We start from the raw sequence: 116,298 nt of genomic DNA, 5'->3' as shown, positions 1-116,298 counted from the left end.
TCATTTTTTCCCCTCCCAGCCCCAGTTCAAACCCTTTTTCACCACCACATTATGTTGAAGTTAAAACCATCTGGTGCTTTGTTTTGTTGCGAGCCCGCCTGAGCCCGGTGAGTGCCAGGACCTTTATTCCTCAACCCCTCCTCCTCCTCCTCCTCCTCCACCACCTCCTCCTCCTCCTCCTCCTTCTCCTCGCTAATCCAAGCGACAGCCCCGAAACATCTCCTCCAGTCACCCAACAAAGCAGCTCGGCACGTGTTTGGAGGCATGCATTCAGCTGGGTGATGGGGACATGCAGCACCCCCGGTGTCCCCATAGAATCAGAGAATTGTTTTGGTTGGAAGAGACCTTTAAGATAGTTGAATCCAACCTGCAACCTAAGACCACCACGGCTATCAAAACATGTCCCAGAGTGCCACGTCCACATGTTTCTTGAACACCTGCGTGCCCACAGGGATGTGCAGCCCCCCAGGCTTCTTGGTGCAGTGCAAATTCCTGACTCATTTTTAAGACCAGCTGTTAGCAGAGGCATCCTGATTTTATCTCCCCCCCCCCCCTCCCCCCCCTTCTCCCAGGAGGAAAGCATTTTTCAAGCATCCCTGGAGCCTCAACAGACACAGACCCCCACCAATCTATTTTTGGAGCCCCTTTCCAGCAAGCAGCTGCATTTGATGGTGGCATTTGCAGCCAGCCCTGGAGGAAGGAAACCTCCTGCTCGCCCACGCTGTCACGTGTGACACACCGCACACACAAAAAAAGCACATGTGGGAAAATCCAGGATTGCTGGACACAATCTGCCTCCAACGGCTGGGCTGGTCCCAGTGCTGTGAGCTCAAGGGTTGGCACAAAGCCACCCCAAAAAAATGGGGTCAGTGGCTGCGGGCGCCTGCGCAGCCAGTGGGTGACCCCTCTGCGAGGCCATGGGTGCTGAGTCCCTGTAGGAACACCCTCCCAGCATAGCTCTGGCTTGCCCCGTCATGCTTTCCTTCCCATTTCCCCAGTACAATGGGGTGCTTTGTTCTGCTGGGGAGAGGAGAAGTCCAGCCATGTCCCATGGGAGCTCTGGGAGAGCCAAAAGCTGCTCATGCCTTCTGAGGGTCTCCTCCCATTGTGCCATGTTGGGCAAGACACCCTTTGCCCTAGTCTCTTACTGGAAAAAATGGCCTGGAAATAGCAGGGCAATAAAATAAAGGCCCAAAAAGTAAGAGGAAAAACCAAAAAAAAAAAAAAAAAAAAGGGGGGGGGGGGAAGGAGGAAACCATCATCGAAAAGTAAACAAAGGGGGCATTTAGCAAAAGAGGCTGTAGGAAAATCCAGCTGGAAAGCTCTCCAGCCCCCAGCTGGTGAAGGGAGAAGTTTGGGATGAAATAAGTCCAAACTTGGCTATTTTTGTTTACCTGAAACAATGGCGAGCTGCAGCAGTTCCGCATCTCCTCGGCTGCAGCTCGTTGCTGCCATCGCACGTCCAGCCCCCGCTGCACAAGTCTCATTTCTGCCACCGGTGCTCGGGCCTCAACCTGCTCTTCCTTTCAGCTGCGGGATCTTGCCTCCAGCCAAGGAGATCCTCAAATTTGCAATGTTTGCTGTGCCAGAGCCTTACTGGAAGAAGTATTTGCAAGGATGCTCCATTGCAGTGTGTGTTGCCAAAGCTACTACAGAATTTCATGCTGACTTCCTTCAGCTCCCACCGCCAAATAAAGTCCTAGAGGGCAGCACTGGCTATACCCTTTCCATCCCTGTGGACCACAAAGAGAAGGTGCTGGGGATCACCTATCCCTTCCTCTTCATGATGATGTGCTGCTGTGTACCCCAGCTGCAGCCCCAGCACCTAGGTGGGAATGGGGTGAAATGGGGATGGAAGGAAAAAGCTCTTGGGTATGTAAAACCAGCTGGTTTTGCTGGTCGCTTCTACTATCTTCTTCTTTGCATGTAGCATGAGATAAGCAGCTTGCAGGTGGCATGTGCCACCTTATTGCAACACCTACTGACTGTGAATGCACAACCACCTGCCCACAACCCTGGTTTGACCAGACCAGTTTGTCTTTGGATTTGCAATCAGGATCAGCTCAGACTGTGGCCACATAAACCTCACTGATTCACACAGCTGCACATGAGCATCTCACCAAGCCCATAACCATGGGCACTGGAGTGCCACATGCCCAGCTCCTGCCTTGTGCCAGCAGTTTGTCCCACCATCATATAATGGTTTGGTTGGAAAGAATCTTAAAGATCATCAAGTTCCAAACCCCATGCCATGGGCACGGACACCTCCTCCTCGACCAGGGTGCTCAAGGTCCCATCCAACTTGGCTTTGAACACTTCCAGGCTTGGAGCCTCCCAAACTCCTCTGAGCAACTCGTTCCAGCGCCTCACCATCCTCATGGGAAAGAATTTCCTCCTAATGTCTAATCTAAATCAATTTTCTTCCAGTCTGAAGATCTTTTGGATATTTTGATAGAGAACCTTACAAAAATACACTGCTCAAAAATACAAGAATCAAAGGAACTGCTCCAAAATGCAAGAATCAAAGGAACAAGCATCTCCGGGGGACAAAGACAGAAGGAAAATGAGTTCGTTTCATGTCCCACCAATCACAGGAACTCAGGAAAAGCAGCACAGATTTTGCTTCGGAAGGTAGGTGGGACTAGAGCAGCTCAAAAGGCCAGCACAGGCTGGGTGCTCCTCTGCAAAAAGGCTTCTCTCCAAGCCTTCTCATGCTCCATTTAAGCAAGTCCTCCTGGTTGTGGACCCCACTGGCAAACAGGGCGATGCAGACCGTGTCCCAGCCGTGTGTGCATTCAGGCAGCACATCCTCCTGCACCTGGAAGATTTTTCAACTGGGAATAGTGGTGAAACTGGCTTAATTCTTTCCTGGTGGGAAGCTTCAGCCTATGAAGTTCTGTCTGACTCAGCCTGACAAAGCTGTGGGTGAGAGAGGACAACCAGCAGCAGGTTTGTCCCCTTCTAGCTGAAGCCAAGGGTCACCACGTTTGGGCTGAAAATGCTTTTTTCCTTTATTTTGGGTATTGTCTAGTAAGATGGACTCTCCTTGCTGTGGCGAGGTTGATTTTCCCAGTGTGTCCCCATGCTGTTGGCTCCCAGCTCCCCATATGGGATAGGGGGCTGCGGCCCCAGTAAGGTCCCCCCATTCCCTGGGGTGCCCCGGGGCTCCCCCCACGTCCCAGAGCCCAGGCAGGGCGCGGCCAACCAGCAGAGACAGCCCACGCCCCACCCGGGGGCTCTGGGGAGCGTGGCTTGGTCTGGAGGGCGAGGCAGGTGATTGGCTGAGAATGGAAGAGGTAGGCGGGAGCGGAGGGGGAGAGAGGAGAGGTAGGGAGTGAGGAGGGGCCTAGGCGCGTGAGGCGTGGCCTGGCTGCATGAGGTGACTGTGATTGGGTGAGAGGCGGGACCTGGCTGTGCGGGGTGCAGCTTTATTGGCCGTGGGGCGTGCCCCGGACTCGTGGGGCGTGCCCCGACTGCCTGCACCAGGATTTCATTGCTGGGGCGGGGGCTGTCTGCGCGGGTTCTTATTGGCTGTGGGGCGGGGCCTGTGTGCGTGGGGGTGGGAGGGGGGTTGACGTCGGGCGGAGCTTGGAGGCAGTGGCAGAATCAGGAGCGATGCGGCGACGAGGGGAGCGGGGCCTTGCCGACAGCGGGGACAGGGACGGCGACAACGGCCATGCAGAGGACAGGAACAACACGGCCCGGCGGCAGCGGTGAGGGCCCAACGCGGGGTGGGCAGCCCGGGCTGCTAGGCTGTTGTGGGGGGCTCTGCTGGGCGCTTGTGTCCCTGTCCCTGTGTGGCGTTTCTCTGACGGGTCCCCCTGTCTTTCGCCACCACGTGACTGTGTCCCCTGTCATTGTGTCGCATGTTCCGTAGGTCCGTCCCCGTGCCACAGCCGTGATCCCGCGTCGGGGCTGTCACCTCGTGCTGTGGCCGTGACCCCACGTGTCCCCCTCCAGCCGCGGCTGTGCCCAGCCTTGTACCACAGCCATGCCCCCATGTCATCCCGCCATGGCTGCGATCCCACATCATGGCCATGAACCCCACCCCCGATCATGATGGCACCTTGTGCCGGTGTCCCCATGTTACCTTGCTATCCCTATGAAGCCACGTGGTGGCTTGTTCCTGTGACAGTTGTCAGAAGTACCCCTTGGTGGACAGCTCTCCCTGGTCCCAGCTTGTGAGGTGTTGTGCCAGAGTGGGTGTGAGTTCTCAGTCCTGCACTTAAACGTGAGGTGTGGACCAGGAGTAGCACCCAGTAATTAACTAAAGCAGCCCTGAGGGCTTTGCAGGTCCGTTGCTGCTGGTGTACAGCGGGACAGCTCACACCACAGTCTGGGAGGGTGACTGGGTTTTGAGGAGCTCCCCATGGCTTGTGGCACCCTGCACCCTCTTGGCCTACCCAGAGGACCATGCCAACCTTCCCTGGCACCTGCTTTCTCAGCATCTTGTGGTACTTTGCAGGGCAGGCAACAGGCTAAATCTGTTTCAGCAGCAATGATGGTGACCTTAGGCACACACTGGCTTGGACACATAGCAGAAACCTCTGCTCTAAATTTCCTAGTGCTGGAATAGTTTGCCTGTCATCTGGCACCATCATCCCACGAGAGATACTGGTGCTGGGCAAGCTGCAGCTCTTAGCTTTCTCTTCTCTCTTGGAAACTGGGGCTGACTGGTGACTCACTGGGTGCATACCCCTGACCATTGAAGCAGGGAGCTGTTGGAGGTGGTTGCACTCCTCACCTGTGCTGGTGGCACTCAAGGAACATTGCTGTGGAAACTGGTTTCTCCCATTGTGCTGGGGGCTCCCCAGGCCCCTTTCCCAGCTTTGCTCCTTTTGCCTGGAGAATTGCAAGGGGACACAAAGAGCAGCTTCAGACCCTTGTGGAGCAAAATTCACTGCGACCAAACCATCACAACTAGGATTGGGAATGAGGACCCCACTCTGTGGTGTCCCAAAACCCTGGTGGTGGGAGGGGATGTGCTGATGGGTGTCTGCCTTTCAGGGGCCGCCTGGCCTGGTGCCCTAGCCTGCGCACACTCCTGCTGGACCTGCTCCTCATCTATATCTCCGTGCCCTTCCTCATCCGCCTCTTTCCCTACGTGCTCACCAAATTCGTCTTCCTGAACTTCCGTGAGTGCCTGGAGGCTGTCCCATCTGAGAGAGCCCCTCCCAGAGATTCGGCAAGCAGGGAGCTGGGGGTGGATGTCCCCAGAAGGTGGGTGGGGCTGCACCCAGCACTTGGGTGGCACCAGGACAGCACCGTGGGCTGGAAGAGGAGCCACAGAAGGAACTTTTCCGTTGGTGCCTCGCGTTTTGCAAGCTCCGATAATTCAGTGCTGCCAACCCTGTTTGCTGCCAGATGTTGCAACACATCTGGGCATGCAGGGTGTCAACAGGGCAAGGAAAGAAGGTGGGATGTGGTGGTAGAAGGCTGTGCTCACCTGCTCCCTCCCTGAGCTAGGTATAGCACAGCCTTTAACTTCTGAGCAAATTATGTAACAAAAAATAACATTGTTTTGGGAATAATGCTTAAAAGCAGCTGGGAATGAGGGTTCTTGGGTACTTCTGGGGGGTCTTCTCACTGTTGATGAATAGCTAAAGTGTAGAGGGCAAGAGGATGGGCCCAAACTCTTTGCAGCGGTGCCCAGTGACAGGACGAGGGGCAATAGGCACAAACTGGAACCCAGAGGATTCCACCTGAACAGGAAACTTCTTTGGTGTGAGGGTGCTGGAGCAGGCTGCCCAGGGAGGTTGTGGAATCTCCTCCTTTGGGAAGATTCCGAACCCACCTAGAGGTTGTGATGCTGGGCAAGCTGCTGTGGGTGCCCCTGCTTTAACAGGGGGGTTGGACTGGATGATCCAGAGGTCCTTTCCAACCCCCACCATGCTGGGATTCTGTGCTGCCCATGTGAAGGCTGTGATTTCTCCATCAGTGGCCTTCCCCTTCTTTGTGGACCTTCGTCGGCCAGAGCTGCTGCTGAACAACACCATCAGCCTGTACCTCACCACTGAGCCAGACATCACAGTTGGAATCTGGTGAGCAGGGCAGCCCTGGCATCTCTTGTGGGCACAGGTGGGACCTCTGGGGTAACGCTGTTCTGGTTCCTCCAGGCACACGGTGCCAGGCAGCAGAGCACCAGAGGCACAGGGCAAGGACCAGCACTGGTATGAGGAGGCACTTGCTGATGATCACCCTGTGATCATCTACCTGCATGGCAATGGGGGGACCAGGTGAGTACCCAAGAGCATGCTTGTACCTTTCCCAGGGGAAGACTTCTCCCAGGGGACCTCCAGCTGGAGGTGCTGTGGTGGTTTCTGACCTCATGAGTCAAGGGAGAAAAGTTAAAGGGAAACGTCAAAACCCACCCACCCCAGAGCATCCAGCTCCCTTCCCTGGGAAAAGGTCAATTTAGTCCCTTACCTGGACCAGTGCTGGCAGGGAGGGTGCTTTGAGGGTCCTTCCCCAAGATCTAACCTCCCTGTCTCCATCAGAGCTGCAAGCCACCGTGTCCAGTTCTTGAAGGTAAGTGGTCCCCTGTGTGGGGACCAGAACCTGCTTGGAGTAAGGCTCCTTATGCTGGCTCTGGGAACCCCAGAGGGACCCTGGGCAGAGTGAGCTCAGCCCCTCTGGGGGTGTGTTGGGCTGCATTCCCCTGCCCCCCAGGATGTAACACGATTCTGCTCCTCTGACAGATGATGGGGGCTGCTGGCTTCCACATCCTGGCTCTTGACTACAGAGGTAAAGTCACTTCCTGGCCCCTTGCTGAGTGACCTCCTTGGGGACAGTCCCTCGACCAGTGTCATGACACCGAACCTTGTGCCCCGCAGGCTATGGGGACTCCAGTGGGCACCCCACGGAGAGTGGCTTCACTACAGATGTTCTGGCACTCTATGACTGGGCCAAAGCACGGAGTGGGAACAGCAGCATCCTCTTTTGGGGACACTCCTTGGGGACAGGGTAGGTGTAGGGACAGATGAAGTGAGGACAGCCTGTGGGTGCTGGGGCCAGACCGGTGCCACCCAGAGATGGACCAAGGGGCTGGAGCAGTTCCTTGGTGGAGGCTCCTGCAAATAAAAGCCACCAGGGAATGGGGTGCCAAGGGCACCGTGCACCCCATCAGGGCTTTGTGGCTGCTCCCCTCACTGTCACCTCTCTTGTCACAGGATTGCCACAAACGTGGCAAGGAAGCTGCAGGAGGAACGAGGTAAGGGCCAGTGTGGCTGTGCCACTACAGATTTTTGGGGGCCACAGAAGGGCGGAGGAGCCCTGTCACTCTCTGCTCAAGCACCAGGCTTGGCCCCTGTGCTGGTGACAAGTGACTGTCCTTATTCTCCCTTGTGGGAGGGAGCTGTTTTGGCCTTCTAGCTGCTGCCTGGGATGGAAGCATGGCAGCAGCTCAGTGTGTGGATGGACCCTCCAGGCCATACCTGCTCTTGCCCTGTTTTACTCTCAGGGGTCCAGGTTGACGCTGTGGTCCTGGAGTCACCCTATACCAACATCCGTGATGCAGCTGCTCACATCCCCATCACCAAGGTGAGCCCCAGAACTCCGTCCATCAGGTCCACCAGCAGTGATGGGTGGGGAGCTCTGTCTATGGGGTCCCTCTGTGGTGATGGGTGGTGGGCTCTGCCTGTGGGGTCTCCCAGTGGTGGCATCCCCAGCCACACAGGCCTCACCCCAGCAGAGGAAGGGTACATCAAAGCCATGATTTAGCACCCCCCCCCCCCCACTCTCTCCCTGGCAGATCTACCGCCAGTTTCCAGGGTTTGGGTACCTCATCCTGGACTCTCTAGCCCTGGGCGACATGTTCTTCCGCAGCGATGAGAAGTGAGTTCCTGCAGGGATGTGGGGATGATGCGGGGACCACCTGGAAGAGGAGGGATAGCTGGGACAGGTCACACCCTATAGCTCCTCTTACTTGTGTTTGCCCAGCTTACTCGTGCTTTACAAGTGGCTTTTTATTTGCATAACTTCAGATATCAACTTTACTTTTGAGCAAAGTCCACAAACCAACATCGGGTTTTTCTGGAGCCCTGTGTACTCAAGTACACCCAGATTGCAGCACCCACACCCTGGGGTGGCAGGTCCCTCTTCCTGCCTATTTGTGGGTGTCTTTGCCAAAAGCCACCTGTTTGACAGGTGTTTTTCTTAATCCTGAGGAGCCCGTTGCAGGGCTTTAAAAGTTATTAGGATGCTGGGGTGCGCAGCATGGACGTAGCAGCATAGAGTCATTTGGGATGGAGACCTTTAAGATCACAAAGTCCAACCATTAACCCAACACTGCTGGGGTCACTGCTAAACCACATCTGTCAGCACCAGATCTAGATCTCTTTTCAGTCTTTCCAGGGATGAGGACTCCATCACTGCACTGGGCAGCCTGGCATCATCAAGTTGGGGAAGTTCTTCTGGGTGGGCGGGGATAGCTCTGTAAGGCAACATCAGGGAAAGGGAGTCAGGTTTGCCCATGGAGGCTTCCATGGGTCTGGCAGCTCCAGAGTGACTCCCCCTTGCTGTGCTTGCTGCCTGCAGTGTGAAGGTTCTGGCCTGCCCGCTCCTTATCCTGCATGCAGAAGATGATGATGTGGTGCCTCCACATCTGGGTCGCAAGGTGAGACCACCATCCTCTCCCTGTGGGAATTAACAGGGCTTGGGCACTAGTCTAGCCTGGTTTTGGGGCACTGAAGAAGAGGGAGAGGGGGTGGCCTTCCCCAGGGTGCCAGGAGGGGATTTGGGGACCGCTGTGCATGCTGCTAACTATGCTTCCATCCCCTGGCAGCTCTTTGAGACGGCACACAGTGCCTACAAGGACAAAACCAAAGTGAAGTTCATTACCTTTCCTGAAAAACTTGGCCTGGGCCATGACTATATCTCTTTCAATCCAGAGCTGCCCACCTTGGTGAAGTAAGTATTGCTCCAGAACTGGGGTGGGAGGCATAGAATGAGTTCTGGTCACTTCTTCCAAGGGTGCATCCTCCTTGGACACAACAACACAGGTGCCTTCACCTTGCTCCTTCCCCTCCATCTGGTGCTGGCATCAGTTTTTTTGAGGTTCATCCCCTAAGCTCATCCTCAGCAGCATGGGGAAGGGGTCCTGAGGGCAGCACTCAGCTTCTCTTCAACCTGGGTGCTTTTCTGTAAGCCCAGCTCAGACCCAGGGATCAGAAATGAAGCTCTTGAGCAGCACAGCATGGTCAGTGATATAGTGAAGGTTTATTTGGTCTTGTTGCAGAGACTTCTTGAAGATGAAGTGACACCAGCTGCCGTGTGCAGTGACCACAAGCACTCCCCCCAGTCCTCTCCAGGACCGCCCCTCCCTGCCAGCTGCACTGAACTTACTGCTCTATGTAATAAAGACTACTGAGAAGCGTCCTCCCTCACCCACTGCCTTGAGGGAGCTTCAGGTTGCTCAGCAGATGGAGACACCACTGTGACCTGGGTGCTGCTACTGGGTTAGGACCCCCCTGCAAGCGCTTTTGGGGAACACCACATGCAGCACTGGTGGGGATGTATGAACGTGACTCCAAACAAAACCCCTAGCAAGAGCAGAGCCAACAAGAGCTGCGCCCCAAATCCTGCTTCAGCAGCACCAGCGAGAGCTCAGCCAGCTGTGCCAGCCACCCTGTCCTGCACCAAGTCCTGGCAGCTCACCCACTTTCTCCCTTAGCATTGGTGCAAGCCCACATTTCAGGCTTCAGCCCCTTGGGCTCCAATGGCACTTTTATTAGCACCTAGGCAAGCAGCAGCAGGCCAAGGAGGGTTAGCTCCAGCTATACAATTCCCCCTCTTCCCCTTCCCTATCTGTAGGGAAACCAGCAGCAGCCAGCCAGAGAGCAGACAGCAGGCACTGTGTCACAGCACACATGCTGGTGTCCCACCCCCGGCAGCTCCGCGTCCCTACGCCGCTGTGCCATTGAGGGTCTTGTCCTCAGCTGAGTCCCGGGGCTCGTTGGGGGGTGGGATCTTCAGGTCAGAAGGTTCCACGTGCCAGATATCCCGGGCATACTCCTTGATGGTACGGTCACTGGAGAACTTGCCAGCTGCAGCAATGTTCCTGATGACCATCTTGGTCCACTCCTTGGAGTTCTGCAAGGAGAGCAGTGGGATGGTGAGGAGGGAGGCTTGTGCTCATGGGTGTCACACTGGCACAGTGAGTGGCTTTCAACCACAGTCAGGAACCACTGCAGTAGGAACCCAGCTGTGTGCACAGCCCCAGCAGCCCCCTTTCTCCAGAGCTATGTAATCATCACCACCAGCATCAGTATGTGGTTTAATAGCCATGGTGGTGTTAGGTTGATGGTTGGACTTGATGATTTTAGAGGCATTTTCCAAGCACTACCATTCTATCATTCTATCGCTACACCATCACAGCTCCCCTGCCTTGTCCCCAGGCTGGCACTCACCAGGTAGAGCTTGCTGACCTTCTCCTGACACTTGACGTAAGCCTCATAGTCTGCAAACACTTTAAACCTTTAGCAGCAAAGAAAAGAGGAATCAGGAACAGTAGAAAAGAGTAGGCAGAGGCCTCTCTACACAGGGTGGTGGGGTGGTTGCATAAGACAGGGTTACAGCTACCAGGTTTAGAGCTTCCTCCAACACGAATGCCTTGACAAACTCGTACTCCCCAGGCCCTGTTTACAGGGCCCTGTAAGCCTGTGGGTGCTGAAGCACAGGCTGGATGGGTACTCCAGGGGGAGATACCCTGTGTTAAGCTCACTGGAGACTCACCAGTGCAAACACCCACAGCTCTTGTCTGCTTAGTGCTCTAGCCACGAAAGCCCTTGAGATACCTAAAACTATCTGGTGAAGGTTACACACCTAAATATGTCTCGACCTTGATCTATCCCATGATTTAAATGGGGCCAGTGTGAGGTGTCCCCATGTGGTAGAGCCTTTTGTACCCATGAAGCATCATATACATAACATCAAGGCCGGAAGACGTAACCTTGAAGGCCAGAGGGCAGATAGTTGGTGCAAGGGTACCATGAGTTTGATAAAGAGACTCAGGTCAGGGGATGGATGGCATGCTGGGCCTCACCTGTCATGGTGGAAGAGCATGTTGACCACATCTTTGAAGAGATCAGGTTCCTCTGGGGAGAAGAAGCCACTTGCAATCTGGTCAACAGCCTGTTTCAGCTCAGGGAGCAGGTCATAGTACTCCTGGGCATTGTACCTGGCAAGGAAGGGTTGACATGAGATGGTGGAGCTCCACCTGAACACAGGGGCAGCCCCACAGCATCCCCATCCCTCACCCTTCCCTGTCCAGCTCTATGACATCCTCCACCCTCATGCCGAAGATGAACAGGTTTTCTTCTCCAGCCTCTTCGGCCATCTCCACGTTGGCTCCATCCATGGTGCCGATGGTCAGGGCCCCGTTCAGCATGAACTTCATGTTGCCTGTACCCGATGCCTCGGTGCCTGCGGTGGAGATCTGCTCCGACAGGTCAGTAGCAGGGATCACTGCCAACAAAACAGACACGAGGGCTTCACAGTAACCAGCCTTAGGTTTGTATCATGCCAAAGGATGTTAGATCTGCTCTCTGGCAATGATGGATTCATGGTGGATGCCTGTGGGGTACACATCCTCTCCCCACTGTGTTCCCCATGTGGGCTACCTTTCTCTGCCAGTGAGACCCTGTAGTTCTCCAAGAAGATGACCTTCAGCTTGCTCCCCACAGTAGGGTCATTGTTCACCACGTGAGCCACAGCATTAATGAGCTTGATGATCATTTTGGCCATGTGATAGCCCGGGGCAGCCTAGGAGAAAAGCCATGGGTGAGCCCTGGGGGTTGGTACCAGAAGCAGGTGAGGAATGCCCAGTTCCCAAGTGCCCAGGCAAGTACCCACTCATCTCCCATTACCACTCCATCCAACCTACCTGTTGTGCCACAAAGCTTTTTGGGGCTTCCATGATTACAGGCAGCATATGGCTGTGCAAGCCCCGCCAAGAGCTTGGTGCCTTGCTTGCCTTGAAGCTAGCAAATGCTACTCCAGCACTTCCTGGAGGGCTTCATGGACATCTGCACCTAAATCCCATGGGGCATTTTCAAAGATATCCTCCAAAATACTTTAAACTCCTGACCCAGTACCTGAAGGGGCCTATAAGCAAGCTGGGGAGGGACTTCTTATGAGGGATTGTAGTGATAGGACAAGGGGGAATGGCTTTGAACTGGAAGAGGAAAGATTTAGACTGGGTATTAGAAAGAAATTCTTTACAGTGAGGGTGGGGAGACACTGGAACAAGTTGTCAAGGGTGGGTGTAGATGCCTCCTGCCTGGAAGTGTTCAATGCCAACTTGGATGGGATCTTGAGCAACCTGGTCTAGTAGAAAATGTCCCTGCCCATGGCAGGTGGGTTGGGAGTAGATGATCCTCTAAGTCACTTCCAACCCAAACCATTCTATGACTCTATGACCAAACTTACCTTGCCTCCAATGATCACTGTCCTGGGCACAAACAGTTTTGCAGGATCCCTCCTGATGCCTGGAGAAGAGGGCAGTGTGGTGTCACCTGCTTTAGCTACAGCCCAGGGGGTGGAGATGCTGGTGCACCCCCAGGGCAGGCTGTCCCCTGGGGCTGTGTGGTGGCTTACGGTTGTACATGGTGATGATGTGCAGGCAGTTCATCAGCTGCCGCTTGTACTCGTGGATCCTCTTCACATGCACGTCAAACATGGAGGAAGGGTTGATCTTCACCTTGTACTCCTTCTCCAGGTACAGAGCAAACTTCACCTTGTTCTCCTGGGTTAGGGCATGGAGAATGTCAGCCCCCAGCCTGTGGTCCCCTTCCCTGTGCTTCCCATCCACACCTCACCTGCTTCACTTTGGCAACCTCTCGGATGAAGAGGTCATCGTCCACAAACTCATGCAGCTTTGTCAGCTGGCTCAGGTCCCGCACGTAGTCCTCCCCAATTTTCTGCAGGAGGAGCACAGGCACATGCTGACCTTGGGATGGGAAGGCAACCACCTTCACCAGGCAACGCTGCTCCCACCCAGCAGAGCCAGAGGTGCTTGGAAAGCAGAACAGAGCACTCACAGTATCATAGGAGCACAGACTGGTGGGGGCTGGAAGGACCGCTGGAGATCACCTACTTCAGCCTTTAGTGCTTCTCTGTAGCCTCCACTGGACTCTCTCCAGTAGTTCCCTGTCTCTCTGTAACTGGGGAACCCAGATCTGGGCATAGTACTCCCACTGTGGCCTCACTAGGGCAGAGTAGCAGGGGAAGAGAACCTCTTTTGACCTGCTAGCTACACTCTCCTTAATGCACTCCAGGAGACCTTTGGCCTTCTTGGCCACAAGAGCACATTGCTGGCTCATGGTGAACTTGTTGCCCAGCAGCACTCCCAAGTCCCTCTCTGCAGAGCTGTTTCCAGCAGCAGGCCAACCCCTCACCTGTACTGGGGCAAGGAGTTATTCTCACCCTCACTGAACTCAGGCCAGATGCAAACAATTTGCCCATGTGGAAGATGTAAATGGCAGAGGTTGGAGTGCTGTCCCTGGGGTGAGGGGCCAGCATGCTCCCCTTCCACCATTACCTCAGCGATGAGCTCCGCCAGCCCCGGGTTGCAGAGCAGGAGCCAGCGCCGGGGGGTGATGCCATTGGTCTTGTTCTGAAACTTCTCTGGCTCCAATGCCGCAAAGTCCTCAAAGCTGCGAGGGCGAGGAGGGGACAGCTCCAGGCTCACCCGCTTGGTACCACCACCCTTCCCCGAGACAAGAGCAATCCACCGCCACCACCCCCTGCCTCCCCTGGCTTACACTTGGGTCTTGACGATTTCGGAGTGGATCTTGGCGACGCCGTTGACGGCGTGGGAGCCGACGATGCAGAGGTGAGCCATGTTGATCCTCTTGGTGCTGCCCTCCTCGATCAGCGACATCCTCCGCAGCCGCTCCATGTCGTTAGGGAACAGAGAGGCGATGTGCTGCCCAGGGGGGATGGAGAGGTGCTGAGTGGTGCTGCTGCTGCTGTTTAGGGATGTCCCACCCCAAGGCTTCTGAGGAGGAGGCAATGTCCCCATTGCATCTGACACCAGCCTGAGTACTGGGTTTTGCTCCAGAGCCTCCTCTAAAGGAGGTCCCCTTAGCCAGCATGGATGTCTCTGGACAGGAGGACTCCCAGACACCCATAAAGAGAGGCTTGTGGGCACATGCCTGGCCAGTGATGCCCTTCCATCAAAAGCCTGGTGCTACCTGACCAAGAAGCCAAACTACCATCCTCTTTGTACCCTCAACCTCATCCTTCTCCAGTATGATTTTAGGTAGCAAAGAAATGCCACCAGGCAAGTCCCTAGAGAAATGGGCAAAGCCTTTAAAAGTAGCCACTAACTGTGGGATGGCAACAGACTGGTGGGAAGGGCTCTTCCACACACCAGCCTCCCAAAAGAGAAGCCAGAGCCACCCAACCATACACCCAATATCAGTTTGTGCATCCCCACACCACAATGTGCAGCATTCCCTTCCCTCTCTTCAGAGAGGGCTTCTGAGCACTTACATCCAGGTGTCTCTGGTTAATCTCATAGATGATCTGCAGGTGTCTGGGGAGCAGCTTCTCCACCAGGTCTACTGGCCACCGCTCCAGGGCTTCAGGGAGGACTGTGTGGTTGGTGTATGCAAAAGTCTGCTTGGTGATGTCCCAGGCCTGCCAGGACAAGAGCCAATGCTGAAAGTAGCCTGTGGTGGGTGCCATCACCTACATGTGGTCACTGTGGCCAGCAGTACAGCTGAGCCAGCTCCTCAATGTCCATGGTGGTTAAACCCAACCTGAGTGCTCCACATCACTCTGAGCTACCAGGAACCACAAAACTGGTTCCCCAGCTTCTCAGCCACAAGTAGGTGGGAGTGCAGGTGCAAGTGGGGAGGACCCAAGGGCTCTCCCTACCTTGTTCCATGGCAGCTTCTCAATATCCACAAAAATCCTCATCAGCTCAGGGATGGCCATGGCAGGGTGTGTGTCATTCAGCTGGATGGCAACCTGCAAAAAGAACGTGAGTGGCACTTGAGACACATGGAGGATGTGAGAGAATCCCACTGCCTAAGTCAGCTAGGCACAGGAGGGTCCACAAAACCACTCCAGCCTTGGGTATGAATCTGGGAGGCATTAAAATGAGCTCCAAGAACGTGCCAGAGAAACCCTGGCTCCTACCTGGTCTGGGAAGGAATCAAACACGGTTCGGACGCTGTCTGTGCTCCCAAATTTGGATGCTTTGAAGCGACGAATGATGTCCTGGAGGGTGGCAGCCACCACAAAGTACTCCTGCTTCAGCCGCAGCTCCTTCCCCTCAAAGAACTGTGAGCACAACAGCAACACACTTCAGGGCTGCACCACACTGCCCAGGCAGTTCCCTGCCATGTGGACACCCATATTGGCACACATCTGTGGCATGGCATGATGAGAGCCTCCAGTGCTTCCCCCAGAACCAGTTTAAGAAGCAGCTCAAACCCTGGTATCGCATCCATGTCTAGTTTCAGCACAGGGGTTTTGAGATACAGAACAGTGAGGGTGGTGAGACACTGGAACAGGTTGCCCAGGGAGGTTGTGGATGCCCCCTGCCTGGAGGTGTTCAAGGCCAGGTTGGATGAGGCCTTGAGCAACCTGGTCGAGCGGAAGGTGTCCCTGCCCATGGCAGGGGGGTTAGAACTAGATGATCTTGAAGGTCTCTTTTAACCCAAACCATTCTATGAATCTTTGAAGCTATGAGATGTGCTGGTAGAAACAGGTTTGAAGCCCTCCCCAGGCATGGTGGAAAGCTGGTGTCCCCAGTGCTCTGGACTGAAAATTTTGGTCACAAAAGGGGCTGTGTGAGCAAAAATTACATTCACTGTTCAAACAACACAAACCATCAACCCACCAGTCCGTCATAGAGGAGCTGGAGCTGTGGTGCCACCAGCTCTTCTCACCAGGGTGGAGGCAAGATTAAAGGGAGAGAAAAAACAAACCATCAGGGCCAGTCCAAAACAGGTTGCAGGCAAAGAAAGCTGCGCTCTGTCACCTTCTCCTGCTCCACAACTTTTTTGCACCCAGGGAAGGGCTGATACATCCCATCACACAGAAAGGAATCAGAGAATTGTTAAGGTTCAAAAAGACCTCCAAGATCATCAAGTCCAACCTTCTACCCAACACCTCCATGACTACTAGAACACCCTCAGCAAGAGGGTTGGGGTGCAAAGAGCAGTTTGAGGCCCAGTCTCTGGTTCTGGACTGCCAGTGATGGGCAGAGAAATGCCAGCAGTATCCAGCAGTTTGCCTTCAGGTTCTGTTTTGAGACTCGAGGGACACTTCTACAGGAGGACATGCTCATCCTCACTCCTTCCCCTTTACCTGGATTTCACAGAATCACAGGATGGTTTGGGCAAGAAGGGACCTTTCAAGGTCAGGAGGGACATTTGGAACTGGAGCAGGTTGCTCAGAGCCCCACATAACCTGACCCAGAATGGCTCCAGGGATGGAACACCTACCATAGCTCTGGGCAACCTGGGACACTGTTCACCACCCTCAGCATCAAGAGCATCTTGCTGCTCTCTAGTCTAAGTCTCCCTCTTTTAGTTTGACCAGGAACATCCTTATCTCTTCTGCAGCCCTGAGCAGCACTGATAAAGAGATACAAATCCCAGCCCAAGCACTAAAGGTGTCTTGAAACCCAACAAAACCATCTGTGCAATGTCCTGGTGTCCACAGTCTGTAACCATCCCCCAAAGAGAGCCATCCCTCCATCCCAACTTACATTGTCATTGGGGTAGAGGACACGGGAGATGTTCTCTGCCAGGTTCCTGTCCAGCACAGCCTGGATGTAGTCTCCAACATTGACTGGGGAAGAGCACAGGGATAAGGTGGGTGTGGGACCTTCTCTGCAACCCATCCCCCCCAGTACCCCACCAGTGGCCACTCACAGTCCCGCAGGTTGAAGTCGTTGGGTGCCCGAGCTGACCAGAGGCGCATGGTGTTGACAGTGTTGTTCATGTACCCGGGCACGGGGGTATCATAGGGCAGTGCCAGCACCACCTAGCACACAGGCAGGGCAGACACAGCTGGGCTGTGACCCCAGATGTGCCCCCCTGGCCATCCCACAGACCCTCCCACAGGAGCAAGCTCAGGGCTGTATCCAGCTTTGCATGTGTGGACATCCTCGGTACCTTCACCATACCCGGCCCAGGGACACCACAGGTCAGGTCCAGCACTAGGTGATGGGACACCAAGGGGAGTTCTCCAGCATGCTAGCCCTGGAATGTGCATACCTGGGTGTCAACCCACTTGGCACCAGCGGCAGTGTGCTCTACCCGGCCATAGAAGTGCACGGGCAGCATGTACTCGGGGCGGGCTTTCTCCCAAGGGTTGCCATGCCGCAGCCAGTCATCAGCTTCTTCAACCTGCCAGAGGAAGCAAGAGTGGTGATGGAGGCCATATGGAGGCTCCAGCTGCTTGTGACAAAAGGGCACGACCTGGCCATGGATTTCATAGAATCACAGAATGGTTTGGGTGGGAAGGGATTTTCAAAGGTCATCTAGTCCAACTCCCCTACAGTCAGCAGGGACATCTGCAACTACAGCAGGTTGCTCAAGAGCCCCAAACAACCAGGGATGGAGCATCTGCCCCATCCACTATTCTCTGGGAAACCTGGGACAGTGTCTCACTACTCTCAGCATGAAAAAAAAAAATCTCTTCCTTCTTTCTAGTCCAGATCTTCTCTCTTTTAATTTAACCTCATCACCCCTTGTCCTGTCACAACAGGCCCTGCTTGAAAATCCACAGCTTTCTTGTAGGGCCCTTTACGTTCTAACCTAAAGCCTCTTCCACCCTCTGATGGTTGAATCCAGGCATCAAGCAGCAGAGCCAAAATGGAGAGCTGGATCTGGCCTCTTCATACCTTCCCACATCATCCTTGTACCACCTCAGCCAAACCATCCCCATCCCATGAGAAGCAGAGACATGATTTCTCCTCCATCCTGACCACAGAGCAGCTTTCATTGTGGTGCTGGCCATGAGGTGGGGATGAGGGCAGCCAGAACACCCTCAGGGAGAGCAAACCACTAGCCCCTGTGAGATGCTGCTGGGAAGCACAGCACATAGGATAGATGCAGCTACCTGTGGGAACACTGGAGAGGTAGTAGCCTCAGAAAAGGGATATGGTGGGGATACAGTGAAGATCTGGTAGAGCTATGGCTGATGTCCCCACTATGCAGGCAGGCCCCTGCACAAACCCAGCTCTGGAAGAAAGGTCATCACACTGATGACTTGTGGCTTTTTTGCTAATTAACTGGGCCACTAGCTGGCCTGAATAGGAACTGTGACACTGACCTGATCTCCAGCCTTGCCCACTGGAGCCAGCTGGGAATGAAGGATGAGCTGCCCTGCTGCAGGAAGGGATGTTAAGTGCCACTACTGGTTGAAGAAGTTCAACTTGTTGGAGAAATCTGGCAAGTTCTAAACATCTCATCATCTCCAGCAGCCTCCAAGCTTAGGGCAAGTGTTGGTACACCCCGATCTTGGCCTGATCTACGGGACCTGGGGCTGTGCCCAGAGCAGATGAGGGCCACGTGCCTCTCTCCATACCTGCCATCCATCCCGGATCTTCTGGTTGAAGATGCCGTACTCATAGCGGATGCCGTAGCCATACGCAGCCAGCCCCAGCGTGGCCATCGAGTCAAGGAAGCAGGCTGCCAGGGAGAGGAGAAAGGGAGCTGTGCTTCCCCAGGGAGCCAGGAGATAGCAGGTCCTTCTCCACATGGAGAGATGACAGCAGCCACCACACAGGGACAAAAGCCAGGGCCACCATCTACCACCACCATCTTACCCAGCACCTCTTGCTCTATGCTGAAAAGGTGGAGCAAAAACACCCCCCTGGGTCTAGGTATCCTCCTCAGAGATACAAAGCCCTTGGGGCTGTGTTCCACCACCCAAATGGGACCATTTTGGGGGCTTACTCACCAGCCAGCCTTCCAAGGCCACCATTGCCAAGACCAGCATCCTCCTCGATCTCCTCCAGTTCTTCCATGTCCAGCCCAAGCTACAGATGAGAAGGTGCTGATGGGCTGGAGTCTCTCCAAGTGCCCAGCCCCATGGAGAGAAGGCACTGCTGACATGTACCCCTGTGTGCTGCCCTGTGCCCACCACTGCTGTCCCCTTTTGCAGGTGGGCTCCAGGAGGGGTGGAAAGGCACCAACCCTTCAAGACCCATTGCTGCAGCTGATTTCCAGAAGAGCTCCACTGTCCCTCAGTGGGGTGGCAGGGACCAGCTCTGGTGTTTAAAGTCTATCACCCTTTAGAAGGGACACAAATGTCCTTGACCATGCCATGGCAAAGCAACTTGGGATGGAGGGCATCCAGCCGCAATCAGGGTGCTGCTCTCCTGGTCCCACACATTTTGGGCTGGTCTCTCAGGGCTCTTTCTCCACAACCAACCCCACAGCTGCAGCCCTACAGGTAAAGGCACCATGCTCTTGCTGCACCAGCACTCTCATCAACCAGGTGCAGGCACCCAGGTGCCCATCACCCTGGCTCCAGGTATCATCCTGGAGATGTTGAGAAGCAACTTCACCACTTCTACAAGGAAATTCAGTTTCCAGCCCAGGATGCTGTGGGAGGAAGAGTTTTTGCCTATGCAAAGCTCCTTGAGCGGCTCAGCAGGAACTACAATGGTGACTTGCCAGGCCTGAGCCACCTTTTCCCGTGGTCTGAGGTCTCTTTGATGTCCCATGGTAGCAGTATGCAGGGACAACCCCAGGTCCATGGCTACCTGTGAAAGAGGCTGGACCTTGCACTGCTCATGCGTAAGTGGCAGCACCTCCTCCCTAATTGGTCAGTCACAGATACAGGAGCACCAGCACCACTTGCAGCTGTGCTGATGTTCATGGCACTGGTCCACACAGCTCTGAGCTTCAGCAGCACCCCTGAATGCCTACAAAAGTGATTTAGGTTGTACCAGACATTTTAGTTTAGAAATGTTTGGGATGTGTGTCCATGAGGAGCAGCATGCGCAGTGAGGAAGATGTCCCTCAGAGCCTCACCTGCCACCACTGCAAAGGGAATCACAGAACGGTTTGGGTGGAAAGGGATCTTTAAAGGTCATCTGGTCCAACCCCCTGCAATCAGCAGGGACATCTGCAACTAGAACACGTTGCTCAAGAGCCTCAAACAACCTGATCTGGAATGGTTCCAGGGATGGGACATCTACCACCTCTCTGGGAAACCTGAGCCAAGGTCTTGCCACCCTCAGTGTCAAAAATTTCTTTCTTCTCTCTAGTCTGAGTCTCTCTCTTCCAGTTTAACCCCATTACCCCTTCTCCTGTCACAGCAGACCCCGCTCAAAAGTCTGTCCCCAGCTTTCTGACCAGCCCCTTTCAATGCTTAAAGGCCACCAGAAGGTCTCCCTAAAGCCTTCTCTTCTCCAGGCTGAATAACCCAAACTCTCTCAGCCTGGCCTCACAGGAGAGGACTTCCAGCCCTTTCATCATTGTCGTGGCTTCCTCTGGCCCACTCCAACCACTCCCTCTCTCTCCTGAGCTGAGGACTCCAGACCTAGACCCAGCACTACAGGTGGGGTCTAGTTTCCAAATAACCTCGCACCTTCTGCTTCTTCAGGGTCCCACCACTCAGCATCCCAGGCTCTTCCCCTTCCACCCTCACCCTGAGCTGAGCTGTCATCCTTATTGCAAGGTCAACAGACAAAAAAGAACTTCCTCTTCTTTGAACTTGTTTGCCCATGAGCTGCTCCAGCTGTTGTGCAACCACCTATGATGGTACTGGTCATGAGGGGTGCAAACGAGCCACCTAAAAAACCTTCAACAAATAGAGTGCCACATGCTGCTGGAACTGAGTTAGGTCAAGGTTTTATTCCCCTCTGCCACTGATTAGGGTTATTAATGTCCTCATCTACCCAACAATGACCTTTCCTGCAGTTCATGGGCTTGACCCCATCATTCCACCAGTCCTCAGCATGAACCCATGAGGCTGGGCAGCCCCAGCCAGGCTGCGAAGACTGGCTGTGGCCCCAGGTTTTTAAGGAGGGCAGATTCTGGAGCACCATCCATCCACACCTGTAGCTCAAGCATCAGTTTGCAGCCAGGATGGTAAAACATGGACACCCCCAGGAGCTGGAGTGCATGGCACCCTCCCAGTCTGGGTTGTCAGCACCTCCCTGGGATGCTCACCTGGTAGATGGCTTCATCACAGGCATTCTGCAGCCCCAGGTTGATCATGGTGTTCTGAAGTGTCCTCCCCATGTAAAACTCCAGGGAAAGGTAGTAGATCCTCTGGAAGAGAAAACCATCCCCAGGTCACCTTCCCTGGAGCTGGAGGAGGCACCCCGGAGCCCAGAAGCTGCTGTCAGGTGTTATCTCAATGAAAGAGTGAAAAACCTTGGTGGTCAACAGAGGAGTGGTTTCCACTGGGAATGTGAAGGCTGGAACTCCTCAGGTTACCCAGAGGTGGCCATGCCCTGCAGCTCTAGCCCTGTTCTCCTGGTGCTGCTGTTTCCCAAGCTGGGAAGAGGGTAACACTGCAGCAGTTTTGTTTGAACAAGTCCCAAAAGCAGGGACAGCTCTTGCATGGTCACCATGAGCGCACTGGTGGTACAAAGTTCAACTTTAAAGAGGAGATGTTTTCTAACATCAATTCTGAGCTGCCAAGCCACCAGAGAAGCAAGTAAGACGCAGGGACATGGGTTTCCTTTTCCATCTCTGGGGTGGTTTGGTCTCTCAGGACCAAAGTGTTCTCACCTCCCTTCTTGGGGAGACAGTGGGTGGCCAGTAACATGGAGGGTTGTGTAAGCCACCTCCTGGTGTCAGCACCAGCAGGTTTTAAGGAAGGATTTAGGCTGGAGGGAGTTGCTGACTCCACAAGTTTCCCCAGGAGCTACATGGGGTCGGGCAGGGGACGTGCAGGCAGGATCAGTTGGGTTTACTGGTTTGGTTCCAGCAGATCTGGGTGGATGGTGCACAGCTCTGCTATATAGGAGGTACCCAGATTCAAGCCCTGGGTGAAGTGCATCATCCTTCTCACCCCTACACAACATGGAAGCAGGGTTGAGCTATTGGGGTTGGCATCATCCCAAAGTCTCTGGGAGGAAACTGGAGCGGACAGGGTTTGTCCAGGTGTCAGGAGGGGATTAATGCTTAATCCTCCAACACAGACCAGCAGCAACAGCAGCAGAGAAACTCCTGCACAAACCAGCTCCTCTACACTGGGTGCAGATTAGGCTTGAGCTTGTTTGAAACCAGAGCTGCTGGTGGCTCATTTTAAAGCCCTTTCAAATAATTCAGCCCTAGAAGGTTTGGCAGCTGCTTCGGGCAGGACCGCGCCCACACCAGCGCCGCGGGACAGCAAACGCTGTTCCCATGCCCCGCACCCTGCTGTTTGTTTTGGCAAAGCAAAGGACAGTGGCCTCTCTTGGTAAAGTCCACTCCAGACACTCAGCAAAGTTAGGGGGAACATCACTAAATCTGGGAAAAGACAACCCTGTTTTTCCCACAGGAGGAGGGTTTGCACCCAAACGGTTACAATGGCCAACTAAATTCCTCATCTCCAACCCCAGCCATAAGCCAGGACTCTAGAAAATCTTGGAGGGGTTCCCATCACCCTCCAACCCCAGTCAAAAGCCAGGGCACACCTTGAGAAAGTGCAGAGGGGTGTTGGAAAGCTTATGAAAGCTTTTGCAGGGGTTCCCACCACCTTCCGACCCCAGCCATAAGCCAGGACTCACCCTGGGAAAGCTTTGGAAATATTTTGGAGAGGTTCCTAAACCCCTCCAACCCCAGTCACAAACTAGGACCCACAATGAGAGAGCTTTGGAGGAGTTCCCGCCACCCTCCAACCCCCCAAACGGGGGGGACCCCCCAAGCATCACCTTGGGGTCCTTTTCGTAGTAGTACTGCTGGGTACGGATCCAACGCCCCACCAAGTGGTCCCTCACGGTGTGGGCCAAGGCGAAGTAGTAGTCCCGGGGGGTGGCCACGTTGCGGTCCTTGACCAGGGTGAAGTGGAGGTGCCGGTTGAAGCCCCGCTTCAGCTCGGCCACGCTCTCGGCCCCCACGATCCCACGGATGCTTATCTGCTTCCGCCGCTCCTGGTCCGACAGTGGCCGCGACATCGTGGAGGGGCTGTGGGGCACACAGGGTGGGAAACACACAGACGCGCACTTGGGACACACACATACGCAGGTGGAACAATCGGTGGACAATGATATTTGGTTCCGCCTCCGCTCCGGGTTGGCACCGCCCCGGGGCTGAGCTCGCAGGATGGGGACGGGACTGGGAGGGGACCAGGGAAGTGCCACTGCCACGGGCCGCCCACGAGTGGGGCGGGAACGGGGACCTGCCACGCCTGGGGTCCTCGGGGACTACCACCCTACTGGGTGCAAAAGGGGCTGCTCCCCTGGGAGCGTGCAAAAGGTGGTGTCTGTGTATCCCGGGGACCGGCAGCCTAGATATGTCCAAAAGGAAGCGACCCTGGGGACCATCACCCTGGGGACGTGTAAAAAGCAGAGGACCCTGGGGACCACCACCGTAGGGGTGCGGAAAGTGGGGCACCCCCGAGATGCGCAAAAGGACAGTAGCCTAGGGGCCATCCCCCGGGGGGGGAAGGGAGGGGAGGAGTGTGTGCGCAAAATGGGGCACCCTCGGGACCGCCCCTCCGGGGGTGTGCAAAGGGGGAGACCTCGGGGACCACCATCCTGGGGGTGTGCAAAAGGGGGATACCCCAAGAACGTGCCAAGAGAAGGAGAGCAACAGAGCCGGGTACTAGCACGCTGCGTTCCCCCCAGACCCACCTGCACCGGTCGGAGCGGAGCGGCACGGCCCGACAGCGGCTGGGCGCGCAGGAGCCACCCTACGCAGGGCTCCGCCCCGTGGGTGGGAGGAGGACCGGTGACCGCAGGGTGCCTATGAGGCTCTTCTGGTTGGGCCCGGAGGGAGACGCTGCACTTATGGCCGAGACGGGAAGTGTAACGGTCCCGTCACGGTCCCACCCCGTCTCACTGCACCGCCCCTTCCCCCACACCCTCCCTTATCTTGCACTCACTTTTGCACTTTTGACTTTGGACCGCTTCTCTTGCACCCTTTTGCACTTCCTCCTCCCCTTGTACCCTTTCCTTGTGCCCCTTTCCTGGCCGCCCGCCTTGCATCACATCTTCACCCCCTTCACTTGCACTCCCTCTCTTGTATTCCATCCCCTACACCCCCTCCCCTTCACCCTCTCCCTTGTACCCCTTCTGTGGCACCCCTTTCCATTGCACTCTTTCTCCTGTACCTCCTCACACTCCCTTCCCTGCACCTCCTTCCCTTGCAAACCCCTTCTGCATCTCTCTCCTTCTACCCCCTCCTTGTCATTCCCCTCCCTGCCCCCCCCAGCATCCTTGCACCTGTTCCAGATTCAGATTCACAGATTGCATTGGGTTGGGAGGGACCCTCAAAGGTCATCTTGTCAATGCCCCCACAGTGAGCAGGGACACAACTCGATCAGGCTGCCCAGGGCCACGTCAAGTCTGATCATGAATGTATCCAGGCACAGTGCGTCAACCACATCCCTGGGCAGCCTGTTCCAGTACTTTACCACTCTCATTGCAAAGAACTTCTTCCTTATGTCCAACCTGAAACTACCCTCCTCCAGTTTCAAACCATTGCCCCTCCTCCTAAAAGCCCTTCTAAACAATCCTTCCCCATCCTTACTGCAGGTCCCCTTCAGATGTTGAAATACAGCTATAAGGTCTCCCTGGAGCCTTCTCTTCTCCAGGCTGAATAGCCCCAATCTGACTTTAAGCAATTCCAGGGCTGGAGTCTCCACAGCATTTCTGGGCAACCTGTTCAGTGCCTCACTACCCTCATGGGGGAGAATTTATTCTAATCTATTTCCAGCTTCTTCCAATTTGAAGCCATTAACCTTCGTGCTGTCACTCCATGACTTTGTAAAAACTCCCTCTCCAGCTCTCCTGTAGCCCCCTTTAGGTACTGCAGGGCTGCTCTAAGGTCTCCCTAGAGGCACCTGAACATGGTTCTCTTGCCAGTAGATGCCAGACAGAGCAGGACTCTGTGCCTAGAGCAGGTGTTAAATGTCTAGAACCTGCTTTCCAACATAGTCACAAAAATGGTGCCATGCAAATGTGTTCCAAGAGCTGCCAAGCCTGGAATGGAGACCTGTGTGGGTTTGGGCATCCTGGAGAGACCTCTAGTGCTGCTCTCTTTGATGTCAGAGCTGGTGAGTAGCTCTACCCTTACCTTTGGGATCCATTCTTAGGCAGTGGATGTTCTCTGGCCCTGGGTGTCCTCTGTCCTTGGGCTGTTCCCTCCTCCCTGCTGTGTGCTGCAGGGACATTGCAGTTTCTTCTATCTCTGGTGTCCTGGGCAGGATGAGCATAGTTCCGGGCTAAAGGACCCTTAATGCAATGCATTAGTGGATTTTATCTTCAGCCCTGGACACGAGCCCATGATGAGCTCAGAGACCTCACACTGAAAACTTCTCTTGAAGCACTCTGGCATTAATATTCCAACAGTGAGCCCTCAGAATCACTCAGAGTGGAAAAGCCCTTTTAGATTGAGTGCTTCTCAGGTGCCCAGGAGAACTGTCCTTGTCCTTTTGGAAACAGCCCCAACCCCACTTATCCCTGAGCATTTGCCCCTGCTTCTGGAAGAACGGCTCCTTGGCACACCAGGACCCGGCTTCTGTCGGGATTAGTGTGTGGACAGCAGGACCAAGGCATGGATTGTTCCCCTGTACTAGGCACTAGTGAGGCTGCACCTCGAATACTGGGTTCACTTTTGGGCCCCTCACAACTAGGACATTTTGGTGCTGGAATGTATCCAGGCAAGGGCAACAAAGCTGGTGAAGGGTTTGGGGCACAAGTCTTGTGAGGAGTGGCTAAGGAAACTGGGGTTGTTCAGCCTGGAGAAAAAGAGGCTGAGGGGAGACCTTCTGGCTCTTTACGAGTCCCTGAGAGGACACTGGAGCAAAGTGGAGGTTGGTTTCTTCTCCCTAGTAACAGTGATAGGATGAGAGGAAACAGACTCAAGTTGTGGCAGGGGAGGTTTAGGTTGAACATGTGGATCAATTTCTTTAACTGAGAGTGGTCAGGCCTTGGAACAGGCTGCCCAGGGAGGTGGTGGAGTCACCATCCCTGGGGGTGATTACATGAGGAGCTTAGGGATGTGCTCTAACAGTTGTGTATGGGGAAATATTAGGTTATGGTTGGATTTAGTGATCTTAAAATCTTTTCCAACCTAGAATCTATGATTCCAGGATTTAGTGGTCATGGCAGTATTGGGTTGATGGTCAGGCTTGATGATCTTAGAGGTCTTTTCCAACCTTAATGATTCTGTGATTCTCTGCTGCTGTCTCCTGATGGAGACAGTGTGGTGTCATGCACTGGGGGGGTAGGGGGATGAAATGAGAAATGAAGGCGGGGACTGTGTTGGCACACAGGTACTTCAGGAAGCTCTGCTCTTCTCTCATAAAAGTCCTTTATTAGAACAGCAAACATGACATTTCTCTCAGTACAGCGGCTGTAGGCAGCTACCATCGCGGTACGGGCTGGGGGGACAACGTCTTACAATCACTGGGAGTCTAATAAGCACCATGAACATCCTAAATTTAGGTATGTGGGGGGGTGGGTAACAACTGAAAGAGGAGCCCCAGGTGGGCCAGCCACGGGGGCTCCTCCATGATTCACCAAGGAGCTGCTCAGCATTGTCCTGCAATGTGGCTCTCCTGCAGCTGGGAGAAAGTCCTTGGTGGAAGTCAACAAGATAGCACCCATCCAATAAATTAGGTAAACTTAATACTGAGAGCAAGAAGGGGACAAAGGGGACTGTCCTAGAGGAGGGCACGCTGGAAGGGAATGGTCTATGTACACTTGTCCTTCTGCTGGACCTGTAGGATCCCAGATGGATGAACTGTGGCTCTCTGGCCAAGCTGGGCACCTCTGGCACCCACCCAGCAGCGCTGCTGCCGCTGCCTACCCCCAGCCCTGCCAGCTGTGCCGGGGGAACGGCAAAGGACTGCAAAGTGAAGCGTGGGGACATGCGCATGCAGGCACCCCTGGGTGTGGGAACGGGGGCTGGCACCGGGCACAGTGCCACTACCTCCCACTCCTCTCCTCCTGCCTCTGGATTACTGGGAAGTTTGGGGTAGGGAGCGGAGGCTGAGGGGGAACTGCTGCCGGCAGCAGACAGGGCAGCGGGCACGGATTCCTGAGTGCATGGCAGGGCTGTGGCCAGCTCTTCTTCCTCCCCATCCCCATCCTCATCCCCATCCCCATCCCCATCCCCATTCTTATCCTCACCCTCATCTCCAAACCCATCCCCATCCTCATCCTGAGCATATGGCAGGGCTGCGGCCAGCCCTTCATCCTCCCCATCCCCATCCTCATCCTCACATCCATCCTCATCCTCATGCCAATCCCCATCCTTACCTCCATTCTCAACCCCAGCCCCAGCCCCCTTCTCATCCCGACTGCATGGCTGCGCTGTAGCCAGCTCTTCTTCCTCATCCTCATCCACACCATCCCCATCCCCATCATCTCCATTTCCACCCCCAACACCATCCCCGTCCCCATTCTCATTTCCATCCTCATCCTCACCTCCAACCCCATCCCCATCTTCATCCTGAGTGCATGGCAGGGTTGTGACCAGCTTTTCTTCCTCCCCATTCCTATCCTAATCTCCCATTCTCATCCTCATCCTGAGTGCATGGCAAGGCTGTGTCTACTTCTTTCTTCTCCTCATCCCCATTCCCATCCTCACTCTCTTCCCCATTCCCATCTCCATTCTCATCTTGAGTGTATGGCAAGGCTGTGACAATCTCTTCCTCCCCATCTCCATCTTATCCTTACTCTCATCCTCACCTCCATCCCCATCCTCATCTCCAACCCCAAGGCCAGCCCCATCCTCATCCCGAGTGTATGGCAGGGCTAGGACCAGCTCCTCTTCTTCCCCATCTCCATCCTCATCCTCACCTCCAAACCCATCCCCATCCTCGTCCTCACCTCTATCCCCATCCCCATCTTCATCCTCACCTCTAGCCCCATTCTATTCCCCATTCTCACCTCCATCCCCATTCCCATTCTCATCCTGAGTGCATGGCAGGGCTATGACCAGCTGTCCCTCCTCCCCATCCCCGTCCCCATACCCACCCCGTGTTCCCGCCAGCCCCTGGCTGCAGGCTGGCCTCTCAGGCAGTGGGGAGGCCACTGGCAGTGGTTAAGGCTTGGCTTTGTACGGCAACTCTACAAAAATAAAAGCTACTCTCCGAGGAGCCAGGCGAGGCTCTCCGGCCTATGGCTGTGGCATGCGTGCCGGCGCTGGACTGCGGCCAGACAGAGGAGGGCACCCTGGGGGTGCTCAGCACCGGATTGAGGGCTCACCAGCACCTGCAGCACCCAAAAGACAGGGTGGCCACCTCCAGACCCCACTGTTGTGCCCCATAGAAACACCTTGAGGGGGACAAGGGATGGAGTTGGGTGTTTTGGGAAAGATGTGGAAACTGAGTGGTAATCCAGGACCCACCTCTACACATTACCAAGGGTGCTCTGCCAGAAAGGCCATGGCAGGGAAAGAAAGATTCACAGAATGGTTTGGGTTGGAAGAGACCTTAAAGATCAACTAGTTCCAACCCCCTGCCATGGGCAGGGACACCTTCCACTAGACCAGGCTGCTCAAGGCCTCATCCAACCTGACCTTGAACACCTCTAGGGAGATCCTGCAAAGTAATGAGGCTGGGGCGGGTGAAAGCTTTCCCATGGTGGGGGTCCATCCATCCAGCCCCACCAAGACAAAATTTCCCCCCTCCCCCCCCCCCCATCAAAACCCCAACTGAAATCAATAAAACCAAACCTAAAAGCAGACACAGAGGAACATCTCAGGCTACCTAGGTACTTCATCAGCCAAAAAGAGCTACACAGCGAAGCGCACACACACAGGACAGCGCGGGAGGGTGGAGATAGATCAGGAGATGGCCAGAAGCCAGGTTCTTCCTCCCCACTTTGCCTCCCCATCTCTGGCTGGTGGCTGAGCAGGGACCCGGTGGCTCGGCAGCTGGTCCTGTCCCACGGGAGGGAACGGGCTGGCTCCTCTCACCCCGAGGAGAGGCAGCCGGCTCCGGGAGCAGCCTCACGGCATGGCCGAGCGTGAAGTGTAGAACTCGGGGACCGGCAGGCCGGTGTGCAGTGTCACCTGCAAGGAGACACACAGGGCTCAGCTGCATCCCTACACGTGGGGCAATCCACGGCATGGCAGCTGGCACATCATCGAATCCTAGAATGGTTTGGGTTGGAAGGGACCTTAATCTAGTTTCTAACCCCCTGCAATGGGCAGAGTCACCTTCACTGGACCACATTGCCTAAGGGCCTCATCCAACCTAGCTTTGAACAATTCCAAGGTAAGAGCCTCCACAACTCATCTAGGCAACCTGTTCCAGTGCTTCACCACCCCCATGGGGTAGAATTTCTTCCTCATGTCTCATCTAAATCAAGCTTCTCCCAGTTTGAAGCCATTAAGGCCTGTCCTGTCACTCCCTGCTTTTGTAAGAAGTCCTTCTCTAGCTCTTCTTCAAATACTGGGAGGCTGCTACAAGATCTCCATAGAGCCTTCTCTTCTCCAGGCTGAACAACCCCAACTCTCTCAGCATGGCCTCACAGCAGAGGACTTCCAGCCCTCCCATCATTGCTGTGGCCTCCTCTGACCCTGTTCTAACAGGTCCATGTCTCTCCTGTGCTGTGGACTCCAGAGCTGGCCCCAGCACTGCAGATGGGGTCTCAGCAGAGTGGAGCAGAGGGGCAGAATCCCCTCCCTCCACCTGCTGCCCATGCTGCTGGGGATCAGCCCAGGACATGGTGAGGCTCTCACGGGGTAGCATCATGAAATGGAGTTGTCAAACCCACCAAAAAGGGAGGGCTGGAGAACCTTGGTGCTTCATCAGCCCTGATGGAGAAACCTGGAGCAGGGAGGTGAGGGCAGCAGGAAGGCCTGTCCTGGTTTTAGAGACTCACAGGTGTGTTATGGTGTAGCTTAGCTCTTTCCAAACTGTCCCTGTTGCACAAGAGCCCTCTCTGCTCCACCAAGTCCCCATGCTGCTGAACATCAATGTACGTGGCAGTGCCAGCAGCACTGGAGGGAGTTTGCTGGCAAGCCAAGGGGACTGGTGCTGTGGTGCTCCAGAGAGTATGGTCAAAGCACATACCTGCACGTTCCTGTTGAGGCTGACTGCGGGGAAGAAGAGGCCCTCCAGGTTCTCAAAGGCAACAGGCCCCTGCTGGTCCTCATTGATGGAGAATGTCAAAGTCCTTCTGGTCAAGTCCAGCAGCACTCCCACGGTGGCACCTTTTGTTATCCCACCCTCAGTTCTGCAGGGGTGAGAAGATCAGAGATCTCTGTGACTTCATGTCCCTTGTCTTGGTAGCTCAGGGCTCACGCTATGGACCTCAAAGACTGATAGTGATGAATCTCCCAGCTCACCCAGGTGCTAGACCATGGTCTGCACCCTTCCTAGCCATGCTCACAAGTCTCTGTGCAACCTCTTTCTCAACAGTCTTGCAGAGGTACTCCCTGCTTGTCACAATGTCCCCAAGTGCAAAGCTACCACAGCAACATATGGGGAAGAGCAAGTGGGCCTGGGGGGCAAAGCTGCAGAGCTCACTTCAAAACCTGTTTGACCCATCAGGAAAGAACTCTTGACACTGCAGGAAGGTGACACCAGGTTCTCTTCAAGCTCCCACAAGCTTCAGCATTGAAAGAAGCACAGGCTGCAGGGAAAGAATCTTGGAGCAAGGTAGAACCAGGAAGGCAGGAACTGTCCTTCATGTGGGGCAAGGGTAGGAGAAGATTAGGAGGGAACACCCACAGGTGACTGCAGATGCCACTGGAAAAACCACAAGCTCTTCCTCTGGGAGGAAGGCTGCAGTAGTTTTAGGCTGTACCTTGAAAATTTTCCACAGATCTTGAACAGAAAGTCACAGAATGTAAATAAATCATCATTGGATGTTAAAAGGAAAACAATGATGTTTTAAATAATTGCACTGGACAGATATCTACCACAAAAGCTAGTTTATAAAGTAACTTTCTCTCTCTTTTTGCTTCTTCCACTCTAGCAGATACCAGCTTCTGGCTTCTGCTTGCTCTGCTGACCTTGGCTGTGTTCTTTGTTGTGGTTAAGTAACTAACAGCAGCTCTCTGCTCTTTCTCTTGTCCTATGTACAGGGGGCTAGGGAAGGGAGCAGGGAGGGGGAAGCTATTAGTATCCCTCTGGTTTCTCCAGTGGGGGTTCTTCTGTTGTTCATAAATTCTACATATATGTAAATATTGCATATTTTGTACATATTCATAGAATCAACCAGGTTGGAAAAGATCTCAGAGATCAAGTCCAACCTATCACCTAATACCTCATGACAACTAAACCATGGCTTCAAGTGCCACATCCAATCCTTTTTTGAATGCCTCCAGGGACGGTGACTCCACCACCTCCCTGGGCAGCACATTCCAATGGCCAATTACTCTTTCTGTGAAGAACTTTCTCCTCACCTTGAGCCTAAACCTCCCCTGGCACAGCTTGAGACTGTGTCCTCTTGTTCTGCCACTGGCTGCCTGGGAGAAGAGACCAACCCCCACCTGTCTACAACCTCCTTTCTGGTATTCATTGCATTCCATATTCTAGATTGTACGTTTGCTTGCAAATACAGCTTCATGTGCTTCCACTGAGCTAGTCTGGAGGGGGAAATTTCAGTGCAGCACAATGGCTCCAGTCCAGACCACGTACCTATTGGTGTGTGAGTTGTTGTGCATGAACCAGCTGCGGTTGTTGTCCACGTACATGGCCCAGGCTTTGTCGTCCTTGCCCAGCATGGCGTCCTTCAGGACATCGATGCGCGCCACGCCGAAGGCTGGGTCGGGGTGGTTATCGTAGCGGTCGATGGAGAGCTCCCAGTAATGGAGCCCCTTGGAGAAGCCTGTTTTCCCCAGCACAACCCTGTCATCATAGCTGTTGCAGGTGACAGTCAGGTTGTCATTAGAAAAGATGATATCAGCGTGGGCAGAAGCAGGATCAAAAGAAAACCAAGCAACTGGAACACACAAACAACACCTGGTTAGTCTGGGGGCAGGAGCTTGGGCTGCTGGTGACTGAGCCACATGGAGGAGAAGACATGAAACAGCACATGCTGCATGCAGGACCCGGGACACAGAGGGTGAAGGCACAGCTGGGTGCTTGAGCTACTGGCCGTCAGCTTGGGTTCCTGCACAGCAGAGGAGGCTGCTCATGGAGGGCACCTTCTTTCATGTAAGGATGGATGATCATGTGATGGAACCTTCCATCTTGGAGGGATAGATCATCATGTGATGGAACCTTCCATTGTGGAGGGATGGATGATCATGTGATGGAACCTTCCATCTTGGAGGGATACGTGGAGCCCATGCAGCTGCAGCCTGCTAGCATGGACGAGGATTTATGGCTGGGACTCAGATGGAGTTTTGCTTCACTGTGTTTATTGGGTAGTTGCATTTGTGCTCTGGGTCACTTTAGTTCTGGTTTTCTACAGTTTCATTGCCCTGGCACTATCTGAGGTGCTGGAGCATGTCTGAAGAAGGACAGTGAAGCTGGTGAAGGGTCTAGAGCACAAGTCTTGTGAGGAGCAGCTGAGGGAACTAGGGTTGTTCAGCCTAAGGAAAAAAGAAGGCTGAGGGGAGATCTTCTGGCTCTCTACAACTCCCTAAAAGGAGGTTGGAGCCAGGTGGAGGTTATCTTCTAAGTAACGAGCAATAGGACAAGAGGAAGCGTTGTACCACGGGAAGTTTAGGGTGGATACTGGAAACAATTTTTCCCCAAAAGGGTTGTCAAGCCCTGAAACAGGCTGCCTAGGGCAGTGGTGAGTCCTCATCCCTGAAGGGATTTCAAAGCTGTGTAGATGTGGTGCTGAAGGACATGGTTTAGTGGTGGGCTTGGCAGTACTGGGTGAATGGTTGGACTCCATGATCTTAAAGGTCTTTTCCAACCAAAGTCGTTCTATGATTCTTGCTGCTTCCAGGTGCCTGTCTGTCTCTGTCACCTCCCACCATCTGTTTGTCTCAACTCATAAGCCCACAGGATACTCACTATCTCCTAAAATGTGGCTCTAGCAGAGGGGGATGTGTAATCCTGGCCAGGTCTCCAGGCTCTAGCTAACCCAACTTACTTTTATGACCAAGGGTTACTCATGCAAGCAATACTTTGCATGGCGAGGCTTGGTGTGGGAGGAGACTGAGGATTAGCAGATAAATTCTGTGTGTTTGAGGGCTGAAGTCCTGGGAACCAAAAGCACAGACAAAGGTCTACACTGAACGCCAAGATGTTACATCACACCAAGAAACCCCCCTGTGGAGCAGCCAGCCACACGTAAAACAAGAGCTATCTCATGGGCAAGCTGGAAAATGCCCCAAAACCTTCAGAACTTGGTACATCTGCTGGTTTAAATGCACAAGATGGTCACTGCAAGTCTGACAGATAGTGTCACATCCTCAACAACACAGAGGGACGAGGTTTCACAAGCCACCAGCCCAGCTCCCCAGGTGGTTTTTTCTCCAGTGATCACTGGAATGCGAGCTGACGGATCCACACAACATGCTGAGGCCCGCAGGAGTCGCCATGGCTTGAGAAAGAAGAGGCTCTGGTGAGACTTTTACATGGGTTTATTGGGTGGCTTGACAGGACAGCTCATGTGCATGCAGGCGTCTCGCGGCCGCAACCCGAAGGAGGTGGGTCCGTACCTGCCACCATTTTTTTAATGTCAACTGTGGTCATTCCCAGGGAAAGGCATGCAGGAGAGAAAACAGCATGTCAAGCTGGGTAGAGAAAGGAAGGAGAAACCATTTCTGCTTGCCTGCTCCTCCAGCCACTGCATGGGCCTGGCAGTGCTTTGTGTTAAGGTGGGGAGAGCTGGAGCGAGGATGTGGTTGGGCTGCAAGCAGGAGCAGGGTGGCCAGCACCATGTGCAAGCTGCCTGAGGTGGGATCCCACTAGACTGGGCACAAGGCTCCTTTTCCCAGGTGGATGCATGGGCCTGAACTTGGAGTTACAGGTGTGGTGCTGAAGGACATGATTCAGTGGTAGCCTTGGCAGAGCTGGGTCAACGGTTGGACTTGGTCTTTTCCAAGCAAAACAATTCCGAGATTCTATGAATTAGCTATAAAAGGGCTAAACACCTCCCTAATGAACTGGGATATGTATTTCTTAGAGCAGGACAATGAGCTTCCAGGTTTTTCAGCCTGGAGAAGAGAAGGGTCCAGGGACACCTTCTGGTGGCCTTTCAGTGCTTAAGGGGGCTGACCAGAAAGCTGGGGACAGACTTTTGAGCCTGTTGTGATGGACAAGGGGTGATGGTTTAAACTAAACCAGATAGACTCATACTGGAGAAAAGGATGAAATTTTTGATGCTGAGGGTGGTGAGACACTGGCCCAGGTTGCCCAGAGAGGTGGTAGATGCCCCATCCCTGAAACATTCTAAGTCAGGCTGTTTGGGGCTGTCAGCAACTTGCTCTAGTTGCAGATGCCCCTGCTCACTGCAGGGGGTTTGGACTAGATGATCTTAAAGGACCTTAGATGATTTAGAAGGGCTTGTGGTCTAGGTCAAGGGGTAATGGTTTTAAACTGGGGCAGGGTAGATATAGATTGGACATTAGGAAGAAGTTCTTTACTGTGAGGGTGGTGAGACATTGGAATGGGTTGCCCAAAGAAGTTGCAGACATCTCTTCCCCGAAAGTGTTTAAGACCAGGTTGGACAGGACCTTGAGCAACCTGGTCTAGTGGGAGGTGTCCCTGCCCATGGCAGGGGGTTGGAACTAAATGATCTTTGATATCCCTTCCCACTGAACCCATTCTATGATTCCATGACTTTTAAAGGTCCCTTCCAACCCAAACGATTCTGTAATCCCAGGATTCTATGAGCAGGTCTTAACGACAGAGCCAATTCCAGAGTCCTGACTTCAGGCTTCTCTTCCCAAACCATTCAGGATCAAAACTGAAAATGATTTAACATCAACAAGACACTCCCCATTCCTTCTCCAAATTTGCCCACTGCTGTGTGAGCACCCCATGAGCAGGGAAGGTGCAAGAAATGTTGCCTGGTCACCAAGCAGAAGTTAAAGAATAAAACAAAAGGAGAAGAAGAGAAGATGAGCAACAAGGAGTAGGTACCAAGTAATTGTAATAAAAATACTTGCCTAGTTGGGAGTAAGGCGTTCCTTGTGTCTCAAAATTGCATCCTACAAAGAGATACTACATTTCACACATCACAGCCAAGAAACAACCATCAACCACCTGAAGAACACTCATGAGCATTTCACCATTGACTAAGCATCCAGCCAGCCACAGGAGGCCTGATTCATTAAAAGCCAAAGAGCATGGAGGAAGGAGGTTGCAAATAGGAGCTGGAGTGCTGGCTGTTTTGGTGAGCCTCACCTCTGGGAAGTGTGGAATGACTGAATTTTCATTATCAAATTCCATCACGGCCTTTGAGAGCATCAGTGACTGAACAAGAGGTAAAGGGCATAATCTTGAACACAGGAAGTTCCACCTAAACATGAGAAGGAATTTCTTTGCTCTGAGAGAGGTAGTGCACTGGAACAGGGTGTTCAGAGAGGTGGTGAAGTCTCAGTCTATGGAGACTTTCAAGGCCCACCTGGACACGTTTCTGTGTGATCGGCTTTAGGTGATCCTGCTATGACATGGATTTGGACTTGATCTTCAGAGGTCCCTTCCAAACAAACCATTCTATGGTTCCATGAAGAAAAGCAGGAAGTTTTTTAGGCTTGGTGGAATGTCTTGGCTGCTTGGTAAATATTCTCCAGATTTATTCTCAGTTGAATCACTTAGAATCCTTGGAGGACAAGGATTGATGAAAGAAGAGCAGTCACTGGTGTGTCCAGTAAGTAGGGACCACCAAGCTCTTCTGGGCTGCTTCCCTTGCCTTGTGTGAAAAGGGGCAGGAGTAGAGGAGCAGCAGCAGAGGAGGTCCCTAGAGGTAGATACCTGGCCTCAGACACCCACTAGCACCCAAAATACATTGGGATGCTTCAGAGCATTTCATGGGAGGGAGCTTATGATGGGTGCTGGATTTTAGGGAAATCCCTGCCTGGGGTGACTGCAAACAGCTCCTGCAATCTGGACTTCAGCTGTGGACTGATCCAGGTGCTTCTCATCCAGGAGCTTGTCCTTGCCAGTAGGAGAGGACAACATGAAGCTCCATGTTGGCACTGAATGGGAGTGAGCTCATGATGGGTGCTGAATCTTAGGGTAACCCCTGTCCAGCTCTGTGACTGGTTTTCACCTCTCCTCTGACAAGAAAGCTGGCTTTTACCCCCTGAAGATGTGCATGCTGGTGAAAAAGCATCTGGCTGGAGTCGTGCTCCATGACAAGTACCAAGTGGCACCTCCTGAGGCTCTTTTAATGAATCTTGCCCCATGTCCTTACGAAGTGGTTTGGAAGGCCTCTGCCCATCGCTGCCATACAAATCTGCCTGAGTGTGAAAACAACATAGACACATTGGCACGTTCAGGAGCCCGTTACACCCTGCCCCACCAACACCACCACCCAGGACCACGGCTGCAGAAGGTCCACACTGCACACACTGGTGTTGCTCACGGCCACGGCAGCAGCTCTGGGCTGAGTGGACACAAAAGTAAGAAACATTGGTAACAAAAACAGGGTCAAAACCAGCAGCGCACAGCGAGTACGATGAGAAAGAAACAACAAAACAAAACAGAGAAAGCACAAAGAAAAGAAAGTAGTGGGGCTCCTTGGTTATTCTGGATCATGCTGCAGCATTCCTCATTCCAGGTTATGGGATGGAAACCAAACAATCGGGGGCCCCCATTCTTCCTGAGCTTACACCAGAGGAAGCTGTGAATGACTCCATTGGAGTGGTGTAAATCCAGAGCGGTGGAAGAATCAGGGCCCAGGATCTTTAGCAACAGAAGATGTGCAAAGAGTGGTTAGAAAACAGCTCTGAGAGATGCAACTGTGCCTGTGGCTCCTTTGCTGGCTGCTCATCCTGCCTGCACTGCCTATGTCCCACCACAGCCTGTGAGGACCAAGCAAAGTGCTTGTGGCTGCTGCCAGAGAAGCCAGGTATCAGGGGAGTGGTTTCTTCTGCTCTGCAGAAAACAAGACTTTGATACCATCATGTTTAGTTTTGCAAAAGCTGAGCCCAGTGCTTAAAGCTGAGCAGACCAAAGCCTACATCTTCAGGGTCCTGTGAAGCCAGACTGTGTGACCTTCCCTAGGTGATCCTGCTTTGACAGGGGGCTTGGACTCGATGATCTCCAGAGGTGCCTTCCAACCCCTACCATTCTATGGTTCCACGATTCTATGATTGAAGTCTTGAGCAATCTGGTCTAGTGGAAGACATCCCTGCCAGTGCCAGAGGGGGTTGGAACTAGATGAACTTCAAGGTCCCTTCCAACCCAACTCATTCTATGAATCTATGAATGCATGATTCCACAATTCTATATATCTATGACTGCAAGGTGCCCCTCAGCTGGTCTTGGCTTGACCTTGCTTGCATCTCAACTTGCTTCATCCTTAAGCAGGGTCTAGAGTTAATCAGCCAAACTAATTTCACAGAACAAATCTCTGCATGTTCTGGTTGATTAGGGAAAGCAAACCACCAAGATGTGCCCAGGGCTTTCTCCCAGGAGGGTCTGGTCTGTTCTTCTAACTTTTCCTAGCCACAAGATCAACACAAACTAGAAACAAGGGCTCTTGTTTCTATGGCTCAGCCACGCCAGCCCTGCTAATAATGGCACCTACCTAAGGAGTTTCTCTGATGCTCCATCACCCCACATCTAAAATTGCACATGCTGGTATGTACATACAAAGACACCGTGAGACCTACATCACTGAAACTCCCTCCAAGGCAGGAGCAGGCCACTGACAAAACAGAAAAGAGCTTCCCTCTGCCATCTGCATGTCATGGGTAAAACAAAACACAACGCAACAAAACAAACAAATACTTTGGAGATGCCCAGAAGCACAGAACCAAGAGGAAATGCCAGAGGCACTCAGCTCACCGGCTGAATTCAGGGACTGTAAAGAAGAATGCAAGCTCAGCTGGTGGGCCGAAGATCTTAGCTCAAAGTAGGATCTCCCCGGAAAGCTGGGTTGTAGGTTAAGGGTGGAGGAGAAAGGACTCATTCTACGAAGCTGCGATCTTTCCAAAGGCACTGGAAAAGGGAGGGTCTGTTCTTCTGACTGCGTGTCTAAACGTAAGATCAATGCAAACTAGAGATCAGAAACGGGGTCTGCTGGGTGCTGGTCACTCCAGCGCCCCAGAGCAGACCTCGGGACCAGGGCTGGGGGGCGTCAGCGTGCACGGAGCCTGCTTTGCTGCAGCCAGCCTGAGGACAGGGTGTGGAGCAACCACGTCTGGTGCCGTGCAGAGCAGCCAGACCCTTCAGGAAGGCCTTGTCTCTGACAGTGTCATCAATGAACTTATTTCCATCCTCCAGAAGGTTCCTGTGCCATCATAACACCCCCTATCATCATTTCCCCCCCTTCCTGGAAGTGTTCAAGGACAGGTTGGATTCAGCAATGTGGTCTAGTGGAAGGTGTCCTTACCCATGGCAGGGCGGTTGGAAGTAGATGATCTTTAAGGTCCCCTCCAACCCAAACCATTCTATGATTCTATGACACAGTCAGCACACTTTGTTTAAAGCCAGTCCTGCATCTCTTCACAGCAATGTACCTAAAAGAGTTCACAAGGTACCATGCACGCTTCCCATGGGTCTTTAATGGGTCTTCCCATGGGTAGCTCTCTACAGCTCCCTGAAAGGAGCTTGCAGTGAGGTGGGTGTTGGTGCATTCTCCCAAGCAGCCACTGATAGGATGAGAAGAAATGGCCTCAAATTGCACCAGGAGAGGTTTTACATTTGATACTAGGAAAAATGTTTTTGCTGCAAGAGTGGTCAGGCATTGGAACAGGCTGCCCAGGGAGGTGGTGGAGTCACTGTCCCTGGAGGTGTTCAAACAACGCGTGGACATGGCACTTCCAGACATGGTTTAGTGGCCATGGTGGTGCTGGGTTGATGGTTGGACTCAATGATCTTACGATCTTAGAGACATTTTCCAACCTTAATGATTCTGTGATTTTATGATTTCATACATCTCATGCCTCTCTGTACACAACAATTAGTGTCCTGAAAACCAGTTGGTTGGGAAGGCTGAAAGGCATTTTGCAGGGCCCTCAGTACCACCAAGCACCCACCTTACTCAAAGGTTGTTCGGGATGTTGTGTTCTTGGTATCCCTTTGTACCTGTCAAAACACATCTGAGCCTTACAGCAAGAATTTGACTCATGGGATTCACAGCAAAATGTCACAGAGGGAACTTCTTGGATCAGTCTGTTCCCCACTACCACAAATGGTCACCTCTTGAGATTTCGTCCCTAGCTTTGTCAAGGTGTAAGTTAGCATGAACATGTAGTAACCACCATTCTCCACACATTCAGATTGGATAAAGTCCTGGACACTGTATCCCCAACCTTCCTGGCTCAGCTGTGGATATGGATTGAGGTGGAAATCACATTAAAACAGACAAAAGGAAGAGTTTCTTTGCCCAGTGGATTGTGACTTCAGTAACGTGCTGCTGCGTGAGGCTGTGGAAGCAAAGTTTGTCAGAGAGTTCAGACATGGGTTAGATCAATCACTACACAACAGGTCAATACATGGAGCTCTGGGTTAGAGAAGGACATGTCCTCTAACATCTACCAAAAGTGAGAGGAGCTACTACTGAGAGTAGCTGGGGTCCTGGCTCTCCCTAACTAGCATCTTGTGTTCCTATAGCTCCTTGGCTCAACAGTGTAAACATCTATGAGACGAAAGCAGAGCTAGAAAGATCAGAGGATCTTCTGCCAACTCCTGGTTGGGAAGACTTAAAGCTCAACTGATTTTGGTTGGGAAACTGTGTTTAAACTAGGTTTTATAAGACATAAATGTGATGAGAACCTCCAGTGTTGGAATATGATCTTTAAGGTCTCTTCCAATCCAAACCATTCTACAAGAAGCCAAAGCTCTCCTGCTGAAGCCAGACAGTGAAGTGGATGAGAAACACTGACCTTCAGGCTTCGGGAGCGGTCCTGGCCACCCTGGTGCAGGCTAGATCTGGGTTGTCCCATCCTTGGATCTCCAGGGGAATTCTGCAGCTTCCTTGAGGCTGGTGCCCAGCTTTGCAATCACAGAGCTCTCAGATAGACAGACCAAGGCCTTTGTGCTTTGTGATTGGAGCTTTCTGCCTCTTGCATGAGAAGGGTTTGTCACGTATTTGCTCTTCACTCTATCTCTGTCACAAGTGTCTCCCATGCCTCTCCAACCTGCCCTGCACACACATCCAAACCTGTTTCTAACCTGGAGCAGGTATCTCTTGCAGATCTCACCTCTTTTTCTCCTTGCTCAAAGCCACCAGAGATACTCTGTGGCAAGGATCTCTATTGGGGTAGTGAGACACTGGAACAGGCTGCCAAGGGAGGCTGTGGACACCCCATCCCTAGGAGTGTTTAAGCCCAGGCTGGTTGAGGCTTTGAGTAACCTGACCTAGTGGGAGGTGTCCCTGCCCATGGTAAGGGTAGGATGGTGGTGTGGGGTTGGGGGAGGTGGAGGGGGTGGGACTAGATGATCTTTAAGGTCCTTTTCAACTCAAGCCATTCTATGTTTCTATGATCCTCCTGTCCCACCAGCACCCTCAAGACCTGTGTTCCCTTCTGACCTTAGACCGTGTCTGCTGGGAGCAGCTGGAGCTTCAGAAACATGCTGCTGCTCTTGAGTCAGCTGCCAGCAAGGTCTGGTCATGCTGCCAAGAAAAAGTCTTCACACAGCTTGGAAAAGAGATTTTAGTCTGGGAGATGGGAAAAGGAATTCCACTGAGTGTGGAAAACTCCCAAGGAGGGGTTTCTTGCCTGGCAGAAAAGCCATGTGGTAGCAGACATGGTGGTGAGGACTGATTCCTTCCTTCATGGATGCTTCTGATCTCCCACCTAATTTTTCAGAGCTGGCCTTAAGACTGTCCACCTACATGCCAGCAGCAAGCCAATTTTCCAGCTGCATTAAGAGCCTGGTGTGACAAATGTGCTTAAAGTTAGTGGGGGAGAGTCCTCCCCAACCTGCAAGAGGGAGTTTAATGCTCTGAGTTCTTGCTGATGTGGGGGTGATGCAGATGATGCCACCATGGATGGTTGCACACACCATGGGTCTGCAATGACACCTGTATAGCTTCATGGTCCCCCTGCTCTATGTTGTGCTTTGCTAGGGGCTGCCTCCATCACTGTGCAGCCAAGTACAGCCTGTGGTGTCTCAGGAGCAATGTTGGTGGTGTTGGTTTGGTTAGAATGGAATCAATGACAGCTCCTGCTCCTGGGGAGGAATAACCCCGGCACCATTACAGGCTGGGCGGCTGACCTGCTAGAAAGCAGCTGTTAAGAGGAGGACCTAGGAGTGCTGGTGGACAACAAGTTCACCATGAACCAGCAATGTGCCCTTGTGGCCAAGAAAGTAAATGGTCTCCTGGGTTCCATTAAGAAAGTGTGGCCAGCAGGTCATGGGAGGTTGTCCCCCTCTACTCTGCCCCAGTGAGGCCTCATCTGGAGGACTGAGTCCAGTTCTGGGCTAGTATGAGAGTCCAACTTTCTAACCATTGTGACAGCTCCCCAGTTCAAAAGAGACAAGGAACTATTGGAAACAATCCTGTGGAGGGTCCAAAGATGCTGAGTGATCTGGAACATCTGTGTGAGGAGGAAAGGCTGAGAGACCTGAGGCTGCTGAGCAATGCTCAGCTATAATAGCTAAATGGTAGGGGGCAAAAAAAGTTGTCCAGGCTCTTCAGTGGTGACCAGCAAGAGTACAAGAGGCAATGGGCACCAACTGGAACCCAGGAGGTTCCATCTGAACAGGAGGAGAAAATTCTTTGCTGTGAGAATTCTGGAGCCCTGGAGCAGGCTGCCCCAACAGGTTGTGGAGTCTCTTTCTCTGGAGAGATTCCAAACCCACCTGGGCATTGTGATCCTGGGCAACCTGCTTGTGGGTGCCTCTGCTTTAGCAGGGGTGTTGGACTGGATGATCTCCAGAGGTGCCTTTCAACCACCATCAGTCAGGGATTCTGTGAAAACATCTGACTTGTCCTTTGTGTAAAACAAACCCCTGCTGCAGGTGCATCTTAAGCACCTCTGTGTGGGATGCCTCTCACTATACTTCCCCCAGGAACATCTGCAAAGGAAAAGGGGTGAGAAGGAAATTCTGTAACTCTTCAGAGCTCCCAACACAACCTTTCCCTTCCTGTCAGTCCTGGCTTTCCTGCAGTGACTGCTGAGGTAGTGGAGGACCAGCAGAACAGTTCCCTGGCTTGCAGTGCTAAGCTGTGGTGTGCTGGAGGGGCCACACGCATGGTGTGAGCGGTGTTGGAGCGCACCAGGCTGGAGCTATGGCAGTGCCTTACCCTCAGATGTCTGGAGGACCAAGGTCTTGCTGTAGGGGCTGACTCCTGACTTGTTGAAGGCTTTGACACGTGCACTGTAGGTGCTGTTGAAGTGAAGCCCATCCACCGTGCACATGGTCTCCTTGCCCACATACACCTCCTGCAAAGCAAGCACAATCAGTGACCAGAGCATGGAGTCCCAGGGGAGAACACCTCCCACAGCAGCTCCCAGAAGTCATGATGTTCAGGGTTCAACCATGGTCTGCTACCCAGGGCAGACTTATGAGTGGCTAAAGAACAGCAAGACAACCCTAGGATTTGTTCCTTGATAAGACTTTTGCCTGTCCCCAAAGCAGTGTGGGTAGCAGGTGGAGGGAGGGGATTCTGCACCTGTACTCAGCTCTGTTGAGAACCCACCTACAGTGCTGGCCTTTCAGTGCTTAAAGGGGCTGATCAGAAAGCTGGGGACAGGCTTTTGAGCAGGGCCTGTGGTGACAGAACAGGGATAATGGGTTTGAACTAAGAGAGGGAGATTTGGACGAGAGAGAAGGAAGACATTTTTGATGCTGAAGGTGGTGAGACACTGTCCCAGGTCATCTAGGGAGGTGGTAGATGCCCCATCCATGTAACCATTCCAGGTCACATTGTCTGTCTGGGGCTCTTGAGCAACTTGTTCTAGTTGGGGATTTTCCCTGCTGACTGCAGGTTGGACTAGATGACCTTTAAAGGTCCTTTCCAACCCAAACCATTCTATGATTTTATGATTCTATGACTACTGCACCACAAAACCTGGAGCAACCTTCTATAACCCCAGAGGCAAGAATACCCTGCACATCCAAGTCCCTTCCCATTGCTGGTGGGACAAGAGAAGATTGGGGCACTGGGGAATTAATCTTTACTTTTCTGGGGTGAATCTGCTGAGCCTTGGTCTCCCCAAACCGAGCCTCCAGCTCCCTTCTCTCCAGTTCCAAACACTGTCCTCCCTGTTTTGCCTCAGCTCTGCATTGGCTCCTTCCTGCCTGAGTTTTTTATGGCTGAATCCATATGGCACAGTGGGCTGGTCCCTGTGCCTGCTCTCCATGGATGTGAACACACCAGGATAATTATCAGCATGTCGAACCCAATGAAAATCATATTTTAATTGTGTAATTACAGCAATTTAAAAGCCCTCAGGCCTCAAACACCTCTGCTTGATGGCAGCTGGCAGAGCAGGAGGCTTTCATGGCAATTAGCATACCTTGCATGAAATATGTAGCAACCCAAAAAGATGGAATTTCCAGCATGTCCTTTGTGTTGGTAAGTCTTACATGTCGCTGGAAAGGTATTTCCAGCCTCTCAAATGACCTTGTCCTCCCCAAAAATATTCTTTGCACAAGGACAAGGATCAGGATCTGTTGGAGATGGTCCAGAGGAGGCCACAGCAATGATCCAGAGGCTGGAAGCCCTCTGCTGTGAGAACAGGCTGAGAGCTGGGGTTGTGCAGCCTGGAGAAGGGCAGGCTCCAGAGAGACATTCTGATGGCCTTTCAAGTGCTTAAAGGGGCTGATCAGAAATCTGGGGAGGGACTCATTTATCGGGGTGTGCAATGACAGGACAAGGGGTGATGGGTTTGAACTAAGAGTGGGAGATTCAGACTAGAGAGAAGGAAGAAATTATTCATGGTGAGGGTGGTGAGACCCTAGCCCAGTTTGCCCAGAGAGGTGGTAGATGCCCCATCCCTGGAACCATTCCAGGTGAGGTTTGGGGCTGTGAGCAACCTGCTCTAGTTGCAGATGTCCATGCTGACTGCAGGGGAGTTGGACTAGGTGACCTTTAAAGATCCCTTCCAATCCAAACCATTCCATGATTCTATGAAGAAAGGAAGGAAATTGTGGCCTTGGTGGAATATCTTGGCTGCTGGGTAAATTTTCTCTGGATTGATCCTCAGTTGAATCCCTTAAAAAGCACTCCTTGGAGGACATGGATTGATGAAAGAAGAGCAGCTGGGACTGGCTTCCTGCTCTGATTACCTACCCTGAACTGGCCTCCATTGCCATCATCGAGCTCCAAGATGTAACCTTCCACCTGCACTGTAGACAAGGGGGGCTGCTTCCAGGACAAGGTGGCACTGTTGTTGTGGGTGCAACACTCCTCGAGCTGCAGGATCGGGGGGGCCGGCACTGGAGAGGAAACTAAACACAAATTAGTGTAACCCTGGCTGCTGGCACCAGAGAGCAGGGGTGGCCAGGGCATGCATGTTTCAGCTGGAGCAGCGGAGCCAGCATGGCATAGGGGATGTAGCTGTGGTCTTGTGGGGGTGAGGAGGAGAGGAAGCAGAAAGGTATATCCTCCAAACAAGCTCCACCAAAATCCTCCACCCCACAGCTTGGTGGAGCTGAGATTTCCCTGGAGGTTTTCTGCTTTTTACCCTGTTTTCATTTTGGTGAAATTTGGCAGCACAACAAATTTCAGTGGCACCCAGAGACAGGACAAGGGGCAGTGGGCACAAACTGGAAACCAGGAGGTTCTGTCTGAACAGGAGCAGAAACTCCATTGCTGTGAGGGTGTTGGAGCTCTAGACTGGCTGCCCAGAGAGCTTGTGGAGTCTCCTTCTCTGGAGAGATCCCAAACCCAGCTGGACATTGTGATCCTGGGCAAGCTGCTGTGATTGACCCTGCTTTAACAGGGGGGTTGGACTGGATGATCTCCAGAGGTGCTTTCCAACCCCCAGCGTGCTGTAATTCTGTAACTCTTCACAGTCCCAAACCTGGGACAACCTCCCAAAGATGCCTCTGCAGAGGTCTTTTCCAGCCTTAATGATTCTATGATTCACTGCAGCCCAGCAGCAAGCGCTGCTCTGCCTTTCTATCAAATAAACTCACTGCACCAAAGCAAATGATGTTGGAGCAGCAGAAACAAGCCTTAGGACATACAGAACAGGGTGTTCCTGACCTTTTTGCCATGGCAGAGTCTGTTCTAAAAGAGGAGGCAACCACACAAGCTGCAAGGCTTGGTGAGGAGGTGAGCGTGCCTCTCAGTGACGCTGTTTTAGTATGAAAGTCTGAGCCAGAGAAAAGAACACATGGACAATCTGAGACAAGATGTGGAGGAGCCATGGATCCCCAGGAGGGAAAAGATGGACTTGCTGGCAAAGGTTCACCATTCATCTCCTCCTGCTGTGACTCCTCCACCTCCTGGGTTGGATCCTAAGCAGGAATCACCAGCCTGGAGAAACTCAGTGGAGAAGCCTTTGTGTTCCAGCTAACACAGCAGAAGGGATGCTGCCGCTGCCCAGCATGTGCTGGTGATTAACATGGGATACCCTGTGCCTAGTGCTCACATCTGCTCTTTAATGAGACCTCTGGGTCTTGTGGCATGTTTGGATCCAAACCTAACCTTCTGCATAGTCTACAAAACCCAACAACTTCTTTCCACAGTGAGGATGAGATAAGAGGAAGCCTCCACTGGCCCTGCCCTGCCTTGGCAGAGGAGGGTGTGCTTCTAAACTAGCAGCAGGCTTGCTCTTATTAACTAGAAATAGCCCTCTGGGCTGAATTGAAAGAAGGGAGGGCAGGAGCACACCAAAATCTCCTTGACTGGTGTGAAAGCAAAGCATCCAGCCCTCCTTATCTTCAGACTTTCAAAACCTACCTGGATGTGTTCCCATGTGACCTGCCCTAGATGAACCTGCTTTGGCAGGGGGTTGGACTGGATGATCTCCAGAGGTTCTCTCCAGCTCCTACTGTTCTGTGACTCTGTGACTCCCTGGGTTTGGCTCCTCTCACTATCAAAAAATATCAGTGACACTTCAGATGAAGGGCTTGGCTAATGATGACCAACAATGGGGGCTCCCAGCAGCCATGCCCAGTGCAGCAAACACCAGTGGGGCCATGCCATCATCTGAAGATGCTTGTTAGTGTTACCCAGTGGTCACCAGCATTCTGTGTCTAACCACTGAGAAGTGCTGCTGTGTGCAAACAGCTCCTCAGCCCAGCTGCAATGGCAATGAAGAGCCATGCCAGACCCACAGCTGGTGGCCCTTCCTCCAGGAAGCTCATTTACACCAGCTAAAGGTTCCAGCCCGTGTTCAATGTTCTCCAGAGCTTCCCTTCATCACAGCCAGTTTGCATCTTCTGTCAGCTTCTCAGGGCTTGCCAAGTTGCAAAATTGCTCAAAGGTTGCTCTCTGCTTCCTGCAAAGTGATGTAAATGCTGTGGCTCTCCATGGTGTGGGAAAGTCAGCGTGGAGGGAATGGACAACAAGGAGGAAATTAAAGCTGAAATGAAGGTCTAAAACAACAAGGAGAGAGGGGAGGGAGAAACACTTCAAGTGATGTGGTGTTTGGAGAGACAATGTGGTTGCCTGCAGTGGGCAGCTTGCTAGCTGGCCCAGGGCAGACACTTATCAGCACTGAGCAAGACAGTGTGCCAGCAGAGGTTTGAGAAGTGCCTTGTGCTGCTCCTGAGACCCTCATCCCAACCACTACCGGGTGAGCAGGAACCACCCTGGCTCTGGAGAGAACTTCCTAAAGGATTGCCAGGTAAAAGAAGGGCTAGGGGTGCAACATACAGAGGAATGGGCATATCTTTGTGATTGACATGGAAATTGAAGCACCCTCAGCAAGTTTGCTGATGACACCAAGCTGTGTGGTGTGGTCAACATGGCTGAGGGGCAGGACGGCACCCAGAAGGACATGGTCAGGCTTGAGTGATGGTTCAACAAGGACAAGTGCAAGGTCCTGCACACAGGTCAGGGCAATGACAAGTATGAATATAGGCTGGGGCATGAGGGGATTAAGAGCAGCCCTGAGGAGAAGGACTTGAGGGTGCTGGTGGGTGAAAAGCAGAGAATGAACCATCACTGTGCACTCACAGCCCAGAGCCAGCTGTGTTCTGGGCTGATCCCCAGCAGTGTGGGCAGCAGGTGCAGGGAGGGGATTCTGCTGAGACTCCACCTGCAGTGCTGGAGCCAGCTCTGGAATCCTCAGCATGGGAGAGACATGGACCTGTTGGAGTGGGGCCAGAGGAGGCCACAGCGATGGTGGGAGGGCTGGAAGCCCTCTGGTGTGAGGCCAGGCTGAGAGAGTTGGGGTTGTTCAGCCTGGAGAAGGCTCTAGGGAGATCTTCTGGTGGCCCTTCAGTGCTTAAAGGGGGCTGATCAGAAAGCTGGGGAGGGACTTATTTATCAGGGTGTGTAGTGACAGGACAAGGGATGATGGGTTTGAACTGAAAGAGGGGAGATTTGGATTAGATATTGGGAAGGAATTGTTTGTGCTGAGGAGAGTGAGGCCCTGGTCCAGTTTGCCCAGTTAGGTGGTTGATGCCCCATCCCTGGAACCATTCCAGGTGAGGTTGTTTGGGGCTCTGAGAAACCTGCTCTAGTTGCAAATGTCCCTACTGGACTAGATGATATTTAAGGACCCTTCCAACCCAAACTGTTTTGATTCCAAGTTTCTGTAACTCTGGCTCTGAGGAGCTCAGTCTTGCAGGGAGAGGATGAGAAACTTTCCCTTCTGGCCTTCCCCTTCAATGAGTTGCATGGAAGCTCCCAGGCTGAGCAGAGAGGCTGTGAGGGGCAGTGGAGATATGCTTACCTTTCATCTGCACGAAGTCGAGCTGATGGATGGACTGCAGCAGAGGGGCGTTGTCAAGGTTGAGGTCGAAGTCGGTGGTCATCCGGGGTGTGAGTGTCCCCTTTCCCCACTGGTCCTCAGTTAGGTGAACTCTCCTGATGAGAGCATCTGAGATCTGGTGGCAAGGAGCAGACTCAGCTTCTGAAGACCATGGAGGCTGCATGCCCTGCCCCTACCCTGTTCTCCTCCTTCCCCGTGCCTCCCAGGCTGCCACTGGGACATCACATATGCTTTCCAGCATTGCCTTTTGCTAGGCTCATCTTGGCAGAGGGACACCAGGAGCTCTGGAGACTATTTTAAAGGCAGGGTCTAGTACCAAAGGGCCCAGCCCAGAAAGGAATGGTGGGATGCAGCTCTCAAGTGCTGTATGTCTGTCTCTCACTGGAGGGCCATGAGACAGCATGTTATGAGCACTGCTCCAGAGACACACCACCATCTGCTGCAAACCCCTGGTCATAGTAAGAAACAGCCCTGGCTTGGCCCCTTCTCTCCTGCTGTGAACCTGGAAGTGCCCTTTTTCAACCCAGATGTGCATCACCAACCTGCAGGAAGCCACTAGGGTCATTCTCCTTGATGACCTCCAGGCAATACTCCATCAGGCCCGTGGTCTGGCGCAGCTTGACCGTGCAGTGGGAGATCTGGTCTCGCACCACCTGCAATGGGAGAAGGAGAGCAGCATGGCTCAGAGTGCTCTGGGAGATGGGGAGCAAAAGGGTTTTGGTGCTGTGTGGGCACAGAGACGGGTTCAGGGCACTGTCAAGGGAGGTAAAGATTCAAGGGAGGAGAAAAAAGCAGAACTGGCCAAGCCTCAAACACTGAATTCCAGATCCTTGAAAACCTGGTGAACAACAGCAAGTCTTGTTTAGCTCAAAATCATTAACCCACTCAATTACTCAAAGCAGTAGGGCAGCTCCACACTCTGCCTTTAATTATGACAGCTTCCAAATGACAGCTTATGAACTGCTGTCAAAGCAAAGCCTGCCTTCATGGAAACACAGCTGCTGCTGCACCCTGCATGGGGCTGCCCCATTGATCCTCAGGTCTGTGGGGCTGGCTGCAGAGCAGCTGCACCAAACCAGCCTGGTGTGAGGCATGAGCTTCACGTTTTGGTATTTGCAAGAGGAATGAACACATGCCCTCCCACAGTTTCAGCTCTCCAGTGATCTGTTTGAGATGCTCATCAGCCCATCAGCTAAGCTGGATCATGCTGCAGAATTGCCTCATTTTCTCTACTGGCAGCAGTGGGAGCTTGGGGATGAGGTCAGTGGGAGGCGTGCCAGGGAGTGGAGATAAATCTTGCTTGTCTTGTGTCAGGGATCCCTAGGGGATACCAAGCCCTGCCTGAGGCTGTGCAGGCTGCATGCCAAAGCACATCTTCTTGCACCCATGGAAGGTTTCCCCAGGGGAACACATTTCAGCACTGGATATCAAAGAATCACTGAATGTTAGGGGCTGGAAGGGACCTCTGGAGGTCATCGAGTCCAACCCCCCTGCCAAAGCAGGAGCACCTAGAGCAGGCAAGGAATACAAGGAATTTGGTTTGGCCAATGCCTGTGGGCTCTGCTGACCTTCTCTGAAAACCAGCAAAGAGCACAAGGGGCAATGGGCACAAACTGGAACACAGGAGGTTCCATCTGAACAGGAGGTAAAAATTCTTTGCTCTGAAAATGCTGGAGCCATGGAATAGGCTACCCAGAGAGGTACTCTGGAGAGATTCCAAACCCACTTGGACATTGTGATCCTGGGCAAGCTACTGTGGGTGACCCTGCTTTAGCAGGGGGGTTGGACTGGATGATCTTCAGAGGTCTCTTTCAACCCCCACCAGTCTGGGATTCTGTGACAGGATTCATGTTTGGGTACTGTGTGGGTATATTTGAAGGTTGCCTGGACCCTCAGGCTGAATCCCTGCAGAAGAAGACACTGCAGGTCTGCATCAGCAGGATTTCTGCCACAGGAGATTGGCAAAGAAGCTCTAGAAGAACGGTTTTATGCTTTAGAGGAATGTGCTCATGGCAGCTATTTATTTTCTTTTTGTCTAGAAGAACTCTATAGCTGTGTGAAGTTCTCCACTAGGACTGAATGAAGCTCTGCAGGTCTGGAACCCTCAAATAACAAAGATGAGCTTCTCCTCAGCATCTGCAGCTGCAGTGTGATGGAAGAAGCTGCAATAAGTGCTCAGTGACATCTCTGAAGGCACAGTTGAGTCCTCAGCACCACAGCTGGTGATTTCCAGTTCCATGCCAGTACTGGAATGGCTACCTTAGGATGAGGAGCACCTTCTACTGTGAACATCAATGCCTCCTGAAAGGAGGCTGGCATCAGGTGGGAATTGGTCTCTTCTCCCTAATAGCAGGTGACAGGATGAGAGGAAATGGCCTCAAGTTGCACCAAGAGAGGTTTAGGTTGGCCATTAGAAGAAATTTCTTCACTGAAAGGGCTGTCAAGCACTGGAACAGGCTCCCCAGGGAGACAGCTGAATTCTCATCCCTGGAGGTGTTTAAAAGATGCAGGGATGTGGAGGGCCATGGTTTAGCAGCAGCCTTGGCAAAGTTAGAGTGGATGGACTTGATCTTAGAGATCTTTTCCAACCAAAACGATTCTATGATCCCCATGGTCTGAGGGCTGGAGAGACAAAATGAAGCCTCCTGTGATGAAAGACACTGGGCTTCAAGGGGGGTGATGAGTCCAGCAAGGCAATCAATCACATTGAATGTTGTTTAATTACAACTTAATCACCACTACTTCATCACCTCGCAGGAAGAAAAGAATGAACGCTCTTGCAACTTGGGACAACATATCATCTGCTCCTTTGAAATGCCAGGAAGCCCTCTGCTAGCCAGCTCCTGATATTAGGGTAGCAGCCACCGCTTGCGGCTTTTAACCGCAGCCTGACGTTATCAGATCGTCTGCAGGGTGGATAAGACAGCAGGGGGAGCTCCCATATTGCTCCTCTACACCAAGGCGTGCACCCAAGCTTGCAGAGATGCTGTGAGACAAGGCCAGCGAGCAGCGTCCTCAGCACATGCCAGTTTGGGCCTCAAACCCTGCCATTAGAGGGAAGAGTTCGTTCAGTGCCAGTTTCTAACACTTGAGTGAACTGGAATGGCACTGCTGGGATGGAGCAGAGGCAGCAGATGGTCCTGTAGATCTGACTCCTGCACTGACCTCTTCCAAAAGCATGAGCAAGCCCCTGGACTTCGTGCTCAGTGGGGATAGTCAGGCCTTCAGAGTGGGCTCCAGATGGGGGATGCGGTGGGGGTGCAAAGCCTTGCAGCAACCTGCAGCCCCCGCCATGCAACACAAAGCATCTTTGGTTTGATCCCTTCTGCCTAGGGTGCAGAGACCATTTGCCATGTGGATTAGAGAATCACAGGGTGGGTTGGGCTGGAAGGAATCGTTCAAAGTCATCTAGTCCAACCCCTCTGCAGTCACCAGGGACATCTGCAACTAGAGCAGGTTGCTCACAGCCCCAAACAACCTGACCTGGAATGGTTCCAGGGATGGGGCTTCTACCACCTCTCTGGGCAACCTGGACCAGGGTTTCACCACCCTCCCCATGAAGAATTTCTTCCTTACATCTAATCTAAATACACCCTCCTTCATCCTATCACTGCATTCCCTGATAAAAGAGCTCTCTCCACGTGTTGGGTCTCTCAGATCATGGTGTAACCACAGCCCAGTTGTGGGTTCTAACCTTGCTGTTAGTTATCCAGACTGCACTGAGCAAGCCAGATCAAGGTGTTTTTTGCTGTGCTGCAGATGGGCAAGTGGGGAAGCCACCCTGCATGCCCAGAAAAGCAGTCTCCTTCTTTCACGAGAGGCCACTCTCTGGGGAAATGCATATGCCACCAGGAAAGATGGGATTGGTGAAACCATCTTATCTTCTTTGCAGCTTAAATCTCTGTCTGGTTTGTCTGGGATAATGAATTTGTGAGCCTCTCTCTGCCTGAGTAGATGCTTTCAAAGCATTACCATCAGAACTGCCATCTGCCACCAGCCAGACTTGAGCCTCCAAGAAATAGCACTCACTCAGTGAGGCACAGTGGTCCAGGACAGCCTTGGACACGTGGCTGGCTCCCTGGACACCCACTTGGCCAACAGACAGTGTTATGGGTGAGGAAAGGGGACCTGCCACCACAGCTTCAGTGTCAGATGGGCTTCCTGGTACTGCCTGGGAGAGAGCTGGGCATGGAGATCACAGAATCATAAAGGTTGGGAAAGACCTTTTAGAGCATCAAGTCCAACCATTAACCCAGCACTGCCAAGTCCACCCCTAAACCATGGCCCTCAGCATCATATCTACACAGCTTTTAAATCCCTCCAGGGATGGGGACTGCACTACTGCCCTGGGCAGCCTGTTCCAGGGCTTGACAATCCTTTGGGGGGAAAAATTTCTCATCAAGTCCAACCTAAAGCTCCCCTGGTGCAATCTGAGACCATTTCCTCTTGTCCTCTATCATTTGTTACTTGGGAGAAGAGACCAACCCCCACCTGGCTCCAACCTCCTTTCAGGGACCTGTAGAGAGCCCACAGCCTCATTTTAATCCAGTTCCCTCAGGAGCTACCAATCATGGCTTTGCCCCTCTAGCCTGCCCACTCCCCAGCAGCAGGGTGAGGTGAGGCCAGCACCAGGCAGCTCCAGGCTGATTGATTATGGAGCTTCCTGGCAGATTATCCCTGCTTATCAAGGTCTGGTTGGGAATGGAAGTGCTTGCTGCCAGCTGCCAGCAATCTTTACATACGTGGGCGCAAGCTGAGATTAAAGAAATTCCAGTTAGACATAACTAAAAGCTCTTTTTTTCCCCCATCAAAGTGATGAAAGACCAAAACAGAGAGGCTATGGAATTTCCAACCTTGGAGACATTCAAACCCTGACTGAAGGCAGCCTGCAGCAGCCTGCTCTAGGTGCTCAGAAACTGCACCCAAAGCAGCAGCTGCAGCTCTGTCCCAGCCCACACCTTTAGCTCCAGTGATCCTGACCTTCTGTGATCCCCACTGGGGCTCCAGCACATGTTCATCTGGAGAACTAGAGCATGAAACAGCAGTTTAATTGCAGCCTCTACCCAGCAGGCAAGCTGGGTGATCTTTAAGGTTCCTCCCAACCCAAACCATTTTATGTCTATGATTCCGTGATTCTATGAATTCTGCATGGAGGCAGATAGCTTACAAACCTCTCCTCAAAATCTGGGGGGAACACACCTCACTGAGTGGTGGCATCCTCTAGTAAAGGGCTAATGGCTTGGCTGCTGAGGAGATTTGGGCAGCCCCACACATTTTATTTGTGGCTTTTTTTTTTCAATCAAATGCCTGTGGTGTGTGTTGTTGTGTTTTTGTTTTTTTTTCCTTTAGGTGCCAAAGGAGGCAACAGCCAGAACCTGGCTGCTAATTGCAGCCTATAAAAAGCTCTTTTGCTGTGCCCTCACAGTTCACTGCTACCTTAAAAGAGAACATTTCTTTCAAGAGCTCTTCTTCCCTGTGAGATGACTTTCACTATAATTTACATTTTAATGCAGCTCCTAGAAGGTAAGAACATCTGCTACCATCTCTGCTTTAGGTCTTCCTCATCCTCCTTCTCTTTTTAGTGCTTGCTAAGATAACTGGTTTTCAAGGCACTCAACCTCACTTGAACCTTGTCTCCTCAGCACCCAAGACAAGTCTTGCCCGGGACAGAATCCTGGAATCACAGAATTTTTTGGTTGGAAAAGACCTTTAAGACCACTGAGCCCAACCATCAATCTAAGACCACCATAGTCATCAAACCATATGCCAAAGTCCCATATCCACACATGTCTTGAACACCTCCCTGGTCTTTTCCAACCTGGTTAATTATTCTATTCTATTCTATTCTATTCTATTCTATTCTATTCTATTCTATTCTATTCTATTCTATTCTATTCTATTCTATTCTATTCTATTCTATTCTATTCTATTCTATTCTATTCTATTCTATTCTATTCTATTCTATTCTACTTTACTCCATTCCATTCCATTCCATTCCATTCCATTCCATTCCATTCCATTCCATTCCATTCCATTCCATTCCATTCCATTCCATTCCATTCCATTCCATTCCAACTGATCTAAATGCCTGACCACTGATTCATAAAATAAACTTTCCATAATATCCATGCCATTTCCTGGATGTCTTCTGGAAGATACAGAGCCTGCTCACCCTGGGCACACTGTGGCTGGGGTATGGTGACCTGCATGGCTTTCAGGATGGAAGGTGGTGTTATGGGTTTTTTCCAAACTCAGGTGGAAAAATCCCTGGGACAGATCCTAAGGGTTTGATCGTGCTGCATCCCACAATCAGGCATCCTCTGAGCAGAGCATTTCCAGGTGGATGTTTCCATGGTGACTTGCCTCTTGTTGTTGGGACAGAAGAATTAGGCTGGAGCTGGGAAAAGCAGAGCTGCTGGGCTAACAATCCTGTGGCAAATCATAGATTCACAGATTGTGTCAGGTTGGAAGGGGTCCTCAAAAGTCATCTTGTCCAATGCCCCTGCAGTGAGCAGGGACACCTTCAACTAGATCAGGCTGCCCAGGGCCACATCAAGTCTGATCCTAGAGGCTTGTCCTGCAGGCTGGCACAGCCTGATCTCATTAAAGGCACCAGGAAGCATGGAAAGGTGTGATACAGAGACCTGGTCTCCAGTGCAGAGCGACTGGAGAACATGGCACAGGGATGGATGCTGTTGAGGACAGTCTTGATCCAGCTCCCTCAAGCTTGAGGGAGATCAGAAAACCAGAAGCAGCCCCTGCAGCTTGATCACAGCTCTGCAGAGCTCCTTGATGCCCAACTGGACACCATTTGGCACCATGCACTCACAGCCCAGATGACCTTGAAAGATCCCTTGCACCCCAAACCACTCTGTGATTCTATGTTATTCTTAAAGTTCATTGTTAATCCCTATCTAAGCACAGGGGGAGGGTGCAGAAGGACAGGGAAATGTCCCCTCATTTCCTCCCAAACCACTTCACCCTCTGCAGTAATTAGTGCTGGCCTCCAGGCAGACCTGGATGTGTGCCTGTCTCCATGCAATGTGTGTCAAGTCAAACCAGGTCACTTGTAAAGCCCAGCTCTGGATGCCACACAGGAATGGGGACTTAGGCTCTCCAGTAAAAGGCACCTTGGCACGGTGCCAGCCAGAAGCTCTGTCCCTTGTGCCTCAATTCTTCCTTGCTCACACTGTATAACACCAGGCCATGATGGCAGCATCCCAGTAGGCAGGAGGGGGAAGCCCATGGAGAGATTGAGGGCAGCCAGGGTGCTGTGGCTCCACACTGTCTGCTGGAGCAGCCAATGGGGATCTGAAAGGGCTCCTGGGTGGCACAACTCAATCTCACTGGACAATCCATCTGCTTCTCTTCTTCTCAGCTGAGATGCTCTGGGAACATGGCAGTGGCAAGTGGGCATGCAGGCCAGGATATGATGCTCTGGACTGGTTTCCTATGGGAAAGGGTGAAGCTATCACCTGTTGTAGTTGCAGATGTCTCGAGGTTCTCCTCTCCCTCTACTCTGCCCTGAGGAGACCACATCTGGACTACTGTGTCCAGTTCTGGGTTCCTCACCGGTTCAAGAGGGACAGTGCTGTACAAGAGGGTCCAACTGTCTTCTTCTGAAGAGACCTGGGACTGTTTTGCCTGGAGAAGAGAAGACTGAGAGGAGATCTTACTAATGTTTATAAATATCTGAAGGGTGAGCATCAAGAAGGGGCCAGGCTCTTCTCAGTGGTGTCCTGTGATAGGACAAGGGGCAATGGATACAAACTTTCTAGGCAGCCTGCTCCAGGACTCTGGCACCCTTACGGCAAAGAAGTTCTTTCTCCTGTTCAGATGGAACCTCCTGGGTTCCCCTTCTCCTGTCACTGGGCACCACTGAAATGAGTCTGGCTCCATCCTCTTTCCCAATGCCCTTTAGCTATTGATAAGCATTGAGAAGATCCCCAAAACCCAATGTACAAGACTCCAGATGGCACTGAGATTACACCTTGCAATACTCAAAGGAAGATAAAAGCATAGAATAGAATAGAATAGAATAGACCAGGTTGGAAGAGACCTTCAAGATCATCGCGTCCAACCTATCATCCAACACCACCTAATCAACTAAACCATGCAACCAAGCACCCTATCAAGTCTCCTCCTGAACACCTCCAATGATGGTGACTCAAGGCTGCATGACTCTCCCCAGAGAAGTCCAAGACCAAGGCAGAACCACTGGGTTTATTTTTCTACCACCTCCACTCCTGCAAGAATATAAATGGAAAATCAAGTAAATTCAGGCTAAAAATCTGCACAGGCTGCAGAGCAGTGGTCAGCAGCTTCTGGATCTTCAATACCAGCTGCTGTGCTGATGCTGAGAACTGAGCACACAGCACCACAGAGCCCTTCCTGACTGTGCTGCTCCCTTCCCATAGCATGTGGAGAACTGCAAGAGCTTGGTCCTTCAGAGAGGGAGGCTTGAGGACTGATTTTTAAGAGTCCAATCTGAAACCCAGAGGGTGTTTCTCCTTTTAGGGGCCAGGCCTGCCTAATGACAAAACCCAAGGGTGGACAAGTTGAGGGGACAGAAGCTATGGTAGGAGCAAGCAGTGGGATGCAGATGTCTTCCTCCAGCCAAGAAGTGAAAGGCTTCCTTGAGTTGTGCTGAGCAAGGAAGTTGCTTTGTGCTGCTCTAGCTTTGTGAGGGTTTAATTAACCATGATGGGGAAGAGGGAAAGAGACCCCACCAGGCAGTGAGGGCCCTCTTTGGTCCTAGGAAAAAGGCTGGCAACATGTCATGGCTCTTTGGGGCTGAGCTTTGTTGCTGGACACCAAGCATTGATGCTGGGCTTGGTCCCACAAATCTGCTGTTGTCCATCTCTTGATGGAAATGCTCATGAGCCCTCATGCTGTGGTGCCCATCATCTGCAGAAGACTGATGGCCTCCTCCCTCATTTTAGACAGGTTTAGAAATCCCTCTGGGAGCCTCCTGGGTGGCCCAAAGAAAAGCTAAGTGGGGTTGCAGGTGGTGTCAGAGAAAAGGCATGGATGTGTCTAGCCAGAATGCTGAAATGCCCTTAGAAGAGAGACTCTGGAAGCATAAAGTGATGTCAGAGTGAAACGTCTCAGCTGGCCCTTAATTCAATGATGGCCAGAGTGCAACTACCTTGTCCAACAGATACGGGGCACTGCTACAGCTGCTCCACCACTCTCAGGTGAGATGTGGCCCTTTGCTTCCTTTCTCACCCCCCAAAGAGCTGAAAAGACACAGTGTAGTCACTGCAGGAACATCTGACCTCAACACCTCAGCTCCCTCAATGCCAACAACTCAGCCCTCAGAGCAGCCACCACCCTGAGGCCACGAAGTTTTCACCACACAGAAAACAGCAGTTCCTGCTTCTGCCTGATGACTGAAGTGGTATTTCATGACAGCGAGTGCTTCAGAAGTTCAGCTTTAGCCAGCAGCATTCAGCATCCTACAGGATCATGTCAGTAGCTCAGAGGAATATAGAATGTGAGCAAGGTTGTTGTCCAGCCTGCTCTACACACGGTTCTGATGACCTAATGACTAGTAGTTGGCCCAGTGATGGGAGGACGCCAGTGGGAACCACCCTGGGGGAAGCAGGACTTTGTTCATGGCCTGCCACATTGGTATTCAGCTTGTGAAAAGCAAGAAGAGAAGCTTTCCAGTGACCTCCTCAGCCCTTCACCCCAACAAACAGGGATTCACCTTCAGCTTGTGCTCGTGCTCCTTGTTGACCCGGGACAGCAGCTGGGCTTTCCTTCTGTTGAGGGCATCAATGAGGGCATCACACTGGGCCACGAGGCAGGCCTCGAACTCCACACTGTTCTCCTGCAGGTCAGAGCAGAGCATCACAGTCCAGGGCATGATGTCATTTTAGCTGGGAAAGGCAGCTCTTTAGCTGGGAAAGGCAACCTCTTCCACAGTAGTATTTGGGATGCTTTACACCCTTGGTACAGGGCAAATGTGGTGGTGGTAGGTGAAGAACCTGTTTGATTCATCCTGCCACATCCTTGGACTTACCTATGATGAAGATGGGAAGGGCTGGGGTCCTCTGTGACAGGAGCAGCTTTGGGAGGAGCAGGTTTTGGGAGGGGGGTAATAGGAAAATTCAAGTGTGGGTCCCACATGTGGGTGCCTTTTGGGAGACTTCCCACCACAGCAAGCTGGGGAGATGGGACAGAGGATGGCAGAGAGCAGCTCATGCTGGTGGGAAGGGGCTGCTCCTCAGTCAGGAGACACAGTACCTGGATTTGCTGCACCATGTTGCGGAGTTGGACCAGGAACTCTTTTGCTTCCTTGGCTCTGTCTGACAACCCATTCAGGGCCTGGGAAAGCTGGCTCTGTAGAGAGAAGAAACAGTGAGGTTATTTGCATGTACTGGACTCCCCCTTGTGCTGGAGAAGGTGATCTGTGTGTGATTTGGGCTGGGAAAGGCTGTCCAGCACTGTCTTTCTGAGGCGTGCAACCTTCATTCAGCAACCCACCAAGGTGTCCTTCTGCCACTGCTGACCTGAGTGTATGGAGAGGAAAAGGAGGGTTAGCCATCACCAGAGATGCTCTGGGTCTGTGAAGCAGATATTTAGACTCCACCTCCCCCACAGGCTTCCCTGGAGAATCAGGGATAAGCCATACCCGTCCTGCGTGTTGAAGTGAACCAGTCTCCACGCCGCCTGGATCTGTGCTCTCCAGGGACCCAGACACTGAAAATCCTGTAGTATCTGACCCACCTCTGCTGAGGCATCTTCCCCTTTTGCTGTGATTTCAGTAAGTTATTACCTCAAGAGCTGAGCAAATCATCCGTGACAAGCACAGAATGGTTTGGGTTGGAAGAAACCTTTAAAGGTCATCTAGTCCAATCCCCAATGCACCTCTCTGTGAGACTTTGCCTCTTTGATGGGCTGCAAAATGCTTGCAAACACCACATGGGTTTTAAGGTGTGATCTTTCTTTGTTACAGACACACAAAGGAGCTCATAATATGTCTGATGTCGCCACATTTCCAAAACCCTAACATGACCTTCTCTCCTGTGATCAGAGCACTGGCACCAGGTTGGCACCTGCCCTGTCATGCTGTGTTCCCCCAGATGCCAGTGCAGAAAGAACCATAGAATGATTTTGGGTGGAAGAGACTTTAAGATCAGTGAGTCCAACTGTTAACCCAGCACTGCTAAGTCTCCACCAAACCATGTCCCTCAGCACCACATCTACACAGCTTTTAAACCCCTCCAGGGATGGGGACTCCCCCATTGCCCTGGGCAGCCTGTTCCCTTGTTTCCAACCTAAACCTTCCTTGGTGCAACTTGAGGCCATTTTCTCTTGTCCTGTCACTTCTTAGGAGGGTCAAGAGACTGACCCCCACCTGGCTCTGACCTCCTTTCAGGGAGCTGTAGAGGGCAAGAAGGACTCCCCTCAGCCTCCTTTTCTCCAAGCTAAACAATCTCAGTTCCCTTAGCTGCTGCTCATAAGATTTGTGCTCTAGACCTCTAGAGCAGGAGGTGAGAGGGAGGAGGTGAGAAAGCAGAGGGGAGCAGGAGGGTGAAGGTGCAGAAAGGATGCAAGGTCACCAGAGCACAGCACCTACTGAGGTGGTGCTGGGCTGAAATCAAGAGAAAAAGAATTGCTATTGAAGAGAGGAGGCAGCAAACCAATGGCCACTATTTAATGGCCCAGAAAATGACCTCGCTGTGGCTTCCCCAGGAGATGTTAACATCACCCCAGCGAGTTCTGCATTTCCTTTGTAATTTATTGTGCTGGAGTCATTAGGATGTGGAGCTAATCAGCGAATGGATCTCGGAGACAAATGGGATTGCTCAGCCAGCTCAGCACGTCTCCCCAGCCCTCCACCCTCCCCTCCTTCAGCAAAGGCTGGAAGAGAGCTGAGATTGCAGCCTGAGCTGCTCCCCACGGCATGGCGGGGGGGGGGGAACACCACAGGGACAACCCAACGCTGCCTTGTCCTCCCTGCTGTGCCCCTACAAAAGCCTCCATCACCCTGTCCCCATGTTCACCCTCCCAGAATCAGAGAATGGTAGGGGTTGGAGGGGACCTCTGGAGATCACCTAGCCCAACTCCCCTGCTAAAGCAGGATTACCTAGGGCAGATTGCCCAGGAACGTGTCTGAAGACATCTTTAAGCCCAGCAAGGTGGTTTGCTGAGAATCAGGAGCTGCAGGGCTCAGCTTTTCTGTACCACAGATAATTAACAGAGAAAATCAGCAGGAGTTTGTTATGTTTACAAGCTCCTCGTTAAAACTGCACCGTGGTGGGGTGTTTTTTTTCCTTTAATGGTGTCTTTGGAAGGTGTTTTTTCGCTGTCAACATTAGCTTGAGAGAAGGGATCTTTATGTCAACAGAACTCTTTGGAGGCTTTCCTAATGGGAAAGCATCTGGAACGTGCTCTTATTATTTCATAAGAGGTTTGTGATGCCAGTGATCACTGTCTGTGTGCAGCTCTTTCAGCCTGGAAACCCTCAGACTCAAAGCACAATGGCTTCCATGGTGCAGCAAGCCTTGAGCCTGCTCACAAAAAGACAGACATGGCCCATTGCCTTCAGAGCATCCCTCCCTGTGGTCCTACACTGCATCCCCCCTGTTCACTCAGCCCTTCCCTCTGCTCTAGATTTTTCAACCCCCTGGCATTGATCACAGAATAACATCACAGAATGGTTTGGGTGAGAAGGGACCTTTCAAGGTCATCTAGACCAACCCCCCTGCAGTCAGCAGGGACATCTGCAACCAGAACACGTTGCTCACAGCCCCAAACAACCTGACCTGGAATGGTTTCAGGGATGGGGCAGCTATCACCTCTCTGGGCAAGATGTTCTTAGTGCCTACAGGCAAGGGGCACTGCCAGGAAACTTAATGTTTTCCATAATAATAAGGTTGATGAAGTGCACAGTGAATCACATAGTGACAGTTGGAAGGGACCTCTGGACATTTGCTAGTCCCACCCCCTGCTAAAGCAGGGGCACACACAGCAGCTTGCCCAGGATGACAATGTCCAGGTGGGTCTGGAATCTCTCCAGAGGAGACCACACAGCCTCTCTGGGCAGCCTGCTCCAGGGCTCCAGCACCCTTGCAGCAAAAATGTTTTTCCTCCTGTTCAAATGGAACTTCCTGCATGCCAGTTTGTGCCTATTGCCCCTTGTCCTGTCACTGGGCACCACAGAAAAGAATCTGGCCCCATCCTCTTTCCCCCAGCCCTTTAGATAGTGATTAGCATTGAGGGAATCCCCAACAGGTACTGCCCTGTCCCTTGCCCACAGGACAGACCACTAGTGGGATGTCAACCTCAGCATGCTCATCTCACAGCAATGTGCATTAAGAACATTGACTGGGGACAGCTTGTGATGTAAATGGCTCTTCTGTATGGGTGGCCACAGGCTCCTCACTAGACACAAGAGCTCTGAGACTTGGCTGTTTGTTTTGGGGTTCGTTGGTTTCCTTCCTTCCTCCCTTCCTCCCTTCCTCCTCCCTTCCTCCTCCCTCCCTCCCTCCCTCCCTCCCTCCCTCCCTCCCTTCCTCCTCCCTCCCTCCCTCCCTCCCTCCCTCCCTCCCTCCCTCCCTCCCTCCCTCCCTCCCTCCCTCCCTCCCTTCCTTCCTTCCTTCCTTCCTTCCTTCCTTCCTTCCTTCCTTCCTTCCTTCCTTCCTTCCTTCCTTCCTTCCTTCCTTCCTTCCTTCCTTCCTTCCTTCCTTCCTTCCTTCCTTCCTTCCTTCCTTCCTTCCTTCCTTCCTTCCTCCCTCCCTCCCTCCCTCCCTCCCTCCCTCCCTTCCTTCCTTCCTTCCTTTTTCCCTTCTCTTTTTTCTATTTTTCAGGGGGCTCCAAGCCTACAAGTGTTCAAGGCCGGGTTGGATGGAACTTCAAGCAGCCTGGTCTAGTAGGAAGTGTCCCTGCCCATGACAGGGTGGTTGGAACTAGATATCTTTAGGGTCCTGTCCAACCCAAACCATTCTATGAATCTACGATTCATGACACAAGCTTCATGCTGATTCCCTGGGAGGGTTTTCCGTCACACCAAGGGCTCTCCTGGAGTGAAACACATTCCTGGACACATCCCCTTTGAAAGAAACACCTGCTCAGCTCTCCTGCTGCATCCCTGCTGGTCCTGGCAGGAGGCACCCTGTCAGGGCCTGGGAGCTGCAGGCCATCCCACTTAGCCCATTAAACAAGGTTAATTAATGCTACATGACAGCAGAGCACGTATGGGAACTGGCAGGGATGTCCGTGAAGGGAGGCATGGTGACAACGTGATTCATAACCGTATGGCAGCCAAACACAAAGTCCTTCTGGTTTCTGTAATTGTGTTAATAGGTCAGAGGCAGTGGAGAGAAATTCAATGACTGATTTGGTCTATAAATTCTACAGGTAACTCCCATGACCCTTGGAGCAAACCCAAGCCTGTTGCTAAGGAGAAGGATTTAATCACCAGACACGTGAGGCAGAGGCACAGGCTGCCACAAGTGTGTCTACATGGAAGGAGCAGAAGATGGAGACTCAGGAGGACTCCTCTGTGACAGAGCAAGGGGTTAGAAGGCCCTCAAGCCTTGTTTCCTCCGGGTCCTGTACTAGATCACAGGAAACAAGATGCTGTTGGCATTTCTGACACATTCTTGGAGGGATTTCCCTTCCCTGTGAAAAGTTGGAATGCTGCACTTTTCATGGAATCGTATAAACAAGGAATGGTTTTGGTTGTGAAAGACCTTCATAATTATCAAGTCCAACTTAACTCAGCACTACCAAATCCACCACTGAACCATGTGCCTTAGCATCACACCTACACAGCTTTAAAATACTTCCAAGGATGGAGACTCCACCACTTTCAGTATGTGACAACCATTTCAGGGAAGAATTTTTTCCTCATGTCCAACCTAAACCTCCCCTGGTGCAATCTGAGGCCATTTCTTCTTGTCCTATCATTTGGTGTTAGGGAGAAGAGACCAACCTCCACCTGGCTCCACCTCCTTTAACAAATGTTTATAAATATCTAAGGGCTGAGTGTCAAGAGGGAGCGGACAGGCTCTTCTCCATTGCACCCTGTGATAGGGCAAGGAGTAATGAAACCAGTCCCCCCAGGCTGGGGTCTGGGGGTGATAAGCCAGAGCCAGAGGTGAAACCAGCAGCCCGGATGAAGTGCATGTACACTAATGCACGAAGCATGGGCAACAAACAAGAGGAGCTGGAAGCCTTGCTGCAGCAGGAAAGTTATGATGTAGTTGCCATCACAGAGACGTGGTGGGACGACTCACATGACTGGAGCGCTGCAATTGATGGCTACAGGCTCTTCAGGAGAGACAGGCAAGGAAGAAGGGGTGGAGGGGTGGCCCTGTACGTCAGGAAGGCACTAGATGCCATTGAGACGGAGATTAGGGACGATCGCGTTGAGTGCCTGTGGGTGAGAATTAGAGGGAAGGCCAACAGGGCTGACATCCTGGTTGGAGTCTGTTATAGACCACCCGACCAGGAGGAGGATGTTGATGAGTCATTCTATAGGCAGCTTAAGGCTGTCTCAAGATCTTCGGACCTTGTTCTCATGGGTGACTTCAACTTGCCTGATATCTGCTGGGATCTTAACATAGCAGAGAAGAGGCAATCTAGGAGGTTCTTAGAATGCATGGAGGACAGCTTCTTATCCCAGGTGCTGCGAGAGCCTACCAGGGGCAAGGCTATGCTTGACCTCCTCTTCACCAATAGGGAAGGGCTGGTGGGTGATGTGGTGGTCGGAGGGTGCTTAGGGGCCAGTGACCACGAGATAATTGAATTCTCATTATTTGGTCAAGCCAAGAGGGGCAGCAAGAAGACCTCCACTCTGGATTTCCGAAGGGCGGACTTCAGGCTACTCAAGGAACTAATTCAGAGGGTTCCTTGGGATAAAGCCCTTAAAAACAAAGGGGTCCAGGAGAGCTGGTCCTACTTCAAGGAAGAACTGTTGAAGGCTCAGGGACAGGCTGTGCCAATGTGCCGGAAGATGAGCCGCCGGGGCAGACGGCCAGCCTGGATGGTTAAAGAACTTTTAATGGAACTAAGGGAAAAAAAGAGGGTGTATCACCTTTGGAAGAGAGGGGAGGCAACCCGTGAAAAATTTAAGGATGTTGCTAGGTCTTGCAGGAAGAAAATTAGGGAGGCAAAAGCGCACTTGGAGCTTAGTCTGGCCTCTGCTGTGAAGGACAACAAAAAGTCTTTCTATAAATACATTAATAGCAAGAGGAAGGGCAGAGACAACCTCCACTCCTTGGTGGACACGGAGGGGAACGTTGTGATAAGGGATGAGGAAAAGGCAGAGATACTTAACACCTTCTTTGCCTCAATTTTTACTAGCAGGACAGAATGTCTTCCAGACAGCTGGCCTCCAGAGCTGGCAGAAGGAGCCAGGGGGCAGCATAGTTTTCCACTGTTCCAAAATGGGGTAGTTGGTGATCTGCTCAGCCACCTGGATCCCCACAAGTCCATGGGACCAGATGGGATTCATCCTAGGGTGCTGAGGGAGCTGTCAGAGGAGCTGGCCAAGCCGCTCTCCATCATTTTTCAGCAGTCCTGGCTCACTGGAGATGTCCCAGAGGACTGGAAGCTGGCCAACATGGTGCCCATCCACAAGAAGGGCCAGTTGGATGAGCCAGAGAATTATAGGCCTGTCAGCCTGACCTCAGTGCCAGGCAAGATCATGGAACAGGTCATCCTGAGTGCATTAACACAGCACTTAGAGGATGGCCAAGGGATCAGGCTCAGCCAGCATGGATTTAGGAAGGGTAGGTCCTGCCTGACCAAGCTGATCTCCTTCTGTGATCAGGTGACCCACCTGGTGGATGTGGGGAGGCCTGTGGATGTAGTTTACCTGGACTTCAGCAAGGCCTTTGACACCGTCCCCCATAGCAAACTCCTGGCCAAGCTGTCAGCCCATGGCTTGGACAGCAGCACTCTGAGCTGGGTTAGGAACTGGCTGGATGGCCGAACCCAGAGAGTGGTGGTGAATGGTGCCACATCCAGCTGGCGGCCAGTGAGTAGTGGAGTCCCCCAGGGATCAGTGCTGGGCCCTGTGCTCTTTAACATCTTTATTGATGATCTGGATGAGGGCATTGAGTCTATCATCAGTAAATTTGCTGACGACAGCAAGCTGGGGACAGGAGTTGATCGGCTAGAGGGTAGAGAGGCTCTGCAGAGGGACCTCGACAGGCTGGACAGATGGGCAGAGTCCAACAGCATGAGATTTAACACATCCAAGTGCCGTGTTCTGCACATTGGCCACAACAACCCCATGCAGTGCTACAGGCTGGGGTCAGAGTGGCTGGAGAGCAGCCAGGCAGAGAGGGACCTGGGGGTGCTGGTTGATGGTAGGATGAACATGAGCCTGCAGTGTGCCTAGGCAGCCAAGAGGGCCAATGGCATCCTGGCCTGCATTAAGAACAGTGTGGCCAGCAGGAGCAGGGAGGTCATTCTGCCCCTGTACACTGCACTGGTTAGGCCACACCTCGAGTACTGTGTCCAGTTCTGGGCCCCTCAGTTTAGGAAGGATGTTGACTTGCTGGAACGAGTCCAGAGAAGGGCAACGAAGTTAGTGAGGGGCTTGGAACACAAGCCCTATGAGGAGAGGCTGAGGGAGCTGGGGCTGCTTAGCCTGGAGAGAAGGAGACTCAGGGGTGACCTTATTGCTCTCTACAACTACCTGAAGGGGGGTTGTAAACAGGCAGAGGTTGGTCTCTTCTCCCAGGCAGCCAGCACCAGAACAAGAGGACACAGTCTCAGGCTGCGCCAGGGGAAGTTCAGGCTAGAGGTCAGGAGGAAGTTTTACACAGAGAGAGTGATTGCCCATTGGAATGGGCTGCCCGGGGAGGTGGTGGAGTCGCCGTCACTGGAGGTGTTCAGGAGGAGACTTGACAGGGTGCTTGGTGCCATGGGTTAGTTGATTAGGTGGTGTTGGATGATAGGTTGGACGCAATGATCTTGAAGATCTCTTCCAACCTGGTTTATTCTATTCCCTTCAGATAGCTACTTAAATGGTTTAGTTGACTAGATAGTGTTGGAGGATAGGTTGGACTCGGTGATCTCAAAGGTCTTTCCCAACCTATTCTATTCTATTCTATTCTAACATAAACTACAGCACAGGAGGTTCCACCTCAACACGAGGAGGAGCTACTTCACTGTGAGGGTCACAGAGCACTGGAACAGGCTGCTCAGGGAGGTTGTGGAGTTTCCTTCTCTGGAGACTTTCAAGACCATCTGGATGTGTTCCTGTGTGACCTGTGCTGGATTCTATGGTACTGCTCGGGCAGCGGGGTTGGACTTGATGATCTTCGAAGGTCCCTTCCAACCCCTAACATCCTATGATCCTTTCATGGGGTTGTAAGAGAGTGAGGTCTCTCCTCAGGTTTCTTATCTCCAGCATCAAAAAAGCCCACAAAATATCTGGGGGCTTCTCAAACCTGGGAACCCCATTCTGGGGACCACTTTTCCCTCACAGAGAGAGTGATGATGGACTGGGACCGCCCCTATGGGGACAGGCTGCAAGAGTTGAGGCTGTTCAGCCTGGACAAGAGAAGGCTCAAGGGAGACCTTAGAGCAGCCTTCCAGTACCTGAAGGAGGCTACAAGAAAGCTGGGGAGGGACTTTTCACAAGGACTTATGGTGATAGTATGAGGGGCAATGTATTGAATCTTGAGGAGGGTAGATGTAGACTGGATGCTAGGAAGAAATTCTTTCCAGTGAGGGTGGTGAGACACTGGAACAAGTTGCCTAGGGAGGCTGTGGATGCCCCCTCCCTGGAGGTGTTCAAGGCCAGGTTGGATGAGGCTTTGAGCAACCTGAAGTAGTTTGAGGTGTCCACACCAATAGTGGGGAAGTTGGAACTAGATGATCTGTGAAGTCCCTTCCAACCCAAACCATTCTGTGACTCTGTGATTCTACGATGAAGACTCAGTGCCCTCCCGAATGCAGCAGGCCAGCTCACTCACACATGCTGGACCAGAGCTGAGTCTCATCCCAAGATGCCACAGGGAGGGGAATTAATGAGAGTGAAATGAAGAAAAATCCCATTTAGCAGCATCTCAAACTGAAGTGAATTTGCTCTCTGTGGAAAGCTGGTCTCCTTTTCAATGCTCTTGTTTCAAGGCTCTCAAGAAGAGCCCTCTGTGATTCACATCAGCATTAATGGGAGCTAAGCATTTCAATCCCTGTCCCCAGAGCACTTAGGAGAGAATCCATCCCTTCTTTGTGCTCGTTAATAGCTCTGTAACCCTCCTCCCCCCCCAGACACAGCTGACAAAGGCATTTCTGTCACTCTTTGATTCTCCCTTGTACCAGAGAAGGGATGGTGAAGAAGGCTGGTGGCTCAGGAGGGCTGAGCAGGCTCCAAGAAAGAGAGGAAAGCACCGGGTTTAACTCTGCATCATCTCTCAGATTGAGCTGGTTTGGTTCTACTCCTGTATAACCCATCTGCCAGTGATGGAGCTCCTCTGGCTTTACCTTGAGGCAAGCAGGGAGATGGATCTGTTATTTCAGGAGGTGCTTGGTTCTGCTCAGCATTGGATGCTGGATTCTCAGAGCCAGCCCTGTGTGACAGCTCCATCTGGCATAGCATGAAGTTCACTAGTGCTGGCCACCAACAGAAGCAGGAACAGTTGCTCTCATTTCAACCCCCAGCTCACATGCAGGCTCTGACACCAGATAAGATGCCTGAAGAATTCAAGACAGACACAAGTCTCCTCTACTCAATGGAGAGGAGGTTCCTCTGCTAGCCAGACTGCTCTTCCACAGAATTGTCTTGTCTCCTCGAGGACCAACACAAGCTTTTGTTGTCCACAAGGTCCTGCAGAAAGTCGTTCTCAGCTTAACTGTGTGCCATGTGACAGTCACCTCCTCTGGGCTGCTGCTTCAGTGGCCATTTGCATCCAAGATTTCAGGTGACTGCACCTCCTTACCAATCACAGATGGGCTAGGTGCTCTCCATCACCTCAGGGGGGGAAACTCACCCCAAAAGAGCTGTTAGCATTATGCTAAGAGCCCAGGACCTGCTCTGACATCCCAAGTGTCACAACCAGCCCCTGTTTCTTCTCACCTTCCAACCTCACAGCCACTTTCTCTGCTGGAGCATCCATAAGGAGGTAACAGAGAAGAGGAACAAGACATGGCAAGAAGAATGCTGTTTCCAGCTGCTCTGCTTGCACCCTCAAAAGCATGAGGAGCTGTCACAGATGCTGGAGTTGAGTCATGTGCTTCAATCTTTTAATTAAAGCATAGGGCCTCCGGCCTCTGAATCCTGAGGCAAGCTGGATGCATGTGATACCTGACTAATTAAAATGGGATGTTTAATTAAAACTTGCATTCAGACAAGGGGTTGACAAAGCTAAACTGCTGCTAATTGGCTTTTGGTTCCTGTCATGAGAGCCTGACTTATGGATTCAGCACTGCCTGAAATGAAAACCAGGAGCTGAGCCTAGAGCTGCAGCCTGGGATGAACCTGATCGTAAAGACTGTGCCATGGAGCAAGAGGAGAGCAGACTGGACAATGCCATGTCTCAGGGCTGGAATGGTCTGGGTTGGAAAGGACCTTAGAGAACATTAGTTCCAACCTCTCTGCCATGGGCTGGGACACATTCCACTAGACTTGGCTTCTATCACCTACAGTGTGGCCAGCAGGACCAGGGCAGGGATTGTGCCTCTGTACTCAGCACTGGTGAGGCCACAACTCGAATTCTGGGTTCAGTTTTGGGCTCTTCTCCCCAAAAAGGGCATTGAGGTGGTGGAGCGTGTCCAAAGAAGGGCAGTGAAGCTGGTGAAGGGTCTGGAGCAGAAGTCCTGTTTGTACACAAGGAATTTTCCTCCTGCAGCCTCCTCCTTCCTCTCACAGATCACTTTACTTGTAAAAGACCTTTCAGACCAAGTCCAACCATTAACCCAGCACTGCCAAGTCCACCCCTAGGCCATGTCCCTCAGCATCACATCTACCCATCTGCTTTGGGGATGGGGACTCCACCACTGCCTTGGGCAGCCTGTTTCAAGGCCTGACAAACCTTTCAGTGAAAACTTTTTTCCTTATGTCCAACCTAAACCTCCCCTGGTGCAACTTGAGGCTGTTTCCTCTTGTCCTATCACTTGTCATTTGAGAGAAGAGACCAACTCCCGCCATTTTCTACCATTTTCCCCTGTCCTCATGCAGCAACACAGCAGACACACGTGTGGGGAGCTGGACTAGGTGATCTCCAGAGGACCCTTCCAACCACTACCAGTCTGTGATTCTGTACCCCACAAAGCTGGCAGGGAGAATCTCCACTCCAGAAGGGCCAGTGGAGAATTCAGCCAGGGAAAAAGCCTCATGTCCCCTGTGCCAGGCAGATACAAGCTGGAGGAGACAATGCAGTGGGTTTTGCCCCATGCCAAGCCTCGAAGCCAAGCTGTTGCCTGCCAGATGGTAGGATTTTGTTAAAGCCACTTATTGTTTGATAGTGTTGATAAGGTGCTGCTGCAGAGAGCAGGAATCGCTGCCAGGCCTGGCAGTCTGACATTTGGAGGCCTTATCAGCTCAGCCCAGGCTGTTCTTACTTAGTCCTGTTTGCCCTGAGTCATCAGATCTCAAGGCGGAATCTTGCACATGAATGTGCATCTGGCCATCCCTGTACTAAGGAGCTGCTGCAGGGTTATGGGTGCTGGGAATGGCAAGGCAGGGTGTCCAGGAGAGCTTGGGATGTCTCTGTGAACAAGAACTTGATTTGGATGTCCCAAAGAGTTGCCTGCTCCACACAAGCCTGGATGTCACCAGGCTGTCTGCCTGCTGTGTCCTACCAACCCCTGAAAGGAGGTTGTGGCGAGGCAGGGGCCGGCATCTTTTCCCAGGTAACAAGTGACAGGAGCAAAGGAAATGTACTCAAGCTGCACCAGGGGGATTAGGTTGGACATTAGGAAAAAATTCCTTCCTGCAAGAGTGGTCAGGCATTGGAACAAGGCTGCCCAGGGAAATGGTGGAGTCACCACCCCTGGTGGTGTTCAAAGAATGAGTAGATCTGGTACTTTGGGACATGGTCTAGTGGTCCTGAAAGTGTTGGGGAGAAGGTTGGACTTGATCTTAGAGGTCTTTCCCAGCCTTAATGATTCTATAATTCTACGAATCAGTATGTGGCTAAACCTGTCTGCACCATCCCAGAGTGCCCAAGCTCTGTGCCTGTGGGATTGCTTTGCTTCCTTAGGATCTTCATCCTGCCACATCATCTACCCTAAGCTCTGTGCAAGGTGCTGACTGCAGTAACCAGCCAGGAGCCCGCAGTCCTGTCACTGGGGAGCACAGATGGCTCCAGCCACTGGCTTTGTTCACACAGACACTAGGGCAGTGTATTTCCTCAGCAGGCAGAACTGATTCAAAGGCTCCAGCCTGGAAATCAAACAAGCATAGATTCTTTTCAAGCATGACCTTGCTCAAACCCTTTCATTGCCCCCCATGTGGCTCTGGGATTCCCAAGACCTCCTCCCAGCAATGCTGAATTCATGTTGAGTTTCTTGTACCTTTTATTTAGAATTGTAGAATCACAGAATGAGTTGAAAGGGACCTTTAAAGCTCATCTAGTCATAGAATCATAGAATGGCTTGAGTTGGAAGGGACCTGAAAGATCATCTAGTTCCAAGCCCCTGCCATGGGCAGACACCTCCCACTAGAGCAAGTTGCTCAAAGCCTCACCCATCCAGGTCTTAAACAATTCCAGGGATGAGGTGTTCAGAACTTCTCTGGGCACCTTGCTCCAGTGTCTCAACACCCTCACAGTAAAGAACTTCTTCCTAATGTCCAATCTAAATCTGCCCTGCTGTAGTTTAAAACCATTGCCCCTTGTCCTATCACCACGGGCCCTTACCACAGTGATCTGTACCCTGAGTAGCCCCAGGCTTCGGGGGTTCTCTTTGAAAGGAGGTTTCTCATGCAACTTCACCAAGTCCTGGAGCTGTGCTTTAACCAGTGCTGAGGACACTGCTGGAAGCAAGAGACTTTGGGAAAAAAACATCAATTATTCTCTGTGCATTATTTCCCTGGGCTAGGAGCAGCATGCATAACAGCACAGCTGGGATAGGTGGTGGGTGCCCGGGGGACAGGTCACACCTTACTCCTCCCAGTCTGAACCAGCAAAGTGTTTTACTCCTGCTGGGAATCCTTGTGCTCACTTGAACCTGTGGCTCCCCAGTTGGCAGACCTTCTGTGGCCAGGATAGCTGGTTCTCTGCAGCCTGCAATCATTTCTCAACATGCTTTGGGAGAAGCCTGTATGAAGAGGAGGGCCCGAATCACTGTCAAGGGATCCTACATCTGCAAGGGGCAATCAGGTATGAAACTCACAGAACCATAAAGGCTGGAAAAGACCTCCAAGATCATCAGGTCCAGCCTTCTGCCCAACACCTCCATGACCACTAGGCCATGTCTCAGAGTGCCACATCTACTTGTATTTTGAACACCTAAACTCCACACCAGAAGATACAACTGCCCAGTGGCCTGTGAGGTTGCAAGCTTCCAAGAACTTGGGGTCACCAGATAAAGTTATTAGATACCACCAGAGCTGCAGTCTCAAGCACTGCTGTGGGATCAACCCTCCAGAAGAGGGTAGACCTCAGACTATTCCCTGCAGCCTATCAAAGGCCAGCTCTGCACACAGGGACAACCAGTGTGGATCAATTAATGGGTGGCAATTTGCTTGGCTCTCCTTAGTCCTTGGACTAAACAAGTGGAAGAGGTATCTGATGTCCTGAGCTGCTCCTTGCTGACAGTTCTTTGCTGTGAGGATGTGCTGAAAATGTTCTGTCCTTGCTTTGATTTTTCAGGGAGAAGAAATGTAAGCACCTAGTAACAGACCTTGATATCATCCCATTAACTCCTGGTTTGCTTCATTAACACTCAACAACAAAACACCTCAGCTTCTCCCTGGCAAAACCTAACATATGTCCCTTTGAAATCCCAGCTACAACTGCTGGCTCTGTTACAGAGATGCTGAGAAAAAGACAGCCTAAGGAAGAGTCTGCTGCCTGCTCACATGCCCATGGAGGGGTGAGCAAGGTAAGAGTGAAAAACTGCTTAAAACATTAAAATACTGTGGAGTGATGGCTGCAGGTCTGTAGTGAGTTGATCCTGAGGTTCACTCTTTCCATATGTCCAGAGGAGATCCACTTTGGACTCCCCCTTGCCTGGGCCTGCTTCAGCTGCACTGCCTTAGGTGTGTTCCTGGAGAAATCTACCAGCTTGTGGGCTTGACAGGAGTCCAGGTCCTGCTACAGCTCTGCACACAGACATCAGGGAGGAAATGCAGGTTGAGAGTACTGCAGATACTTCCACACCCTGGACTTGGGGGCAGCTCTCCCTCTGCCCCCGAGTGCTGTTACAATGATCATAGAATCGTTTGGACTGGCAAAGACCTTTCAGATCACTGAGTCCAACATTACCCCAGCACTGCCAGGTCACCACTAAACCATGTCCCTCAGCCCCTCATCTACATGGCTTTTAAATCCCTTCAGGAATGGGGACTCCATCACAGCCCTGGACAGCCTGTTCCAGGGCTTGACAACCCTTTTGGGAAAGAAACCACTCCGCATGCCCAACCTAAACCTTCCCTGGTGCACCATGAAGCTCATTCCTCTTATCACTTCTTACTTAGGAGAAGAAACTGACAGCCACCAAGATGATACTGATTGAATATGGCTGTTTCTGCCATCTGAACCCCATTGAGAAAGTTATAAGCTTTGCTAGCATACAGGCAAGACTAGAGCAAGTTCCTTCCCATCACCTCTGGTGGGGCAGCTGAGGACATGTCAGGCAGCAAGAATCTCATCTCCCAGCTCTGAAGCTTACAACTTCCAAAATCCAAGTGGGATCCTCATATCTCTTCCCCTCTGGAGCACTTAAAGCCACTTTGCAGTCTGAGGGTGGAAACCAGCACAGGCTGGACCATGTATTTGTGCACATCTCTTCTTTTTCTTCCTTCAGCCAGGCCTGATGGAGATCCAAGGTCCCTCTCCCTGCATCAATGGACCCACGGGCAGTATCTTGCCAATGTTGAAGCTGCATGCTGGCCCTTGTTTCTCCTCCATCCATGTCTCTGCAACTCTGGGGCAGCTTTGAGGCTCTTACAACTGACAGTCACTGGGCCCAGCAAGTCCAAAGTAGCCCAGAACAGGCATGGAGGTCAAAGCCAGGCAGCTTTGCTGTGAGATCACAGAATTACAGACTGGAAGCGGGTAGAAGAGACTTCTGGAAATCATCTAGTCCAACACCCCTGCTAGAGCAGGGTCACCAACATCAGGATGCACAGGTCAGGCATGTTTTGAATGACTCCAGAGATGCAGACTCTACCACTTCTCTGGGCAGCCTGGTCTAGTGCTCTACCACCCTCAGAGTAAAGAAGTTCCTCCTCATGTATAGATGGAACTTCCTGTGTTCAAGTTTGAGCCCCTTACCTCTTGTCCTGTCACTGGGCACCACTGAAAAAAGACTGGCCCCAGATAGAGATAAAGGATGAATTTGTAGAGCAATTCACAAGAAGGCATCAAAAAAGCAGCTTTTGTTCACTATCTTCATCAGATCTATGACCCTTGTCACTGCTAGCAGCCAAGATGAGAGCTCAGGGAAGAGGGCTCTCCTCCTATCTGCATTTGTAATGGCCAAACCTTGACATCAGACTGACTTCACTGCTGACTTTATGCCTCCAACTGCCACAACAGTGAGAGCTTTGTGAAGAATGTGACCAATGTCACTGATCTGCCAGCTCTGTGGAGACCCTCCCACAGCCTGGGCACATCTCCCAGGTACCAAGGGTGCAACATAAGGCTGGGCTTGTTTCCAGCCCCATAGGTGTATGCTAAAGGAGCACTCTTTGGGCTGAGGAGACACGTTGATGTGATGGATGCAGGCATCAAAGTGATGTGTGCCAGCAACACAAGTACAGGCAGCTCCATGTGGGGTGCAATGAAGCTGATGAGAGGAAGCAAAGAGATGTTTTGGCTGGAACTGTAGCAAGGTGAAGGTCCTAATGCAAGCCAGTCCACCCAGAGCAGGTAGCTCCCTTTAATGACTGTGCTGAGCCATGTCTTGAGGAAAGCAACCATAACAATGGCAAATTACCACCACTTGTGACTCAGCTGGGAGCAAACTGACCTACAGCTACTATCATGCAGCTGGTGGCATTTCCAAACCATCCTGGAAGCACAGGGCTCATTTGCTGTGTGTTGCTAAGCTTTAAGAGATGAATGAGGCTGGGGAGAGGCAGAGGACAGCTTGCATCTGAGCAATGACTTCTCCAGGTTCCTGCATGGTCCAGCAGCACACAGGGTCCTGAGCAGGTGGAAATAGAGCCACAGAATCACAGAATGGTTTGAGCTGGAAGTCCATCTAGTCCAACTCCCCTGCAGTCAGCAGGGACATCTGCAACTAGAGCAGGTTGCTCAGAACCCCAAACAACCTCACCTGGAGTGGTTCCAGAGATGGGGCATCAACCATGTCTCTGGGCAAACTGGACCAAGGTCTCACCACACTCAGCATCAAAGATTTCTTTCCTTTCTCTAGTTTGAATCTCCCTGCCTTGCCCTGTCACAACAGGCCCTGCTCAAAAATCTGTCCCTGGCTTTCTTACTTGCCCCTTTAAGTACTGAAAGGTCACCAGAAGGTTTCCCTGGAACCTTCTCTTTTCCAGGCTGAACAACCACAACTCTCTTAGCCTGGTCTCACAGCAGAGCTTCTAGCCTTCCCATCACTGCTGTGGCCTCTTCTGGCCCCACTCCAACGAGCCCATGTCTTGGCTGTGCTAAGGACTCCAGAACTGGCCCCCACACTGCAGGTGGAGTCTCAGCAGAGAGGACCAGAGGGGCATAATCCCCTCTCTTCCCAAGCATATAGCTCCCCTGGACCAGCACTAACAGCCAAGTCCCCAGTCAGAGGAGCTGGTTCTTTGCTAGAGCTGCATTTTTGCAGGCAGAAGAATCACACAGCTACACCTACACTGCTGCCTGGAGAAGCTGGGAACACACCATCCTGAACACATTCTTCCTTAAGCAACTTGGTCTGGTGGAAGGTGTCCCTGCCCATGGTGCTGGGGGGTTTGAACTAGATGACCTTAAAAGTCTCTCCCAGCCCAAACCAGTCTATGATTCTGTATTTGTGGGAAAAGTGACATGAAGCACCCTTTGGTCCTCCTCAGCCCTCGGAGGGTTGAGTGCTGGAGCAAAACCCTGTGTGCCAAAGGGCAGCCTTGAGGGCACTGAAGTCAGGGAGAACAGAGAATTCAGGCTGGACAACATATTGCCCTCTGCCCTGGGGTGCCTCCTCATCTGCAGAGTGGCATTCCCAGAGGGCACAGCTTTCTCCAGGCTCCCCCGCTTCCGACTGCAGCTGCTGCGAGCGGCTCGATGGAATGAGCAGAGCTGAATCCAATTAGAGAGATCCGGAAACCAAAGAGCAGATGGGAACATGGCCAGGTTGCTGAGAGCTCTGTGTGCCCTTGTGCCAGCAGAGGAGAATCACAGATGAAGAGGACAGTGTGCCCGGTCCTGCTTTGATTCACTGAATCTCAGTATGGTGGGGGTTGGAAGGGACCTCTGGAGATCACCAGTCCAGCCCCTCCTGCTAAAGCAGGGGCACTCACAGCAGCTTGCCCAGGATCACAATGTCCTGGAGGCTTTGGAATCTCTCCACAACCTCTCTGGGCAGCCTTCTCCAGGGCTCCAGCACCCTCACAGCAAAGAATTTTCTCCTGTCGGATGGAACCTTCTGGGCTCCAGACAGTGCTCATTGCCCTTTGTCTTGTCCCTGGACACCACTGAAAAGAGTCTGGGCTCATCCTCTTGTCCCCTAACCTTTAGCCATTGATCAGCATTGGGAAGATCCCTCTCAGTCTTCTCTAGGCATGTCAGAAGGAACTGGCTCATCAAACAAAATTTTCCACATCTCAGGCAGTGACTAATTCATAGAATCATTTTGGTTGGAAAAGACCTTTAGGATCATCAAGCCCAACCCTTACCCAATTCTACCAACACTGCTGCTAAGCCATGTCCCTCAGCACCACATCTCTGCAGCTTTTAAACACCTCCAGGGATGGGGATTCAACCACCTCCCTGGGCAGCCTGTTCCAGTGTTTGAGAACCCCTTCAGCCAAGAAGTTTCTTGTAGTATCCAACCTAAACCTCCCATGGTGCAACTTGAGACCATTTCCTCTTACCCTGTCACTTGTTAATAGAGATGAAATCAACCTCCACATGAGTCCAACCTCCTTTCAGAGAGCTGTAGAGAGCTAGAAAGTCTCCCTTCAGCCTCCTTTCCTCCTGACTAAACAACCTCAGTTCCCTCAGTCTGTCATTATTACTATTTGTAAAAGTAGTAGGTTCATTACACAGCCCTAATCAGAGAGAAAATAATTAAGAGAAGCAGACACTGCCTTTCCTAAGGAGGCTGCTCAGCAGCAATCTCTACTGCAGCTGATTCTCCTTAGATCACTGCTCCTTACAGTATTTCCTCTTCACTCTGAATAAGTCTCCAAGCCCTGGATTCCCTTTTTCATGGTGCAGAAGACATAAGAGAACAGGTATTAGGTATTCAACTTGTGTTCTGAGCTCCTGGGCCAGCTACAAGTGTTGTCCCCCACTGATGGTGCCCTGCTCCCCCAAATGGAATGGGCTGCCCAGGGAGGTAGTGGAGTCACTGTCCCTGGAGGTGTTCAAAAAGGGATTGGATGTGGCATTTGAAGCCATGGTTCAGTAGTCATGAGGTCTATGGTGACAGGTTGTACTTGATGATCTTTGAGGTCTTTTCCAACCTTATTGATTCTATGATTCTATGAAATGCTGTCTCTGAGATGCAGTGGTCATTGCCTCTAGGTCATCCTCTCAGCAGCAGCAGCTCTTCAAGGCCCACTGTTCACCTCTGGTTCAGAGGAACACTGGCCCAGTGATGTGACACACAAAAGAAACCTCAAGCAGTCAGCTCAGCTCCATGGATCATCTCAGGGCACACTGGAGAGGGAGCTGCATCTGCAAGGGATTTGGAATTAAAGAAGGGGCAGTGGAGGAGGTATGTCAGGCACATGTCCAGGCAAGACCACATCACCTAGTTGTTCAGGCAAACATGCCTGGTGCTAAGACAGTTAGCTCCCAAACAGGGCATGAGGGAATGAGCTCATTGTAGTGTTAGTGGTAGGGAAGAGAGGCTGTGAGGTGTTATGAATTTCCATCAAAGCCTTGGAGAGCGAGAAGTAGCTTCTCTAGTCAATGGCAAACATCAAGTCAGGCTCCACTTGATGTTGAGGGAGCAGTACCTGAATGGAACCTACAGGAAGGCTGGAGAGGGACTTTTTCATAAGGGTGTCCAGCAACAGGACAAGGAGAAATGGTTTTAAGCTGAGGGAGAGTAGGGTTAGACTGGATCTTAAGAAGAAGTTCTTCAATATGAGGGTGGTGAGACTCTGGAATAGGTTGCCCAGAGTGGTTGTGGATGCCTCCTCCCTGGAGTTTTTCTAGGCCAGGCTGGATGAGGCCTTGGGCAACCAAGTCTAGTTGAGAGGTGTCCCTGCCAATAGCAGGGGGGTTTGAGTAGATGATCTCTGAGGTCCCTTCCAACCTAGGCCATTAAATGAATCTATGAACATCTATCTATGGTCACGCTTGCCAGCTCCTTCCAAGGATGCCATGTGCCCAAGACATGCAGACCAGGATGTGAAAGTGATGGTGTTATGGTCAGCATTAATTAGACACATGAAGCAGCAAAACTTTGTCCATACTTCAGCTCACTGATGCAGTGTGTTGAGGACAGGTCAATCACCATATAGCTGCATCCATATGGAGGCAAACCTCTCAAGTTTCACCCTACATTCTCCTGGCAACATCCTCCCATCATTTTGCTCGTGGAATTCACGAAACCCAGCTGTGCACTGTGACAACCCTCAGTGAACATCCTATTCCCCCTGAGATTGGATTCAGGTTTGTTGATGATCAGGGCAGAGATTTGGTATCTCTCACCATGAAAGAAAAGCAAAGCACCAGCAACCTGCTTTTATCTACCTAGCAACAAACAAACAAAGCAAACATCCTTTAGGCCAACATTCCACTTGACCTTCCTGCTCCCTCAGGCTCAGGAAATGTCAGCGAGCTTGAGGCCATCCTGAAGAAAATGAGCTCCCCAGGGATTGCTATGAATGCTCTTATTTATGCAGAACAAATGAGCACCAGGAGAAGGATGGCCAGAAAAGGTCAAGGAGCTTAAACCACATCCAGTTAGGTCAGTAACAACTGGAGGTTTAGGTCTGGCTAGTTTGAAACAGCACAAAATCCTGCTGAATAGATTCACAGAATTGTTTTGGATGGAAAAGACCTCAAAGATCATTGAGTCCAACCATCAACCTAACATCATCATGGCTAGATTGGACTTGATGACCTCAAAGGTCTTTTCCAACCTGGTCAATTCAATTCAATTCAATCCTATCCTATTCTATCCCATCCCATCCCATCCCATCCCATTCTATTCTATTCTATTCTATTCTATTCTATTCTATTCTATTCTATTCTATTCTATTCTATTCTATTCTATTCTATTCTATTCTATTCTATTCTCATGTCCCAAATTGCCATGTCCACATGTTTTCTGAACACCTCCAGAGACAGTGACTCCATCACCTCCATGGGCAGACTGTTCCAATACCTGACCACTCCTGCAGGAAATAAATGGTTCCTAATATCCAAGCTAAACCTCCCCTGGAATCACTGTATTAAAAAATAGGGAGGTCATTCCTGAAAGGTGATGGAATCTTCTTCCTTGGAGAGATTCCAAACCTGCCTGGACATGATCTTGGGCAACGTGCTTCAGGGGGACCTGTTTTAGCAAGGGGGTTGAACTACATGACCTCTAGAGGTCCCTTCCAACCCTCACCATGCTGGGATTCTGTAAATGGTGAGGAAAGTCCCACCAGGCAAACACTGTCTGCTTAGATCTTGCTTTTCTCTATGCTGCATGGAAAATGTGATCAAAGACTCAGGTTATAAATGACAGGGGCCAAGATCTGTGTCTTGTGAACACATGCATGTAAACAAATGAAGACCATCAGCCTGCAGGCAAAGCACACCCACCTTCTGGGCTACATTTGGAATCTTGGAATGGTTTGGGTTGGAAGGGACCTTTAGAAGACATCTAGTCCACCCCTGCTGCAGTTATCAGGGACATCTGCAACTACAGCAGTTTCTCAGAGCCCCAGACAACTTGACCTGGGATGGGGCATCTACTACCTCTCTGGGCAACCTGGGATAGTGTCTCACCACATTCAGCATCGAAATTTCACCCTTCTCTGTAATCTGAATCTCCCTCTTTTTGTTCAAACCATCACCCCTTCTCCTGTCACCACAGGCCCTGCTCAAAAGTCTGTCCCCAGCTTTCTGATCAGCTCCTTTAAGCACTGAAAGGCCACCAGAATGCCCTCCCTGGAGCTTTCTCTCCTCCAAGCTGAATAACCCCAATTCTCTCATCCTGTCCTCACAGCAGAGGGTTCCAGCCCTTCCCATCACTGCTGTGGCCTCTTGTGGCCCTACTCCAAAAGGTCCATGTCTGTGCTGAGGACTCCAGAGGTGGACACAGCACTGCAGCTGGGGTCTCAGGTCAGCACAGGAGCATGTAGATGCAAACCCACTGCTGTGTGCAAGCACCAGACATCTTCCTCTATGCAGTCATCCATGTGGTCCTGGCTTTGTCCAGTGTCCAAGAAGGTGCACACTGAAGATCTTAGTCTGTCTCCCTTAAAATTATGCTCCATCTGTCTTTAATCCAATTACTGCCTTCCCACTCAGTCTGCCTCTGTGGTTGCTCACACTTTAGCTCTTCCATCCTGTTATTGCATTAAGTCTTTAAATCTGATTACTTTGTTTGGAGTTAAATTTAAACCTGATTAACTGCAGAAACAATGATTCTCACCAGTCCCAGCCCAAACACAGGAGAATGGCAGCTGAAAACCCCATGGGGCAATTCCTCCTTCTGCAGAGAGTGAAATGAGTGCCACAAAAATGATGCAAGGGCTGGAAGCCCTCTGCTGTGAGGCCAGGCTGAGAGAGTTGGAGTTTTTCAGCCTGGAGAAGACAAGACTCCAGGGAGACCTTCTGGTGGCTTTTCAGTGCTTGAAGGGGCTGATCAGAAAGCTAGGGACAGACTTTTGAGCAGGGCCTTTTCTGACAGGACAAGGTGTGATGGATTTGAACTAGAGGAGGGAGATTAAGAATAAAGAAAAGGAAGAAATTATTAATGGTGAGGGTGGTAAATTCCTGTCCCAGGTTACCTAGCAAGGTGGTAGCTGGTCAGGTCAGGTTATGTGGGGCTGTGAGCAACCTGCTCTAGTTGCAGATGTCTTTACTGGCTGCAGTAATGTTGGACTAGATGACCTTCCAAACTATTCTGTGATTCTATGACCATCCTTTTCTCTTGTCCTATATCTCTGAACAACCATCTGTGTGCTGTAGTCTGGCACAGTCATAACCAGGTTTGACAGCTGGCCAACATCTTGACTTTGCCTCAACATTTAATTGCCTAGAAATGCATCCTTCAGCTCTGAGCTGTGCTCACTGAGGCACCAACGTGAAGGAATACATCAACTGGCATTCAGTGCACTCATGGGAGCTGGCCAGAGAGCAATAGCACTGCCAAGGATGACCATGAAGTCCCAGCACAGAGGGCAGATCAATGAAACTGCTTTCCTACTGAATGTGGTCCTCATAGGAAGGCCTGGAGTCCAAGCCCTGCTCTACCATAAGGCATCAGTGTGATGCTGGACAACTCCTCCAACCTCCTGACAGTGTAGACTAGAAAGCTCTAGGGCAGATGGGTAGTGGGTGGGCACACCATCTAAGGAGGCCTCCTGTGCTTCATATGGAAGTATGGAGACAGACCAGAGGAAGCTACAATGATGCTGAGGAGACTGGAGTGTCTCTGGGTGGAGGGAAGGCTAAGAGATCTGGGACTCTTTAGCCTGGAGAAGAGCAGCCCAGGAGGGGATCCCTTCAGTGCTGACCAATACCTACAGGGGGAGAATTAAGAAGAGAGGCCCAGACCCTTTTCTGTGGTGCCCAGTGGCAGGAGAAGGGGCAACAAGCACAAACTTGAACACAGGAGGTTCCATCGGAACATGAGGAGAAAATTCTCTGCTGTGAGGTTGCTGGAGCCCTGGAGCAGGCTGCCCAGGGAGGTTGTGGAGTCTCCTTCTCTGAAGAGATTCCAAAGCTACCAGGACATTGTGATCCTGGGCAAGCTGCTGTGGGTGCCCCTGCTTTAGCAGGTGGGTTGGTCTGGATGATCTCCAGAGGTCCCTTCCAACCCCTACCATACCTTTTCAATATGGGCAGCCTGCAGGCTGACCCCACGCGGGTCCCAGAGCCTCAGCAGCCTCGCAGCTCTGCCCACTGCCCACCTCACAGTACCTCACCACCCATCTGAACTGAGCTGGCAAAGCACCATGGCTCTCAGCTACCTCAGCCCAGTGCTTCAGCAGCAGCTCCTCATTTCACAGCCCTTTGCCTCTTTGGCTGCTGTTCAGAACTGGGATTTTACAGAACATCAGGAAGCGCTCCTGTGCTTGGCCAAAGGCAGGTTTTCAAAGGCACAGATGGGAGATGGCATCTCATTGCCTGCAGCTATCACCACAGAGGCCTTCCCTTCAATGGGAGGAACCATGTATGTCCTTCCAGCATCCCCATATAGTGAGGCTGCATCATGGCCTTGCAGCTAACCCATCTGCTGGCATTTCCTACTGAATCCTCGATGCTGCAGACTCTGAGGATGTGCTGGTGTACCCAAAAGCTTGTCTGCCTTTCCAAACTGAATTAGCCTGAAAAAAAAGTCTCTCATCTCCCACTCAAGTCTTAACTTGGGGGCATTCTAAGTCCAAAATTATAAGACTCTTGCTTTTCTGTACACATTCCTTGTGGCTATTTGCACATAACCATCTTCTCTCATGTGGAGTGGCTGTGGGAACTGGGGCTGTTTAGTCTGGAGAAAATGGGGAGGAGACATCATTGCTCTCTATAAGTCCCTGAAAGGAGGTTGGAGGGAGGTGGGGATTGGTCTCTCCTCCCTAATATCAGGTGATAAAAAGAGAGGAAATGGCCTGAAATTGTGCCGGGGGAAGTTTAGGTTGGCTATTAGGAGAAATTGCTTCCCTGCAGGAAGTGGAACAGACTGCCCAGGGAGGTGGTGGGGTCACTGTCCCTGGAGGTGTGTACGTGGCACTCAGGGATATGGTTTAATGGCCACCGTGGTCTTAGGTTGATGGTTGGACTCTGTGATCTTAGAGGTCTTTTCCAACTGAAACAGTTCTATGCTTCTATGATCTCTTAAGCATCATGGCCTCCAGTTGTGGCAAGAGAGGTTCAATTTGGGTACTAGGAAGAATTTCTTCACAGCAAGGGTTCTCAGGCACTGGAACAGGCTGCCCAGGAAGGTGGTGGAGTCACCACCCCTGGAGACATTTAGAAGATGCATAGATGTGGTGCTGAGCAACATGGTTTAGTGGCTGTGGCACAGCAGTAAGGAGGGATTGTGAAATCTAGGTGAACAGCCGGATTTGATCTCAAAGGTGTCTTCCAACCTCAACAGTTCTGATTCTATGATCTGACTCTGTGGAAAGCAGTCTGGCATGTACTGAAAAAGAGCATCAGCATTGAAGGGGTTGGACTAGATGACCTCTAAAGGCCCCTTCCAACCCAAACCATTCTGTGATTCTATGACTACAATCCACATATGGTCTTTTCCGTCATTGTCTCAAATCTAAATGCTCTCAGCTTTAGTCCCCCTTTCCCAATCTGATACTCTCTGATGGGATACTGGCTCGTATCTGCTGGAGGACACGGGATGTGGGGCCACTGGGATTTATTCGGGTCATTGCCTATTTGCCAAAAGTCCCAATCACAAAGCCTGCTCTGGGAGAAGGATAAATGCAACCACATTTCCACTGCCAAACTTCTTGCTTCATGGAAATACAAAGCCTACAACCACCTGCTATAGGATTGAAGACCATTATGATCCTCTTCTCCAACAGCCTCTTGTCCTATCCACATATGCTCAGCTCATCTGTTCTTACCACTGTGGTCAATCCAGCCACTCTCCATGTGCTACAACCATGGTTTGAACAGCTTCAATGTCTGGGTGCCCTCCACCATCACTGTTCTCCAGCTGAGGCTATGCTGGCATGATTTCCTCTACAGGAATGACAGCTCACAGCATACTTCTGGGGTGTTTCTCATGCTCTCCTATGAGGTCTTCAACTGACTGCACTGAATATGGGGCTTGACCAAAAAAATCATTGGGCACTGTCATCACAACAATGATGTGAGGGCTGGAAGCCCTCTGCTGTGAGGACAGGCTGAGAGAATTGGTCTTGGTCAGCCTGGAGAAGAGAGGTCTCTAGGGAGACCTTCTGGTGACCTTGCAATACTTAAAGGGGCTGATTGGAAAGCTTGGGGACAGACTTGAATAGGGCCTGTTGTGACAGGACAAGGAGTGCTGGTTTAAATTGGAAGAGCAAGATTCAGACCAGGCAGAAGGAAGAAATGTTTTACTCTGAGGGTGGTGAGACACTGCTCCAGGTTGCCCAGAGAGGTGGTATATGCCCCATCCCTGGAACTATTCATAGTATCATGGTATCAAGAGTATCATAGTATCAGTCAGGGTTGGAAGGGACCACAAGGATCATCTAGTTCCAACCCCCCTGCCATGGGCAGGGGCACCCTACACTAGATCAGCCTGGCCAGAGCCTCATCCAGCCTGCTCTTAAACACCTCCAGGGACAGGGCCTCGACCACCTCCCTGGACAACCCATTCCAGGGTTTCACCACTCTCATGGTGAAGAACCTCCTCCTCACGTCCAGCCTGAATCTCCCCACCTCCAGCTTCATTCCATTCCCCCTAGTCCTATCACTACCTGGTATTCTGAGAAGTCCCAGATGAGGTTGACCATGGCTCTGAGCAGCCTGCCTAGTTGCAGGTATCCACACAGACTGCAGCAGGGTTGGGCTAGATGACCTCTAAATGTGTCTTCCAAACCAGACTGTGATCTCTTTAGGAAATACACCATTACATACCCAACCTGGAAATACACAACAAACCTCCGGAACAGGCTGCACAGGGAGGTGGTGGAGTCACCATCCCTGGAGGTGTTCAAGAAATAAGTAGATGTGGCGCTTCGGGACATGGACTAGTGGTCATGAAGGTATTGGGTAGAAGGCTGGACTTGATGAGGTTAGAGGTGTTTTTCAACCTTAGTGATTCTATGATTTTTAAGAGAATGTGGGCTCTTTGTTCCTGTTTTTCCCTAAAGGATGCTCTTGGCCAGTGCTTCCAGGCTCGTGTTTAACAGTGAGTGCCCAATGAGCACACAAGCAAAACACGACATCTCCTGAGATATTCTGCATAACCAGGATGCCCAGAGCCAGCAGTGAAACATGCTTGAGGGATCTGAGCATTCCCAGCAGCTGTCCCAAGCTCTCCCCCACATCTCTAGGAAATAACAGCAAGCTCCAGATCATCTTCAAGCTCCCATGGCTTCCTCAAACCAGCCATGTCCTGCCACGTAAGTACCTTGGAGTGAGCTAGAGCAGATACCACCACAACACTCATGGCTGCAAGGTGGGACTGCTCAGGAGTTGTTTCACCTTCTCACCTGAGCCCTGGGGCAATGAGGCAGCTCCCCTGGGCACATGTGGAAGGCAAATCCCAGCAGCCCATCTGACATACCCAGCCTGCCTGTGCCAGCCAGTCTGCTCCGCAGAGACAGGACCAGAGCTGGAAGAGATCTGCTGTGCTAGCAGTCACTGGCAGATGAGACTTCATTAGCACAGAACATCAGTAAATGATGATTAATGTTATGCTTTCTGCTTTTAATAAGATTGTTGGTATCACACAGCAGCAGCAGGAGGAGGGGAAAGAAATTAAAGAATTGTTCAGGTTGGAAAAGATGTTTCAGATCATCAAGTCCCACTGTTAACCCAGCACTGCCAGGTCACCACCAAACCACCTTCTTCAGCACCACATCTACACAGCTTTTAAATCCATCCAGGGATAGGGACTCGACCACTACCCTTGGGCAGCCCACTCCAGGCCTTGACAACCCTTTCCATGAAGAAATTCCTTCTCATGTCCAACCTAAACCTAAACTTGAACATGAGCCTGCAGTATGCCCAGGCAGCCAAGAGGGCCACTGGCATCCTGGCCTGCATCAAGAACAGTGTGGCCAGCAAGAGCAGGGAGGTCATTCTGCCCCTGTACACTGCACTGGTTAGGCCACACCTCAAGTCCTGTGTCCAGTTCTGGGCCCCTCAGTTTAGGAAGGATGTTGACTTGCTGGAACGAGTCCAGAGAAGGGCAACAAAGTTGGTGAGGGGTTTGGAACACAAGCCCTATGAGGAGAGGCTGAGGGAGCTGGGGTTGCTTAGCCTGGAGGAGACCCAGGGGTGACCTTATTGCTCTCTACAATTCCCTGAAGGGAGGTTGTAGACAGGCGGAGGTTGGTCTCTTCTCCCAGGCAGCCAGCACCAGAACAAGAGGACACAGTCTCAGGCTGCACCAGGGGAGGTTTAGGTTGGATGTTAGGAAGAAGCTCTATACAGAGAGAGTGATTGCCCATTGGAATGGGCTGCCCGGGGAGGTGGTGGAGTCACCATCATTGGAGGTGCTCAGGAGGAGACTTGATGGGGTGCTTGGTGCCATGGGTTAGCTGTTTGGGTGGGTTGGATTGGTTGATGGGTTGGACATGATGATCTTGAAGGTCTCTTCCAACCTGGTTTATTATTCTATTATTCTATTCTAAATCTTCCCTGGTGGAGGCCATTTCCTTTTGTCCTGTCACCTGTTACTTGGGAGAAGGGACCAAACTTCACCTGGCTCCAACCTCTTTTCAGGAAGTTACAGAGAGCCAGAAATTCTCCCCTCAGCCTCCTTCTTTCCAGACTAAGCAACCCCAGTTCCCTCAGCTGCTCCTCACTAGACCTGTTTTTCCAGACCTTTCACCATCTTCATTGCCTACTTCTTTGGACCCACTCCAGCACCTCAATGTCCTTCTTGGAGTGAGTGGCACAAAATTTAACTCTGTGTTTCAGGTGCAGCCTCACCAGTTCTGAGTACAGGGGGACCAATCACTGCGCTGGTCCTGCTGGCCACACTATTGTTGATCCAGGCCAGGATGCTGATGGCCTTCTTAGCCACCTGGGCACACACTGCCTCATCTCCAGCCAGTTGTTGACCAACACCTCCAGGTCCTTTACTACTGGGTGGTTTCCAGCCACTTTGCCCCAAGCCTGTAGCGTTCATGGGGCTGTTGTGACCCAAGGGCATGACCCAGCACCTGGCCTTATTAAACCTTATCCCATTGGCCTTGGCCCATCAATCCAATCTGTCAAAATGCATATGGATTGACTGTCCTTTCTGTTTCTTTCCTTCCCTTCTCCAAAAGCATGGGAAACTGCACTCTGGAGACCACTGCTTTGGATGTTTGCCCTCAGCCATGAGCTTCTGTCAGATTCCAGCCAGCCCAGCCAATAGAGAAGGACGTTTTAGCATCACCAAAGTATTTCTCATGCCTAGGAAGCTGCTGGGACTGTAGGCTTGCCATCAGTACTTGTGTCTCTCTAAAGAAGCAGAGGCCAGAAGGACTTGTCCCAGTTTGAGCTCACTAGAGAAACTGTCTCTTTCAGTCATTGCTGCTGCTTCTGGGTCTTATGAGGTCCCTTCTAATCTGAAGTTTTCTATGACCAAAGTGCTATTACTTAAAAAAAGGAGCCTTTTCCTGCCACAAACATCACTGCCCAAGCAAAGATGCTCCAACCTCATTGCTGCACTGGGATTTCAGTGTGGGGGCAAAGCAGCTCCACGCTCTTCAGCAGAACAAGGCTACTGCCAAACCCCTTGGGCTTCATGTAGTCCTACCTCTGCATATGAGATTTCTCTGAGAGAAACCTCTTTCTGTTCTCCAAGGAGAAAACCAAGAGTGAGCGCAAGAGAGATCATAGGGCAGGTCAAAGAACCAGGATTTCATATTTACTTTGAATCACTACTTTAGAAATACTTCCCATCACCATGGATACTGGGGCCCTGGGAAGGCAACACCACAGCAGAGGCAGAGATGCTCAGGTGGCTGTTGTCAGGAAAGCACTTAGAGCACAGCAAGGAAACTCAGATCTCACCACAGGTGCAGGAAAAACACAGTATATCCAGCCTGTCTCCTGCTAACTCCTTCCTCTAGGCACTGGAGTCTGAGCCCCTACATCTGGATCCAAGCTTTGCACGTGGGAAAGGGTTGAATTTGGGATTACTCTGAAAATGGGATGCCAACTAGATTGTATTTGATGCTGAAGACACCCAAAAGACTTCAGAGGGTGGAACTAGATGATCTTGAAGGTCTTTTCCAACCCCTTCTATGAATCTACGATTCTCCAGGAAAACAAAGCACAGAGAGAGGCACAGAGTGACAAAAGCACTCAATGGCAGCAGGAGACTAGGCAGGGTGTAGGCAGGGGAGGATGGGAGTCACTGTAGGGAAGGCTAACCAGATGAGCTAGATGGATTACAAGATGACTGTAGAGCCATTAATAAAAAAAGGAGAAAGAATAAATCAGTAATTCTGGAAGAGCTGAGATGTCTTAAAGAAATTATTCTTTAATAAGAAAGGACGTGTGGCTAATTAGGAAGTAATGAAGACCTTGTCAGCGTATCTATGGAGAGCGAGGAGGCAAGGGGGACTCTGTACCCAGAGCTGAAGAACATCTGAATCACTGGAGCTGAGCAATACATCTTCTTGGCATGAGGAAAGCAGTTAATGGGCTCCCTGAATCATTCATGATTATTTATGAAGAGCTGAGGAATCCAGGAAGTACCGAGGGATGGGAGGGGGGAATAACTCACATTTGCTTCAGGGATAGCTTTTTTTTTCCCCTAGAGGGAACAAAGAAAGGCTCTCAAGACCTTAAAGAAACACCAGCCTAAGGAGAAAAGGAGTCACAATTACAGCACAAAAAATCCTTTACAGAAAGAGTGGCCAGGCCTTGGAATGGCTTGTTCAGGGAGGTGTTCAAGAAACATGTGGACATGGCACTTTGGGATACGGTTTAGTGGCCATGGTGGTCTTAGCCTGATGGTTGGACTCAGTGGTCTTAAACAATTCTATGATTCTATAAGCAGCTCCAGAAGTCTCTAGAGAATAATATCCGGAGGGAGGCCAGAGGAGGGCCACAAAGATGACCCAAGGGCTGGAGCACCTTTGCTATGAGGAAAGGCTGAGGGAGTTGGCGTTGTTCAGCCTGGAGAAGAGAAGACTCCAGGGGGACCTTTTTCCTATCTTCCAGTTCCTGAAGGGGATCTGTGGGAAGGCTGGAGAGGGACTTTTCCTAAGGGAGTCTAGCAATAGGACAAGGGGGAATGGTTTTAAGCTGAGGGAGAGTCGGTTTAGACTGGATCTTAGGAAGAAGTCCTTCAGTACAAAGGTGGTGAGACTCTGGAATAGGTTGCCCAGAGATGTCGTGGGTACACCCTCCTTGGAGATATTCAAGCCAGGCTGGATGAGGCTCTGGGCAATCAAGTCTAGTTGAGAGGCATCCTTGCCCACGGCAGGTAGGGCTTGAAGTAGATAATCTCTAAGGTCTCTTCCACCTAAGCAATTCCATGATTCTGTGATACCCTCAGTGTAGGGAAGATCCACCAGGATGTTTGACTGTCACATGCCCCAGCAGCAAGGGCATTACCAGTAAGGACAGGATAAATGAGTCCCCAGGGAGTCCAAGCCTTGCTCACCTGGTCCATGCTGCTTTGGATAGCCTCAAGAAATTTGGCTTCTGCAAGGACTTCAGATTTGTGGTTAGGATCTGTGCATAGCCAGGTGGTCAAGCAAAGGAGGCCATCATGTGCACAGCAGTCTGAAGCAACACAATCACATCCTGTGAAGGAGCCAGCAAACAAAGGTTTGCCAGGAACACTAGGAGTAGGAATCAAAGCAGAACTAAGATAACCAGAAGACCTGTGGCCAGCAGGTGGAGGGAGAGGATTCTGCTGCTATGCATCAGTCTGGTGAGACCCCACCTGTAGTGCTGGGGCCAGCTCTGGAGCTAAACTTCTCAGCAGAGCAAGAGACCCCTTTTTCCCTGCTTTGCATTCCTTTGCTGCCTGCCACACACAGGCACTGGGATGCAGATCCCTTATCTAGGGCCAGGGCTATTGGTGGTATTTAATTACAGCCAGTCTGAAAACACACATTAAAAATAATCATCTGGGAATGAATCCTCAGGATAAACCTCAGAGCTGTGCAGTTGCTGATGCTACCTGCACCTGAAATATTCTCTGGAGCAAAGAGGTGGGGTTAATACATTTGTCCACATGCCCAAGTGTGAAGGAGCTAAGCTGTTACATAAACTGTTCTGCAAATAACCCACAGCCTGCATGCACATCTTCACAGCCAAGTTCCACCAGCCTCATGCTGAAGGACTAAATCACTGGGAGTCACTAGGGTCATTCCTGATGGCTGGGACCACTCTGCCCAAATGAAAGAGGCAGAATCTGGCCTGAAATTACCCACTGGACACCCATCTCATAGAATTGTTTTGGTTGGGAAAGACCTCTAAGAGTGTCAAGTCCAACCATCAACCTAAGACCACCATGGCCATTAAACCATGTCCCAAAATTACATGTCCATATGTTTCTTGAAGACCTTCAGGGATGGTGACTCCATCACCTCCCTGGGCAGCCTGTTCCAATGCCTGAGCACTCTCTCAGTGAATAAATTTTTCCTAACGTCCAGACTAAACCTCCTCTGGCCACTTTCTCCCATTCTATCACTTGATGCTAGGGAGAAGAGACCAATAGGATCAAGGGCATGGTTTGAAACTGGAGCAAGGTAGATTTGGGTTGGACATTAGGAGGCAGTTCTTTACAGCAGGAGTGGTGAAATACTGGAACAGGGATGTGGTTGAGGCCCCATCCCTACAGACATTGATGATCAGACTTGCTGTGGCCTTTGGCAGCCTTATCTTGCTGAAGATGTCCCTGCTGACTGCAAGGAGTTGGATATGATTACCTTTGAGGGTCCCTTCCAACCTGATGCAACCTGTGACCTCTCACCTCACTCCAACTTCCTTCCAGGGGGATTGCTCAGCCTGAAGAAGAAGAGGCTGGGGAAGACCTTGGAGGGAACCAGAAGGTCTCCCCCAGCCTCTTTTTCTCCAGGGTGAACAACCCCAGTTCTCCCAACCGCTCTCACCAGACCTGCTCTCCAGGCCCTTCACCAGCTTCATTGCCCTCCTCTGGAACCACTCCAGCACCTCAGTGTTCTTCTTAGAATTGTATACTCATAGAATGGTAGGGATGGGAAGGGAACTCTGAGGATCACAGAGTCCAACCCCTCTGCCAAAGCAGGATCAGGCAGGGACGGTCACACAGCCAGACAGGTCCTGAAATTCTCTAGAGAAGGAGACTCTACAACTTCTTTGGGCAGCTTGCTCCAGTGCTCCAGCATCCTTAGAGTAAAGAAGTTTTTCTTGGAGTGAGGGGCCCAAAACTGAGCCCAGTATTTGAGGTGCAGCCTCACCAGCACCCAGTATGGGGGAACAATCCCTTTCCTGGTTCTGCTGGCCACACTATTCCTGATCCAGGCCAAGATGCTTTTGGCCTTCTTGGACACCTGAGCACACTAAAGAGGCAGAATCTGGCCTGACATTACCCATTTGGGTTATCACTTGTCTTTAGACATCTCCTGGCTCCTTCAGGCTCTAACTGCAAATCAACCTGGAGACCCCACACAACGTTTAAACCAAATGATGGCAATACAATAAATATTGATCAGGGAAACGCTTCGCTGAGGTTAAAAGCTTCTCACAGAGATGATCATTAGGGACACAGCTCCGCTCCACATCCCTAGTAAAACCATCTATTAATAGGTAGCATATTATAGTGGACTTTTAAGCAGCCTAAATCAGCACAGCTTCCCTGAATGCCAACATGCTCCCACCAGGTGCTGATGCTGGTCTTTGGAAGCTTCATTATATTTAATTGAAAACAAATGGATCTGGGGGCATGTACAAGTAAAGCAGATGTTTTCTTTAGCTGAGGAACCCTGGTGTGATGTAAACTCTTCTGGAATGGCTTGACAAGTGGTAAATGCATAAATCCAACCTCTATGTTTTCCTTTTAAACTGTACTCATTTCAGCAGAGCCTGTTGTGACAGAACAACAGGACAGACAGCAGGAGCAGAGAGGTCATTCTGCCCCTATACTCAGCACTGGTTAGGCCACACCTTGAGTCCTGTGTCCAGTTCTGGGCCCCTCAGTTTAGGAAAGATGTTGACTTGCTGGAACATGTCCAGAGAAGGACAACAAAGTTGGTGAGGGGTTTGGAGCACAAGCCCTATGAGGAGAGGCTGAGGGAGCTGGGGTTGCTTAGCCTGGAGAAGAGGAGGCTCAGAGGAGACCTTATTGCTGTCTACAACTACCTGAAGGGAGGTTGTAGCCAAGTGGGGGGTGGTCTCTTCTCCCAGGCAACCAGTACCAGAACAAGAGGAAACAGTCTCAAGCTGCACCAGGAGAGGTTTAGGCTGGATGTTAGGAAGAAGTTCTTCACAGAAAGAGAGATTGCCCATTGGAATGTGCTGCCCAGGGAGGTGGTGGAGTCACCATCACTGGAGGTGTTTAGGAAGAGAGTGGATGGGGTGCTTGGTGCCATGGTGTAGTTGATTAGAGAGTGTTGGTTGATGGGTTGGACTCAATGATCTTGAAGGTCTTTTCCAACCTGGTTAATTCTGTTCTATTCTAAAAAGGAGTGATGGGTATAAAGTAAAAGAGGGAGATTCAGACTGGAGAGAAGGGAGAAATTTCTTACACTGATGGTGGTGGAACACACTGGCTCAGGTTGCCCAGGGAGGCGACAGATGCCCCACTGATGGAAACATTCCAGGTCAGGTTGCTTGGGGCTCCTGATCACTCTTTGATTCCACGATTTTACTGCGTATATAGGGTGATAAACCTCACGTTTGCATGACCTACTGGAAGACAACTCTGAATACACCACACTGCATGTTATCCTTCAGACAGCTTTGGTGATGTTGGAAACCACCAGCCCACATGCTGGGTGAGGAAAACCTCCAGTATCCCACCCTTCAGACCCAGCCTCCTGATTAAGTATGAGCTCAACTTGTGTAATTTTTTGGCTAGACCTTCCCTCTCATTTGACAGAATGATCACTCTCCACAGTGGGTGAATCACTGTCAACAACTCAATAAAACCCCAAGAAGCCCTTGCAGGACTGGGGGATGATAAAGCTCTCAGATATGGGCTGCTGACACACAGACTTTATCAGGTGCTGGGGAGGCCAACTGTGGACAGTTCAGTGCCAGGCAGGTGTCACTGCTGGAGCTGGGCAACCATGAAATCCTCCAGTTTTGCAAGAGCACTCAGGTTGATTGTTGGGTTTTTTTTTGTCAATTCTCATCACATGCACAGAATGAAAATGAGACAAATCACTGTGGTCAACTGCATTCAGTGGTATGACCTACAGAGGGCTTCAGCTGTCTCCTGAGACAATCAAGCTCTGTACATTTTCTGTTCCAGATCCATCTGGCATCAAATTGCTCAGCTGTCAGAGAAGCACAGAATGGTTTGGGTTGGAGGGATCTTTATCTCAGTGTCAACAGTTTCTTCCATAATCTAGTCTAAACCTCTCCTCTTTTAGTTCAAATCCATCACCCCGTGTCCTGTCACAACTGGCCATGGTATAATGTCTGTCCCTCCCTCACAGATGTCTCTGGGGCCACAGGCTGGTTTGTGAAACCCAGGACCCTTGGACCTGACATGACTCATGACAACTGTAACAATTCACAGCATTCCTGAAGGCAGCTCTGCGGCATATGGCAGGAAAGGCTTTTATCCTGTCATACACAGCCTGCTGCAGTCCTGATATAAATGATTCCCCCAACATTCCTCCTTGATGCATCACAAGATGAATGGAGAAGCCAAGTGCTGTGTGTTAAGTGCTCCTGCAGAAAGATGATCTGTGCTAATTGTCACAAGTGACCTTGTGCAGTGCTGTCTTCCTGACACTGCCTCTGTAGACTTGTAAACAATCTCAGGAAGCAAAACAGCCCCATAAAAATGTCCCACTTTTCCCACTCAGCAGAAGCAGCATCACATAATTGCTGGAGGGATTCTCCCTGGTCACACATAGCTCATGTTTGAGGTAAGCTGTGTATTCACAGAATCATTAAGACTGGAAAAGACCTCTAAGATCATGGAGTCCAACCTTCTACCCACCATCTCCACTAGACAATGTCCACATGGTGAAGTGCCACATCTACTCATTTTTTAACACCTCCAGGGATGGTGACTCCACCACCTATCTGGGCAACCTGTTGCAATGCCACACCACTCTTCCAGAAAAGAAACTCTTCCTAATATCTAATATTCCCTTTGTTTCCAGAAGTCACAGCAAAGGATTGTGTCAGGGAGGAAGGCACTTCGGTCAATGCATCTATGTTGTTTTACTGAGAAATAGGGTAGGAGCCTGGGATGATAAATCTGATCTCATTACTTCATTTCCAGTGCTTTCCAAGGTCCTGAGCACAGCCAGACTCTGCTTCCCAACAGGGGCCACTCTCAGGTGAAAATTGACCATAAAAGTCATAGAATGAGAGGAAATGACCTCAGGTTGCACCAGGGGAGGTTTAGGTTGGATATAAGGAAAAATTTCTTCCCCCCAAAAGTCGTTAAGCCCTGGAACAGGCTGCCCAGGAAAAGGGTAGAGTCCCCACCTCTGAAGGGACTGAAAAGCCATGCAAATGTTGCATTGAGGAACATGGTTTAGTGGTGGACTCAGTAGCATTGGGTTAATGGTTGGACTCAACGATCTTTAAGGTCTTTTCCAACCAAACCCATTCTGTGATTCTCTGCAGCTCTCACCTTTCTGCCCTCCAAGAGGTGCATTCCTCCAGGCTTCACACAATGAGGAGACATCTCAGCAGCAGAGCAGCATGGTGACCTTCCTCTGGCACCTACCTGCTGCTCACAGCTCATCATGTGTCAGGCCAAGAAGCCACATCTGGCACATCTGCTGAAAGCAAATACTTGGGGCATGACAATACAAGACATAAACCTGCTGCACCAGGCAGCTGGTCAACCTGACCTGCTTTAGGTGATCCTGCTCTGGCAGGGGTGTTGGACTCGATGATCTTCAAAGGTCCCTTCCAACCCCTACCACTCTGTGATTCTGTGAACCTGTAGCTTGGGCAGATGTGAGCAAGTCACCTGCCTGCCAGCAAGGAAGGAAGGATCTTCTCTGGAGCTGCTTGCAGTCCCCTCCCTGGAGGTGTTCAAAGCCAGGTTGGATGAGGCCTTGAACAACCTGGTCTAGTGGAAGGTGTCCCTGCCCATGGTAGTGGGATTGGAACCAGATGATCTTTAAGGTCCTTTCCAATCCAAGCTACTCTGTCAATCTATGAAAGAGCCCAATGGGACCAAAACCCATCTGCTAAATCATCTGGGGTTGGATTAGATGATCTCCAGAGGTCCGTTTCAACACCTACCATTCTATGAGTCTATGAATCTGACAGCCCAGTGCCACGGTTGGAAATCAATCAAGAGTCAAAGTGGTGCCTGAGTCACAGACAGATCAACCCCTTGGTCATCTGGTTTGTAGCTCCAGCATCACAGCACCATACACACAGTTGAGATGATCAAATCACCTTCTTGCTCCCTCCATCACCTATCATCAACAGAACAAAGGAGAAGGAGCTCACTTCCATCCTGCAGAGCAGCCAGAGGGCGAAACTGAATGCAACACAAACCCACAACTCATTGTGGGTATCTTTTATTTTTTAGCCAATAATAATTTGCTACTGCTGTGCTCTGGAGGAGGTGAGAAATCATCTCAGAGGTGAGAAATTGTGTCCCTGTGCTTGCTCTGATTCACCTAGCTGAAGGCTGATGGTGGCACAGACTTAAGTAAACGCCCTTTCAGATCTTCATTTCCAGGGAATTGAAGGAGAAGGGAAGATGGGATGAAGTACTCCACCTCCACTGCAGTGCTGGGGTCAGCTCTGGAGTCCTTAGCACAGAGAAATAAGGACCTCTTCAAGCAGGGCCAGAGGAGGCCACTGCAATGATGGGAGGGCTGGAAGCCCTGTGCTGTGAGGCTAGGCTGAGAGAGTTAGGGCTGTTCAGCCTGGAGAAGAGAAGGCTCCAGGGAAACTCAGTGTTTAAAGGGGCCAAGGAGAAAGGTGGGGACAGACTTCTGAGTAGGGCCTGTTGTGACAGGACAAGGGGTGATGGTTTGAATTACAAGAGGGAGATTTGGACTAGAGAAGGGAGAAATTTTGGATGCTGATGGTGGAGCAAGCCCATCTCAGATTTCCCAGAGAGGTAGTAGATGCCCCATCTCTGGAACTATTCCAGATCAGGTTTTTTGGGACTCTGAGCAACCTGCTTGAGTTGCAGATGGCCCTGCTGGCTGCAGGGTTGCTGGGTTAGGTGACCCCTAAAGGTCCCTTCCAACCCAAACCACACTATGATTCTAAGTGTGGCTGTGGGATGGATACAGGACAAACTTGGCCATGTCCAAGATCCGTGGAGCTGAGTGGGTTTTGTGCAGCAGCACAACTTGAACCACCACTGCTGCTCCTTCTAGAAAAGCCAACATAGATTAAAGAGGGCGTGAAAAAGAGGCAGCCTGCTGAGCAAACAAAGGGGCACCAACAAAATACATGTTGGGACAATGGCAGAGGCATTTTGTCTGAGGGAAGGAGTGGGTTTGCCATCAAAGTCGAAGCTTGTTTTACACTTCTACCTTGTACCCTGCTAGAGAATGGGCTCTGTGTTCCCAGCACAGTGGCATCTGTCCATGAGCCAGGGGACAATGCCAGCTCTCCCCCAGCTTGCAGTTAATCCCACGCTGTTTGCACACCAAGGGCTCTCCCCACTTCACTGTTTCAGCCACCCCAGCTCACGAAAGAATTTAAGTCATGGCCTTAAATCTTTGTGACTTCCATTTAAGACCAAGAATGTATGGAAGTGCTTTCCCAGGGAGGGAGACTGGTGCTCCCATTATGTCCTTGATGGGATTTCTCCCAGCCCTGACAGCTATGATGCCCTGTGCCTTGTTAGACGTTCTCAGCATGTCTCCATGTGTAGCAGGCAGTGCTGGGTTATGAATCTGCATTACACCGTGATGAGGTTGCTGGGCTGAAGGAAGGGAGCTGCAAATGGGCTAGGGCAGTTTGAGACAATCTGAGAGAGGGAATGACTGTAAGCTGGAAGAGGGCAAATTTAGACTGGATATTAGGAAGAAATTCTTTACAGTGAGGGTGGTGAGACACTGGAAGAGAAGCTGCGGATGCCTCCTCCCTGACCAGGTTGCATGAAGACCTGTTCCAGTGTTTCACCACCCCCATTGTAAAGAATTGCTTTCTAATACCTAGTGTGGAGACTAGTTTGGAGAGGGATGCCCTTCTAATAACACCTTGGAGTCAAAACCAGACCTCTGAGTCTGCCCCTACAGCCGTAAGGTCCTTCCTGAGCAGAATGTCTACCAGCACAACAAAGCCTCCTCAAAGGGATAGAGACCCTGGGCAGTCAGGGAGGATACCAGGCCAGGAGCAGCAGTTTTTCCCATTGCCTACAGCTGATGTCTGCAAAGGTCGAGAAGTAAAGAGCAGGGAGGAGGAAAGTGATGCTGGTGTTAAATTAGTGCCACTTGAATCAATAGGCATTGGCTACCTGGGAGAACAGAGGGATTTCATCAGAGAAGACCCCCAGAGCTGCAAGTGGGAAGCAGCTGCAGCTTCACAGCAAAGGCTTAAACAAGTGCTGTCATGGTTGCATTCTGCAGCATCCAGCTGAAAGCACAACCATAAGCCATCACTAATTCACACACACTCAACAGCCCTGCTGCAGGGCACCACGAGAGAGGAAGGAATAGACAGTGCTAATCCACAAGTGCCAGCCAGGAGAAAGGGCTAAAAATGAAATTAACTGCAAAGGTCTGACCCTTAACAAAGGCAAAAAGGGATTGCTGGCTGTACAATGTTCCACAGGTTCACACAAATAAATTAACTGGCATTTGCCCAGCTGTTTAGGAATTACATCTCCTCTCCAAGCTGGAAGCAGCAGCCCCAGTGCTGGCATCTCCACATGAGGTATCTGAAGTTGCAAACATGATCTTCCACTCAAACAGCTCAGTGCTGCTGCATCAGTGGAGCTGAGCTCATTTCCACCAGCCATGGATTTGACCTCCTGATGTCAGGCAACAGCAACCATGGCTCCAGCACAGAGCACTTCAGGCAACAACATTCATGCCTTGTAAACATCCAGTCCCCATCCTTTTTTAAATCCATCAAAAAGGTTAGTGCAGAGCTTAATCAATGCTGTTGGGAAATCCCTCAGATGATAGATCCCTGCCAGAGGGCTTCCTGCTGACTGTGCTACAGACCTGCCTGGGCACCCCTTCACACCCCTGTGTTTCTGTAGTGTGGGGAATTTAGTGGCTAGCCAAATGCCAAAAACATAGCTTAACACAACCCCCACACCCCTCTGCTGTTGTTTCTTGCTACAGCCAGATACTGGCTCAAGAAAATTTCAAAGTCATAGAACCACAGTATCGCTTGGGTTGGAGAGGACCTTCAAGATCATCAAGCCCAACCATTGTCTAACTCTGCCAAGGCTGGTGCTAAACCAAGTCCCTCAGCATTGCACCTCTGTGGCATTTAAACTCCTCCAGGGATGGGGATTCAACCACCTCCATGGGCAGTCTGGTCCAGTGGTTGAAAACCCTTTCACTGCAGAAGTTTCTTCTAATGTCCAAACCAACCCTCCCTTGGTGCAAACTGAGCCCGTTTGCTCTCGACCTATCACTTATTTCTCTGGAGAAGAGTCTACCCCCTGCCTGGCTCCAACATCCCTTCAGAGAGTTGTAGACAGTGAGAAGGTCTCCCCCCAGCCTCCTTTTTTCCAAGCTAAACCACTCCAGTTCCTCCAGAAACTCCTCAGACAATCTATTGTCCAGTAAGACCAAATGAACTTGACCTTATTCTTTGATGGTAGACATTGTGCTCATCAGAAAAGTCAGCAGTGCTGGGTTAATGATCGGATCTGATTGTCTTCCAACCAAAATCATTCCAACAACTGATTCTAAGTTGAGCCTCCACTGAGCTCTTTCAGCCAGCTGCAGGTCAGGCTGTCCCCCAAAGATGCATTGATTTCTGAAGGCAAAGTGTGAGTTTGTTCAGAACAACAGTATATTCCTTTGAACAGGAAAGCTGAACACTTTGTCTCACTGTTCTCAGCTCTGGTCTCTTTGACATTGCAAATGGACATATTTCCTTTCTGCATTCATCAGCAAGGTGCCCCTGGGCTCAATTTCTTTTTATTTATCTATCTATCTATCTATCTATCTATCTATCTATCTATCTATCTATCTATCTATCTATCTATCTATCTATCTATCTATCTAATCTCTCCATCCAACCATCTATCTATCTATCTATCTATCTAATCTCTCCATCCATCCATCTATCGTTAAAAAGTCTGATCTCTTTTCTTTTTATGACTTCTCAGTAGGACCCTTCTTTAGTAAGCCACCCCTTGAAAGCAGCCTTAGAGCACCAACACATCCCACTGGCTGTCCTGGTTTGAGCTAGAGCAGAACTGGTTCTGGTCAGTGCTGTGACTTCCCAGCTTAGTCTCTGCTCACTGAGGCACCTTCTGAAGTTCAGGACAGATTTATACAGCCAGGGGCTGCTTCTAGCAGGGAAAAACTGATGGGGAGAAACTGATGGAGAGAGTTCTTGCCAAGGCTCTGTCTGAGACTTGCTCTTCTGCACACCAAGAGTAGTGCTACAGCTTGTGCCTCACCTTGGGGGGCAGGAAGTCAGAGGTGCCACCTGTGGGCAGGAGTGGACAGATGACCCTCAACTGCCCAAGAAGCGATCCCAGCCCATCGATGTCATACTCAGGATCAAGCTGATGGATCCCTAGGGTCAAGCCTCTTGTTCAATGGCCAGTGTCCCAGGAGGGGCTCTGTCCCTTCTGCTTTCAATCCCAGCTCATGTGTTCTTGAACCCAGATCCAGGAGCTGGATTCTGGAACTGATTTCCCTCTGCAACCGAGTCCAGTCTAGGACTTCTGCCACAGTACCACTGGTTACAGTGACTAATTGCCATCAGGGGTTGGGTTGGCTTTTGGTTTGTGTCTCTTTGTCTCTATTTCATGGGATTGTTCTTCTTTCCATCCCAGCTGGTTTAGTTTCGTTCCCATCCCATCAGTTGCTATTCCTTCTTCCCTTTCTCTTTGTTTTGGGAAGCAGAGGGTTCACGGAGAGCACCTGGCACTGGTCTGGTGGCCAGACCAGCCCTGACCCTTCACACTTGCACAGTCTTTTCAGGTACAGCTTGGATGGTCCATGAGTATTTGAGAAACTTTCATCTAGAGAGCTTTGGTACCATCACTTTACTCTTCACAGGAACTGGGATTCTGCCAGACCAGCCTTTTCTGGTCCTTCTAGGATGCTACCTGAGCTGGGGTCACCAGAGATTTATACTATGAGCTCTCTTTGGCTTATGGGCTTGCTTTAAATAGATATTTATCCAATTCATCCCAGTAGACTATCTGAATGAACAGGGAATGAGCTGGCTTAGGTATAAGCCAATTTACCAGGTAAAACTCGTACCAAACCCACACAGAACCCCTCACCCCAGAAGCAAGCAAAGCAGGGAACAGGGCTGGTGAAAGAGCATTTTGGAGAGCTGGGGAGTTGTAACAGTTCAACTTCTTCTAATTATGCTTTGATCCAGCTGGGAAAGAGCATGAGCAATTTAAAAGCAGTCTGCTTTAAATGAATATGCATGTGAATCATGCAAATTCATCAAGGGATGCAGAAAGATCCCTCAAACATTAGGAAAGTAAATGAAACTGTCTCAAATTTGGATGTGTTGGGGTCTGGAGAAAGCACACTGCAAGGCTCCTTAACAGGATTTTGTGGTCTGAACAGGTTTTGGAAAGTAGAAATGGGATTTTGTGGTCTTGAGCAGGTTCTGGAAAGTGGAATTGGATTCAATAAGAAGAAATGTTTGATTCTCAGGGTGGTAAAACACTGCCCCATGCTGCCCAGAGGGGTTGTAAATGCCCCATTCCAAGAACCATTCCAGGTCAGGTTGTTTGGGCCTCTGAGCAACCTGCTCTAGTTAAAGATGTCCCTGCTGACTCCAGGGAGGTTGGACTAGACGACCTTTGAGGGTCCCTTCCAACCCAATGCATACTGTGATTCTGTGACCTTTAAAGACCCTTTCCCACCCAAACCATTCTATGATTCTCAGTGACACCAAGTTTTTCCCCCTAGAAACTGAACTTTTGTGTATTTAGAAGAGTGGGAATAAGCAACATGGAGCATCTCCATAAGCTTCTTGAGAACATGTTCCTGACCAAGATCCACCCTGCACCACTGTCAGCTCCCTGAGTGCATCTTGTGAAACCTGGTAAACAAACAGGGATGTCTTTTTCTCACCCTGGTGTCATTTACTTCACACCAGGTGCAGTGTTTGCTCTGCTTGCTAATTTCCCTGGGTTTTCAGGCTGAGGATGTGGTGACAGGAGAGTCTCTGAGTGACACATTAACACCTACTGAAATTTCCACAAAAGAGAGAGACAATTAGTCCATGGGTTGATTCTTCACCTGTCTCATCTATGGTACTCCTGACTTCTACCAGAGCGAACACAGTAGGAAGTATAAAGCCAGTGAGAACCTTCATTCAGAATGTGGCCAACAGAAGAAAATAAGTCAGATACAACTCTTCAGGGAGAATGGAAAAGATTTGATATTTACATAGTGCAGGAACCTTCTGAGTGAGGACGGATCCCACCAGACACTAGGCTGCAGTTTGAGATGCATAAGAGCCTTTGGAGAGGCTGCATAGATGGTGCAACACAGCATTGGCCTGTCAGGTTGGTGTATTTCTGGTGTATCTGATGATGTTGCAGCGATTTACACCTGCCCTGGGATGCCCTCAGGCTCATTTCAATTTGCAAACAACTAAGAGGACATCTCCTAGCATCAGGTGCCACATGGGCTCCAAGAATGCCTCATAAAGCTTGCTGTACTGCATTACTTTTGATTAACATTATACTTGTGGTTGCTCCTTAGAATCACTTAATTGTGTTGGTTTGAAAATGCCTTTAAGATCATCAAGTCCAGCCACTATCTAACTCTACCAAGGCTGATGCTAAACCATGTCCCTTGGCACCACATCTCTGCAGCTTTTAAACACCTCCAGGGATGGGGATTCAACCACTTCCCTGGGCAGCCTGTTCCAGTGTTTGAGAACCCTTTTGGTCAAGAAGTTTCTTGTAGTATCCAACCTAGACCTCTCCTGGTACAACAAGGGTGTTCTTGATCCCCTCATCCAGATCAACTGATGGATGGGATTTCCGGGCTGTTTGAGATAGCAGTGGTCCTGGAGGTCTTTCCGTGTCCATCTGCATATGTAAGTATGTAGGTGTCTGTCTGTCTACCTACCTATCTACCTGTCTATGTATGTATGTATGTGTATGTATGTATGTATGTATCTATCTATCTATCTATGTCTGTATGTCTGTCTGTATGTATGTATCTATGTGTGTGTCTATCTATCTACCTACCTACCAATCTGTCCATCCATCCATCCATCCATCCATCCATCCATCTCAAAACTCATTAGCAAGCTGCTGAGCCTGCACTCACCACACACATCCTAGCAAAAGCAAGAGGGACTTGAATGCACAAAGAACGAAACGAATCAGCTCCATCTTGTGTCTCAGCTTTTGACATGCCCAGCAGCACTCCAGCTTGTTGGGATAAAATCCAGACAGCTGTAAGATATGTACAAAACTGGGACAGTTCAGCTTAAAAGCCCATTTTCCTCTACGTTTCTCTGAACATTTCTGCCCTCTCTCAACAGCTGCCTTGGAAGGAAGATGGGAAAAGAGAGGATTTCCCATCAGCTGTGTCCAGCTTAGAAATCCCAGCTCCCTGAATTACATCTGATTGCTCCTCAGCACAGATTATTTTGAAACCATCATATGTGAGAGAAAAAAGGACAACACCAGCAAACAAAAAGAAAACAAACAAACCCACCAACAAACCCCAAACCAAAGCAGAACAACAGAATTGGGGCAGTTCCCAAAGAGGTCTGTGAAAAACCTTTTGGTCTTCTTCCCCATGCTGCACTTAACAGTGATTGCCTAGAGCCTGGCAATCAGGTAGTGAGGCATGAACGCTGCTTGCAAGAGCAAGAGCTCATCAAGGCACTCTGGGGTCACCATGGGCTGCAGCGTGAAGCGCAGCCTCCTCGGGGCACAAATTAGCAGCACAGATGAGGCCCTGAGAACGTTCTGCACCGAGCGGTGTGGTAGTCATGGAGAAGTCACTGGGTAGACTTCAGAAGAAATGGCTGAGGAGAGACCTCATCACCCTTTAAAACTACCTCAAAGGAGTTTGGAGCCAGGTGGGGGTGACACGGAATCACACAGAATTGACCTGGTTGGAAAAGACCTCCAAGATCATTGAATCTGACCATCCACCTAACACCACCATGGCCATTAAACCATGTCCCAGAGTGCCATGGCCAAAGTCCATGTGTTTCTTGAACACCTTCATCACCTCCCTGGGCAGCCTGTTCCAATGCCTGACCACTCTTGTAGAAAAGAAATTTTTCCTAATGTCCAACCTAAACCTCCCCCAGCACCATTGCAGGCCATTTCCTCTCATTCTGTCACCTGATACTGGGGAGAAGAGACCAACCCCCACCTCACTCCAACCTCCTTTCAGGGTCAGTCCTTTCTCACATATAAGAAGTGATAGGACAAGAGGAAACAGGCTCAGTTTGTGCTAAGGGGGGTTCAGATTGGATATTAGGGAAAATTTCTTCACAGAAAAGGTTGTCAAGCCTTGGAACAGGCTGCCCAGGGAGTCACCATCCCTGGAGGTATTTAAAATATGTGTGAGTGCAGTGGTGAAGGATGTGGTTTAGTGGCTGTGGCTTAGCAGTAGTGGTGTGTGGTCCATGTGGGACTGATGATCTGAAAGGCCTTTTCCAACCTCAACACTTCATAAATTCACAGATTCATAGAATGATTTGGCTTAGAAGCCACCTTGAAAATCATCTAGTTCCAACACCCACCCACCCCCATCCCCCCACTATGGGCTGAAACACCTTCCACTGGACCAGGTTGCTCAAGGCCTCATCCAACCTGGCCTTGAACACCTCCAAGGAGGGGGCATCCACAATGTCCCTGAGCAACCAGCTCCAGTGTCTCACCACCCCTACTATAAAGAATTTCTTTCTCATAACAGCACTATGATTCTACGATTCTAAGCCAAGAGCTTAGAATCCTTCCCTACAAGGTCTAAGTTCTTGCTACAATCACTCACCACTGTGAAAAGACAGGCAAAAAGGGACATTCACAACCCTTTAGGTGAGTTTATCTTGATGCCAAAGGCCCATGGAGTCAAAAATGACACCCTGATACTTTTACAAGAGGTGTACCACTCAGATCTGCAGGTGGTGTGCTTCCTAAAACCCTGTTCCAACCAGAATAAAGCCTGAGATCCCAACAGCTTTTCCCCTTAGATTTGTTACAAGGGAGCAATCTGAGATCCCTCTTTCAGTTGCACCCTACTGCTACATTTAACTCAACAGACTCTTTCCCTCCCCTCCCCCCAAAACCAAAACCCTAAACCTCTGCAGAAAACTAGGCTCACTTGAGGCAGGTGCTGCTTCATGTTCTGATTTCCAAAAATCTGTGAGAAATGGCATGAAAATCGTCATTTCAAAGCAGGTTACAGTTCCATGTCTGTTAGATACATCAACAAACCTCCCCTGTGAAACAGAACCTCTTTGATGTGAGGATGCTGGAGCCCTGGAGCAGGCTGCCCAGAAAGGTTGTGGCGTCTCCTTCTCTGGAGATATTCCAAACCCACCTGGACACTGTGATCCTGGGCAACCTGTGAGTCCCCCTGTTTTAGCAAGAGGGTTGGACTGGATGGTCTCCAGAGATCCCTTCCAACCCCTGCCATGCTATAGAGGAAGGATAAGCCATCCTAATCAAGAACACTGAATCTGAAGTATCTGAGTGCTTGCATATTAAGTCATCCAGATATTCCTGTATGTATTGAAGTGCCTTAGTGCATCTAAATTGAAGCAGGAAGGTGAAGACAAAATCCTTATCAAATAGGCCTGGTTTCCATTAGATTTCTCTTGGTTTGGAGAACACCACTGAGAGATGGATCCATCTCTGCTCCTGCTCTGTGTCAGCACAGAACAAATGGATTCACCCTCCACCAAAAGCTGGGCCAGGAATAGCAGGCTTTGGAGAACAGGCTGCTCTTGCACAGTTGCCACTTACTGAGTTTCATAATGAGCAGGAGGAGCAAGATGTCCACAACCAAGGACACCATGATAACAAGCTTGTGAAGTAGAGCCTCCATGTACCTGTGAGCAGGCCAGCAGTTACCTGTGCACCTCAGCAGTCCAAGAATACAGGGCACCAAAACTGCTCTGGCAGAAGAGCACAGGAAAGCTGTGTATGAGGTGTTCCTGCTCCCAGGAAAAGGGGATCAAGACAAGCCCTTTCCAGAAGCAACAGGCTTCCTTCCTTCTTGCAACATAAGGTGGCTACCCTCTTCTTTCAGCCCTCTCCAATGACATCATTACAAGTGACAGCCTGTCCCTGCATGCAACCACTGACCCAACACAGAGCCACACTCAGCCTGACAAAGCCCAACAGGCATGTTCCTAGAAAGCAACTTGGTCAGAGCCACTTTTGACACAGTGGTCACACACATCCCCAACTCCTTGTCACAGGTCTCCCACTTGCTCCTGACAGCACAGATTTGATGGAGCGGGAGACAATTATTTCAATGTTCATCCAATGAGTGATTCTCATCCCCTTGTGCTCTGTCTGTCCATGTCCCAGTCACTTCTGCCCCAGTTCCTTCGGTGAGGGGGTCACTGGTGCAAGGAGGGAGGGAGGTGGGGGAGGCAGATAGAGTCAAGCTGAAGCTAATGATGGCTGCATCCCTGCCTTGAGCATTGGGACCCTCTCCTCCAGCCAGGATGTGTGTGGGAGCGAGAACACTCAACAGGAGCTGATCAGTATTCAGTGAAAGGTTCTGCTTCCATCCCTCCTCCTCCCGATGACTCGGTGCGCGGGAGGAGGCAGCCCTTCCTCAGCAGCAGCCCTTCCTCAGCAGCAGCCCACAGCACCCCACTCCCGCATCCCCGTCCTCCCCCACCGCGGATTTCACGCCTCCCTCCTCACGAAACCAGTGCTCCCTGTTGCTTTTCCAGCTCTGCAACGCAGAAGTCCCCAGTCCACCCCATCACCCCCAGACCTTCCAGGCTGCTTCCAGGGGCTCTTGAGGGCCAGATGTCATGATTTCAGGACTCCACAAGGAGCATCATCTACCCAACACCAGGCTCCCCATACAAAGGGCAACTCACCTCTCCAGCAAGGGTGCAAAATAAAGGAGAGAAGAGGGAAGAGAAGAGAGGAAAGGGGAGAGGGGAGGAATGGTGATGCTCCCACAATGCTAGCTGGGAGAAGATGGACCATGCAGGACATGATGCGCTGGATGGGTGGCCTTCTAGATCCATCTCCCAACCATAAGGCTTGTCCAGGGTGTCAAGACTCACCTTATGGAGCTTCCACATGGCACCCAGGGCCTTAACTTCATGGCTGGAGTGCTTGCCTTCCTCCAGGCACTGGTAGCAGACAGGGCTCTTGCACTGCACACAGTACATGCTGTGGTTCTCCAGCTCATGGTCAGTGCAGGTGGAGATCTTCCGGGGGCTGAGGCGACGGCTAACCCGACCCTGGGCCGGTGGGACCAGGCGATGCTTGGCCAGCGGTCCCCGCGGCGGGTGACACCGCAGGCGACAGGGATCGCAGTAGAAGACATCACACTGCTCGCACATGACGGCCGCCTCCTTGGGAGCCTTCTCGCAGAGCTGGCAGCGCAGAGCCGCCGCCCTGCCTTGCTGATAGCGATCGATGACACCTTCCAGCAACCGATTGCGGGGGAAACCCCGCAAGCCGCGCTCGTCCAGCACCAGGCTGCGGTGACACTGCGGACAGGTCAGGCAAGCGTTGCGGGGAGGAGGCGGAGGGGCCAAGGAAGCTGGGGGCGGCGGGGCGGCCGGCGGGAAGACGCGGACGCCGTTGGGGGATTTTTGGCAAGGGGTGGTGGGAGCGCTGGCGAAGCCTCCGTAGGAACCGTAGCCGCTATCCGCTTCGCTGTACAGGCTCATCTTATCCAGGTCCAGGTAGTCATAGTCGGATACCGCCGAGCCCGAGGCGCGGCGGCTCTGCGGCGACTCCGACTCCGGTGTCTGCACCAGGATGTTGCGGGCGCACGCCTGGCACAGGTTGTGTGAGCAAGGCAGGATGATGGGCTCCCGGTAAAAGGAACCGCACACTGGGCATTTTAGCTCTTCTTCCATCTCTTCCATAAGGGAGGAAGGGAGAGCGGCGGCGCGGCGGCGGCGCGGCGGCGGCGCGGCACCGGCAGCGGCCCGCGGCTACGGCCAAGAGGAGCCACCCGCACCCCTCCGCACCTTGGCGCCGACTGCCGCTCACCCGCCGCCCGCCCGCCGAGCGCGCCGCTCCACCCCGCCCCGCGCCTCCCCATTGGGTCAGGGGAGGGGGAAAGCGCGTTGCGATTGGCTTCGCTGCCTGCTCGTCCGCCCCCTCGCCCGCCCACCAGCGGCGCTGCAGGAGCCTCGTCTGTTCGTTTCTCCTCTCAGGGCTGCGGTGCCGCGGCAGCGGGGCGCCCCCGGGGCTGCCCTAGTTCCTCCCACCTCGCTTCCCCCCGCCTCGGTTCTCGCCCGCGCCCTGCGGGACCGTTGCCACCGCCCCCGGCTCCTCGCTTTCCCTGCGGCCAGCCTGCGGCGCACCCCGCAGCCTGCTCTAGCCTTGCCGGTTGCCCCAAAGACGACGGCTTACCCTCGGGCCCCGCTCCCTGCGGTGTCTCAGGGCTGGCAGCTTGGCTTCAGGGCCCTCGCTGCCGGCAGAACAGCCTGTGGCGCTCGGCTGTGAGCTGCTGGTGTGTCAAGAGAGCCACGGAAATAGCCAACCCCCGCGCTGGAAGCCCTGTGCCGTGGCGCCAGGCTGAGAGTTGGGCTTGCTCAGCCTGGAGAAGAAAAGGCTCCAGGGAGACCTCCTGGTGGCCTTTCAGTGCTTCAAAGTGCCGAGAAGAAAGCCGGGGACAGACGTTTTCTAGCAGAGCCTGTTGTGACAGGACAAGGGGTGATGGGTTCAAACTGAAGGAGGGAGATCTGGATCAGAGAAAAGGAAGATATTTTTTATCCTTTCCAACCCAAACGAGTCTATGACTTTGTGTATAGTCGGGGAATTGGGTCCCAGCCCTCAGAAGGGCTGCTCAGCCCTCAGCAAAGATATCCTGGGCTCCCTGCAGAAAAGCTGCATGAGTTTGATTGCCACAGGATGGTTTGCAGCCTCTCTCCTGTTTGGGTTTCAAAGGCACCTGGTGGGCAAGGCTCTTCTGTGGATAGTGTGGCAGGGTTGAGCCCTGGGAACCTGGCTGCATCGCATCATCAGTGCTGTGAAGGGCAGTGGAGCAAGAAGAACCCTACATCCAAGAAGAATCATAGATTCATAGAATTGTTTCTGTTACAAAAGACCTCTAAGATCATTCAGTCCAGTCATCAGCCCAACACCACCAATAAAGCGTGTCCTGAAGTGCCAAGTCCACAAGTTTCCTTAACACCTGAAAAAGCAGAGGTCAATGAGCTGCCAAAGCAGTGGATTTCTAGCGTCTAAACCAGTGAACTGAATAAAATCTGGATAGAATAGAATAGAATAGAATAGAATAGAATAGAATAGAATAGAATAGAATAGAATAGAATAGAATAGAATAGAATTAACCAGGTTGGAAAAGACCTTCGAGATCATCAAGTCCAACCCATCATCCAACACCATCTAATCAACTAAACCATGGCACCAGGTGCCTTATCCAGTCTCTTCCTAAACACCTCCAGTGATGGTGACTCCACCACCTCCCTGGGCAGCACACTCCAATGGCCAGTCACTCTTTCTATGAAGAACTTCTTCCTAACATCCAGCCTAAACCTCTCCTGGTGCAGCTTGAGACTGTTTCCTCTTGCTCTGGTGCTGGTTGCCTGGGAGAAGAGACCAACCCCCACCTGGCTACAACCTCCCTTCAGGTAGTTGTAGATGGCAATAAGGTCTCCTCTGAGCCTCCTCTTCTCCAGGCTAAGCAACCCCAGCTCCCTTAGCCTCTCCTCATAGGGCTTGTACTCCAAACCCCTCACCAACTTTGTTGTCCTTCTCTGGACACGTTCCAGCAACTCAACATCTTTCCTAAACTGAGGGGCCCAGAACTGGACACCGTACTGGACACAGAACTGGACAGAGTCTAGTGAGTGGTTAAAGGTGTGGGGTGCTCCTCACATATGTATGGGTGGGTGGAGGGGTGGGGGTGGAATTTTGGCAGATGACAAGGTACTTGTGCAATACAAGGGGCTCCTGGAGCTGCTGCAGTTTCCCCTCCAACAGCACAAGGTGACTTTCAGAGCTGTGAGTGCTGTAGGCTAGAAATCTGCTGAGGGTTTGTATCATGAGGCTGTAGCAACAATTATTAGAATAGTCACACGTATCTAACAAATGCAACATGCCCTGCAGTCCGTGGCTTTCTGTTAACTGTGTCAGGAAGATGAATGTGTTGATACACAGGTTTGCACAAGCATGGTGGGCGGGTCCTAAAGCTTGGGACCCTTTTCTGGGATGCTGGAGAACAAGGAGGGATCTTCTGTAGCTGACTTGTCAACTGTGTTTACTCTGAAGGTCGTCTAAGGTCTTTAAAATATCCTGGCAACGTGCAGTGCGGCGTAACGGATCCTTCTCAGCCAACAGAAACAGGAGATTAGGTGGAATGTCTCTGCATGATCTCTCATTTCCCTCTCTCTGTGCAGCTCGTCGGGGCTGCCCAGCAGTGCAGCTGTTCTGTGCCTCTCCTGACAGTGCTTTTGGGAGAGGAGCCGTGACTTGTAAAGCGTGATGCAGGAGCCTGGGGGCAAAGAGTCAAGCCTGGGGCTTGAAAATGGAGCTCACAGGGTCTGCAGAGTCTTTGTGAAGCTACCATGGAAGCAGTGAGGGGCTAAACAAGGTTGATCTGATCTGATGTGAGGTGTGGGGCCCTTCCCAAAGGAGAAGATGAGTCCTTGCCACCATTCACCAAGAGTGTGGGCTCTTTAGCCTGGAGAAGACCAGTCTGAGAAGATACTCTCAATGTTGACCAGGAGCTAAAGGGTGGGGGGCAAGAGAATGGGGCCAGAAATTGCAGCAGTGGTGCCTAGTGACAAGGGGCAGTGAGTACAAACTGGAACCCAGGAGGTTCCATCTGAACAGGAGGAAAAAACTCTTTGCTGTGAGGGTGCTCTGTCCAACTTCCTGAAAGGGCAGTTGGAGTGATGTGGGGATCAATCTCTTCTTCCCAATAACAAGTGATAGGACAAAAAGAAATTACCTCAAGTTGCACTTGAGAAAGCTTAGATAGACATGAGGAAGAATTTCTTCCCTGAAAAGGTTCTCAAACATTGGAACAGACTTCTCAGGGAGATGTTTGAATCCCTGTCCCTGGAGGAATTTGAAAGCCATTGTAAATGTAGTGCTGAGGGACATGGTTTAGTGATGGACTTGGCAGTGCTGGATTAATGGTTGGACCTGATGCTCTTTAAGGTCTTTTCTAACCCAAACAAGTCCATGATTGCATGATTCTATATCAGCTGCTGTCACCCTGCCTTCCCCTGGACTTTCTCATTTGCTCCCTTTTGGTGTCTGCTCAGAGCTGGTCATTCTTTCCCTACTCCCATTCCTCTAGCTGCCCTCTTGCTGAATTAAAACCCATCACTCCTAATGGCCTCATGTTTCCTGTGGCCATTTTTCCTTCAGGCAGGGAACCAATGATGCTATTTCTGCTGTGGTGATATCCTGATGGTGTAAATTAGCAGAATGAGGAAAAAGCCCTACAAAGAGGAATGCTTCCAGTGTGTTTGGTAGCAACCTGTGGTGACAATCATTTAGCAAGAGGCCAGAGTGCCCATGCCCTCCTGTGTATAATTTACTGCTGTCAGCCTGGTTGCTGCCCTGAGATCTGTGCAGTTACTAACTTGTAATAATGACCTGACCCAGCTTCAACACTCACCTGGCTCTTGCTGCTGTGATCATAGAATCATAGAATGGAAGGGACCATAAAGATCATCTAATTCCAATCCCCACTGCCATGGGCAGGGACACTTACCAATAGACCAGATTGCTCAAAACCTCATCCATCCTGATCTTAAACACTGCCAGGGATGACATCCACAACTCCTCTGGACAACCCCTTCCAGTGTCTTACCACTCTCATAGTAAAGAACTAAGTGATCAGTGATTACAAGTTAATGATGAAGAGGGCATTTTCTCTTGATTTTCTCATGTGCTCCATGCCAGAAGCCTCAGCTTTAGAAGCAGGCCTGGCTCCCACTGCACCTCTATTTCTGTTGCCACCAGCTTCTGCTCTGGGGTGCACAAAAGACACTCCTGGGCTGAGAACTCAAAGTCACTGGGACTCTGCAAATGTTGTTGCAGTCCCTTGGTCATCCTAGTCACCAGAAGGACCTTTATCATGCACATCAACTGTCTGCTCCCGGCTGTTCCCCTCTGTGCCCCACCAGCCTGCATGTATGTTTGCTTTGTCTGCTGTAAATGCAGATGAGAAATGGGGATCAAGCCTGGAGCAAGATGGAGTGGTGGGTGAATACTTTGAACACTTCCAGTCTTGGAGCCTTCATAACCTCTCTGGACAACCCGTTCCAGTGCTTCACCACTTTCATAGGGAAGAATTTTTTCCTGATGTGTAATCTCAGTTGAGCTTCTTGCATTTTGAAGCCATTACCCCTCATCCTATCACCACATGCCTTCCTTAATTGCCTACATATTTCCTTCTTGTCAATATTATCCTGATAACAACTTGCTTTGGGCAATGTGGTCTCCGAAACCTCTGCTGCTTCATCTTTCTGTGTGTGTATCTGCAAACACAAGCCTGCTGTGATTTTTGCTGCTGAGATTCCCCAACACCCCCACAAAGGGATTAGAGGACAGAAGGAAGGTGGGGCTTGGGAAATCAATAGCCTTCATGTCTTAGAGTGGAGCAGCGGGACACAGAGCTGAATGCTTGTCTGTCACTAATTAATCTGCTGGCATCATCATTGTGACACCAATCGATCTCCATCCACTGGCACAGGGAGGGAGCCTGCCTGGATATCCTGGGTTGCCAGCAGAGTCTGGGGAAGGTGATAGATTGTCTGGCTCACTCAGACTGCAGAGAGGCCTTGGATCTGGGGTGGAATATCCAGGGTAGAAGTGGACTGGATAGACAACAGGCATGTGGTAGCTGGGAGGGTGAGTTTAGGTTGATTGATGAGGCCCTGAGCTGGGCTAAAGCTAATAAATAAAGGAGAGAAATGAGACATACGAAGAGCTCTGAGGTCTCCTTTAGTCATCGTGCTCCTGTAGCACCTTCAAAAGATAAATAACAGAGTGGGCAAGGGCTCATGGCTCCTCTGCTGAGAAGAGAGGGTTGGGATGCACCCCAGGGCCTTCCCAGAGGTGCCCCCATGATGACAGAGAGGCCTTGGGTGTCTCATGTAAGCATATGATTTTCCACTACCATGTGGGAAACCTGCTTCAGGCTCAGGAAATGTGTGCTCCTCTCATGCCTGGAGGTTCCACGTGTGGTGCCTCATCAGCTCCGTGGGGCTGCTCCAGATCTATGTGCAGGAACACGCGTGTCACGCTGTGTCTGCTGGAAACACCTCAGCAGGCACCATCTAGGATTAGAGTTGCCTTTTTATGCCTTTAAGACCTTGGCAGCTCATAATTCATCTCGTGATCAACCAGTGCACCCTGATCCTCCTTCTCCTCAGTCATTTTGGATGGATGAGCTCCTGGCTGACAGCAGAAATCCTTGTTTAGTAGTCCCTGCATGCATGCATGACCTTGAAATCCGTATCCCTGCTGTCATGCCACTCCCCCAGGTCACTCAGAGTTTCCAATGTACCCTGCTTCTTCTTCTATACTGAGGACACCTCCTGGCTTTGTGTCGTTAGTACATCTGCTGAGGTCACTGGTGCAGAAATCAAAGAATCATAGAATGGTGGGGGTTGGAAAGGACCTCTGGAAATCACTGAGTCCAACCTCCCTGCCAAAGCAGGGTCAGCTAGGACAGGTCACACAGGATCACAACCAAATGGGTCTTGAAAATCTCCAGAGAAGGAGACTCCATGACTTCCCTGGGCAGCCTCTTCCAGGGCTCCAGCACCCTCACAGGAAAGAAGTTTCTCCTCACGTTGAGGTGGACCTTCCTGGATTCCAGTTTGTATCTGTTGCCTGTTGTCCTATCACAGGACAGCACTGAGAAGTGCCTGCCCCCTTCTCTTTGACAGCCACCCTTCAGATATTTATAAACATTTATAAGGTCTCCTCTCAGTCTTCTCTTTTCCAGGCTAAACAGACCCAGGTCTCTTAGCCTTTCCTCTCAAGACATATTCCAATCCCTTAATTATCCTCACAGCCTCCATTGGACACTCTGTAGTATATGCTTGTCCCTCTTGAACTGGGAAGCCTAGGAGTGTACAAAATACTCCAGTATGAACTGGCCCAGGTCATGGATTCACGGGAATAGACCAAATTATGAAGAAATACAAAGGCTCTTCATTTTTTATCTGAAAGCAACATCTAGTTTAGAAATCTCCAGAGGCAGAGATGTCCCAGGTCTGAAACTCGCAGTGCTCTGGCAGTAACCTTTTCCCAGCCCAATTTTCAGAGCAAGTGATATAATTTGCTCCAAGCACCATTTCAGGTGCTCTGAAGAAGCTCATAAAGCTAAAGCCACCTCCCTTTTGTTTCCAAGGTTTCTTCAAGGAAAAATACCAAATTATTCATAGAATCATAGAATACCAGGTTGGAAAGGACCTCAAGGACCATCTGTTCCAAACTCTCTGCATGGTCTAGATAAGATGATCCAGCACCCTGTCCAGTAAATCTTTCAAGTGTCCAATGTTGAGGACTCCACCATGTCCCTGGGGAGATTATTCCAATGGCTGACTGTCCTTGTTGTGAATGATTGACATTCAGTGAAGCCAGGTGGCATCTTTGCCCATTTTATCTCACCAGCACCATCTTGTCTGAACATGAGGGATCCATGAAATACTTGGTATCTGTAGCCAAACCTTAAAGTTTTTGAAGGTTTGATGCCAGCTTCTCAAGAACCAATCTCCTCTTGTCCAGGACAGGTTGATTTCCATTGCTCTGAGTCTGCTGTGGTCTGAAGGCTGTTGCCAGCTCTGTTGCCTCACAGTAGCAAACAGCAACTTCCTGGGACAGAGATGAGGCTTCTTGTGGCTAGATGGACTTTGGAAGCTAGAGAAGAGCTTCCTGATGTCAAAATACCAAGTTGGAAGGGACCTCAGGGATCATCTGGTCCAAGCTTTCTTAGGAGCAACATGGACTAGACAAGATGGCCTGCATGCTTTCCAGTGCATCTTAAAAGTGTGTGATGATTCCCTTCCAGGAAGTTGTGGATGGCACCTTCATGAAGGTGTTCAAGGCGAGGCTGGACAGGGCCTTGAGCAACCTGGTCCACTGGGACGTGTTCCTGCCCATGGCAGGGGGCTTGGAACAAGATGATCTTCAAGGTCCTTTCTAACCCAACCCATTTTGTGATTCCATGAAAACACTGGAAGGTAGAACTTTTCCTGTTATACAGGAGACAGGAGAAGCAGTGATTGAGGAGTCCTCAATGGCATGAGGGCCATCATGGAACTGTGACTCCTGTTTCAGGCAAGCAGAATTCATTGAATTGCAGATTTGCCCATTTTTTGAGCTTGGAGCCAAACTGGCATCAGAAGGAGACTTTCCACCAAGCTCAGTAGGCTCTGAGTCAAGAGCTGCTTGAATCACAGTTGTAGTCAACATCTCGCTGCTTCCCCCTCGCTCCTGCTTTCTCCCCAAACAATGACTCCCAGGGCTTGTTTGGCTGATGAGCAACGTCTCTAGACTTATGTACCCAACACACCAAGAAAATTGTTCATTGCCACCCACACACAGCACTGTGTGGTTCATAACTGCTTAAAGACAAATACATCCAGAGGAATCTGGACAACCTCAAGAAGTGGGGGTTGTGTGAACCTCATGAGGTTCAACAAGACCAAGTGTGAGGTCCTGCACCTGGGTCAGAGGCACCATATTATCAACACAGGCTGGGGATGAAAGGCTGGAGAGCAGCCCTGAGGAGAAGGACTTAGGGGTGCTAGTGGGTGAAAAGCTGGGCATGACTTAGCACCATGTGCTCCCAGCCCAGATCCAACCATGTCCTGGGCTGATCCCCAGCAGCATGGGCAGCAGGTGGAGGGAGGGGATTCTGCCCCTCCATTCTGCCCTGCTGAGACCCCACCTGCAGTGCTGGGGCCAGCTCTGGACCCCTCAGCACAACAGACACATGGACCTGTTGGAGAAAGCCCAGAGGAGTCCACAACAATGATAGGAAGGCTGGAAGTCCTCTGCTTTGAGGCCATGCTGAGAGAATTCTTAGCCTGGAGAATAGAAGGCTTCAGGGAATTTCAGTGCTTAAAGGAGCTGATCAGAAAGCTGGGGACAGACTTTCGAGCAGGGCCTCTAGTGACAGGACAAGGGGTTATGGAGTTAAACTAAAAAAAAGAGATTCAGACTGGAGAGAAGGAAGAAATATTTTTGATGTGGGGGACGGTAAGACATTATTCTAGGTTGCTCAGAGAGGTGGTAGATGCCCCATCCCTGGAACCATTCCCAGGTCAGGTTGGTTTGGGCTCTGAGCAATCTGCTCTAGTTGCAAATGTCCCTGCTGACTGCAGGGGGTTTGGACTAGATGACCTTCAAAGGTTCCCTCCAACCCAAACCATTTTGTGATCCTGTGAACCTGTGGAGGTGGCTGAAACTGCTGCTTGCTCTGGGCAGCCAAGTCTCTTTGGTGGAAAGGCAAACTCCTGAGAAACCCTAATGAGAACATAGCAGTGTAACCATTTTAAATATTTAATGATTTTTTCCCCCCTGCCAGACTTTAACCCTGATCTCTGAGCACACACTTCCCTTGTTAAACCAACAGTTAAGTGGTGGCACAAACAGAAAAACACAAATGTTCTTCTCTGGGGACTTTGCATCAGTGATGCTAGCAGTGCTCGTGGGTGTTGGTGGGTGGCTGAGCCCTGGGGTGGGCAAGTCTCTTTGTCATCTCCTGGAAATTACTTCTGGAAATAGGGCAAAATTGCTCCATCAAGTAACTGCCAGCCTGGTGACATGCCAGGACCTGGGGCTGCCTGACTGCTGCAGGAGAACTTTGGAAGAGAAGCTAAATGCTGAGATGGTGCCTCAGGGTGAGACAACCTGTAAAGCTACGTGTGCTGATTACTTTCTAAGGTGACATTGTTTAGATTCAATTCTTTTTGACTCTGGGGAGCTGGTAGAACGTTTCTGATTTTAATCAAACCATTACTAATAGCTGGGAAGAGCCAAGCTGACTCTGTAAATTGTGATGCTCCTTTGACCATTGCCTTCACATAGTGCTCACTTACTCCTCTCCCCTGAGGTTAATGCCCCACTTCTCCAGCCTGTGACTCATTTTGAAGAAAAGCAATTATTAAACTTCCTCCCACAGGCTGGGTTTGGCTCCTTCCTCCTTACTCTGCTGCCCAAAGGATGAGCTGGGGAACATTAAGTGGCTGAGAAGATGTGCTGAAGGTGTGATATGCCCTGAGTCTTCAGTGTTGAAAAGGAAACTCTCCCACTGAAATTTGTGGGCTTCCCTGTTTATACCAAAGCTTCTTTAACCATAATAAATCCTGCTACGAGGAACCTCAACATGTGCAGTACCTTAGAATCATAGAATTACAGAATGGTTTGAGTTGGAAGGGACCTTTTAAGGTCATCTAGTCCAAGTGCCCTGCATTCAGCAGGGACATCTGCAACCAGAGCAGGTTGCTCAGAGCCCCAGCCAACTTGACCTGGAATGGTTCCAGGGACGGGGCATCTGCCACCTCTCTGGGAAACCTGGTCTCACCACCCTCACAGTGAAGAATTTCTTCCTTACTTTTAGTCTAAATCTACCTCTTTCAATTTAAACCATTCACCCCTTGTCCTGTCACAATTTGATCTAGTTGAGCATGCTCATCTAGTTACAGATGTCCCTTCCAACTGCAGATGACCTTTTAATGTCCCT

General features: G+C 51.1%; 3 protein-coding genes across 12 annotated transcripts; 1 reads left to right on the top strand and 2 right to left on the bottom strand.

Moving 5' to 3' along the window:
• Positions 1–3,581: 3,581 nt before the first annotated feature.
• ABHD12B (abhydrolase domain containing 12B) lies at positions 3,582–9,383 on the top strand. Its single transcript, XM_068149112.1, has 13 exons — positions 3,582–3,713; positions 5,008–5,135; positions 5,939–6,041; positions 6,117–6,236; positions 6,498–6,528; positions 6,699–6,744; positions 6,834–6,963; positions 7,170–7,210; positions 7,460–7,539; positions 7,751–7,833; positions 8,536–8,614; positions 8,783–8,907; positions 9,236–9,383. Exons 1-13 carry the CDS (start codon positions 3,616–3,618, stop codon positions 9,255–9,257), a joined length of 1,086 nt encoding a protein of 361 aa, XP_068005213.1. The 5' UTR covers positions 3,582–3,615; the 3' UTR covers positions 9,258–9,383.
• Positions 9,198–23,840, bottom strand: PYGL (glycogen phosphorylase L). Of its 2 annotated transcripts, XM_068149111.1 has the most exons (21): positions 23,762–23,840; positions 22,841–23,093; positions 21,147–21,248; positions 18,925–19,003; positions 18,550–18,653; positions 17,235–17,366; positions 16,890–17,001; positions 16,724–16,806; positions 15,145–15,288; positions 14,881–14,973; positions 14,494–14,640; positions 13,761–13,924; positions 13,538–13,652; positions 12,816–12,917; positions 12,595–12,742; positions 12,427–12,485; positions 11,619–11,760; positions 11,256–11,463; positions 11,042–11,176; positions 10,407–10,473; positions 9,198–10,089 (listed from the first exon to the last, which is right to left on the bottom strand). In XM_068149111.1, the coding sequence occupies exons 2-21, from the start codon at positions 23,081–23,083 to the stop codon at positions 9,901–9,903; spliced, it is 2,568 nt and encodes an 855-aa protein (XP_068005212.1). In that variant the 5' UTR covers positions 23,084–23,093; positions 23,762–23,840; the 3' UTR covers positions 9,198–9,900. The 2 variants fall into 2 exon arrangements, with proteins under 2 accessions (XP_068005212.1, XP_068005211.1); XM_068149110.1 differs by lacking the exon at positions 23,762–23,840 and having other exon boundaries at positions 22,841–23,221.
• Positions 23,841–26,429: 2,589 nt separating this feature from the next.
• On the bottom strand, positions 26,430–106,494 carry TRIM9 (tripartite motif containing 9). 9 transcript variants are annotated; one of them, XM_068149101.1, is made up of 13 exons: positions 105,662–106,494; positions 58,266–58,361; positions 57,727–57,849; positions 48,557–48,667; positions 47,976–48,129; positions 44,417–44,574; positions 42,425–42,563; positions 38,014–38,202; positions 35,166–35,207; positions 33,714–33,737; positions 31,732–32,035; positions 30,160–30,322; positions 26,430–29,153 (listed from the first exon to the last, which is right to left on the bottom strand). In XM_068149101.1, exons 1-13 carry the CDS (start codon positions 106,475–106,477, stop codon positions 29,091–29,093), a joined length of 2,382 nt encoding a protein of 793 aa, XP_068005202.1. In that variant the 5' UTR covers positions 106,478–106,494; the 3' UTR covers positions 26,430–29,090. The 9 variants fall into 9 exon arrangements, with proteins under 9 accessions (XP_068005202.1, XP_068005205.1, XP_068005203.1 ...); XM_068149104.1 differs by having other exon boundaries at positions 38,014–38,166; XM_068149102.1 differs by having other exon boundaries at positions 44,417–44,562.
• Between the last annotated feature and the right edge of the window lie 9,804 nt (positions 106,495–116,298).

The sequence above is a fragment of the Melanerpes formicivorus genome, unplaced genomic scaffold, assembly GCF_026170545.1.
Source record: "Melanerpes formicivorus ecotype bairdi unplaced genomic scaffold, bMelFor1.0.p_v2 SCAF_17, whole genome shotgun sequence".
In the NCBI taxonomy this organism is placed as follows: domain Eukaryota; kingdom Metazoa; phylum Chordata; class Aves; order Piciformes; family Picidae; genus Melanerpes; species Melanerpes formicivorus.
This window is presented reverse-complemented; position numbering and strand designations above follow the sequence as displayed.

Bases quoted from the DNA above. Each gene is read 5' to 3' on its own strand.
- PYGL (XM_068149111.1), bottom strand. From the start codon at position 23,083: ATGTCGCGGCCACTGTCGGACCAGGAGCGGCGGAAGCAGATAAGCATC. The intron at 15,289-16,723 runs GTAAGTTGGGAT...TTGTGCTCACAG, and splicing joins TCCTCTACCCCAATGACAAT to TTCTTTGAGGGGAAGGAGCT. The intron at 10,090-10,406 runs GTGAGTGCCAGC...CTCTCCTTGCAG, and splicing joins AGGTCAGCAAGCTCTACCTG to AACTCCAAGGAGTGGACCAA.
- ABHD12B (XM_068149112.1), top strand. From the start codon at position 3,616: ATGCGGCGACGAGGGGAGCGGGGCCTTGCCGACAGCGGGGACAGGGAC. The intron at 6,964-7,169 runs GTAGGTGTAGGG...CTCTTGTCACAG, and splicing joins GGACACTCCTTGGGGACAGG to GATTGCCACAAACGTGGCAA. The intron at 7,211-7,459 runs GTAAGGGCCAGT...TTTTACTCTCAG, and splicing joins GAAGCTGCAGGAGGAACGAG to GGGTCCAGGTTGACGCTGTG.
- TRIM9 (XM_068149101.1), bottom strand. From the start codon at position 106,477: ATGGAAGAGATGGAAGAAGAGCTAAAATGCCCAGTGTGCGGTTCCTTT. The intron at 57,850-58,265 runs GTACTGTGTCTC...TCTGACCTGCAG, and splicing joins ACATGGTGCAGCAAATCCAG to GAGAACAGTGTGGAGTTCGA. The intron at 32,036-33,713 runs GTACGGACCCAC...TGTGTGTTCCAG, and splicing joins CATTAAAAAAATGGTGGCAG to TTGCTTGGTTTTCTTTTGAT.